This window comes from Mya arenaria, chromosome 15 (assembly GCF_026914265.1).
Source record: "Mya arenaria isolate MELC-2E11 chromosome 15, ASM2691426v1".
Classification (NCBI taxonomy): domain Eukaryota; kingdom Metazoa; phylum Mollusca; class Bivalvia; order Myida; family Myidae; genus Mya; species Mya arenaria.
This window is the reverse complement of record NC_069136.1, coordinates 12,084,912-12,229,090: the sequence shown is the minus strand read 5'-3', so window position 1 is coordinate 12,229,090 and position 144,179 is coordinate 12,084,912. Positions and strand designations below refer to the sequence as shown.

At 34.9% G+C, this 144,179-nt stretch overlaps 6 protein-coding genes across 16 annotated transcripts; 3 read left to right on the top strand and 3 right to left on the bottom strand.

Moving 5' to 3' along the window:
* Positions 1-10,131: 10,131 nt before the first annotated feature.
* Positions 10,132-14,878, bottom strand: LOC128220266 (mannose-P-dolichol utilization defect 1 protein-like). The gene is made up of 5 exons (XM_052928597.1): positions 14,668-14,878; positions 13,402-13,455; positions 12,390-12,522; positions 11,658-11,862; positions 10,132-10,865 (listed from the first exon to the last, which is right to left on the bottom strand). Exons 1-5 carry the CDS (start codon positions 14,777-14,779, stop codon positions 10,644-10,646), a joined length of 726 nt encoding a protein of 241 aa, XP_052784557.1. The 5' UTR covers positions 14,780-14,878; the 3' UTR covers positions 10,132-10,643.
* Positions 14,879-44,434: 29,556 nt separating this feature from the next.
* On the top strand, positions 44,435-55,657 carry LOC128219840 (replication initiator 1-like). Its single transcript, XM_052927945.1, has 2 exons — positions 44,435-44,569; positions 54,054-55,657. Exons 1-2 carry the CDS (start codon positions 44,550-44,552, stop codon positions 55,285-55,287), a joined length of 1,254 nt encoding a protein of 417 aa, XP_052783905.1. The 5' UTR covers positions 44,435-44,549; the 3' UTR covers positions 55,288-55,657.
* An 11,069-nt stretch (positions 55,658-66,726) lies between these two features.
* On the top strand, positions 66,727-113,189 carry LOC128219837 (serine/threonine-protein kinase 26-like). Of its 11 annotated transcripts, none has more exons than XM_052927932.1 (17): positions 66,727-67,122; positions 67,622-67,693; positions 76,892-76,999; positions 79,639-79,770; positions 82,006-82,171; positions 86,290-86,447; positions 87,274-87,459; positions 88,404-88,540; positions 89,432-89,561; positions 91,081-91,149; positions 92,902-93,054; positions 94,340-94,426; positions 96,906-97,061; positions 99,919-100,056; positions 101,864-101,962; positions 106,178-106,386; positions 107,065-113,189. In XM_052927932.1, exons 1-17 carry the CDS (start codon positions 67,102-67,104, stop codon positions 107,072-107,074), a joined length of 2,031 nt encoding a protein of 676 aa, XP_052783892.1. In that variant the 5' UTR covers positions 66,727-67,101; the 3' UTR covers positions 107,075-113,189. The 11 variants fall into 11 exon arrangements, with proteins under 11 accessions (XP_052783892.1, XP_052783893.1, XP_052783895.1 ...); XM_052927935.1 differs by lacking the exon at positions 67,622-67,693 and adding an exon at positions 76,170-76,219 and having other exon boundaries at positions 66,731-67,122; XM_052927937.1 differs by lacking the exon at positions 66,727-67,122 and adding an exon at positions 76,170-76,219 and having other exon boundaries at positions 67,659-67,693.
* A 2,994-nt stretch (positions 113,190-116,183) lies between these two features.
* LOC128219842 (thymidylate kinase-like) lies at positions 116,184-122,379 on the bottom strand. Its single transcript, XM_052927947.1, has 5 exons — positions 121,985-122,379; positions 120,133-120,241; positions 119,167-119,257; positions 118,077-118,265; positions 116,184-116,411 (listed from the first exon to the last, which is right to left on the bottom strand). The coding sequence occupies exons 1-5, from the start codon at positions 122,238-122,240 to the stop codon at positions 116,253-116,255; spliced, it is 804 nt and encodes a 267-aa protein (XP_052783907.1). The 5' UTR covers positions 122,241-122,379; the 3' UTR covers positions 116,184-116,252.
* Positions 122,380-131,124: 8,745 nt separating this feature from the next.
* Positions 131,125-136,322, top strand: LOC128219841 (uncharacterized). The gene is made up of 3 exons (XM_052927946.1): positions 131,125-131,881; positions 132,555-132,880; positions 133,383-136,322. The coding sequence occupies exons 1-3, from the start codon at positions 131,379-131,381 to the stop codon at positions 133,595-133,597; spliced, it is 1,044 nt and encodes a 347-aa protein (XP_052783906.1). The 5' UTR covers positions 131,125-131,378; the 3' UTR covers positions 133,598-136,322.
* A 2,748-nt stretch (positions 136,323-139,070) lies between these two features.
* Positions 139,071-140,776, bottom strand: LOC128219110 (uncharacterized). The gene has a single exon (XM_052926932.1). The coding sequence runs from the start codon at positions 140,774-140,776 to the stop codon at positions 139,181-139,183; it is 1,596 nt and encodes a 531-aa protein (XP_052782892.1). The 3' UTR covers positions 139,071-139,180.
* Positions 140,777-144,179: the final 3,403 nt, after the last annotated feature.

Here is a 144,179-nt window from a genome sequence, read left to right as displayed (position 1 = left end):
ACTTTATTTAATTCACATTATAATAAATAGTACATTGTTTACATGGATTGTGTTAATGTACGTATATGACATTCTTACAACAACTTGTAATGGATACTACCAAATGTGTAAATGTTGAAAATATATTGATTGAATCTGGTTTTACTGAATATATCTACATTATTTACAGGTTGAAATTATTGTAATCTATAATGATCATAATAAACTGAGTTGTGTTTGTCGAAGAAATGTTGAATACATGTATAATTATGTTGAATAACATGAGAAATGTATGATAGTGATAGTGTGATTGTATGTTGCTTAATATGTAAGTTAGTTTATGTGTTTTTGTAATACTTTTTTGGGTGAAGGCCATGCTGGAAATAAGAAGTATGTCTGTAATGATTTTACACTTAGTATGTAACCTTCGTTAAATATAGTTGTTACTATTATTATTATTATTATTAAATGCAAACCATTTTACTTTATATACGATAAATTCACTCCAAAAGCTGCAATCAGAACCAAAAATACATGAAAATCTCGGAGATTAATATATGTTATGCTGGATTAGGTTTTTTCGGCCTTATGCAAATGGTTTTAATGAAAAATTAACGGTGCTTTACTTTAAAGTGTGTGAAAAGAGAGACATGACATATCTTTGTTATTGCGTTATTATCCAGTTATTGAACTAACTTAGAAGGAAATGTAAGATTGTAATATACGCGAAACGCTAAAAAATGCATTTGTTCCAGTTTGCTTATATACATTGAAATGATTAAGTTGTCTGTAGCCACAAGACGTTCTCTTAGACTAATGAATTTATATCCCATTGTATCTATCCCTCTGAGAAGGTGCTTGCGCACTTCGTTACCATGCCATATTCACTGGCAAGGATTGGTGTTACTTCCAATAAAAATATGCAGTGTTTGCGGGATTTGAATGTGAAGGAAATATATATCAGTCCTTAAAGACAACAATTACTATTTGATTATACCCAATTTGTTGGATGTCGGCTTTCAACAGAAGTTGGGAATTGTACAAAAACAGGTTATTCATTCCAATTATTTTGGAATATATTGACAAAAATAACCCCAAAAAATCAGTTTGGTATTATTTTCGAGAAATTCATGAATTACAATTGCGTGACACTTTAGTGTTATTTTCGCGTTATTTTTCAAATTGTTTGGTATGACTGACAACGGAAATTTTAAAAAAAAACATTTGATATAATAATACAATGAAAAATACAGCGAGAAACCTGTCTGGGAGAGAGATAAGAAGAGATGCAGAGAACTCATTATTCTTATATCACAAATCATTTTATGTAGCTAGGATTGTAAATAACGCAATTTGGTTCAGAGTTATACCTGAGTTACCCCTGGAAACAGGTAGATTATTTAAATTCTACAAATCTAACATTTATGACGTAACGGTATGACTTGTGTTGTACTGTTTATTGCAAACAATGGGTCGATCGTTACGGACTTTGTTAAAGTTAACAACGTTGCTAACGTCATCGTTGTTTACTTTCCAAGCTTTACTGTTCTAGAAGTTAAATGCATACACTTGTGATCTGCTGTTTTGTAACAAGCTTTGAGACAGATGTTTCAGCTGTACTTATTTTGTTCAATTACATGAGCACATCATCAACTATTTCAAGTTTAAAAGTTAACAATGATGTAGCTAATAACGTTGCTAACTTTATTTTTTTAACAATCGACCCAATATTACATATGTCTGTGTCGCCTTGTTTATGTTTTAATAAACGGTTTTTTCATTCGTTCTTGAAAGAAAAACATAATATTTCATTTAATAAATGAACAATTCCAAACTAGATAAAACTAATAAAAGTACATTATAACAATATATAATCTTCAATGGTAAATATAAACACCCTAATGCATTGGGTATAATTTTGAGTAAGTTTATAAATGAATACAGTTGACAAAACTTTTTTTTTCAAATATATCAAGCATACTTAAACAAAAATTCAAGTCAATTCAATTCATTATGTATGTGCTTATCTAGTGTTCAAAACATGACGACCTGAGTAATGTTCAAAACGACCTGAAGAGTGTTCAAGCCATTGACCTGAACAGTGTTCAAAAACATGACCTGAACAGCATGCAAAACATGACCTAAATGGTGTTCAAAAACATATTCTAACTAGTATTCAAAACATGACCTAAATAGTATTGAAAAGCAGCCTGAATAGTGTTCAAACATTTGACAAAACATGATATGAATGGAGTTCAAAACACGTCCCAACTAAACATGACCTGAATAGTGTTGAAATATTTGACCAAAACAGTGCTAAATAGCATAACCTTAAGAGTGTTCAAAAATGACCTGAAAATAGTTCAAACATTTAACCTGAACATTTTGTAAAGCTTTGACCTGATAAGAGTTCAAAACATTGACCTCGATAGTATAAGTGATATGACGAGCTGATAACATTGCATGGTATTCGTTAAAAAATCAAGACAAAGAGATTGGTCAAATAGTAAAAGATGACATTGCAACATTACCAAGTTTGAAAATGACCAATCACGGGGGTTAGGTTTTTGTGTGCATAACATAGTCATCGGAGGAGGTTTAAGTTTGTCAGGTGATACGGCAATGTAGAGTCACAGTTCTTCTCTATTGATATTATACATTAACAAGGTCCTCCTCGATTTCTATATGAAAATGACCAGTTGCGCCTAAAACCAAATCAGCAACAAATGCAAATACACATTACCCGCTGCATGGGCATATATACCTCTAATATAGAATTTTGTTAACCCTCAAGTCAAAAAAGGGACAAAGAGCTTAAACGTTGTTATATAACCCAAATTCCAAGTACATGTCATATCAGATAATTATTCCCATATGAAAATCAATCCCATATCAAACAATGGTTGCTATGTACCAACCTAACCCATATCAGACAATGAGTCCTATGTAACAACCAAACCCAAATTAGACAATGAGTCTCAGTTAACAACCCAACCCATATCAGACAATGAGTTCCATTTAACAACCTAACCCTTATCATAATTTAAAAATAGAATCGCATCGAACTTGGTGAGTAAACTTGGCTGACCTTGACCTTTACGAATCATGCGATCTTGGGGTCATTTAGTGCGACTTTTAGGGTAAATGTCATCACTTTGTCACACAGTGGCATATCTCCTTTAAACCAGTGCAGTGATCTATGAAGAGGAAGTTCAAGGTTGAGACAAAGTTTATAAGTCAAGTTTCATTAGACCTATCGTCTGAACCTCAAAAAGTCTGGCCATTGTACATGTAAAACAAACGTATGCATATTTTGACACCAATCCCTTAATCGGCGACATTGGCCTTGACCTAATTAACAACATAAGATTAGTCAGCCTACTACATTTCGAGATCACCTATGGTCATTTGGTTTTGACCCCTGCCAGTGGGGCATATCAGTAATTCTTAAAATAGATGCTACCTAAAGGCTATTGAAAGCGACCTTCTAGAACGATGCTTGTATATGATAACACACTTTTACCAGGACAAATCTCATTTAAACTGGTACGGTGACCTAGTAAGAGGAGGTTTAAGGTCGAGCTCTATGTTTTTAGGTCAAGCATCATGAGACATTTTTTCCACATGTACAGTTATTTGACCTAGAAATAAGTTTAGAGACAGAACCTTTATAGAACGAGGCCTTTAACTAACAACTTACTTAAAAGTTTGTACCTCTAGGTATACTCTACAGCGGCTCCAGTATGATATACAAAGGCTCTTAGATACATGATCTGTATAGAGCCACAATACGACAATGGGTTTAATATGATAGTGTCATATAATAATGGATCGAGGTGTGAAACAATGGCTCAATTGCCCTTCTGAGGCTTCAACGTCATATGGAAGATGTATATTAAAATGGCGTCCATGTCCTTAAAAAAGTCCGGTGTCGTATAGAGGCTACAATATCATACACCGGCATAACAGTTGTTGTATAATGGCTCCAATGTTGTATAGAGGCATTTCTGGGCTGCAAATATCACGGTGTCGTATTAAGGCTCCAATGAGAGCCGCAATAAAGAAGTCTGGGATTAAAGTGGGGTAATAAGCTTGCACATGTGCTTTATAATGAGTCCAACGTTGTATAGAGGTTCTTATGCTTTACAAGGGCCTACGTGCAAAATAAGGGCTAAAATGCCATACACCGGCTTAACACGTGTTGTATAATGGCTCCACTGTTATATAGAGGCTCTTCTTGTCTGCAAATACCACAGTGCCGTATAAAGGATCCAATGATAGCCTCAGTAAAGCAGCCTGGAGTAGATTTAAAGGGTTCACAACTCTTTTTAATGTTATACAATGGCTCACCTTTTGTACTAAGGCTCTCAAATGTATTGTTATCTAGTAGTTCTGAGATGTTTTATATAACAATCAGTTTTTATAAAATAAAGGCTCTAGTAAGAGCCTATGTAAAGCATCTGACTTAATTATTTGCATTTTGGCCTTTCGTTATTTGTCTTAATAATGTCAAGTCTTACAAAGACTCCATTACCATTTATTAATATATAACGGCTTCGTACTTATGTTATGTCTGCTCGTTGGCCATATAGTAACCAGTGTTTGGCATACACTGGTGAGTATATGTTCACTCTTGCGCCACCATGAGGCCAGCAGACTAGCAAGGGAACTCATAACAAAAAACAACATTAACCTCTTTTTGTACTATTTCCTAATTGTATTTTTACTTTTTATATGCCTATACTTTTGTATTTTTATGCGATTAATGACAATCAGAAAGACTATAAATTTAACAAAACAATGTGATTAATGGCAATGATTCGAATGAAACAAATTTAAAAAAGGTACATTTAACAATAAGTTATTGAAAGTATACATGAAGTGACCTTCAATTTGTTTGTTTCATTATAACAACACATACAAATATTTAGCACTTCATGATACGTCTCGCTAACGTCCATATCTCCTTTCATCGAATATTCATTAAGTTTTCCAGCCAAAGATGGCCAAAGCTGGCATTTGCTGCATCTTCTCTCCGATTGCTGTCAGTGAGGGCTTTTTGTCCAGGCACCTTGCAAATTCGATTTCGATTGCTCAGTCAAGGCAGAACTGATCCTCGGACTCACGGGTCCATGATCTTCTCGAGCTGGCTTGTTTTCCTGTTGCGTAATGGCATTTGCTAACGGATTCAAATATTGAAGAATTCGTTGCCGTTAATTTGGTAACATTTTCGTCATTCACTTTTAATTTATTTATTCACCAATATATAATATACAATAAATATCATAAAATAAAACATTATACATGTGTAACATACAATAATATCAATCAAGATACATTATATGAATATTATATGTATTTATAAATTTGCTAGAATATCCATGAAATTTAATTTAGAAGAAACAAGAAAAAAAGGCAAACCAAAAACATGCAAGTATATCTACATCATATTGATAAGATTTGGAAAAAAAGTAAACTAGTTTAATACATTTATACCAGATACGTAGTTAAAGCAGAAAACGTCTAACAATTGTCCAATTGCACTTATTTGTTACTGGTAAATTTGTATCATAATAAATTATCCATGCTAAATTGACTGTTTTTAAAACCAAGTACAGTTGGAACTATCTCTTTCCTTTTACAAAGAAATATGATTTTTTTTGTATTCTAAAAAAGTAAATCTAACTTAACATTCTTATTTCCAGATCCAAGTAGTACTCACATACTATTAATGGTAAAGCTGGGATCAGCATTGATCAGTTTTTATATTATATATTCTAGCAAAGGTTGTATTTTATGGCAATCCAAAAATAAATGTATAAGCGTTTCTTCACAGTTTATACAATAGGAGCATGGTTTAATGTCAACAATTTTCATTTTATATAACAAAGAATTAGTTGGTAATATTCGGTGGGCTACTCATTTTTGCAACCATATGTGGGTCCTTTGTACATTTGAATACATAACTATATACAATTTTCCAATTCATATTCATATTTTCATACAATAACAACCATTCTTGCTGACTAGTTGGAATATCACTATTGTTAACAAGTATTTTGTATATAAATCTGTTTACATCCTGTTTCATCAAAATAGGGTATATAAAACAATTCATTCACGAGTTACTTCAAATCGAGAGGTCAATATTATTTTGACTTTCTTCAAATTCAAAAGGCAGGCTCTCTAACCATATACATATTCTATTTTAATCTGTACCTTCCGGCATTAACCTGGCCGGTGAAGAGGGTTTTGACCTTTTCGCCTGGAGCGGGAATAACAGACATGATTCAACCGCTGCCAGAGCCGGAGGGCATATCTCAACTGTGAGCTATGGCATTTGTTCTCACGGCCCCTCAAACACTGGATACAAGCCGACCACAGGATGAGCGTCAATCTCCTCAGAGAGGTTTAACGTAACAATGAAGGACATACATCTACATAGTGAGTAGCTTGAGGGCTTTTATCAGGGCAGACCTCTGCCTCAACTGGAACAGGTCGGCATTCCATTGTCTGTTCAACCACAGTGGTTATGGCAGGACAAGCCACAGTTGCAGTTCTCTTCTCGTGAGGCACTGTTTGTGCTGGCCCCCGAAGTCTTGTCAACCGAACTAGTGGATGCCACGGAAAGGTAATAAAGTAACCGTTCAGCCTATGCAGAATGCTTTAACTGCTTACCCATTTGTTGCCGGAGAGCCAAGAACTTCTGTCCGAGAACAGATGCAAAAAACTTCCTGTGGTCGGTTATTGTTAAGTGTCTTAACTAGGCCTACATACCACAACCTGCTCATGACTTTGCAAACACCTGACTTAACTCGAATGCCGAATAGGGCATATAATCCCGGTTGCAAAATACTTTTGGATATGGTAGAGTCCGAGATAACTGTGAGGGGTACCTATACAGGCCCTAGGTAACTAGTATTGTGGTCAGAGACACTTACTACAAAGTAGTCATTTTCTTCGTGTTCCACCTTTTCAAATGCCTGCATGTTTGCAATAACCCCAGTGCAACAGCCATTGTCTGTTTATCACCGGTGTCGACATCATATGGCGTTCGTTTGATTCATATTTCTCAAACTAGGTTGGGACGCCAATACGCGTATCGACTGTTTTATTACAACAATCTCCGTGTTATCATTTATGTTGATTTTCAACACGGTTTGGCGTTTTCTTGACTGAGACAAGATACGCTTTCGTGCGGTTCGGAAAGGTTTCGACAGGGTAGCCTTCAGTGCGGCAAAACATTTAGCCGACAGTGCAGAAGTAAGTCCAAAAAACGAGACACCTTACACAGCACATAAACCCTCCGATTAGCGAACAAGAAAGTGCCTCGTGAATCAAGATAAAAAGAGAGCGTTATTGCGGTGTATAGATCGAATGGCTTCAACGAGCTCCAAAGCTGTGTCATAAGGTACTTTTGTACGGACACGTATCTTTCCTTAGTTCATGGGTGCCATCCCGCCCCAAGATCTGAGTTAAGCCACTGCAGGCGGAGGCGACGTAGCTGTTGGCCTGACCGCAGGTCTCGAGGAACTTGACGAACTCGAACTTGACGATTTAGGGTCAGGTCTCTGACCGGATGAATCCAGCATCTGCTTGAACGCTCGTAACAGTGATGGTTCGTCGATGACCTGGACTCCGTCCTGGCTGAATAATTCGTTTATAAAGTGGCCCTGGACCTTTCTTAGTGCATGCCCGAAAGCCCGGACAAAGACCTTGCCCGTGGGCCAGATTGTGGTCTCTCCTGGCTCGATGTTGAACCTTAAACATACGCTTCACCAGACACTCGTTCACTTGATGAATCGGAGTCAGTGACCAATGCTCCAGTCAATTTTGGTGACTTTCACCGCCTTCTTGATTGCTTTTAAAGTGCGGTGTCATGCGTTGCCGCGAGTAAGCGCACACTGGGCATTTGTAATGATGACGTCCCATTCTACCCACCAAAGAAGCAACAAGAAAAAAATGAAAAGAGGAGAAGAAATACAAATATAACAAGAATGAAATAAAGGAAAGAATCGAAGAACTTATAATTCGAGAAAAACACGTCTGGTTTCTTCAAAACATGGTTGCAAAATGATTTCCCACACCAGTAGCATGGGGCTAACGGTACAACCCGGAGGTTAATCCCAATGGACAATAAGAGAACATTTGAAAAACACGTCTTTGTCTTACCTACAACTTTATCAGAAGCATACATTATTGATCGAAACAAAAATAAATGAAAAATTATCTTCATTTCAAACGTCATACGAAAGAGATATTTTGACGGTGTCAAGGCTTTTTAATGGTCTATAAAGAACAATAATTTGGTTTACGTTTCAGAGTCGTATAGACTACCCATAACCGATGCTATAATATCATACAAAGAAGGTAAAATATTTTTTTTCTTCAAATGTCAGACATTATTGATAGATGAATAGAATGAAAAAATAATAGCAGCATGAATTGCTGTACTGTTCGGTGTCGCATATAAGCTCCACAGCCCCACTGCGGCTGCAATGTCATACAAAGGCTTTGCTAATGTATAAACAGAAACCTGCCTAATGTTAAACAAAGGACAAATTGTTGAATAAAGGATCTACTTAGAGCCATAGTAAAGCACCCTGGTGTTAATTTGGGATAATTAATTTATTAATTATCATATGTGCTCTACAATGGCTTCATCGATGTATAGAGGCTCTTCTGAACTGTAAAAACCATAGTGTCGTATTAAGGCTACAGTGAGAGCCGTAATAAAGCCGACTGGGATTAGTTTGGTTTAGTGGGGTAATAACCTTTCATATGAGCAATATAATGGCTCAAACGTTGTATAGTTTGCTTTAATGTGTTTAACATACGTGCTATATAATGGTTCTAACGTTGTATAGAGGTTTTTCAGTTGGTCTGTAAATACCACAGTGTCGTATAAATGCTCCAATAAGAGCCTCAAAAAAGCAGTCTATGGTTAAATTGGTGTATAGGGTTAATGACTTAGCATATGTGCTGCACTATGGCTCAAACGTCGAATAGAGGCTCTTTTGCTGTAAAAAGGCATCAGTGTCCTACAGAGGCTCTATTGTTAAATGTCAAGCACTGGTGCTTATATCACATATAATCCCCAACGTTGTAGACAGACTCCAATCTCGTTCAATGGTTCCAATGTTGTAAAGAGGCTATAATGACGGCCACTTCTACCATTCTTACTAGTAGTAGTGTGTCGAGAGATGTGTGTGTGGTATGCGGGAAGCTGTTCGCGGCTGCGAAGCGGCCCGTGTGTATTGATATTATCAGCGTGCGCGGGTACCGGGTACCGCCGCGCTGGAGCCCCCCTTTTATTTTGTACAAGTGCCGGGCTCTCAGCTGCTTGTCTAGCAAAGTGGTGTGTTTACAAATATTAAAGGGAGCCCCAGCACTGCGGTGCACGGTGCCCGCGTGCTTATGATCTAAATATAATGAATAAGCGATTAGCAACGTTCGAAAAGAAGATGGATTCAGTTGTGTTAAGCGGAACCCAATAGCTAGTTCCAGTTTATGTTTAAACGTTTGGCTACTGAGCTTATTTCTGTAGTTTTTATATACACATTTACATTAATTGAACGGTATGAGGCGGGTATCAAAAAGTAGCCTTCATGAATGTTCCAGCTGCACGATAGATAGTAGAACGGACTCTCCATATCTGGAGATATTAACGTCTGCTCAGTATTAATATTCCCATGCTTATAGAGCTTGTTGCGCAAGAAGTGGCAACGATACGGAAATCTACGTTGGAAGAGGTATGAGGAATAACTCTAGAAAACGTGAAACGTTTATATGGATTTAATGTTTCCAAGGGATTGGTTTTAACTTTATTTACTTTACAGCGATTGTGAAGAAAGTTATATAAACTTATTTCACTCTTATTGGCGCGATGTTACGCGAAAGTGTGGTCTTGTGTCGTGTTGATAACCGTAGAACCCGAAGAAAACCCACTTGTCCCGCTTGGTGACCACCAACCAAACTCACATGCGCCCAAACCGGAAGGGATTGAAAGGGGTTTGCAAAGTAATAGCAATTACTCTCATTTAGTGTAAGAAAAAGATTGTTAATTTTTAGCCTTCCCCACCCAATTTCGCCCTGGGGAAGGCCTCATACTCATAAGTATTTCAGCATTGAGTAACCAATAATAAGATGCAATTCAAAATTAACTTTATTTTCCGACAGCAAGGTGACAATTGCAAGTCAAATACCATAATTAAAAACTTTCAACATAGGGTATTAGGGTATATTACACAACCAATTTAATTAATAGCGGTATAAGTTACATAACTCACATTAATTACAAATGCTTACATTCGGATTGAAATATTGCATACGTACAATACAAAAAACACCCAATATACATGATATTCACGTACTCTGTGTGAATTTGTATCTGGATCTCTTCCAACATATATGCACCAAAAAACAACCCACAACATCAACTTAAACTGCACATGTTTGCCTTTGATGAACAGCACAATCGCAGTTTGTGTTTAAAATTGTGTATTCCGTCGACATCCGTCAAGATAATGTTTCGAACGCATTCTTCACTCTTGTGAAAGAGGCATCCCTCTGTTGGATGCGAGAAGTCATGACGTCATTCTGAACACACTGGCAATGAAATGGCGTATGCGATAACACAGATTTGAGCAACGCATGTTTATACTTCACGAAGCTTTCTTAAGGCGTCTTCTGTAAACCATCACCTGCACGAACAGTAATACATTTAGAAGACTTGCAACTGTAAATGTCAACGTCATGATGACGTCACCAGTTGACAATGCTGACGTAGCTAATCTTCCAACACCTTGGAAAATACATAGAAATGCTGACGTCGCCGAAAGCTGGCCTGGACTCTTAGTTCGGTATATTTTGTATATTTGAAGCAACTGAAATGTAGAGGCATACACGTTATAAGGACACATTCACGTTTTAAAGTTACAAACGTGGATTTTTTTAATTTGATATGAAATGAGATCAAAATGCTTGTAAAAATGATGATATAACAGCAAGGGTCGAAGTAAAGTTACATCTTAATGCCAACATTAACCATATGATGGAGTCCCTGAAACAGTCTTCACTATATAGTGCTTATTTCAAATTTTAATTCTGATTGGTAAAATCATGTTTTAGAATTATTTTATATGTGTATAAACAAGAACCATTACATTTTGAGCTGGAATCAATTGATAAGCATTCCGTTATTAGTTTTGTATCCATCCTTTGTGTGACCTAGGAAATTGCACATCACTTTAATATTATGCACCAGTCAATTGTAACCACGCCACCCCTGGTCCGGGAAATAACGGGGACTTTGACTTTCGGTCCAGCCAAGCCCGGGCAAAATCGGGACGAACTGATGGTAAAACCCGCGCCAAATGCCCCCGCACCCCAGGGACCCTAGGTAAAGCCCATTCCCCGTGCATAGACAAAAACCACCGCATTCACCCGGCACTGCGGGGCCACCTAAAAGGTAAAAACACGGCCCCTTTCCCCGGCTATCCCCGGTATACCCCCGGACCTGGGAGGGGGGAGGGGGCTGTGGTTACAATTGACTGGTGCATTACAATGTAACTAAAAGTGCTGTTACATGAACTTCGATTGTTTTAACGTTAGTGACGTCACATCACACATTGTTCTGGGATCGTTACCATAAAACATGTGTTAACACCAACACCTACTCTGCTGAGGGCAACCGCGGGCAGCGACAGGAAATGGAGGATCCAAACGAGACGCGGCGGGACAGACGGCAGAAGCAGGAGGGACATAAACGCTACGTAGGCGATCATGAAGGCCACAGCTGCCAGGGAGCGGTCGTTGTAGCGCAGCATGAGGCAGACCAACACAACATAGGCTTGAAGTAGGACAATGTGTTCTCCCCAAGCGCTGGAATAGTGAAAATCTAATTAAGACAAACAGTCGAAATTCGCTTTGTCGAACTCTGTTATCTCGATGTTCTGTTAAGTCATACACTTTTTTGTATTCCGGTTGTATCGAATATTCGTTATCTCGAAGTATTTCCCGAGGCCCCATCGACCTCGACACAGCGAGTTTTCACCTTACAGTGATTTTAAACATTTTTCAATCTCTGATTATACCTCTAAGTCGATCGTCTTTGTATTGTTTATTTTGCGGGGTTTTTTTTACTTTGTTTTCCTGATACTTGCTCGAAAAGGATGGCACGAAGTTTTAAATGATAAGGTTTTCGCTGTACTGTAAATCAATAATAAATTGTATTGATATAGAATTAAATTTAACAAGTAAAAGCGCGGACGCATTGATGACCTTTTGGGATATATATAACTGAATTTGTATGCAAAAGATATACATCTGTTCTGTCCTGCAAGCTCCTAATACAATTATTAGAATTTATAATAATAATAAAGTGTGTGTGCAAAAAGAGAGCAAGTAACCTTATAGGGAAGCCGTTAAGAAGCGCATGCGCGACGGTAGCGGAAGAGGCGTGAAGCAGCAGCAGCATGCTGTAGAAGCTGACTCCCAGGACGGATCGCTTCCGGAGGATCTTGAAGATCTGGGGAACTTGACCTGCAAAACATTAATTGTTAAAAAACTGTGATATAAATGATACCAGGGGGAGGATTCACGTGACTTCAACGGGGTTCTCACACGGGTCACAACCGATGTAAACAATGAAGTAAGTGACATTAATTTCTAAATAACTTTTGTGACAGAAAATTTATAAAAATATTTCTTAGCCTTTAAAAGACTATGCTATTTTCTGGTTCTACTCGTGTGAAATATTTAAGATTTTATTGTATTTTAACGATGCAATCCTTGGTCGAAATTTCAACTTGACGGAATTTTGTAGAAATTTTGTCTTGTTTTGAAGTCATGTGATTCATCACCCTGTATATACTCAAAATGGATTCCCTGTAGTTGCTCGGATCAGACATCAACCTATGAACTTGAATGTGTAATGTGATCACAATACTTGTAACATTGGTAAGTCGTCGTTAAAAGATTAAAGAAGCGCGTTCTGTTGTAAAAAAATAATTGAGCATTTACAGAAAATAATTCTTTTTCCTGAAAAGCGCAAATGGCGCCATTAATTGGATTATTTTTTTATTGAACTTATTTCTATTCAAATAAGTAACTGTCACTTACTGTTATGAGTATGTTAAATTAATAATAATAATATAAAATAATAATAATAATAATAATAATAATAATAATAATAATAATAATAATAATAATAATAATAAATAGTAATAATAATAATAATAATAATAATAATAATAATAATAATGATAAAAAATAATAACTCAATTCGAATACATCTTGAAAGGTATTCTCTTTTCACAGAAACTCATCTATGGTTTATAGGCAACACAACTTTTGACTTTCATTTATTATTGCAACACTGCTTCCTTGTCCAACCAAATCGAATAAGAAATAAATACATACTGATCGTCATCGTTCCTATTAGAACATAGCCCAGGGCCGTCACCAGACACGAGGCTGAAATATAGAACAGTTCAAGGTTATATGAAATTAAACACACTGAAAGCAGGGGCGGGGGGGATTTACCCCCGTGGGTATTTGTGTGTATATGTATCTGGGTTTTTTTATCCCGAGAGTAAACCTCGTCCTATAAACGCGACATATAATGGCGTTATGCAAAAAGGTGTGCATATGCTTGATGTGATTTGTTGTGCAAAGTTTGTTTGGCGGTATTGGTTGCTGACATTACCATGTGCACGTAATCCAAACACACATGTAAAGCTATGCAAAGTTCGTATCGGTTGTTTGTAAATAAAATAATGTAGATTTGTGTTGGCTACGTTACGAAATGACTAAAACATGTTTTTAAGATATGATGCATTTGAAATTGTAGGTTGTGTAGTTCATGTATTTCAAATTGAACATAATGTTTTGCTTTAAAGGCCTACACCATAGGTTGGTGCAAAACATGTTGTTTTTATATATTTTTAATTTTACTGCAGTTCAATGTTTAACTCATTTTACTCTAATGGCAAAAACAGAAACAAAACACCGGATTTATGTACTGAATCGTCTTTGGTAGGCTTTTTAGAAAAGAAAATTGAATTATTTACTACGTGGCCACGATTTCCCACGTTAAAACAGCGCCAAAACATGGCTATTATTTTTTGTATCAGTACACAAATCATATTCTTTGTTAACATAAAAGTCAAACGAGTTTTACATTATGCATTAAGATTTAAAAAACAAACTTTTTTGCAGCAACCTCTATTGTGCGCCTTTTAAGGCCTAGTTTAAGCTGTCTATAAGTGCCCCCCCCCCCCCCAATCGTTGTATAGTACACACCCTCTGTGTATTGATCTTAATCTACTTGCCTTGATCCCTCTTATAAGATTTCCAATCTGAGTATCATGCTGTGCAGTTTTGGAGGTTTCATTATATTATTGGACCCTAAAAGTCAATAAACCAATATACAGGAAATTGGCCCCTACTGTGACACCAGTGCAATTAGCAGATGATGCACAGCAGGGGGTTATCATGCCAAACATTCCTTAAACTAGGCCTTTAAGTTCACCATCGAAATGCGGGTACGTTTTATGACGTCATGACCAAAATAGAATATCGTAGGCGACATGTAATAAACGAAATATAATACACAAAAACTTGGCTCTGGTTGGCTAGTTTGACCTGATGAACTACATATAACTTAGTGTTTATGCCCACGCTTACCTCCACACACTGACGTCACGGATTCTACGTTAGCATATAATTCCATTACTTTTTCTCTCAAAAACTGCCACTTATCATAGATTTCATCGTTGTAAATGTTAATAAATTTCATTCACTAGCTATTTAAAGACAAACAGCGATAACAGTACGCTTGCAAACGAGATAAAAACTGCAATGACTATTATAACAGTATGATGATTATCTAGTTTGGTTTAAACTCGATGAGATACAAACTCATACGTACATTTATTAGGACATACTTGAGAATAGTCATTGATGTACTTAACAATCAACTTGGACTTTGAATGTAACACGCGACGATGTTTCTTAATAACCATTTTACTTACATGAATCATATGTGAGCACAAGTATTTTTTATTGACATAGTGTTTATCTTCTGTATAAAATGGTGAAATATTAACAATATCATTCTGTAATGTATGTACTATGAACGGTAAAGGAAACAATAAATGTATAATAGGAGTGATGTAATGTTGCGTTTATATGCCTAATATTTTCCCATGTGGCAAATATACCAACGTGGGGAAAATACGCCTTGGTTATTTTGAGGCTGTAGGCCGCTAGGGTTTTGAATACATATCGATAGTTGTTTTGACAGACATCGTGATATAAAAGCTAAAATTAAGAATGTATGATTTAAACATATGTATTCAAAACCACTCTTATTAATTTAGCGATATTATGTTGCAGTAATTTCATAAAAAAATAAATAAAACAATGTGTCTTTCAAGTAAAGTCAAACTGTCAAACAACAATGAAATTGTTGGCTTCATTGTAAAAATAAATATAAGAACACATAGCTTCGTGAAGTAGCCATTAGTTTATATGCTAAAATTGGCCCCAAGTGTGAATTTGCCTCGAGGCTAAATCTCGCCATATAAATGCAACTTAAAATTAAAGTAGCATGTGTTCCTACGCCCAGAGTGAGAGATTCTTTATTTTCTTCCAAATGCGTAGAGTCCATGCAGATACAGTCGAAACTCGCTATGTCAAACCCTGTTATCTCGATGTTCTGGTTATGTCGATTTTTTTTTCGATTTTTTTCGGTTTAGTTATACACTTTTTGTGTTTCGATTATGTCGGATGTTCATTATCTAGAAGTTTTTCCTGATGTCCCAACGACTTCGACAGAGTGAGTTTTGACTGTATTATAAAATTAACAAACATATGAAACTGAAAACATACATACAATACTGTATATAAAACACAAACAAAACGTTTCAGTTAAGTAGTAGTAGTCGTTCTAATATGATGCATGATATATTATATTTAGGTATGAATGCAACAATTTGTTTGACATCAACACTTGTAAATAACGGTCTAAAATGCACGGCCTCTAAACGCCAGCTCCACCACATTACGGTGGTGCAAAGAAAAAGAGCTGTCGACACTTCCGTGGTGGAGCTGTGCCCTATGTTTACATGAACAAACGTGAGTATGATTTATATTTTATTTGATAATTTCATTTAACGGACATATTTCGAAAATCGGAGAATGTGGTACCGTGTAAGAACACTTCTACTGTAGGCTGGTTACTATTTCAGTTCAATATTATGTAAACTGTGGTGTCAGGAGCTTTTCTCCCGAATCGGACTTGTGCATATTTTGAGATCTGAATACATAGCAAGTACATTTTGGTGCTTACACACCCCGTAAGAACATTCTCACGCATGCAAACATAACTGTTATGTATAGTCCACCACGGAAGTGTCGACAGCTCTTTTTCTTTGCACCACCGTAAAGTGGTGGAGCTGGCGTTTAGAGGCCGTGAAATGATCTCGGCTGAAACAAAGTCTTGAATGGGCGAATGAAATTGTTTTGTTTTTATTTTAGAGCTGCCAAATTTTGTTGTTTTTCATAAGCTCATATCACACGAAAAACAATCGTAGCACACACTCAGAGGTACAACTTGCAAAATGAATACTTACCACCGGAAGGAGCTCTCCTTCCCCGAACAACATCTTTTATCTGCCAGAGACAAGAGTTCCCCTCGAGGCCAACATCCGGGGACAACGGATTGTACGTAAAAATGTCCCTTTCCAGCTCTGTGAAGTAGCCATAGTGACCATGGCCAACTGACATAGTAACAGTTGGTGTGTTTTACTAGTCTGTTTTCGAAACAATCAGCTTTCACCCTTAAATTATTTGAAAGCAGATATCGAAATAAACAAATAAAGTGTTTTATGTTCAGCTTAATTCCTTTTGATTTAATTTTATTTACGTTCTAAAAACAGTATCCGTATTTAAGCATTGCCAGAGCCGTGGATTACGTCTTAGTTTTCTTTCGCGCAAACATCTGAGTTCTAATAAAAGCTATTTAAAATTTTCACTTAAATACGTATCTTCCAGACGTTTGTTTATCGACTAGACAGTCATGTCAGGGTCATTGGGTAAACACGTACATACAGACAAACACCCGATCATGCGCCAGTGAGTGGACATCACCTATTAGTAAACATGATAAACAATCAACGCTTTTAAAGGGACTCGCCGATAGAATTTATGTTTGGCAATAATTATTTTAAACTTACTTAAAAAAAGTATGTTTATACTTACTTTGATGAAAAAAACATCAAACAGCAATTGACAGCTTTTAACTTTTTTTAAATAATCATTAACAAAAGTGCTCTTTATTGGAACCATTAATGATGTTTTATTATTGTAACAAGTATTTTTTTTACATTTCACACTTAATTTTGTTGCGACACCTAACTCTATAAAACCTGAACAAATCCCTTTAACTGGACCTTGATGCGTACGATTAATGAAGAGAGGTAACACTTTTTGCATGCGTTATATTTACAAGTACACATAGTCAGACAAACAGACAAACAGACAGACAAAAACTGCATGAGTCGTGTTTGTGTGAGCAATTGAGTTCAAGAAGTCATGTACATGATTTCACTCGACCTTGGACTTGATCCTATCCATGTAAACATTTGTTTAGTATAGCTGAACTCGATCAAAATTCACTCTCGACTGTTCGTATAATTATGATATTATAGCGGATTTAGAAACTGTGCATGGAATAATCTACAACTTCAAAAGAAACCCATGAAACAGCAATAGCAATTATTAGAAAAATGACTTAATTCTGAACATTGTAACAGGCTTTGAATAAAAACAAGAAGAACGTTTATTCAAAAGCAATATATATACATGTATGACGGAGCATATTTATAAATAGGTTTATCTATATCACAATGTTAATAACTGTATCTGTATAATTCAATTTAATTTTCTAAGTATATCAACTATGAAATCTTTCTCTGTTGTATGTATATTATAGGTACAGCATACGCTTGTACATACGTAAGTAAGATGACAGTTGCATTTATGTCTCAATAGTTGAGGTAAACATCATGTTCTCATTGAAAGGCTTCGAGATTTTGAAGACAAAGTTCGAACGAGCAACAATATTTTCCACTAGTATATATTAGTGCACTTCACATCATTTAAATGTCATTAAGATATAAAGAAGGGGTAAGGGGAAACGTCAAGAGAACGATATCTATATTCGGCTTTGTATCACATTTAGACATCCTTTTGGACCACATGCTTAAAATTCCAAAATAACATTGTTTCGGAGGCATTATGAATGCGGTCTTGGTATGCCTTATTCCTTTACAACGACCTTATTTTTTTATTTAGGAACACTAGCTTTTTTTAAAACGGAAACTATTCGAATGTAAAAAAGATTGCCTCTTGGTCTTGAACTCCCTCCTACCCACTAAAAAACACACCAAAAACACAGCAAACTTTGACCTTCTTTCAATACACACTGATCAATGTCTAACCTTGACCTTCGTTCAATACAAACTGATCAATGTCTAACCTTGACCTTCGTTCAATACAGTGGCCTTCTTTCAATGCGCACTGATCAATGTCTAACTTTGGCATTCTTTCAATGCGCACTAATCAATGTCTAACGTTGGCCTTCTTTCAATGCGCACTGATCAATGTCTAACTTTGACCTTCTTTCAATGCGCACTGATCAATGTCTAACTTTGACCTGTTTTCAATGCACACTGATCAATGTCTAACTTTGACCTTCTTTCAATGCGCACTGATCAATGTCTAACCTTGACCTTCTTTCAATGCGCACTGATCAATGTCTAACTTTGACCTTCTTTCAATGCGCACTGATCAATGTCTAACTATGACCTTCTTTCAATGCGCACTGATCAATGTCTAACTTTGACCTTCTTTCAATGCACACTGATCAATGTCTAACCTTTACCTTCTTTCAATGCACACTGATCAATGTCTAACCTTGACCTTCTTTCAATGCACACTGATCAATGTCTAACCTTGACCTTCTTTCAATGCACACTGATCAATGTCTAACCTTGACCTTCTTTCAATGCACACTGATCAATGTCTAACTTTGACCTTCTTTCAATGCACACTGATCAATGTCTAACTATGACCTTCTTTCAATGCACACTGATCAATGTCTAACCTTGACCTTCTTTCAATGCACACTGATCAATGTCTAACCTTGACCTTCTTTCAATGCACACTGATCAATGTCTAACTTTGACCTTCTTTCAATGCACACTGATCAATGTATAACTTTGGCCTTCTTTCAATGCGCACTGATCAATATCTAACTTTGACCTTCTTTCAATGCACACTGATCAATGTCTAACCTTGACCTTTTTACAATGTCCAATAATCAATTCCTAATCTTGACTTTGTTTCAGTACACATGGATAACTGCCTTACGTTGACCTTGTACTCAGTGTATGACTTTTATAGCCGTAAATCGGAATTTACCATCTTCAGATCGACATAACATTTTTAACATTTGACGAATTAATGCGCACACGGGCGTATCAGCCGCAGCGTTGTTAGAACTGCGGTGGTCTTCGACCTAGTTTACATTATCACTCTGCTCATGAGCCAGCTTGTTAAAAGTAGCGCTGTCATGAGTATTCATAATATGTTGTGCGGTTAATACAGTGCGAATAAGCTGCGCTTTTGAATAATTATTTAAATAAACTCACAAAAAATCACAATTATTTTTTATCAACTAGTTAAAAAATGTTATATAAAAAGCAGAATACGTAAATAGTTTCAAAATGAGGCAGATCTGTGGTCTAGTGGTAATACACTTGACTGTCCATCCAGGGGTTCGATTCCATTCCTCGCCGCACCATTAAAATACTAATCGTCTTCTTGGAAGGACGTTAAAGAATTTAAATTTTCATTGCTCCGAATTATTACCACCTCGCTAATATTATCAGTAAGTATTTATCGTCTAGGTTAAGAATGCCAAGTCTTATGTTGAGCATCGAAACCGCTAGATGGCATAAGCCAACATTAACCCCTCATAATGAAAGAAGTTTTTGTAACACTCTTGAAGACGAATATCACTTTTTACTTAAATGTCAATTGTATGCCGAACTGCGAAGTATATATATATCAAACCGTATTACTTAAGAGAACGATTATGTTTAAGTTAATTGAGTTGATGATCTCTCAAAAAAAAGTTGTTGATAGAAATTATGTGTATATATATATAGCGTTTCGATAACGAAATACTGTTCATATCTATTATGAGTAGAAACCTCTTTTCGCTGTTATTATATCATTTCTTGCGACTTCAAACTTATTTGTATTACAAATAACAATGTACCCATTGTATTATGTATAACCATGGACATATTGTTAAATGTATATTGTCAAATAGGTTATTTAACTTATTTTACGTACATAATAGTACAAGGTCTCCAAAGGTCATTGTCACCTCTTGTCCAATTAACTGGAACTTTTCCAATAATAAGAAAAACTGTTGCACACTGTGATATTTGATCTTGTCTTGAGGAGATTGTATGCAGAAAGCCTTCGCAAAACACAATGTTTACAGTTGTTGAATAGTTTCAACTTCATCACATTGCATTTAAGATACACTGTCCATGTTCTTTAAGTATCATTTTGTATTTCAATAATAATACCCCTTTGCTTTGAGCGAAACAACATGAATTGACAGCGAGTATTGTTCACATGGTTGTAGTTTGTCTGTTTTCGAAGGAAAACAAATCAAGAAACGAAATGAGAAATAGTATAGTAGCCTATTCAAGTTTTATTGTGAGTGTGTTTTTTTTTTAATATAGTCGATAATTATTCGTTTTTACGTTGACAATTAATTTCATCTGAACAAATTCTTTACCTTTGCAAGTACTTTTAACAGTGTGCTTACAATTGATTATCACAATTAAACCCCTTACAGGCAAACTCCATAGTGAGAAGGAACTTATATAAGCATTTAAAATGCTTGTTTTCCGATCCATTTAGAAACATCTTATATAATCTTTATTTGAACAATATGCATTCATTATTCATTTATTTTAGTATCACCTTGGACTAAATAAATATGTTTCAATTAAACTGTGTCAAACGAAGGTTTCCGCTCCTTTACCGTATGTTCTGCTTCTGAATCCTCAAGATTGGACTAATTTGAAGCCTGATGTGATTTCAGTATGAGAAAAAAATGCGAAATAGCAAAGTCAAATTACAATTTTAATTGTTGTATTGTATCTCACAGAGTGAGTCAAACGAAAATTACGATGAAAAGGTCTGGGCAATAATACTACATCACAGGTCGATGATGACTCATTCATAATACCATAAAACAAATAGCCAGATGACATACACTGTATATTAAATAGTATAATGCAGAAATATCTGTTCTATTGCGAATCTGCAGAAAGATACATGCTCTTTATGTTGAGATTGTTTTAAGATTGATTTGACTCCTTTTACAATGATCATATTATTTCGTATAGTGTTGTTAAAATTCGCTTTGTTTTTTTGTGACCGTGAAGCAGACACTATAAACAAAATGGCACGAAAAGGCTCCATACCGGTTTTGACTCCCTTGTTTTACTGTACTGTTCAGAAGTGGTGAGTGTTATATGATCATGTACATGCATACATAACTAGGTCTTTTAAGGTCACTTCTTGCTCAATAAACCGGGACGTTTCAAGTAATATAACAGCAATAATGAACACATTCCTGTTTTTGTTTGAAGAGATAATACACACAAACACTTCTGCAAAATTGTGTTAATGATGTCCAACCCTTCGATCAGGTTACACTACAGTACAATCACAGTAAAGAACAGTTCATGTTCTTTAACTGGATGGACTATATTTAGTCGTGCATATCAATACTAATCTCCCTTTGCTGTGACTGAAATAACTTGAATTGACAGTGAGTATGGTACACACGGTTTTTGTTTGTCTGTTTTTCGAAGACAAGAAATGAAAAAAATATATACATGTAATTAATTTGAATAGGTCAAGCAGTTAAAACCACATTAAAATAATAGCGCCTAGTTCATAATATCATAAAACCAATAGTTAGCTACACAAAACTTTACATGATTTTGAACACTAAGTGATCACTTCATTGTGTTTGTTAATAAGGTAGCCACCTTGTATGTTCAGATAAATAACTTCGGCATCAGACCGGTTGAAAGATTACCCTACGCACTTTTCAAGTGTACTCATATGGAGAAGAATATAAGTCAATTTTAAAGGAACTCTATAAACGTCTTTGATGATATTTAGATGATATTTAGATGTTTGAAATAATTTTATTGTTCAGAATTAAGTTGAGCAATTATTCAAAAATGCTCTATCTGTAGTCACATAATGATACCTGGTCCGGTTTTTGCAAAACTTAAACAATACTGACCGTTTTCGAATTAACAATGTTTGGAAGCAGAAAAACTCTTTTCTCTCCGAGAATATATTCATACAACAAAACGTAACACTAATTTATAATTTTGATGCTAAAATATATGTTCCATTTCGAATCTGGAGAAAGATTCGTGCTCATTCTGTTGAGATTATTTTTAAAAGCTGACATAATTACAATTATCATATTATTTCGTGCAGTGTACTGCTAAAATTGGCTTTGTTCCTGTTACCCTGACGAAGACACTATAAACAAAATGGGGGTAGAAAGTGTGTCATAATAGTTATGCTGACTTGCTATGATTATTCTATTGTTTTTGTTGTTGACGTCGTTGATTTGGATTTGTATCAAAGAAGATAGTATCGGTCAGAGGTGGTGAGTTTTATATAATCAGGCATATGCATACAACACGAGAAGGTCTACAAAGACCGTTTTCACTCCTGGCCCAATACACCTGAATTTTTCAAGTAATATATCTAGTATATACATTCAACACAAAAACCTGTTCTTGCTTGAAGACATTGGACACGCAAAACCTTTCGCAAAAACTGTGTTTACATCTGTTTAACAGTTGTCATTTTATCACATTTCATTTCAGATACAATGGTAGTACAGAGCATTTCATGTTCTTTAACTAGTACAACTTCAGTGTGTGTTGAATTTGAATGATAATCTCCCTTTGCGGTGATTGAAAAATCGTGAATTAACAGCGAGTATGGTACACATGGTTGTAGTTTGTCTGTTTGTCGAAAGAAAAATAGTTAAGACATAAGATGAAATATATAAAAATAGCCTCTTTGAGTATTGTGAAAAAGAAACTAGTTGGTAAACAGTTGTAACTGCGTTGGCAATTAAGGAGGCATTTGAGTTATTGTCCTACCTTTATGCCTACATAATGCGAAGGCCTCAAATACCGTCTTCACTCCTTGCCCAATAAACCTGATTTTTTCAAGTAATATAAAAACTTTAAACACATACCTGTTTTTGCTTGGAGACATTGGACACACAAAAGCTTTCGCAAAAATGTGTTTATGATGTTAAACAGTTTTCATTTTTTCATGTGACAAAGATAGTAAAGAACAGATCATGTTCTTTAACTGGCAGAACCACATTTAGTCATGTATATGAATACTAATCTCCCTTTGTTGTGACTGAAACAACCTATATTGACAGTGTGTATGGTGTACACGGTTGTAGTTTGTTTTTCGAAGACAAGAAATAAATAATCTTATACATGAGATAATTTATTTGAGTATTCTGTTGTTTTAAATCTAGTTGGCAAGCATTCGTTTTATTCCTTTGACAAAATAGCAGGAATCTGAATAATTGCTCTACCTATAGAAGTGTTTTTAATAATGGACGTCGCAATTAAACTGAGCCTTTGTAATCCATAACAAAAGTAAACTTCAACATTGAAAATACGTGATATAAGAATTTTAAAGGCTTTCTCTTCTGACCCACGAGAAATATGTTATGTCTACATTGGGCATCAAGTGTTGTATCTCCTTAAACTGAATGAATATGCTTAAATTAAACTGAGCTGACTATAGTTTCCATACTTTTGGTTCATGTTGTGTTCCTGAGGACTGACTCATAAACAGTGTACTAATTTGAAACATTCTATGGACAGCGTACTTAAAACGATTTGTCAAAAACGAATTGCCAAAACAAGCACACTTGAACATGAAAAGGAAATTATATGATCTTTAAAATTGCTTGCCTGTCGGTACATTCAGAAACATTTATACATGTATATTATGTATTTGTAATCAGTTCAAGGAGAAACAAAAATGTATGCCCGATGTACAAATGCTTAAAATAAACTGAGCCTAATAAAGTTTCCAAATTGTATGGTATTTCATTGTGTTGTGTCCCTTAAAGGGACTGTACACCAGATTTTTCTGTAACGAATCTCAGGACAATTGTCTAATAGAATGTGTTACGCTTTGATATCATAATTGTTAAAAAAAAGTATCAAAATGTAAAAAACAAAATTGTGTCGGAGACCGGGTTCGAACCCATTTCGCCAAAATTGCAGTCCAGCGTTGTATCCACTGAACTACGAGGGCTTACTCGAAACGAGTGGTATGTTTAAGATATATACCTTACTTGGTAATATCACGTGATAACATCGACTAGCCAATCACGCATGAGGAATTAATTCTACTAGGTAGACATACCCAGTAATCTTTTTAATGGAAAAATACGAAATAACTGCTAAACTGAAATAAATTGTTAACTATGTGGTACTTCAGTCAGTAATTTTCAATGCATTGTACACATTGATACCAAGTTTATGTCAGTTTTCGACAAAAATTTTTTCTTGCAAATTGGCATCTGGTGCACAGTTGCTTTAACGCTGACTACTCCACATTGTACTTACTTGAAACGAACTACCTGATGTGTTTCAGTTCGAGTAAAATGCACATTAACGAATTCGACCAAGATGCGCAGTAGTTCTGTTGTATCTCAAACAATAAGTCAAACTCGAATGACGATGATCAGGGCTTGCAGTTAAAATCCCATTAAAATGTGATATCGCCTCGTTCATAATGCCATAAAACCAAAACTGTAGATTTTGAACACAAAGTGATAACTTCCATGAAAATGCAGCATCACTTCAAGTGTTCGTTAATAAGGTAACCGCTTGGTATGATCAGATAAATAACTAGGGATTAGTCCGGTATAAGGTTTCCCTACGTACGAGTGAAGACACTCTGGGGTCAAAGACCCCCGTTTAACGCCTTTGATGACATTTAAATGTAGACATGACACCTGTAGTTCGGTAAAGGTACATGCTCTGTCTTTTGCAAAACTTAAACATTGCTGTACATTTTCTATTAAAGTAAATAACACAGTTTTGTAGCTAGCTAAAAAGCTCTTTTCTCTTTCAGAATATATTCATACAACAAAACGTAACTCTCAGGGGCGTACCTGAAGCATTTTGAAATGTACGCCAGTACTCTTGAGAAAAGTAAAGGTATTTCTATATTCTGGTCACAATATGATTAATTTAATGGGGTTGGAGCGGGACGGATATCCCTGACGTGGGACTTCTTACTGGCCATTTCGCGGGAACCTTAATTCATTTGTACGCCTGGGCGTACTGGAGTATACCTAGGTACGCCCGACTCTTATTTGTAATTGTGATGCTTAAAAAGATACATGCTCATTCTGTTGAAATTGTTTTAAGAAGATGACATCCTCTACAACTATCATAATAGTTCGTGTAGTGCACTGTTTAAAATTCGCTTTGTTTCTGTTACCATGACGCGGACACTTTAAACAAAATGGCGCGAGAAGGTCCCATAACAGTTCTGACTTCCTTTGATTGTTTTACTGTAATTGTTCTTTTACATCGTTCCATCAACTTTGATTTGGATTTGTATATGTTTTGTATCAAATTAGACTGTCTTGTTCTGTAGAGAAGAGTTTTATATCATCAGGCATACATAATGAGAAAGTCCCATAAAACCGTTTTAACGCATTGCCCAATTAACCGAAACGTTTCAAATAATATAATAATATTATTGAACACATTACTGTTTTGCTTGAAGAGATTGGACACAAACACACATTCACAAATAAACACGTTTTTATGATGTTAATCATTCTCCATTATACCATGTTACATTTAGGATACAATGATAATAAAGAACAGCTCATGTTCCTTAACTGTCAATACTACAGTTTAGCCTTGTTTATGAATAATAGTCTCCCTTCGTTGTAACCGAAACAACATAAACTTACAGTTGGTATTGTACACATGGATGTAATGTGTCTAATTTTCGAAGAAGAAAAAATAGATAAATCATAAATTAAAAAAGAAGCTTTTTTGAGTGTTATAAAAATCTAGTTGGTAAATAGTCGTAGTTGCGATGAAAATTTAGGACGCAATTGAATAACTGCACTACCTTAAGCAAGACTTTTCACTGTGTGCTTACAATGAATTGTCTAAATGAAACTGAGCCATAAGTAAGCCACAATAAGTGAAGTCCAATCAGATCCAATCAGAAACATCCTATTATTTATTTCTAAATTGTGTATTCGTGTTGTATCTTCTTGAACTGAATAAATTTGTTTAAATAAAAATGAGCCTAGTATACTATATATACCATTACTTATTTTGATTGCTCTTGAGTCTTCAACATTGTACTTATATGGAAGGTATTAGGTCTAGCAGCGAAAATCACATTCAAAGTGGATGGCGTCTCGTTCATTATACCATAAATACCATAATAATGGCAATATAGCCCAGCCATATCGTGACAGCATTCACAAAATTGTGCACTTTGGGTTAAAATTATGAATCATTTGTCTGATGATACATATGTTTATTGAGATTGAAAAGTAGCTCAGGACCTCAGAAAATACATAAACAATGTTTAAATCTTACGTTGAAAACCCTATTAAAATCAATTTATCTTTTCTCTGTAGATTTTTGTTGTTGTTGCCATGGTTATCATATTCCTACAAAAATTATTGTTTTAGCTCATGAAAAGGGACTCGTTCATGGTTTGTAAAATGCACTTTTTTAGTCAAGGCCAAGGATTGTATCATTCAAATACAAGCAAAACTAAAAAAAAATATTTCACACGTGTAGAAGCAGAAAATAGCGATGTCTATTATAGGCTAAGAAAAAAAATATATTTAGATTTTAACATCACTTATTTGTTTGTTTACATCGGTTTTGACCCGTGATGACCCATGTGAACACCCATTTGAAGTCGCGTGATTCCTCACCCTGTATTATCTATAAATTACATAGTTTATGAACATAAAGAGCGATCGGTTTAATTTTAGTTGCATTTTTGTGACATTATATTACTGAAATTTGCCATATCAGTATTGCCAGTATTTCTAACTAAACAAATAATTGTGGCGAATATAATTGAATTTAGGACATTTGAAAAGTACATGGTACTCATCTTCAGTGATTAACATATTACTGTTTAAAATACAGAAAATGCAAAATCGATGCTAAAATACTTACCAACTTCTACTAGAATTTCTAAATCTAGCAAATGATTTGCGAGATGATAATGGTAAACTGATATAAAGGTATCTTCACTCAATAAAGACGTATAACATTTATATGTATCACAGCGTGAGGAGCTACTTACAACGTCATTCCAAATATGTCTACAACAATTTAGTAATTTTAGTTTTAAAATGATAAAAGATATAAAAACAATTCTCCCACCCCATGTACATTCTCATCCATCATAGGTTTGATAATGATAAAATCTAACGATGATATATTGCATAATGCTATACAGTATAGCATCATCGCTGTGGTGTTTGAGAATGCCCAGATATAGCCATGGAAGATACATATAATCTTACCCTCACGGCCATGGCAGATATTTACAATCTTGCCCTAGGGCAAAGATAAAAATGTACCCGTTTGTAAAAAAATAAATTCAAATTCATTTTTACTACGTTTTTGTTTAACTGAGGTGGGAGAAAAAGCATCTACCAGTGCCGCTCGTATAAGATATGTTCATCCCGACCCTTGTTTCCGCGAAGACAACCGCCGCTCAGGTATGGATGAACCTTTATTTCACGAGCGGCCATAGAAGACAACCGTATACTGTGAAGACAAGCCAATTGTCTGACATTTCATCTACAATTGGACATACATACGTTTGAACATAATGCGTTGTACAGAAACAGTATTTACTATATAGAAAGAAAATACAATATGCATTTCTTTTTGTGAATCAATCCATATATACATTATAAAACAGAAAATAACAAATATATTTTGATGCTTAAAAAGTATAAGTTGCAGAAAGAGTGATCATTTAAAACAAAAGTAAAACAAATAAATTGTATAAATACAAATGCAACGAATACTGGTGATATTCATTTTTTAGAGTCATTTGTGCTAAAAATATATGTATTATGAAATATTAAATTGAAAGAATTTATAGCAAGGTCATCGCTATGGAAGTATGCAATATGTCAAAATTTGGAAATACGGCATAAGAATCACAATGAAATTGCGAAAGGATCTCGGTGACTAACTACATGAATTTGCATATAAATGTGAAAAACGAACTTCCACTGTTATTCGGTTTAATTACGTTATTTAAATAAACCAAGTATAATTTTACATGATTTCAAATTTAAAACTCTAAAGAAATGGTAAAGCTTTTTTATAATATAAATCTTTGTATCACTATATGTGAATTAGTTTATTTTATCAATATTAACATTGTTCCCCTCCCCTTGTGCACCTAGAACAGCTTGTAGTATAATAATTTGTGTTATATTAAAACACTTATCTGGTGAGAGTGAAAAATGTTGATGCAAGAGGAGGAAGGGAATACTTTAAATCAGTAATACATTGCGATGGTACATTAATATAAAAACAGCTTAATTGTGAATAACAAGAACACTAAAACCCCGCGTAAATATAGCTTGAACATGGGTACGCATGGATAAAGGTATAATTAAAAGTGCACTCTTACTTCCAAATAAGATTTACCACAATTTATAATATTGTTTTAATATTCCAAAAATGGTGAATAAATGTCGAAAACAATGGTTCTTATGAAGGATACCTAGTTTAATTTGAAAGAAAGGTACAGAAAACACGGTATTTCTACCCTATGAGACTATAGTAGACCACAATAAATCTTTAAGCATTCACCAATCATTTGATATGTATGCTTTTTCTGCTAGTAAATACACGGTTCCAATCTTGTCCAATCAGTTATTAACATTTTCCATAAAGACATTATTTAGTAAGTAGTTAATTTAAAGGTTTATCAGTCAAAAGTGATGTTTGTTATACATGTGTTTGTATTGATTTTGAATAAGAGTGTCACTTTAACTAAAATCTAACATTTTATTGCTTATCTTTTAGAATAGTGTGCACTGAAAATAGGCATTACATACATAGATAGTGACTGAGATTCCTCGAACTAAAATTTTAAACGCTCGTTTGAGTATAGAAAAGATCTAACTTAAATTGTGGCATAGTCAGGGCTTTGGACAACGACTGTTAGCCAGATAGGGCCCCTCGCAGTTTTCTGGCGTCGCGACTTACTCACAACGGCATAAACACTGCATGGCGCAGGCCGGCTAGTTTTATGAGCCATTCATGAGATCCGATCCGCGCGGTATTTCGTCGACTCACGATCATATACCATATACTGTGCCTGAGGTTTATTAATATTTATCTCATTTAATTTAATATGGTGTATTTAACATAATTAGACGTCCCGCAATGGACCTAACGCCAATACGCCAGTGACTTCGCAAAAAGTATCCAAACACAAACTATTGTGGCGCCGTATCAGTAATGTTAGCATATTGAAATATAATAACAGCTCGCTTTTGGTATTTGATTTATGCGTTCCTGTGAGCGAGATACTCAAGTGAATATTGAATTTAGCTATAGTGTCAAGTTCTGTCTTTTTGTTTTCACAAAATGAGCAATATATAAAAGTCGTCTGACTGCGAACGCCATCAAATGGTTTGCATTTTACGAGTTTGGCCCCAACTCACTCGTTGAACGTAAATTATCATAGAACCTCAAGTTTCTGTAATAAGTTGCGCTGCGGGGAACCATTGAGGAGAGACGGTCTCGAAAATTAAAAGGATATTTGAAACTTACCTTACAACCTTGATGACACTACTAGAACTGAACCTTTGTCTAATGAGAAGAAAACAGGGCTATACAATTTAAGGTATCCGACACACAAATACATGATATTTGGGTGACGTCATTTTATGTTGGCATCAATTAAAAGGGGTTTATGTGAAGGAAAGGAAAATGGAAAAATAAACAGAAAATAATATTATTAGAAATAAATTGTTTTGGGACTTGAAAATTGCAAAAAAAATTATCACGATTTTAGTTGATATAAAAAGCAAACATACAACTTACAGTCGAACCCCGTTGGCTCGATCTCGCTTGGCTCGATTTCCTCTTTGGCTCGAACTGGGTGTAAAGGACCTATTTTTTAATACTGCATGTGCGCATTCCTACTTGGCTCGAATACCCCGAGTCAACGAGGTTCGACTGTACAATAAATGTATGTAACATTTAGTTTGGTCATTCATGTTTAAGTTTCAAGAAATCAACACCCTTTCAAAGGACACCAGAAAACGGCCTGTAAACGCCAGCTCCATCACTTTACGGTGGTGCAAAGAAAAAGAGCTGTCGACACTTCCGTGGTGGAGCTGTGTCCTATGTTTACATGAACAAACGTGAGTATGACTTATATTTTATTTGATAATTTCATTTTACGGACATATTTCGAAAATTGGAGAATGTGGTACCGTGTAAGAACACTTCTACTGTAGGCTGGTTACTATGTCGTTTCAATATTGTGCAAACTGTGGTGCCAGGAGCTTTTCTCCCGAATCAGACTTGTGCATATTTTGAGATCTGATTGCATAGCAAGTACATTTCGGTGCTTACACACCCCGTAAGAACATTCTCACGCATGCAAACATAACTGTTATGTATAGTACCTATGTCGGAACACAACAAAACTAATAAGCACTTCTTAAAAAGGAAAAATGCACATATTTATAAAAGTGGTGGCGCTGTTGCCCTAGTGGTGGCGCTGTCGAGTAGTGGTGGCGCTATCGAGTATGTTTTGCTCTTGAAGTATTATAAAAAGTTAACGCTTTTGGAATGAATACAAAAGTTGCTATGTTTATCATTCATCGAACATAATGCTGGTATGCATACTACTTGCGGAAACAAAACTCTCCGCGAGCTACCTTAACCTTACTTAAAACTATTTCGAAACAAACGGCTAGGTGCTGTTAATTTTTAACATAGAACTATAAGTATCTATCATGTGTCACCACAGTTTGCACAATATTGAAACGAAATAGTAACCAGCCTACAGTAGAAGTGTTCTTACACGGTACCACATTCTCCGATTTCCAAAATATGTCCGTTAGATGAAATTATCAAATAAAATATAAATCGTACTCACGTTTGTTCATGTAAACATAGGACACAGCTCCACCACGGAAGTGTGGACAGCTCTTTTTCTATGCACCACCGTAAAGTGGTGGAGCTGGCGTTTACAGGCCATGCAGAATTACACGAGTAATCACGCATCAAATTTTAACATTATGGCGTTGTCATCATAGAACTATCTTATCTATGTGTGTATACCAGGTGATAAATTGCGTCATAAATCACGTGGTATACAGACACTGCTTATTTGTGGTTCGGATTCCTAAATGAATATGGCGTAACCCTGTATAGTTCTACTAGGCATTCGAATTTATTAAGCATTATTCTTTTATTTTGATAAAAGTTGTGATAACTCATTGAAATACAAACGCAACGGACCACTCTAAATTGATCGATCGTAACATTGACGAAATAGAAACCAGCCTTTGAAAAATACAAGCAGATTATGACCGGAATCTTGTATAGGCCTGGAGTATAACTGATGTGGTATATATGCGCTCACTATGCGGGGCGGGACGGGGAGGGGGAGTTGTCATGTCTGTCGATTAACAGTTTGAATCAAAACAATACTATGAATGCATTTCGTACATCCAAAGAATCTCTTTAAGTATTTATTGTACAAAAGAAGTTATAATGGGGTAAACCAACACGAACACATACTTTTTTATTCATCGACATTTTACAAAATATAACATTCATTGAATTACAGATCAACATTGACAACATCACCAGTTATAAAGGTGCATTTATTTATTTTAATAAAATATTAAGATAATATGTGTGTATCTATTGTCGAAGCAGTAATAATGAAATGTTTAGTTATATATACAAATATATATCACGTGTTTGTGGAATTTGTATAATTAAGATATTTATTATCTGGAATGCAAACAAGTGAATTCTTCCTTTTTGTAAGTGTATGCATGAATATAATAATGAACAACTTTTGTAAATACTTGTTCCAATATAGTACCTATTTAAAACTATTTGCTTTGATTTCCATGTTACATGCTCATTGTAATGTTTTGATATGTATAATTGTTATTCATGTCAGAAAATAGCTAATTGAGCTAATGTTTTTCGTTATCATGTACCCGACTTTAAATAAAGATTCTTGTATCTTGTAATAAATAATACAATATTATTATTTTTATTATTGAATAAACAGTTTATTGCATACAATCATAAATTATTTACATGCATTTCCAGGTTACTAGCTCATTGATATGTTATGTATGTTTGTTGTTCATGCCAGAAAATAGCTCATTGCGCTAATGTTTTTCGTTATCATATACCCGACTTTAAATAAAGATTCCTGTATCTTGAATCTGTAATCCTGTTTTCAAATTGCAGTAATTGAAATCATGGACTCGGGAGGGTCGTGATCAGAAACATTATGTTGGAACACAAAATTCTCAAATCAACATTTTTTTATAAATCTGTTAATAAAGTAATCAATTAATTTGTGAATTTGTGGTCTGACAATGCTCTTCTCCACAGTTAAACAGACAGTTTGTTATCGGCTAATCAAAGCAAATTACTTCGACATTTTACGGGTGTGATTTCGCAGGTAAAATTAATTACAGCATATTGAGATCCCTTTCGCGGTGATAAAATCCGAGACCGATCATTAACAATTCATGAGTTTTACTTCTTGTTTTCGTGAGTTGTTACAAGGCATCTTCAAACTCCTACCCTAATTCTGATTAGTGTTTCCGAAGTTCTTTATTAACATGGGTGATTGGATCTTGAATTTCCAATCGTCGCTCCAATAACCTGTAATGAAGTTAGAGTGAATTTATCTTTCGTCACGCTTTTGTGGCACGCATATGCTTGCGGTGTAAAAACGAACCTTAGCGACATATCGCTACACTTTCAGGGTTAGGAATCACGTGACTTCAAAGGGGTTCTTTGCTCACAATATTTGGCCAAATTTTCAGCGTTGCATCGTTCTACAAAATTCCGACAAGTTTGAATTTGGGCCAAGGATTGCATCATTAAAATACAAGCAAATCTAAAATAATTCACACGTGTAGAAGCAGAAAATAGCAAATTCTTTCATAGGCTAAGAAATATGTTCATATCTTTTCTATCAAAAAAGTTATTCAAAAATTAACGTCCCTTACTTGTTTGTTTACATCGGTTGCGATCCGTGGTGACCCATGGTGACCCGTGGTGACCCATGTGAGAACTTCTTTGAAGCCACGTGATTCATCGGCCTGACTTTGGGTTTGAATACGTTTCCGGTGCTTTTCGAAGAGTAATTCCCTTACACTTTTAAATAGAATCCATGTAAAAATGATAAATAATGCAATGGAAACTTATTATATCCAACAAAGTTCCTTTTTAAGGCAATGTAAGTATATCAAACCTATAGGACAAATTCTTACGAGATTATTAAAGCACAGGTTTGTCTTTATGTTATGTTTGTATACGCTAATGATTAAAATATATTTAAACTAAAGCACAGGTATTGATAAATATAAATTAATTTACTATCTAAACACTAGCGATTCGGAAAAGAGTGAAAGGTTATCGTTTGAATAATTGTAGTTATTTAAGATGTCTCGATGTTGCAGGTTATCGAAATTTCAGCGAAAATTCGAAAATACAAAATGTGTTGTTCGTTATTACAAATTTCGTATATGCCTCAAACACAAAACTTAAAAGTATAATTTTTAAAGATGAGCTCTTACTCCTAAATAAGACTTACCAAAATTAATAATATTGTTTCAATATTTCAAAAAAGGATGAATAAATGTCGAAAACAATGGTTCTTATGAAGGATACAGAGTTTAATTTAAAAGAAATGAGCATAAAACACGGTATTTCTACCTTATGAGACTATAGTAGATCAAAGTAAATCTTTTAGCATTCACCAACCATCTAATATTGTTTCCCTTTCTGCTATTAAATACACGGTTACAGTCTTGCTATCATTAATTAATAAATGCATTATTTAGTAAGATCATCAGTCAAATTTGATGTTTGTTAAACATGTGTATGTATTGATTTTGAATAAGTGTGTCACTTTAATAAAATGAGTAACATTTTGTAGTTGCTAATTATGATTTCGTTTCATGAATCGATAAGTGGTTTTAAAGTTCACGAAACACTGATAGAAATAAATGTTTCTCCTAAATTAAATGTAGTAGTCAGATAACATGAGGTTACCTTTTAATGGTCAATAATGGGCGGAGTGAGGGTAGCGAACAACCCCTCTTCTTCATCATTAAAATATTGGGCTGACCTTAACACATCCTCGAAAGTTGACGAAATCTATGTTTTGTGTGCCATGTACTTCTACTTGTACAAAGTATTCGGTATTTGTAACACATACAAAGTGTGTACATCTCATTCTACATCAAAGTCTTATGTACTGCAGATATTGCGATTAAATCTTGAAGCTTGAAAGTCAACTACGTAGTAATGTTAATATGCGTTCTATTTATAAAATAAAAAATAACGATAGCAAAAATAATAATAGTAATATTAGTAATAATAGTAATATTAGTAATAATAGTAATAGTAATAGTAATAGTAATAATAATAATAATAATAATAATAATAATAAAAATAATGATAATAATAATGATATTAATAATGAAAATGATAATAATAATAAAAATGATGATGATAATAGAAATGATGATGATGATGATGATGATGATGATGATGATGATGATGATGATGATGATAAAATTAATAAAAAAAATAAAAATAATAATAATAATAATAATAATAATAATAATAAAAATAATAATAATGATGATGAGAAGATGATGATGATGATGATGATGATGATGATGATGATGATGATGATGATGATGATGATGATGATGATGATGAAAATGATAATAATAATAAAAATGATGATGATAATAGTAATGATAATAGTAATGATGATGATGATGATGATGATGATGATGATGATGATGATGATGATGATGATGATGATAATAATAAAAATAATAATAAAATAATAATAATAATAATAATAATAATAATAATAATAATAATAATAATAATTATGATGATGAAAATGATGAAAATGATGATGATGATGATGATGATGATGATGATGATGATGATGATGATGATGATGAGAATAATAATAATAATAATAATAATAATAATAATAATAATAATAATAATAATATAATAATAATAATAATAATAATAATAATAAAAATGATAATAATAATAATGATATTTATAAAAATAATAAAAATAATAATAATAATAATAGTAATAATAATAATAATAATAATAATAATAATAATAATAATAATAAAATATAATAATAATAATAATAATAATAATAATAATAATAATAATAATAATAATAATAATGATGATGATAATAATAATGATATTAATAATGAAAATGATAATAATAATAAAAATGATAATAATAATGATCACCGTAGATATTCTCCCGGTAATATCAAGAATAAATTGTGAAAACCTAATTAAAAAGATTAAACTTAACAACAATACATGATATTGATAATAAGTAGTAATAGCAAAACAATAGCTTTCCCTTGTAGCTCCGAAGTGGCGTTGTTATGTGATATAAGTCGTGCATTTTTTATGATGGTCTCATATTTGGCAACCTGTGTTATATAGTTGATACTTGTGGGAATTTGCATGTTTATTGTGTCACATGGAACGTTATTGTAGTGTAATATTGAAATGTCGGCATTATGAGTTTATCATGTTGGTATTGTGTATACCATAAACCTGATGAAACCTGGACACATTATTACGTAAAGTCTCAAGTCCGACTTAATTTCAAGCTGACAGCTGTTTTAACCACGTCTCAAAAGTTGTTAACAATCGTTAATTTTTTTACCTTTTTAAAAGCGCATTCTCTTATAAAATTTGTTGTGCTTAAAACGTTTATTTGGTGAAAATCCAAAGAAAAAATATACAGCGAAAACCTGTAACTGAGTAACTCAAGTATTGATTTTGCTCTTGAAGAATTTTTCTTTGAGATATTGACAATAATTTGTAATCAACACATTCTATGATAAAATCCGGTTTAAAAAAAGATTTTGAATCATGCTATGCATTTAATATGTAGTAAAATGAGTTGAGACTGATATTGAGATTTAACTTGAGTAGTTTTGTGAAAAAGGTCGAAAACATTTGGTCAAAATAAACAGTAAACCCAACTCACTGTACGTCTGTGTTTTTGCAAACCGATTTTCTTCTTAAAAGGTAATTGATCGTTAAATTGTTATTATAATAACATTTATTGTACGTACAATAGAGTGTTCTTGTGTTGCAGAGTAGATTTATACTTCAATACATAAACTTATTTTTTAGGTAACGAAATATAAAAAATGTTTCTTGTTATAAGATTTATTTAGTTAACATAATTGATCACTTGAAATGAAAAACACCTCTAATTAAAGGATGAATAAAAACTTAAAGCATATGTTAAAGCGAAACAATTAATACCGTATTTAAAACTATAAAATAATGCTTTCAACATAAACATAACAGTTACAAAGACAAAACGAGGATGGGTTGGTATGTTGTCCATTTAATAAGAATATTTTATATGTATTATATTGTTAACGATATTTGAACGCATTAAAAATGGTGTTGTTTTATTGGCGTCGCTCAGTTTTGCGATAAGTCCATCATGTTAATATGGGGATTTGAAAACTTTCAATATCTCAACAGTCCGGTCAATATGGTCGAGATTGAAGCTAGCATTGCTTCCATCAGCACTCGTGTTCCTGTCCCGGAGTTCTTGTCACCTCAGCGCGACCATACGGAACCCGTCACCTATGTCCGTCAGAGCGAGTCACGCAAATAGCGCGTTCAATCACCGCGGTATATCCGATACTCGTGGGTAGAGGGAACATTCTGTTACCTGTCCAGCCCGCCGAATGGTAAACAAAAGGACCAAATATGGCGCTGCACTTGATTCAAAGTGACAATGATACCTGACGTTTGAACTAAGATTAATCGATTAAGAATGACAAATACCGTTAATGGGACATTGTTGCTTAAATTGTCCAAGATTGTTCTTCGTAATGTTTCTAGTCAGTTTGGACGACAAGGAATGGGTAACACGAATGGGTTACAAGGAAAGCGATATTTCATGAGGTCGCGCTGGTTAATAGAAAAAGTGACAATATGATAATGAATAAATGAAGTCTAACATTGATTTGATTTCGGGTTAATTACTTTAAAATATTTGATAGATGACTGCAACCTTTTATGTTGTTAAAGTGTTATTTTGCCTGGATGTGAAGAATTAACACTATATGAACTACGCCGCTCGAACATGTGGTTGCAATATGTACGATACACTACGTGTACATATACTCTTAGTGTAGCTACACGCACGAGTAATAGTTGCAGTTGAAATGGAAATATGTTTTATTTACACTTGCACTTATAGGTTTGATGATATAAGGAGAATCGATTGTTTAGTGTAAGATCGCTATGTTATTCACCGTGTGAGCCGTCCGTACACGTGTCCGTACAAGTAGTGTTCCACAAACCTCTCTGTTTGAAAACGTTTCAATTTCTCAACAGTCTGGGCAGTATGCACGAGATTGAAGTACTCTATCATTTGCCATTTTGTAAGTAACATACCATATTGTTGATAGTAAACAGATGTAAATTATAACTGATGTCTTCAAGTGTCGGGAAGACCCGTCGAACACTATATCTGTAAACCATTTCAATGGTGTCATTATAAGTGTACGATATAGGATATAGCAATCATTCTTATTAATGTTTTCAGCGTTCGTTTGCATAGCTCGAGAGACTTGTCTTAAGGAGACGGCCTTTTGTCATCGCAGATTTTATTTAATTATGACCGCCTTGAGTTGACATTTTAAATCTCGTGGAATCACGCGAGACGACTAGACGGGTTCCACGCAGCTCATTAGTCGCGTGGACTGGTAGTACATCTATTTTTGTGTAACAGCCAATTGTGAAAAACACTAACCAGTCGGCCTATTAGGAGAAATGGGCCCTTGTAGGGCGTCTTGATGAAGTATCGTTTTACAATTGCTTGACACAAAGTAGAATAATGAAACAATAAAAGCGTTATTTATGTCATTGATAGCGTATTTGGTTGTAACGTCGCGTTTCATCAATCGAAATGATAGAAAAGTCTGGGTTGAAGAGTACGTATGGGTCATCTTATCGGCAGACATAAGTAAAACACTGTGAGATCAGGAATTGAATTAAATATGTTGTGTAAAAGACAGGTCTCTCTTGCAAAATCCATTCTTACACTTTCCCATTTACTCAGGGTTACCGATTCAAACAAGTGATCGTAGGATGTGTTCGTAAATAAGACTAGGTCAAAATGTATGAATGTTAGATGAATGAAATCCAATCAAAGGAAATGAAATCAAATGAAATTAACTATAATGAAATAAGATAGAATAGATATATAAACGTTTTTTTTGTTGTTGTTTCTTTTTGTGTCGACAAAATTAAAAAAAAACCACACACTATTTTGATATACATCTGTATGTAACACAATTGAAGCCACAAGCTCTTGTTTAAAGAACCGAGGATCAAGGCCAAACACACATTACATTGATATCAAAATATCTTTACTTATTTCATATGTTACTATGTGTTTGTTGCCTGCTGCGTCTCTTGTTAATTGCCTATTAGGCTTTTACAAGTGTTCCTTTAAACAATATAGAACTACTGTGTAGGCTACTGGGTTTATCCCTGTGTTTTCCATTGGATTATCAGTAAAACATCGTTGTATTCATTATATTTAAAATTTAAAAAAAACAAGTGCATTGCACATATTGTATGAAGTAATATGATTTCAATAGAAACATATCCAAAAAATATTTGTTTGGCATTTCTCTCTCATTTTTGTAATTTAAAAAACTACAATACTGCTTGAGGAAAATTGTTTGTTTCATTGGGATTTCATTTTATTTTTAGCAAACAAAGACTATATATATTCAAAAACTATATTTATTAATTCCGGATATAACGTCATTGATACTTTGTCCAAGCCTCGTTCTTAAAACAGTGAACAATAGAACGTTTTCACTCTCTTTTGAAACGGGAGACAGGGCCGATATGCAGACCACAAGAAATACGTTTCATCTACTTTATTGAAATGTAATTTCACAGTTTTAAAAAGAGTTAAATATTGAGATATAAAAACTGCATTTAATATTGAAAAATTACACTGCCATACTAAGTTGTGTACTGTGATACAGATATTGATCAATGTGAAACTTACCAAAATATATATCATACCGTTTTGGAAATAAAGCTCAGAAAAATATTGGACGCTTATGTATTTTAATACCTCATTGGACCTACATAAGGTTTTAAGGTAGATAATTTGCCATTTGCAGGCAAATAAACACTCATGGAAAATCAATGAATGTCACATGTCATTTAATTGAAATATAAAAAAGAGCAGAGACGAGAACAAAAATCGACGTCGCTCGCGAGTTGTCGGAAACACGTTAAACTCACAAAAAGAAAATAATTTCATGACCCGCCATATTGGATTTCATGTTACAAACGGGACAGATGTGACTGGGCGTGATTTCACGAGACTTCCTACTGTTTTAAATGACATCTACGTTAGCTGAGCGATTGAGTCTAATAGAGACAAGCGTCTAGCCGATGATTAAAAGTTGTGACTCTGAAATAATGCAATAATTGTTGTCCCAATAAAATATTCATCACGTGCTGAAATTGGGAATAAGAATACCAGAATCAAGGTCCAGAAACGCAATCTGCGGTGTTTGGTTTTCATCCTTACAAACACTTAAATGCAGTAATCAGTTTGTCCTGATAGAAATGTGTAAAAACATATGAAGTAAATCTACACTGTTGTATTGCTATGATTAAACGTTTTTGGATCTCATTAAATTGTTTTTCTTTTTACATTTTCAACATTTGATTTTTTTCTAATAATAAATGAGTAATGAAAGACCACTACCAGGAAACACCTGGCTAACTAGGCTTATAATTTTAAAATTTCAAATACAAATCTTGATAAATGTTGGGACAAGAGTGTGGTACACATAAACTACTTCTAACCCCCAGTGAAAGTCTGTTTCGCTGACCATTCCACAGCGGTGATCTTATTATTTATTAACAAAGATATCTTTATGCCTGTCTGGAAGCTTGTACGTCTTGGGTTTCTGTTCAGTGTCTACTACGCCTAAAATAATGTGTCTTTAGACTGGGTCTTTGTTACTGTTTCCGCTATAGGGCTTCTCTCTGTAGTGCGGACTGGGTCTTTGTTACTTTTTCCGCTACTGGGCTTCTCTCTGTAGTGCAGACTGGGTCTTTGGTGCTGTTTTCGCTACTGGGCTTGTCGCTGTAGTGCAGACTGGGTCTTTGGTGCTGTTTTCGCTACTGGGCTTGTCTCTGTAGTGCAGACTGGGTCTTTGGTGCTGTTTTCGCTACTGGGCTTGTCTATGTAGTGCAGACGGGGTCTTTGTTATTGTTTTCGCTACTGGGCTTGTCTCTGAAGTGCAGATGGGGTCTTTGTTATTGTTTTCGCTACTGGGCTTGTCTCTGCGGTGCAGACTGGGTCTTTGTTACTGTTATTGCTACTGGGATTGTCGCTGTAGTGCAGACTGTATATTTGTTATTGTTTTCGCTACTGGGCTTGTCGCTGTAACGCAGACTGGGTCTTTGTTGCTGTTTTCGCTACTGGGCTTGTCTCTGTAGCGCAGACTGGGTCTTTGTTGCTGTGTTCGCTACTGGGCTTGTCGCTGTAGTGCAGACTGGGTCTTTGTTACTGTTTTCGCTACTGGACTTGTCTCTGTAGTGCAGACTGGGTCTTTGTTGCTGTTTTCGCTACTGGGCATGTCTCTGTAGTGCAGACTGGGTCTTTGTTGCTGTTTTCGCTACTGGACTTGTCTCTGTAGGGCAGACTGGGTCTTTGTTGCTGTTTTCGCTACTGGGCATGTCTCTGTAGTGCAGACTGGGTCTTTGTTGCTGTTTTCGCTACTGGACTTGTCTCTGTAGGGCAGACTGGGTCTTTGTTGCTGTTTTCGCTACTGGGCTTGTCTCTGTAGTGCAGACTGTGTCTTTGTTGCTGTTTTCGCTACTGGGCATGTCTCTGCAGTGCAGACTGGGTCTTTGTTATTGTTTTCGCTACTGGGCTTGTCTCTGCAGTGCAGACTGGGTCTTTGGTGCTGTTTTCGCTACTGGGCATGTCTCTGTAGTGCAGACTGGGTCTTTGTTGCTGTTTTCGCTACTGGGCATGTCTCTGTAGCGCAGACTGGGTCTTTGTTGCTGTGTTCGCTACTGGGCTTGTCGCTGTAGTGCAGACTGGGTCTTTGTTACTGTTTTCGCTACTGGACTTGTCTCTGTAGTGCAGACTGGGTCTTTGTTGCTGTTTTCGCTACTGGACTTGTCTCTGTAGGGCAGACTGGGTCTTTGTTGCTGTTTTCGCTACTGGACTTGTCTCTGTAGGGCAGACTGGGTCTTTGTTGCTGTTTTCGCTACTGGACTTGTCTCTGTAGTGCAGACTGGGTCTTTGTTGCTGTTTTCGCTACTGGACTTGTCTCTGTAGGGCAGACTGGGTCTTTGTTGCTGTTTTCGCTACTGGACTTGTCTCTGTAGGGCAGACTGGGTCTTTGTTGCTGTTTTCGCTACTGGGCTTGTCTCTGTAGTGCAGACTGTGTCTTTGTTGCTGTTTTCGCTACTGGGCATGTCTCTGCAGTGCAGACTGGGTCTTTGTTATTGTTTTCGCTACTGGGCATGTCTCTGTAGTGCAGACTGGGTCTTTGTTGCTGTTTTCGCTACTGGACTTGTCTCTGTAGGGCAGACTGGGTCTTTGTTATTGTTTTCGCTACTGGGCTTGTCTCTGCAGTGCAGACTGGGTCTTTGGTGCTGTTTTCGCTACTGGGCATGTCTCTGCAGTGCAGACTGGGTCTTTGTTATTGTTTTCGCTACTGGACTTGTCTCTGTAGTGCAGACTGGGTCTTTGTTGCTGTTTTCGCTACTGGGCATGTCTCTGTAGTGCAGACTGTGTCTTTGTTGCTGTTTTCGCTACTGGGCATGTCTCTGCAGTGCAGACTGGGTCTTTGTTATTGTTTTCGCTACTGGGCTTGTCTCTGCAGTGCAGACTGGGTCTTTGGTGCTGTTTTCGCTACTGGGCATGTCTCTGTAGTGCAGACTGGGTCTTTGTTGCTGTTTTCGCTACTGGGCTTGTCTCTGTAGTGCAGACTGGGTCTTTGTTATTGTTTTCGCTACTGGGCTTGTCTCTGCAGTGCAGACTGGGTCTTTGTTATTGTTTTCGCTACTGGGCTTGTCTCTGTAGTGCAGACTGGGTCTTTGTTATTGTTTTCGCTACTGGGCTTGTCTCTGTAGTGCAGACTGGGTCTTTGTTATTGTTTTCGCTACTGGGCTTGTCTCTGTAGTGCAGACTGGGTCTTTGTTATTGTTTTCGCTACTGGGCTTGTCTCTGCAGTTTCCGGTGTAAAAGGTTTGCTTCTTACGGCAGCAACATATTCAATACACATGGAACCGTAATAAGTAAAATATGTACATTCAACGATTTATTATTTCATACGATGATGGTTATATATGAAAGGTTTAATTTTTCCGAAATATATTGCTTTTTACATCCGTTTAGTCTGTATTTTCTACTTTACTAGGTTGAAGAACCATGACGACCACTAGACAATTAAAAAATAACATGTTCCCTTTCATCACTAATATCAATACCGCGAGTGTCTCCATGACTTTCAATGACAATAAACATCTAAATCCATGAGCTGTTTTGTTCAGCATTGTATTCTTTAATAGAATTATAATTTCTTTGTTCCAGGCGGGATTTCGCTAGTTTTCCTGGCGTTTATGTCTTCTGTTCGGCCCGTGTCACTCAAGCACATGCTCCGTTCACTACGGGGTTCAAATTCAGTCCCACAAAACATTGAATATATGAATAATAATCAAAACTACAGGGCTGACATCGACTCGAATTATTAGTCAAATTGAACATAAAATTAGTACACGGAGCAGGAATGGGCGAGCCTCGTTGGTATTTGATACATCGCACAGACTCCCTTGTCGTCCTTCCAATCTTTCAACTTCTTCCGTGGTCCAGAATGGCAGTATTTGTTCGACAATTTTTCAGTCGGGGTCCCCCGCGAAGAGCTCAATTCGATTTGGTACGGTACCAATTTCACCCGAATTACACCGATTATTATCACAGTGGGTGGGGTATCAGAATAATACAGCGTTCTGGAGAAATAATGTTCCCCGAGCTAGAATTAAGCCCCGATATATCTTCTGTTAGTCGATGATCAGTTAGAAAATTGTTCAGATACTTGACAAATCTGTCACCTCGAGCGTGAAAAAGACACAAGCTAAATAGTAGTGTTTATTTAATTCAATTAAGTGCCAATTACAGCGCCATACTGTTTCGGGACAATAAAATCGGGGTAATGTTTCAGGCTCTACCCGTCTGTTTGCAGTGTTATGCGACCAATTGCGCAAAGAAAGGCTGGGGACATGTGAAAGACAAAATCGTGAAATATTTTATTCAAATACAAGACGCACAAAACATCAATACCAAAACCAGAGAAAACCGAACAAAATAACGAAGAAATATTTAGTATTTTGGAGATTAACTTAATTTTAAAGAATTATAATTACATACACGGTTTAAAGAAACAAATGCCATAGATGATTCGAACAAGCACTTAATATGAACGAAATTCAATGCATACAAACATAATGTGAAAATATTCGATCTTCAATCTTCCTGTCTAACTTCATTAAGGTGAAAAAGATCCAGACAGCTATTGCAATTGATACTGGGCGTGAATGGGTGGAGATTTCTTTTCAAATGTCCAATGAGGGGAGTCAGCAGGCATGTTCACTGACGGAATTGATTTTGTTTTTAAGCACGACAATCGCTGAGATGATGCTGTTTATGGAAATATCGGATCACGTGGGGGTAATCGGTGAATCAACTATTCTGGTCACGTGCTATTTAGCGCCGCCTACTGAGAAATAAAATAAGATACATTTGAATGGTAGCAGGTAACTCACATTTAAACAGCTTTTCAATTGAATATTCGTTTGGGTTTTGACTTTTACGGATGTTCAATCGCGCAAAATCGCGTTAGGTTCGCTTCAGGTGAAAAATAAATAGAATAGTATCAATACCCAGTCGCCTTCTTTGGACTTCTTAAGGCGGCATCTAAAATGTTTCCAACACATTTAAGGTAGGTTAAAAGTTTCTTTTTATAATTATAATACCATTGGTGAACTTGTGTTCGTAAAAGTAAATATTTATAATGACAATCTTTAATGTTTAGTTCTTAATGAATAACTAGGGAAAATCATAAAAACAACAGAACTATTACTTCATCACATAAGAACAATATTTATACAGAAAACATGGGTTATCTATGGTTATATCATATTTGATTTTTGTCATTTTCAAATAAATTCTAACAGTACTTCATGCAACGGGAGTTTTATGTCTGATAATCTTACATTATGTCAGGGCAAAACATGTTTTGAATATAACATTCCCTTTTAAAAGAGCGCCAAAGATATATGAACATATTCATAATAAATTGATTTGAATGATCGATTGAACCTTTCTTTGTAAAAGAAAATATATCATGTGCATCTGCTGAAATATTACAAATGGTAATTTGTAGCAAAAATAATATTTTTTATACATTTTAAACTTAATCCTTATGTGTTTCTTCATTTTGTATCTAAAAAGTGTTCCGTTTTAGTGTTATCATATCGGTAATTCTTGGAACGCGCATATACAGTTTAGTAGGGGACCATCGTTGGTCGCAGAGCCCCAGTATTGTTGTGGACGCATATATAAAAATATTCGTTCGAACCATCGATGTTCGCAAAAAACAGTATGACTGTGTGCGGACACATCAATATATTCTAAGGAAACGTCGCTGTTCACAAAACCCAGTATTGTTTTGTACGCATGCATCAATAGATTCTAGGAGACAGCCGTTGATCACAAAAAAAACACAGTATTGTTTTGTACGCATACTTCAATAGATTCTAGGAGACAGCCGTTGTTCACAAAAAACACAGTATTGTTTTGTACGCACACTTTAATAGATTCTAGGAGACCGCCGTTGTTCACAAAAAACACAGTATTGTTTTGTACGCATACTTTAATAGGTTCTAGGAGACAGCCGTTGATCACAAAAAACACAGTATTGTTTTGTACGCATATATCAATAGATTCTAGGAGACCGCCGTTGTTCACAAAAAACAGTATTGTTTTGTACGCATATATCAATAGATTCTAGGAGACCGCCGTTGTTCACAAAAAACACAGTATTGTTTTGTACGCATACAGCCGTTGTTCACAAAAAAACAACACATAATTGTTTTGTACGCATATATCAGTTTATTATAGTTGTGAATGATTTGAGCAGCTAGTGAAATGATTTGTTGGTATAATCTATGATACATATTTTGTCGTTTTTTTCTCTCGCCACTCACATAATTGATGGTACCATATAATATACAATTTCGAAAAGTAGCTCCATTATATTCAAATAAAAGATTAACTACAGGGAATAACTGGTAGATCTACAATTAACGATACCAATTTATCCATAAGGATATCAGTATACATGTAAATATATTGTTGCTTCGGTACTAAAACAATGGAGCTTTAAACAACAAACATAATGCAACTTTCAAAATATCATAATTGGTGATTTTGGGGGTACCTGGCTTTTTTGATTTAGTAAGAACTTACTGGGCTGGTGGGGGTGGGGTGGGTGCTGGGTGGGGGTGAAGGTGGTTTACCGGTATATGTTGCAGCAAAGAACCAATTTTAATGTTTTGATAATACTCATTTTGACTGTGTCATTAACCATTCCATTTTTTTACTGCATGGGTTTTCCTGCATAATTATTCATTTAAATTTGACATTCACTTTTTATGTGTGCTTTTAGTTTTGTCATTGAGATTGGTTTTCACTTAAACAAAATTTAACTCCTTTCCACATCTTTATAAAAAGAACACAACACATTTTGCCTGCTAACTAAATAGTGCAATAATATGACGGAATAATTGAACCATGAATAATATGAAATTGTTAAATATCAGTTTTATCAAAATAAAAAAAACTGAATGAAAATTAAAACGATTTTTTAAAATAAAGATGGAATCGCGTTTTGAGTTAATGTTCCGACACAATCTTAATTTCAGCGAATCAGATACATACGTGGACAGCAACTGTCCTTATTGAAGAAATAATGCATTGCTTTTAGCCTGTATGTTGATCAATTCGAAAAATGTATGCGTGTGTGTTTCACATATTGTAAAGCCAAGTTTTGTTCTGGGGGTGGGAGGGGGGGGGGTAGCTTATTTATATACTCGCACTCGGATAAGATTGTTAGTCATTTTAAGTTGTTGGAACATACTGCACAGACAGAATGTAACCCTGGTTAGAGCTACCCTGTTTCTTAAACGTGCACCAGTGTGTAGCACTATCACACGGGACCCCGATTTAACGTCCCTCCCGGAAGACGGTTAGTGTTAGCTTTAGTGGTGCTTCATGGAATCGAACCTGCGACCACTGAATTGAGAGTCAAATGTATGTTCTGCCCTTTCTTTTCTTCATTATTTGATATTGTTCAATGAAATGAGTAGGACATTTGTAGTTTTTATTTAATCTCGGGATTCTCATCGAAATAACGGTTTCAAATAAAATTAGATGGTTTAAAACTATTTTCCCATGCTTGCAAGTCCAAAAATATTGAATATTTGAACGATAATTTGTAAATAAGGATGAATTAGCGTTTTATTTTATGTTTTGAGGGGATTAACGTTTTAATAATGATAAAGCTTTAAAGTCGTCTGAATGTTTTGTTATTTCCTATTTATTATTTTTGCCACCAGTTTATATTGATGACATTCGAGGACTGGCACACAGACAGTTTATTTAAGTCTCATTTCTATCCATTGTATATGTTATTGAAATATATTATACACTAATGTGTTATAAACCACGCATGTCGGATTGTAAGAAATAATTACAATAAACAGACAACTCATTTAAATTAAAAAAAAAAACTCAAATAATCTAGTAAGAAAAACATTTAGTTTAAGCTTTAAAGTAGTAGTAAATAAATACCTAACGCCTCTTGAACAATTTAAGTTAAATCTCTGAGCGAGTGAATTTCGGCGCAATGAATTGCTATTTCGCACAGAAATAATATAACAAAGAAACTGGGGAGGACAAGGCGGAACTCAGTAATGAGGACTATAATGACGTTGAAGTCATTTGTGCAAAAAATGCCTTCATACGACTGAAAATGATGATGCTTTTCATGATGATTCGGTTATTTTATAATCAAAATGGTGTACAAAATAGCAACAATCTGATTTTAAATTTGATTGTATTCACATTATCACTTATGGTTGTAAAAAAAACATACTCTGCACTGACCTGGCAAATACTGCGTTGGCGATATGGTAAAATTGATACCATTTATTTTCCTTTGCAGTTCTTTATTGAATCAAAAGTATTGAAAGTCATCAATATTTCTCATCAATATTACTCAATGTTTATGACATCTAGTAATAACATGTCACGCAAAACAGTTAATCATTGCAGAACTCACAGATGGATCGCTTTGACAAACTTTTTTTATTTTTTGACTTAGAATGGGCCAATTTTTGCGTAAATGTCTGAGAATCAGTGACATAAGACTAATGACAAAGGATCAGATCGCAGTTTATTTATATGAACGTTCGAAAATTGATGTTTAATGCTGAAAAACTCATTTTCTTAAAGCGTTAGTTACGCGTTAGCGACAAAACTTCAATTTATGAACGTAAATATAAAAAAAACTGATATTTTGCCCCCAGTCTTTTATCACTGGTTTCCAGATATTTACACAAAGATTGATTCATTCCAAGACCAACAAAGTTGGCAAAACGGTCAATATGTGAGAGTGCGGCTTTAAGCGAAATGTTATCTTCAAAACAATTCGATATTTTGAAAAAAAAATTACCAAAATGTGTTTCGAAAAGATTTTATGACTTCATCGCGTTTCTATATCAACACTTATAACACATGTTTGTAGGGGAAATGATTATTGCTTTAATATTCATATAACCGTATAACTAGTTATTGGAGTAGACAGGGACAACTCCAGTAGCCTAAAATTGAACCAAGATCTGGTTTAAAGGGACTAGAAACCAGGCCCCTATTTCTCGAAGCTTCATGTAAGTCTTTTATAACGGTATTAAGCTAAACTCACTATTTTAGTTTATCTATGATTTGTGTTATACTTCCTTCATTAGGTTTTGTTAGACTTCAAATAGGACTCAGCCTTATGGTAATCACAATAAACCATTTTTCATTATCAAACTCGAATTTAAGTATGTATTTTTGCCTTTTAAAATCAGCTACTTAAGCCTGTTAACCTTAAGAAGTTTCGAGCATTTGGGGCCAGATGATACCATTGCAAGAAAAAAAGAAAATTTGAAAAAAGTTACATAAAATTGACATCGTTGTGTACAACGCATTGTTAAAAATACCTACTGATGTAACACATTGATTATGACACATATGTCTTTCGCAGTTTTGGCGTATTTTTCCAATTCGATAATTACCGTTTTTGTTTTGTCTACCTCGTTAATCCCAGTATATTTAAAACAAGCGCCGGTATATGTATCTGTACTAATCACGTGACTTTCACATGCTAGATATACACATTATAGACTGGAAACCATTATGCGTTATTTTAAACAGGTCAACTCAGCTGAGACAGCGACGAAATGTTCTTTTAATCATATAAAATGATATATTATCGGCCTCGTACTAGATCGTATTGATAAGTCTTGGCTTGTTTTGAGGAAATACTGTATTTGCCGATTTTGGGACCATCTGGTGTCTAGCCCCTTTAAAAACACAAGGATCAATGTCCAATAAACACAAATGAGAAACAAACAACGTCAGAAGGTGACGCAAATAGGACGAGTTGTAAGAACGCGAACATGTTTTACATTTACCTTGTTTTTATAACTCATACATCATTCTAATTGTTCCGTCAATATTTTTACGAATGGCTGCTGATCCTTTGAAAATTAAAAGAAGTAGTGCATGTTTGGTATCATATATCTAGAGAGATGACAGACAGCTAAAGATGCCTTTTATGCAATGACTCCTCAAGGTGTAGCCAACCTCGCTGGGAGTTTACGTGTCTGTTTACAGAGCGAACGATCTCACTAATCCAGGAAAGAAGTTCAAGGTGGAGACAAACGCCAATCAGCTGTACATGGCCGGCATTGTTGTCTTGTTTAAAGACTGTAATGTGGTTGTAGTTGAGGGAGGTCCTATGAATCTTAACCATCAAGTATATGCTTATCTGTATGCTTAGATAAGTATACCCATTGTTCTATATAATAGTAACATGAAGTAACATATTAATGATTAAGAATGGGCGGAGTGGGCCATAACGGCATGAGGAATATGCAAAATGAACTTTTGTTTTAGCAGCTTTAAAGGGGCACAATTTAGGTTTACAAATCATATGTTCAGTTTTTGTTTAGATCATGAAAGTCAATTGAGTCAAATATAATGCACTAGTCAAATGTAACCGTTTTGGCAACGTTTTATTTTTTGTCTAGAAATGAGCCAATTTTTGCGTAAATATCTGAAAACCAGTGACTTCTGACAAAAAATCAGATCGCAGTTTTACATATTTGCGTTCGAAAATTGATGATTTATGGCGTTACACGTTACAAACGCTTAAAGTAAAATGCGTAAAACATCGTTTTTGGAAAATACATTTGAAGACCTGCGATCTGATTTTTGTCAGCAGTCTTATATCACTGGTTTCCATGCATTTCTGCAAAAAAATGCTTGTTCCAAGACAAAAAATAAAATAAAAAGTTGTCAAAACGTTCAGTCTGTGAGAGTACAGCTTTAAGAGCAAAATGTATTTCCTAGAAATACATAATGATAGTGAGTTTTGTCTTCTGCATAATACTCATGTGTTTATTGAAGTGTTTTAATAAACTTTAATGATGCCTCCTCATCATCAATGTATTTTAAACTGACTGTACGCGGACGAGTCGATGTGAATAGTCGGCGGCGTGTTGTCAGACCGTTTCTGTTGCATTTTATTTAATTTACATGGAGCCTGAAGGACGTTGGTAACACATTTTACAAATATGTGTCAACTCAGTTGAGCGAAAATAAGCGTTTAATTCACGATCCATTCAAAGAACATTACCTTCTTTTGATTACCTGTCATTCAGAGCTGTAACATTTTGCATGGATTGATTCAATCCCGTAAGCGCTCGGTTGTACGTCTTACAAAGCGTAGTTCTTGAAAATATATAGGTGGTGTTCTTAAATGAATTTAGGGCTGAGCTACGCCATAGTGGACGCTGTATAAATCCTCGGCCAGTTTGTCAAAATTATAATAATAATAATAATAATAATAATAATAATAATAATAATAATAATAATAATAATAATAATAATAATCATCATAATCATAATCATAATAATGATATACTACTACTACTACTACTACTACTACTACTACTACTACTACTACTACTACTACTACTAATAATAATAATAATAATAATAAAAATAATCATAGTAATATGATATAATACAATATTAATAATAATAATAATGATAATAATAATAATAATAATAATAATAATAATAATAATAATAATAATAATAATAATTATAATAAAAATAATCATAGTAATATGATATAATACAATATTAATATTAATATTAATAATAATAATAATAATAATAATAATAATAATAATAATAATAATAATAATAATAATCAATTGTGTAATGTTTTAAAGTGTAATTCATATTGCATGTACTTAGTTTAAATTGATTCCCAGTGAAGTATATTGCATAAATAATTGATCTTCCTACGAGTAAAGACCTAACGTTTAGCTGCTAAATTGAAATTATTACGCGATCTTCTTGCAGCGTAGAAAAATGTCAAGAATTCTGACATTGTAAACCGTCCATATACATACTAGGTTGTGTTGTTTCGATGGAAAAATGGACGAGTTTCATTTTCTTTTAACACACGCATCCCTCTCTCTATATATATTTAGGGTAAAACATTTCTGAAACTGATGCGTAAGAATGCAAACGCATTTTGAACTAAGTTTCTATTAAAATATTCTCTAAAAAATTACATAACAAACATTTCAAAAAATGTACAAAGGATATATGTATGGACATAAAGGTACGCTTGCGCGGGACATGGTCGTAAATGTATAAACGATTTTGAATAGCAATTAATCTTGACACAGATGTTCTTGGCATGAGCAGAGCTAGTAAGATTATAGAGAAAGGATTCACCCATGCTTCATTTAACCGCAAAAACGGTAGAATTAACCCGTATTGATGTTTTGTTGTCGGCTAAGACGTAAGCTATTTAATATTTACGTCGGTGAAAGACCTTTTTTGCCTGTATTATGTACCGGCAATGTACGGTCTCAGAAACGAACTAATGTGCGACTGAAGCTCTTAAAATAGTCGTAGGGGTTCAGATTACACGTGCTCTGTCAGAAAATTACAAATACATACACGGGGCACATTTACCCAAGTGGGCAGATTTGCACCAGGGGCATATATGTGCATATCTTTTAATAAATTCACCATCACTTTGCAACTTTGCATGTTATATGAACGCAACCACTGATTTGCTTCCGGGGGTGTTTCGATTTCGATACGGTTTTACGCTAAACCTATATTTAAAGGAAAAAAGGTTAAAAATACAACAATAATTATTAATTATTCCATGATTTTTTATCGAAATTTCTCCAAAATTTTCTGGAAAAAACCCTGAAATGTTTGGAATCCATGTTAATGTATGATTTAACTACTGTAACAGCTGAACCCCGTTGGCTCGAGCTCCCGGTGACCGGCGAAAATACCTCGAGCAAACGATGAAATGGAACCAAGCGAGCTTGAGCCAATGGGGTTCAATTGTAATTTGTTTTCAAGTTTGGCTATTTATTCTTTGTTTAAGACTAATTCCTTTGCATATAAACATGAAGTGATGCATTTTATTTAAACATTTCTACGAATAAACAGTTAAAAAGAATCTGAATTTTACCATATCGAATTTTGTCAAGCAACCTCATGTCACCATGTCAAACTTATAACCTAATTTTTGGAACTTGGAGCGACAGTTGTAGCAACGCGCGCAGAATTCAGCTCTCAATTTCAGCTGCCTTTAAATTTAAACGTGATTACTCTCTCCTGTATTAGACATTAACATTTGGCAATTTTGTTATCAGATTTAGAACAGATGATGAGAATACTTTCTTTGGCTTAACGTTTTTCAGAGACATAATTTTAGTGTTATTAAAGAAATACTAAAATATATAACACAGTACTGACTGGAACAAGCAGTCCGTGGCGTTGTGGGACAGCTGACTAGTTTCTTTTTTGTATAAATATATTTAAGCTCGATTGTGACGAAAACTGATAGCTTATAGAATCACTCTCGAGTCCGTTTCTTGGGTATATCCCCAGCACTGGTGTCCATTTTGAGAGGCCATGAGAAAATATCCCTGGTGTGGATCGAACCAACAACCTCTTGGGTGAGCGGCGTCAGAGAGGGACACCTATACCACTATATCACTCTTACCCTCGACATCAGACTAGTTGGCCGAATTTTTAAAAGGCTTGCATACGTCGAAAATTACGTGAACCATTTCGGTTATATGCCTTTTGACAAGAAGCCACATTCGTGCTGCGTCATCTCTAAGGTTCCTCTCTTTTCTTAAGAAGGTGGAAAAAACACTGTAATGTATGTAGTATATATTATAATAAGGTTATGTGTTCCAAATTGAACACTTACAATTCCGTGTATTTTATTTCAAGCTGAAAATTACGAGCGCCTCAATGCCTCCTACTGACAGCAGTATATATTTCAGTGTCATCGCCGAGACATCCAGGTCTTGCTGTGTTTTCTCGCGTCAACATGCAGGGTGGAACAACACATAATAACAAATGACTAATTTATTCAAAACATTAGCCGCCCGTAATAAAACTTTGGCTCAAATAACCGGGCTTTGCGCTCTATGTTTATATTACCTGTGGATGCAAACCCACGAAAATCCATAGAAAACAATACTAGGCTCCTGACACGCTAATCCTAAACCCAAAAGCCTATGGGCTCCCAGCTTGAAGCCCAATGTGAATGAATGAGAGCCCGAAATAGGTGTAAATGAAACCGTTCACATTTAATTGTAAGTGTCTTGGAATATATACAGTTTCATGATAGCTTTAACATTACTTTGTGAATTTATTGCAAACCTCAACATTCTTAAATATTTCATTTTTGTCATTTTCATTCTAAGACCATTTATTATATTGAAATTTAAAGAGATTGTACTATGATTCATATGTCAATCATTTTGACGTAGGCGGTGTTGAGTGTACATAGGGTTTACAGTTATTTACGGAACACGAGAATAAGATTTTTTTTAGTGTACCATTGTTAACCAACATATGAAAAAAACGAAATAAACCATGACAAATTTTCAGCACGCTCAGAGTAAACAAAATTGTTAATAACAATATAAATGTTGCCATAACTATGTCGGTAGAAACACTTGAGTGTAGATCGGTACTACTGATTCATCATAATTATGTCACGCTAACTTATATTTGTCTCGTTCTATTTTCAGTGTTACTGGAATCTGTGACATACCGGTTCCACGACTTCCGCTAGAATTCAGCAAGACTCTTCTAACGCCCAGGCCCCTACGCCAACCGCTGCCAGCACATACACCGTCCGCTCACGCCAGGCCAACGCATACGCACTCCGCATTTCCTTTCCATCCAGCAAATCGCGGTTACCAAGCACTTCCGGTTTTATCAATTCCTCCGCCAGCAAGTGTCGCACCTGGTGTTGCCATACCGACGCCAATTCTCCCATACCCTGGGTTCCCGATTCCTCCGTTCGCTGTAGGCTCGCCCGCACACGACATACATCAGCTTAACATTTTACAGTCGTTCAATCGGGCGCAACAGGTCGGGCCTTCGGAGCAGCATAAAGTCAAAACTCCGATAAACAGGAACTATTTGGAACTAGCAATGTTGGTATGCAATACGTTCCGTGGGAAACTATTCCCTTGTCCACATTGTCGCTACGTAACGGACAGACGTAATAACCTGAAGCGTCACATATCTACAATGCATCAGACGTGCGACAAACAGCTCGAGTGTTGTGGCGTCAGCTTTAGCACCAAAGCTTCTTTACGCGAGCATATAATGATATTTCACCACAACGGATATTCTTGCCCATATTGCGGGAGACGATTCTGTCGCAAAGCGTTGCTAAAACGTCATTTGTCGGTGCATAGCGGACAAAAGGACTACACTTGCCCCAGTTGCGATTATGCGACGAGTCATAAAAGCAATCTGGAAAGACACAAACGCATACATGAACGCCTGAAGCTAGGCGAGGACGGAAGCTTGTTTGAATGTGGAGATTTCACAAGCCACCATAAATCTCACAGCCCCGACACGACCGATAACTCTTGTCTAGGAAACGGCAACAAGGGCAGTAACTTTGTCGAACTCGATTCAGCGGACGAGAGCTCTGATGTAGATGTTGAGGAGAGCATGAATGAGGAAAATGTACTTACGAATTATCCAGTTTTCTGTCCGCCATTAAACCTTCGCCGCGAAACAGTCACCTCGAGTGAGGAGACTGGTGTCGACAGACGTTTACATCAAGACGTTGAGGATACAAACGTACCGTCGTTTGAACATTTTAAAACGTTCAATTCAGAAGCTCTACCAGCGAAGGCAAGTTCAAGTGATGAAGAAAAGGACTTTCACAACATTTATAAGATTCCCCAGCAATTAGCTTTGGACTTTTCAAAGCAATCGGCAAGACAAAGTTCTCATATTTGAGGAATACGTTTGGTTTCTTATGTAAAGACGCAGATATCTAGTCAACCCTTGTGTGTGTGTGTGTGTGCGTGCGTGCGTGTGTGTGCGTGCGTGCGTGCGTGCGTGCGTGCGTGTGTGTGTCTCCACTACCGTTTTCTTAATACAAATTACTCGGATAGTATTTTATATTTATATTGTTTAAAAGTATGTTTATATTGTTTATGCATTATAAATGCATAATTATTATTACATACCCATACATATACATATATGTATGTATATAATTACTTTATTTCACTGTGATGAGATTGTGAACAAGGTATACCATTTAAGAATCATCATTTTGTTACTATATGTTACATTTATATGTATTGTCACAATTGAAAATTGGTACATGTATTTATTAAAATTTCACTTGTTGCCAATAAATGTAACAACAAAAAACATTGAATCGTGGTTGCCGGATGTTCCTATTGAATATTTGGACAAAGGGATTGTTTATTAATCTTAAAATGAAACGAACGGTTTTAAGTAAATCTATAGACATTTTGCCAATTTTGTCTTACTGTGATGAAAGGATATATATATATATATATATATATTCAAGGTTATCAAGTAAGCACACTCGCTTCTCGCCTAGGAGAACCGGGTTCGATACCTGGTATGGGCGCATATGGATTTGGTTTGTGCCGACGAAAGCGATTCATTGTAATTAATTGTTGCACAATCAATGTAAAAAATAAACAAAAGAAAATATAAAATGCCCCTACACGATGGCAGGAACAAGACGAATGTAAGATATGCCGTTGCAATTACAAAGAGCTCTTGTCTAACTGAGACCAAGTCGTAACGACTCGGCGAGCTCCAGCAAGTTCGGAAGAGCATATTCTATGGATAATAGCCGAACTTGTTCCGATTCAATGGAGACCGTTGGAATAAAATACGATAAGTATTATAGTTGCCTGGATTTTTTTTCTACGCACACGGAATAGATTAGCGAAATAACGAGAAAGAGGTTGTGTAGGTTTTCGGGGAAAGAAACATTGATATACACGAGTTAGCTTTTGCTAGAGTTACATGTGCAAATATAACGCTTGCTACCGTCAGTGGCCACATATTGGGGGCGCAACTTTGGACGTGCGGCCTTATCCCCAGCAACATCAAGGTATATGCTCTAAACGAAGAATTGGGGTCTGGTGGACGTTTGGTTTGGTTTGGTTAAATTCCCTTGAAAAGCTTGTAACTTTAGGAGGTGGGGTGGGGTGGGGGCGTTCCGATCCCTTAGGTTACTTATTCACGAAGAAGTTACTTAATAAACTCTAACCTATACTAAGGTCCACTCGATATATATATCAGATTAAATGTATCGTTTCAATCAAGGTATACTTTTATTGATTCTAATTAAAAAATAATTTAATTTACTACATTCGTACTCTTGTAGCTCCTCAGATTGCATAGACTTTCAGACTGAAAACTGGGTCTCGCTCAAGAAGAAAAATGTCCTTTGATTGTTTTTTCTCTTAACGTTGAAACTTATAAATTAACCTAGCCTCTAAATCCCAAGGCGATATTCATTGAGAGGCATTACTCTTTTGTTGCTATTGTACTCCGATGGCAATGCCTTTCACGCGGAAACCTCCGGTGATCCTCAAAAGAACGGTTCCATTAGGGACGCGAAGAACCGAAGACGCGAGTACACAAGAACGCAGGCGAAGGAGCGTAGGGATGAAGGCGAATAAGTGGGCACACAAAGGTAAAGACGCGAAAGTTCGAACGGACGAAGGTAACTTAAGTACTTAAATCAAATAAGTGCATATTTTAAGAATGTATTGATAACTGTCAAGTCATATATTCAAGTGACTATTAATAACAACACAATGTGAGGTTAGATAAAGATTGTCTGTATATTGTAATATGCTAGTTATAGAATCAGGAGTATCATTTTTATTGTTATGTCCAGCATAAGATGTTTATAGGGCCATGGTTACACCAATTAAACTTTATTTATTTATTTATTTATTTATTTATTCATCCATCCATCCATCCATCCATCCATCCATCCATCCATCCATCCATCCATTTATTTATTTATTTATTTATTTATTTATTTATTTATTTATTTAATTATTTATTTATTTATTTATTTATTTATTTATTTATTTATTTATTTATTTATTTATTTATTTATTTTGCTTTATTATTTTTTTCCAAATATTCAAACGGAATTGATTTATATCATAAATTTATTTGCACAGTTCAACTACAGACCGCACCGAAAATGTGCATTGAGTCACCATTCAGTTTTTTGCACATTTCATATTTTATGTAATAAAATCTATCCAGCTATTGTTAACTATATATTTAATCATATGTTTAAATGTTATAGCTGTATGCAATCCTTAATTGGAAAATAGAATGACTCTCCTTTCATATCAATAACACACTTTAACTGTCCCCGTCGAATCGTATACCATACCAGGATAAGTGTTAAATAATATCTAGAATGACTGCATTAGCTCCATTGTTAAAGAGGAAATCGGGCGTTTGAGATTCTCCATTTTCGTGTTTATATACCGCATGAAGTGCTGAAATATCTTGTCAAGCCTCTTGTGACACAATAAAAGCCTCGCCGAACTCGCGATTTAATTTCGTTTACCGTAATTATACGCTGAAAAGCCGTTTTTAAATGGGTATCAATTGAGCCTTGAGTGTTCTAATAACAAACGAAGCTGCAAATCGGATATTGCCTGAACAATTATTCCCGTAGTCCGCCATTTTTCCTCACATGAAATTTCCTATAATTTCGTCCATTTATTTCCTTTCAATTTACCGACAACCGGGTTAATACAAAAACACGAATTACACGAAAATGGATTTTACCTGCATTTATCTCCCTTTAAAAAAGCGATATAAAAGTGATGATATGGTGGTGACAAAATTATCTAATACGGGCAGGATTGTTCAATCAAAACTTAGTCTGGTTCATTAAATGCGACGATGTAAATACATGGAGCTCCGTACTGTTCAGAATATTCTAATATCCGTCCATGCGGGTAAAATAATTGTTACATAAAATGAAACCTTTGAATGGGTTCTAATTTTGTCACAGATAAAATATCAAAATAACTCGACCATTATTGAAACAAACCAGGTACAATTGCAATATAGAATAGGGAAAATGTCATTGGATACATTTATTTATTGATAAAGCTATTTTAAAGAAATGTGTGGTCTGTTCTTTTTGTGTTTCTCGTCCAGTTTTGACTTCTGGCTTGTCCCGGAATGCTTCATTGTATTTTAAAGAAAAACAAGAAAAATGGTAATTTAAATAGTCACATTAGGGGTCGATATGTTCATCTCTTTTTAGAAACGATTAATTTGACCAAATACCATTTTATGCCTTCATATAAATGTGTGTATATCCCGGACGGTTCTAAATGTATAGTCACCTGACTGAGGAGAACTTACGTTAAGGTAAAACTTATTTTTACACCGCACTGATTCACTAGCGGATCCAGGGGGTGGGGCGCAACCGGCACCCCTCCACACCCCAAAAATCGTACAAGTTTACGTTTTATTTCAATATAGGAAAAAAAGTAATAAAATGTGCCCAAAATGCACCATTTCGGACTAGAAATTGTAGAAGAAAAAAATATAGGGGAATACCCCAAACCCCCTTGCCAACAAGTTAAACAAAACAAATATCAGTTCTGAGGGAGACGTTTTAACCCCTAAGTCACGCTCCCTCTAACGCCAAATCCTGGAACCGCCGCTTTGGTCTACAAGTTGATTTAAATTGCACAAGGGCCGAATTTAGTGTTCCTTGGACCAAAGGTGCATTTTCCCTACGACCACGAACACGGTCATACCAAGACAAAGATATATACATTTAGGACCGATCTAAGTCGCAAGCTTTCACGTCGAGATTCACTTCCGTCGGACCGAAACGTATCTGTTTCAACTTTCAAGTCAAATCGGTTTGTACATGTAGTGGTGGTAATTACATATATTCAAAGAGCATATGTGATCACAACTGCTTATAGAGCGTAGAGTCGCTGGACTTCAGTAGTCCCACAATCGTTGGTTGACATAGGTAATCACAACTACTTACAGAGCGTAGAGTCGCTGGACTTCAGTAGTCCCACAATCGTTGGTTGACATAGGTAATCACAACTACTTACAGAGCGTAGAGTCGTCGGACTTCAGTAGTCACACAATCGTTGGTTGACATAGGTAATCACAACTACTTACAGAGCGTAGAGTCGCTGGACTTCAGTAATCCCACAATCGTTGGTTGACATAGGTAATCACAACTACTTATAGAGCGTAGAGTCGCTGGACTTCAGTAGTCACACGATCGTCGGTTGCCATAGGTAATTATAACTACTTATAGAGCGTAGAGTCGCTGGACTTCAGTAATCACACGATCGTCGGTTGCCATAGGTAATCACAACTACTTATAGAGCGTAGAGTCGTCGGACTTCAGTAGTCACACGATCGTCGGTTGCCATAGGTAATCACAACAACTTATAGAGCGTAGAGTCGTCGGACTTCAGTAGTCACACGATCGTCGGTTGCCATAGGTAATCACAACTACTTATAGAGCGTAGAGTCGTCGGACTTCAGTAGTCACACGATCGTCGGTTGCCATAGGTAATTACAACTACTTATAGAGCGTAGAGTCGCTGGACTTCAGTAGTCACACGATCGTCGGTTGCCATAGGTAATTACAACTACTTATAGAGCGTAGAGTCGCTGGACTTCAGTAGTCACACGATCGTCGGTTGCCATAGGTAATTACAACTACTTATAGAGCGTAGAGTCGATGGACTTCAGTAATCACACGATCGTCGGTTGCCATAGGTAATTACAACTACTTATAGAGCGTAGAGTCGCTGGACTTCAGTAGTCACACGATCGTCGGTTGCCATAGGTAATCACAACTACTTATAGAGCGTAGAGTCGTCGGACTTCAGTAATCTGCAATTTTTGCTTCAAAAATCTTAATTATAAGGGAGATAACTCTTGTACCTCTAGTACCTTTAATTCCTTTTCGGTAATTCTTCGCTTGATTTCCTTAATTTGGCGCTCACATTCATTGTAAGAATTTAAGCCGCGGGAACGGTCATCGATTATTTTTACCCTCCCTCCCGCCCTTCATGCACTGTATTATACTGTAATTTTATCTTTTATTTGTCATTAAATGTATTGTGCTTTAATTAATATTTCCCCGATTTAAGGGTGATTTGGCTGCTTTTGTTCTGTATCATATGTGTGTGATAATTATGCAGCCTTTTTCGGCAAAAATAAAATATATATTCATATCATTTGTTTTAATTACTCCCGAAATAATTACACGATCGTCAATTGACATAGTTAGTCACAACTACTTGTAGAGCGTTGAGTCGTCGGACCTCAGTAATCACACGATCGTCAATTGACCTAGGTAGTCACAAATACTTAACGAGCGTAGAGTCGTCGGACTTCAGTAGTCACACGATCGTCAATTGACATAGGTAGTCACAACTACTTATAGAGCGTAGAGTCGCTGGACTTCAGTAGTCACACGATCGTCGGTTGCCATAGGTAATTACAACTACTTATAGAGCGTAGAGTTGCTGGACTTCAGTATTCACACGATCGTCGGTTGGCATAGGTAATTACAACTACTTAACGAGCGTAGAGTCGTCGGACTTCAGTAATCACACGATCGTCAATTGACATAGGTAGTCACAACTACTTAACGAGCGTAGAGTCGTCGGACTTCAGTAATCACACGATCGTCAATTGACATAGGTAGTCACAACTACTTACAGAGCGTAGAGTCGCTGGACTTCAGTAGTCACACGATCGTCGGTTGCCATAGGTAATTACAACTACTTAACGAGCGTAGAGTCGCTGGACTTCAGTAATCACACGATCGTCGGCTGCCATAGGTAATTACAACTACTTATAGAGCGTAGAGTCGCTGGACTTCAGTAATCCCACGATCGTCGGTTGACATAGGTAATTACAACTACTTAACGAGCGTAGAGTCGCTGGACTTCAGTAATCACACGATCGTCGGTTGACATAGGTAATCACAACTACTTAACGAGCGTAGAGTCGCTGGTCTTCAGTAGTCACACGATCGTCGGTTGGCATAGGTAATTACAACTACTTATAGAGCGTAGAGTCGCTGGTCTTCAGTAATCACACGATCGTCGGTTGCCATAGGTTATTACAACTACTTATAGAGCGTAGAGTCGCTGGACTTCAGTAATCACACGATCGTCGGTTGGCATAGGTAATTACAACTACTTAACGAGCGTAGAGTCGCTGGTCTTCAGTAATCACACGATCGTCGGTTGCCATAGGTAATTACAACTACTTATAGAGCGTAGAGTCGCTGGACTTCAGTAATCACACGATCGTCGGTTGCCATAGGTAATTACAACTACTTATAGAGCGTAGAGTCGCTGGACTTCAGTAATCCCACGATCGTTGGTTGACATAGGTAATTACAACTACTTAACGAGCGTAGAGTCGCTGGACTTCAGTAATCACACGATCGTCGGTTGACATAGGTAATCACAACTACTTATAGAGCGTAGAGTCGCTGGTCTTCAGTAGTCACACGATCGTCGGTTGGCATAGGTAATTACAACTACTTAACGAGCGTAGAGTCGCTGGACTTCAGTAGTCACACGATCGTCGGTTGCCATAGGTAATTACAACTACTTATAGAGCGTAGAGTCGCTGGACTTCAGTAATCACACGATCGTCGGTTGCCATAGGTAATTGCAACTACTTATAGGGCATAGAGTCGCTGGACTTCAGTAGTCACACGATCGTCGGTTGACATAGGTAATTGCAACTACTTATAGAGCGTAGAGTCGATGGACTTCAGTAATCACACGATCGTCGGTTGACATAGGTAATTGCAACTACTTATAGAGCGTAGAGTCGCTGGACTTCAGTAGTCACACGATCGTCGGTTGCCATAGGTAATTACAACTACTTATAGAGCGTAGAGTCGCTGGACTTCAGTATTCACACGATCGTCGGTTACCATAGGTAATTACAACTACTTATAGACCTTAGAGTCGTTGGACTTTAGTAATCACACGATCGGATGTAAGGCTTGGCACCGTTTCATAAAGAGTCTTAGAAATAAGTTAGTACCTAAAAAAAGAAAGAATTTTAAACAATACAATTCTTCTGTTAAAAATATCTCTTCAGTATGAAATCGATGCTAGCAATCTTGACAGAATGGCCCAATGTTGTTGCAACCATGTATATAACCTACCCATGATTGTAGTCGTAGCCCGAACATTTTGAACATTACTTTATTTCTTGCCATGTCGCTGGAATATTCTGGACATCAATGACTAGTCTTGCAAATTGCCATTGCCTTGCTCGATTTATAGAAGGCTACTTTGATTAGGACTTAACACATGCCCCGAAGAGCTAATAATAGCAACAAACACAAGCATACACTTTTTAATAAGTTATAGGGTCATAACCAGAACAAGTCACCAACCAAGCTCTAAACAGGGGTCGAACCTCTTGAACTTGAAGACCTTCACATTTATATATACTTTACAGAGGGGGGAGAGAAATTTAAAGTAAAGTTGGGCGATTTTAGAGAGGGCGCGCGTCAGGTGCCCCCCCCCCCCCCCCCCCCGGATCCGCATGTGCTTTATATATAATTATTAAATCATATTTTGTGAAGGTGAGCTTACAAATAAGCAAATAACATTTGTGATTTGCCAGAGAAGATTGAAGCGAGACCCGTTGACAAATAAAACTAGATATAATCGTGTGATGTCGATTACTTGATATATATATAGGTATGAGTTCAATTTTGGCGATCCAACGTAAATAGAGCGGGCGTACTAAAAGTACTAAATTAATGGACAGAACATTTGCAAAATCCTCGATTTTCAAATGCTAACACAAAGTGCTAGCTACCTTTTACTACTGCCAATAGCTTAACAAGTAGGCCTTGTTTAAAAAAATAGACCAACTGAAATAGCATGTATGAAACTATTGTTGGTGCATCTGTCAGAATCGATCTACGTAGTATTAATGAATAGACAATTTGAATAATCATCGATTGTCATTGGCCCACACAAAAATGCAAATGACGATTTGTTTAAGGAGGAACTATAGAATAATCTGTTCGGCAGACTTTTTTCGTGTTTTGAAAACTATGGCCTTGAGCGTTGAACAACTTAAATATAAAATAATGAGGAGGAAAATGTACTGATCACATACCACCCATATCAACCTCAACATGCAGCTTCATTGTCAATGTTTAAATCCATAACCGACCCCTAAACATGAGGGGTCATTTAAAACATACCACTGAAGTTGCATGACCGTAGATCAAACCGTTCACAGAGTTACTTTGCATACAAAGTCTACCGAGTTCTGTGTGAAACTGTACAGAAATATGTTTCCAAACAAAATTCCACTTCTTATTTTGAGTTTATATGGTTTGCTCTAATAATGGCTGCATTATGGCTTGACCCCGTCATATCGGTGCGGTGGACTATAAGCCAAAGAAATATTTTTGAAGTCAAAATGCTGTGAGATCCGCGATGAATGACACATAGAGTGGTCCCATGGCGATGAACAATTTGAAAGGTTGCTCTTACTAGGACCACACCGCTGGTCTTCGTCGAGGCCTTATCGGTTGTCGGCTATTATTTAAGTCGTCTTTCTTGGGGGTCTCGTGCCTTATTCGCGACGCGCACGTGCCAGTGGATCGAAGGACCAGATGATATTACCAGTCACCATTGTTTGTATACCTACTGATGCAAAAATGTGAGGGTCTTCTATTGGCCAATACCAACCAACCAGTGAAGTTTCGTGGTCCAAGGTCAAACTGTTATCAAGCTTTTTTGCAAATGATTTTTTCAAGGCATTGTTGGTGATGACCTTTGCCTTTAACCTACTGACTCGTAAAACAACAGTGGCTATGTACTTTTCGAAGGCAACCTACCATTGATTTTTTTTGATACAAGTGTAAAACAAATCTAGCGTTATAGTGCCGACCGACCGACAGCCAGAACAATATTTGCAACCTATATGCATTTTTAAAGGGAACATAACTACATGTATATCACACTAGATGTTGATCAGAATATCTCCCAGTCGTTTGGCGGGAAATAAATAAGTTATTAGACAAAATTGATCTTGATATACATGTTTATGCATGGATTTGGGATAAGCATGTCACTTTAACTATAATAGTTCATTTATAATCAGTGCTTTAATGATTTAATAATGTTAAACTATTCGGAATTTAACAGAAGTAAACAATGAATTATCAATTAACTAAAATTAACAACAACTGTTAAATGTTATTGATCAGTGGTTTATTCAAAACTAAGCTTTTATTAGCGTAAATAATAGTTCGATTTACGTCATGCTAAACGTTTTATAACAATACGTAATGAAAAAGAAACAGGTATAGGGGTTAGATTATTTGATACTGCGCAAAAACGAAGTCGGTGAGGTACCCTTTTCTTGATATCATGCGATTTGTAATAAAACATTGAATACATGTATTTAAAAAAATCAAAAATTAAACGAGCAGTTTTTTCAAGAATTAAAGAAAGGCGCACTTTTTCAGCGAAACACGACGCCGTTTTCCCCGCGAAAAATGACGTTATAGACAAATTTAGAAACAATGACGTTCAACAAGAGAAAGAAAATTATATGAGCGTGAACGTTTTCACAAGACGTACTTGACGTTTAAATTTCATAGCTGTAAACGAAGAATTGGTGAAAATATCGGTTATTGTAGCTGGAACGCAAAAATATGACAGACGTCTCAAAATTGACGTCAGTGGTATATTTTGAAAACTCGTAGATTCAAAACTGTTCCGAATATTGAAAAAGTAAAAACAGTCCCTAACTGGGCATATGCTCTTCTATTCGTATACCAATTTTCAGACAGTAACTCGAAAAAAATTCATAGTCGCGTTCCACCTTAACGTACACCATACGGCGAACTGGCGCTGATGGACGTTGACCCCCAAATGTCGAGTGAGTGCAAAGTATGGTTACCCATCATTCTTAACATTGTGTTATTGATGTTGACAACTTATAACGGTTATTGGTGCCTTTGATTCGATTAACGTGTTCTTTGAATTGGACTGTTTGAGTCGCGTAATAGCCTCTGTTAATAATTTAGCTATTTTCTGTACCAAAGCTTTTAAAATAAAAGACTTGAATATATATATATCACCCCTGAAGACCTCCTCACGTACACTACTGTTAAATTAGCTTTAGTTTTTCACTATATTGTATAACTTGGTTGTAAATCAAATATTGCAAAATTATTCATTTTGTTTTTCCATGCATGCAATATTTGATATGCATATTTGTTTTTTTGTGTTTATAACGATGAGCTAAATATGCTTAAAGCTGCACTCTCACAGATTTACCGTTTTGATATTTTTTTTTATATTTTTTGTCTTGAATGAGCATATTTTTGCGTAAATATCTGCAAACCAGTGATAAAAGACTGCTGACAAAAGATCAGATCGCAGATTTTCATATTTCCGTTCGAAAATTTATGTATTATGGCTTAACCCGTTACTAACAGTTTAAAAAAAATAATAAAACATCAATTTCTAAACTTAAATATAAGAATCTGCAATCTAGTGTTTTGTCAGCAGTCTTATTTGATTGGTTTACATAATTTTTCGCATAAATTGGCTCGTTCCAAGACAAAAAATAAAAAAAAGTTGTCAAAACGGTAAATCTGTGAGAGTGCAGCTTTAAGGTAAGTAAAATTATGTTCTGTTTTGTTTTGTTCAATTTTGTTCAGTAATAAAGAGAGAGCAATTGTGTAAGTGTGTATGTCTTACCCCTGTGCGTTTAAGGGAAATAGAACCGAATGGCATTACATTAATAAAAAATAAAACCTCCTTATGTATGACATAATACAAGAACACGTTGACCCTAAAAATTTAAACATATTTTTCCGGCCGGTTCTAGATAGCGGCAACTAAGGGGTACGAGTTTGGGTTTGGGGGGTAAGGGGTCTATCCCCTTTTGTACTAAGTTGTGCATTATTGTGTAATCTTACATATTCTCTTTGCGATATTAAAACAAACATTTTTATTTGGACAATTTTAGAAAGGACGGAAGCGTAAGGTCCGCCACACATTCCCCTCAGTGCCCTTGGTACCGATTTAGATGAGCTACGCTTACTTACCTTTTGTTCATCTGATTATCAATGCAATTGAAACTGTAATAAGTTAGGAAATCTGATAGCCTGTTTTTCAAAGGGCAGTTACCCATGATTCCACTGCAGTACTTTCTCGGCCGTTTGTAAAAAATACGTTATATCCAAAAAGAACTGGGTCGAAGGTCAAAATACCTCAATGCAAAATAATCATCCGCACATACATAAAAGAAGAATAATACCTGTAATGGTGAATGCGTACATTAAACAATTAATACTGAACAGGCAGATCATATATAAAACCCCAAAATTTCCACTACAAAGCATTGAACAAACTGAATTAAATTGGCACTATTTCGTGCTGAAAGGTACCGATCCAAATCGAGGGCACACCCTTGAATCAAGATGGCGGAAACTGTTAGTTTTGTAAAAACAATCCAAAATTTATTAAATAAGTGAACAATGGAAGCACTTCCAACTTTAGAATTTAAATAACCAAAAATAGTGAAATGGTCCCTCTCATTCCCGATTACTAAATTGACAAGTAATTGAGTTACATTCTATTTACGCAAAACTTGATTGACAGGTGCGAGACGACTAGTGAATGAAAACAATTTGGTTGTAAATTGGTGTTGCCAAATAAAGAGAAGATGGCAGGACATTTGAACCAGGTAAACAGTCTATCAACTTTTGTATTGGAAACGTTGAATTATGTAGGATATTTGCAATATGTGTTTGAATGTGTCCTTGTCTCTTGGCAAGTGAACAAGGAAGTAATCCCTAGTACTTGGAGACAAATTTTCTGTGTTTTAACCAGTATTAAGTAATCCATAGTTTCAAGTACTATATCCATTGTAATGCAGAGTGAATTGTTTTTCTCAATATTTATTGAAGTTCTATAAACTGGTGTGTCATGTAGGGTAGTTCATATTATCAACCGCATAAGTGTATTTGTCGATTTTTGTTTTGGCGACTATTTGAGTTTTGAGAACATAACAAATGTCAAGTTAAGGGAACATGATTATGTCCAAATGTTAAAACAAGTTCCCTTAACGCGCATTATTGTGGCTTATTTGTATGGGTAGGATAATCCTGACCCATATGCAGACCATTTGCACAACTTACTTTTACAATATTGATTGTACTTACACATTCTATCCAAAATGAAAGGATCATGTCGAGGAAAAGGTTCTGTATCGCCGGCTAAATCCAGTGAGGCTTGAAAGTTTAAATCTTGGATTGGTGAGTCGGATCTTGGCCTGTGGAACTACTAAATTCCTGAGCTCTGCACTATACAACCATTGCCAGTGTTGATGCATTAGCTAAACATGTCAAAACTATAACTGTTCTTGATTTGGGGTGTTCAATTTTAAGTGGATCCTCACTAATGCTTGATTTGTATGGAAATTAATGTCTAAAGTTTTCATTGTTTGAAACCTCGTTTGCATTGTTTTTCACAAAATTTCTGGATGCTGTCATAAATTCCTTTCCACGTACATAAGTACAGTCGATGTACTATAATTACTTCCAGCATTACCCATTGAGCAGACCTTTCATACAGTGACAATTATTCAATTCTGAGTTTCTATTTCTCTTCAAGTCCTGCCTTCATTTCTAGCCTTTCTTTGCATTGTACAATATCTTTAAGAATTTCTATTATCTGATAATGTGCATTTGCATGAATATTTATCTTTAATTTGTTTGTTGTTGTTGTTTTTGAAGAAAAAGGTATTGTCAAAGCGTTATTGTGATTTGTCTCACATCAATGACAAGCTTGAGGGCTGTCTTTCGATGAATTTTGGGGCCGATAGAAGGCCCCATTGCCCTTGCCAAGGAATATACTTATTTTCCCCAAATTTTGATTGAGAGTTCCCTCCATAAACTCTAAAATTAAAACCTTTGAAAAAATGATTGCAGGTCAAATGTAAATAAAAAATATAATTTATTTTTGAACCTAGCTTTGATACATGTCTATTAGGCCAAAAAAATAAATTGTTTGTTTAGGGTAACCTTCCCAAAATTTCTAGGTAGGGTAGGTAGGGATATTTTTATTTTTTTTTCAAAATCTGTCTTAAGTTCAGAGTGTTTTCTTGCACATGGCAGTCTTTCCTACTTTACTGTCATTGCCTGACTTTGTTTTATCATATAAACAATAATTCTGATTAAAATCTGCATTTATCCGCCCTTCGTAACACTCTATTCGCTAACGAATATTTTTTGCTCAGAAACGGAAAAAAATAGTTAGGATCAGCGCATTTTTATAGGTAGGGTCGGGTTACCCGAATCAGACATATTTTTTTTAGGCCTTACATAAATTTGCATTAAAATGATTTAGTCAACTTGCAAGTTTCCCCTGTTTAGCCTAAATAACGCTAAATTCCCCTCTTGTCAGAGATCATGCAAGCCCCATTCACCAAATGAAGAAAGACAGCCCTGAGCTTTGTTTGCTGCTTTATGCAACAGTTTCAACGTCCATGCCAGCACACAAACTCAATGACATTCACGTGGGACTTATTGCCTGTGTAACAGACTGCACAAATTGCTATGTGCACCTGTCAGGGTTCTAACCCCTGACCTCTTGCTCTGGAAGCGGACACTCTACCGCGTCGCTACAAAAGCTAGTTCAATAGCTAGACAGTATAAGTGCCGCGTTATACACATCGTTTGCACTTGGTTACACATTCCCCCTCCATTTTGAAATTCGTCCTCGAATTTTGGAGACAAAGGTAAATTTGCAATGACCTTGAGGCATATCGTATAACACAGGTCCTTTGTTGGGCGCCAAATGTCACAGGGTGAAAAAGTGTGCAGCCAGACCGGGGCTCGAATCCGGGACCGCTCGCTTTCAGGGCAAGTGCTCTACCGAGTGAGCTTCTGAACCGCTTACACACCTTTTCAACACCTGTTTAGGTAACTATACTGTGACATACTCCCTTGCCAAGTTGAAATTCGTTCCCGAATGATCAGGATTGAGAACAAGGTTACCATGATCTCGACAAACCCACTGGTAGGATATTGAGTATGTATACAGTCATGGTCCCTTGTTGGGTGCCAAATGTAACAGACTGCACAAATTGCTAATGTGCACCTGTCAGGGTTTGAACCCACAACCTTTTGCTCAGGAAACAGACACTCGGCCGCGTCCCTACAGTATAAGTGCCGCTTTATGCACCTGGTTACACCTGTATAATCAGTGACAGTTAGCGTACATATGCATGTAAGAGGGTCCATTACTTTATAATTATTGTCAAATGATGCCTCTGACAGGGGTCGACACTAACCATTTTCCCAAGGGATCCCGAAGGGACACCAACATTTGATATCAGGTGTCCCTTCATGAAATTAGGAGTCCCTTCCATTTTTACATTTTTTTTCATTACTTAACCAGTTTTAATATTAAATTTAACATGAAAATACAGTGTATTTTAAACACCATATTATAGATGTGTTCAATGACAAGTTAGTAGCGCAATGTCAGACATATAATCCTCTGGCAATGGCAAGACTGGCAAGAGGAAGATTTGGGTCTCCTAGTCAGTAGATTGGGTTCAAAAGCAGTAGAATGTCTAAGTCCCTTTTGTTTTCAGTCAGAAACAAAGATGGATACAATGTAAACAAAAACTTGATGGTTGGTACTATTTTTAGATTTTCGGAAAATACGCAAAAAATATGTCATGGTTCAGGGTCTTGTCATAAATATGTCAGTGCTTTTGATTAAACAGTTGGAATAATACATTTGGCCTGTGAAAACACAAGTTTATATTTAGTAGAGCTGCTGATCAATCAATCAGACTGTCCAACAGGTGAAGTGTGTACTAAAAGAGCAGACGAACGAAAAATTGTGTATGCTAATTTTTCGCGCCAAAATGTCGTAAAATTTTATACTTTGATTGCATTAATAAAACTTTGGGAATTTTATTTCTATGTTGTATTGATCAAAGCATAAAACAAAGAATGTGGAATAGTAGGATTCTGGTATTTGTGCCATAAATGTTACTGTAACAACTTGAAGGTCACATCATTAAGGCATCAAAGTCAGTAGTGTTGTCATCATTTTTGGGCATTTCTGACACATAAGCAAACTAATTCAACATAATAATTGTACCGATAATAAAAGTATGTCACCTCTGACCTTGTTGATAATGTAAACAACAAAATGGAAGTGTTAACCCGCATGCACACTGTGAAATGACCTGTGTATTTATAGATTCATGACGTAACTTATAGTAGTAAAAAAGTCAGCCATACTTTCGTTTTGTGTGCAACGTATTATTAATAATATCATTTTTACATGCACTTTTAAAAAATTTAGGGGGACCCAAATTAAGGTAATAAATAAATGAAACGCAATTTATTTATTGATATTAAGCTTTTATTGGTCAAAATTTAAGTGTCCCGACGGAATACCAGACTTTGAAGTTCAGGTGTCCCTCCCGAAAAATTGGTGTCCTCGGGATCCCGGGACCCCGTTAGTGTCGAACACTGCTCTGATGATCATGGGAGAATAATGGATAAGCATTGAAATGTACTAACATTGCTCTTGAAATACAAATTTATTTTGGAACTGATAGTTTGACCCCTTTTTGCCGTACTAGTTCAAAGAAGGTACATTGTAGAATGACAAATAAAGGACCACTTTGTGGAATTGAATGTTTGGTCATTACGTTCAGAAATCATTTTGTTATGAAAAAAATCAAAATGAAGTTTATGAAGTTTAAGGTTTTAAAAATGTCACCTGTGATTTTTATTAGCGTTCAGTATGTTATTTTTTTACATTTTAACTGTTAGTTTGTGTATATTCAGGATTTGATTTGATTGGAATTTCAATTTTTAATGTGTAAAATACCGATTTGGGTAATTTTTGAAATGACTATTCGGTACAGTACCGATACCGGGTACGGTATGCAACCCTAATCATAGATTATAATAATGATAAAATAAGTTTCAAATTTAGATGCATAATGGGGAAAAGTAATTTTTGGTCCCAAAACATGAGCAAGTCACTTGAAAACCTTCAGAAATTCTCTTTTTAGCAACTATAATAATTGTCTTAAACCTTGTTGCATTGATCTGCATTTTAAACTTGGGCAAATATGTGCATTTAATGTTAATGAATGTAAATTTTCTTTGTAATGTATTATAGGTAGTTATAGAATAATAAGTATACCTGAGCATAGAATAGTTGAGGCTTTTACGGTTCACTGGAGCAGTATGAATACAGATACTAGTAATGTAAATATTTGTTAAGTTCATACTTTAGGGCGTTGGTGGTTGACGAGGATTGAATAACATTAGTCATCCTTCGTATTGATATATCAAGGATTTTATTGTAATAATTTGTTATATTCATCGCATTTCACAAGTGACAATTTTGATTTCGGTATAACTCTGTTAAAATCCGAACTCATTTACAAAACTTTTACATTACCAGGTAAGTGGTTTATTTGTTATATTCGCTGTCAAATGTGATGTTCAATATTTTGTGTTTACCATCATAGGAAGGCTTGATTATTATACAGATCTCTAACATTGTAACAATATTCAACTTCTTGTTATTACTTATAAATAATATGGATTAATTATACCAAAAAGAATGAATAAATGTCAAAAACAATGGTTCATATGAAGGATACTGAGTTTAATTTGAAAGAAATGAGCATTAAACACACAGTATTTCTACCTTATGAGACTATAGTAGACCATAAAGTAAATATTTTAGCATTCACCAGTTATTTAATATGTTTGCACTCAGTGCTAATAAATACACATTTACAATCTTTTTATGAGTAATTAATATTTTCCATTAATTATTTAGTAAGTAGTTAAAGGTTTATCACTCAAAATTGATGTATTTTATACATGTGTATGTATTGATTTTGAATAAGAGTGGCAATTTAAGTTCATATTGACTTATAGTGATTTTTTTAATACAAATATTGTTTTGTTTCGTAGAAATCTTTGTATGCTATAATGTTTAAGCATTTTGCCGAAAGACATTTTAAATTTTCACTATTTCTCATTTAAATGTGACACAATCATAAATAAGATATTTTATCAGCTAAGGATAGACATATTTAAAGTCGGAAGGTATAAGGGACTGTCTTGGGATTATTTTTGATGACACATATTTGTCTGAACCATATTTATTATGTCATTTTAATAGCATTCCTTAAATGCTTGGCAGAATTTTAAGAATTTCAAACTTTTAAGTACACCATAAATGTGAATTATAACTAGGGTAGCGCCTAGTGGGGTTATTTACAATCTTTTTAATAAAAAATCTATATATATCAGCCATGAGGATTAAGTTTTGCTAATTGTATTAGTAAGAAAGGTTTTGCAATTAGAATATCTCCTAATCTTCCATGCTGTCTAGATGGGGAGGGGAGGGCAGAGGCCCTTCTGGAGGGCACAAGGGCTAAGCCCCCCCCCCCTGATACCTTTATGTATATAAAAGCATCATCGATTTAATACCTTAAAGTAAAATGAATAAAAATCTGTTCCAAAGGATAAGATTTTTGTTTGGTATATTTGGAACTATCCCTTAAAGCATTCCAATGTTCATGACAAATATTTATCATTTGAGCGTTTCAAAACAACACGCTATATATATACACAGTAATTTACATTATTTGGTAATGTTAAATGCAAAGGGAGGCAAATGCTGCATGGTGTTTGACTTAGTGAAGTTCACATTCCGACATCTACACTACCGAATACGACATCTAGATTTGTAAACAAATGGTTAGATGACAATATCATTGATGAAACATGAGTTTCTATTAAACAAAAACAATCTCTTACTTTAATGCGATGTTTGATAATTGATAAAGTTTGCTGGATATAAAAACAGTCAGTCAGACATACGGACCCAATAACAAATTTAGTTCGACCGAGTCAATATTTATGGTCAGGAATGACCGACCGACGGTTTTTGCGATGGCCGCTTTAAGTCCATTCATCTGATTTTTCGTGTCCAGGCTGTAACTTTGTCATGCGCAGAGGGATTTTAAAATAAATTGGCACATGTGTTTTATACATAAAGACAACGTGACCTGTGCAAGACCCACGACCCTACCTCAAAAATCAAGGTCACACTTTTAATTATTATGATATGCAGCATAATTCAATGCACATAGAGTATTGTTTTTCATGTCAGGGCTGTGACTTGGTCATGCTCTGAGGGATTTTAAAATAACCATGCACGTGTGTTTTGTACATAAGGGAAACATTTTGCATTCAAGACCCACGTCCCTACCTCAAAGGGTCACACAGGTTTATCATTATGGAATGCTGCTTAAACGGATATATATTATATATATTAGTATAGTTGTTCATGTCCGCCTGAACTTTGTCATGCAGGAAGGGATTTGAAAATAAATTGGCACCTGTGCTCAGTTATGCACCAGTCAATTGTAACCACGGCCCCCCCAGGTCCGGGGGTATACCGGGGATAGATGGGGAAAAGGGCCGTGTTTTTACTTTCCAGGTGCCCCCGCAGGGCCGGGTGACCGCGGTGGTTTTGTCATAGCGCCAAATTTAGCTGAGATTGGGCCTTATATAGAGTCTCTGGGGTGCGGGGGCGTTTGGCCAGGGTTTAACCATCAGTTCGTTCCCACAGGGCGGGGAATTTACCAGGGGTTTGCTGGACCGAAAGTCAAAGTCCGGGCTATTCCCCGGACCTGGGGGTGGGGCGTGGTAACAAGTGACTGGTGCATTATAATAGCTCTTTCTAAATGCAGGCGTATAACTAATTGCATAATCCATTGAACTGGATGGCACTTCATTGGCATTCGTCAATACTTTGACAGCTTTTGTTGTTTTGTTTTTTGCTTGATGTATGAAAGTTATTGTCATCATTGGTTAATAGTGTTAAAGTAAGCAATTTATCAGTATATATCTGTATAAAGCTTTTTAAACTACATATTTTAACACGTACACACAAAATAAAAACTCAAGACCTTTTAACCAGAAGGGTTGTGGCCTATTTTGTAGGTAGTCTGGGAAATACATCCCAGAAGATTTTTTAATGCCGTTATAACAACTGTATTTAAGTGACCGCATAATAATTGCAGGTAAAAATGCTGTCACAGGTTATCAATATCCTGGCTAAATATGTCCAATTTTGATAAAACAATTTCTTCATAAACAGGACAATCTAAAGGCTATTAATTTTGGCACAACATTTGGGAACATACTAAGAAGAATGAGGCCAGATTTAGACCCCAATATCATTAGAAAGTCGGCCTTGCATGAAGTTATTGAATTGACTGTTCCATTGTAACTAGATCTTACATTGAAGTGTCCTTGTTTTAAAGTTGTTATTTGATTCAGAACAGAAACTAGGATATTCTGACGAATAGGATGTAATGCTTATCAAACATAAGAGCATATTTTATAAGTATTATTATATGTTTTCCTTATTCCTGTCGCCCAATGGCGAACTTTCATATAGTTTATTATTTGTACAGTGTGTATCTGATCACGGAATGTGTCTGTTATCGGATACTTCCTTGTTCAATTTGGTAGACACACCCTGTCAGTGTATTATCTCATCTCTTTAGATTATAGTTCAAGTATTCAGATTTGAAACTATTTCAAAGGGAGGGATATCTTGGCCCAAGATATGGATCAACTCCGTCACATACACCAATAAAAAAAATACTGTGAACAAAATACTTGGCTCCGATTAGCCGGAAGTTATGAATTGTTAGATACTGTTTAACACTTAACTCTCCTGCAATCAAGATATGGATCAACTCCGTCAGATACACCAATAAACAAAATACTGTGAACACTTGGTCAGATACACCAATAAACAAAATACTGTGAACACTCGGTCAGATACACCAATAAACTAAATACTGTGAACACTCGGTCAGATACACCAATAAACTAAATACTGTGAACACTCGGTCAGATACACCAATAAACTAAATACTGTGAACACTCAGTCAGATACACCAATAAACTAAATACTGTGAACACTCGGTCAAATACACCAATAAACAAAATACTGTGAACACTCGGTCAGATACACCAATAAACAAAATACTGTAATCATTCGGTCAGATACACCAATAAACTAAATACTGTGAACAAAATACTTGGCTCTGATTGGTCTAGATTGATAAACTGTAAGTCTTAATTCCCCTGCAGCCAATTCTATAAAAGTGGGTAACTTTCGTTTGGTCAGAGTTAGCCACAGGTTCTACTGATTTGCCAATATTTATTAAAAAAATACTATTAACCAATCAAAGAATTTCAAAATGCAAACCAGCTAAAAGGTCATATTTTACTGATTGGCCAATGTTTGTCCAATAATGTCTATTGACCAATCAAATAATTTGAATGTGCAAACCAGCCAAAAGGTTATCTTTCCACACCCACAACTTCGCTAGGTTATATACAAATTACAATTGTCTGCTGCGTCAGTGAGTGAGTGAGTGTCAGTGAGTAAGATAGTGATTATTACAGACTATTAACATTCCAAGTGGTGAGTACTAGAGACAAATAAAAATACACATATTATAAATAATGAAATATGTTTATCAATGATGATTAATATGCATAAATAAATCTGATCATAAAATGTATACAAATATGTATTATTAATAAAAAAAATTCTATGAAGTACATTAAGTACAAAGTTCATAACATATATGATTGCTGTTTTAATCATGGCCTGTATCCCCAGTTTTTCTTCCAACATTTACAGGAAAATAACGGGGAAATAACAGGTGCCTCGTCACAAGTTGGCAGTGAATGGTAATTCGCAAAACAGCCATTTTTTCAGGATTTTATTTGCATGGTTCCTTTTTTAATCTTGTGATGAATGGTCTCTCAAATACAATTGGTCATACATGTAGGATGCTCTGATGTTTTCTTCGATTTGGCTCTTTGATGCTTTTCTTTGAAAATGGAGTCTGTGCATAAATTGTCTGTCTGAATTTGTCTTTCCAGTTTGGATGAAAAATATCTACAACTTGCTATTTTCAGAGTGATATAATATTGGCATGATTTTTCTGCAAATATATGACATCATACAAGACTTTGTCCTGTTATGTTTTTCTGACCCTCGGCGATTAAATATTTGGCATTAATTAACGCTGGGCATGTGCATTGTGATTTTAACTGCCTTGTTTGACTTTTCAAACATGTCAGGGATGAATTTAAACAGTTATAAATATCATCATTATTTATACAATACGATTTGTTATATTTTTATTTACACACGAGGCTCAACATGGTTCCATTGTATATATATATAATATTTATAAATGTTGATGCCTCTGATCTGCAAGCCAATGGAATCAGCTTTTATGCATAAAGAATAAAAAGATTACAGTCAATTAAATTTCCTCTTAAATATTACCAATTGAATATAAATGCAACATTTCATTGTTCCCATGTTTTAACCACCTGTCCATGATATTGCAGAGGGCTTCCAAAATGGCGATCGACCCTGAGATACGGTTTACGAAGCTGGAACAGATTGGGAAAGGCTCGTTTGGCTGTGTGTTTAAAGGCATTGATAACGAATCACAGGTGAGTCTTTTGTAGAGAAGGACAAGAGTATGAATCTGGGTCGATATTCATAAACATCTTTAGTCCATCTTAAAGCTGCACTCTCACAGATTTACCGTTTTTGCGTTTGGTCTTCGAATGAGCGAATTTTTGAAGAAATATCTGCAAACCAGTGATAAAAGACTGCTGACAAAAGATCAGATCGCAGATTTTCATATTTCCGTTTCCAAAATAAATGTTTTATGACTAAAACTGTTACAAACAGTATAAGAAAAATGCATAAAGCATCAATTTTTGAACTTATAAATATAAAAATCTACAATCTCATGTTTTGTCAGTAGTCCTATATCACTGGTTTACATGCATTTTCACATAAATTGGCTTGTTCCATGATAAAAAAAATGCTGGATTTTTGCTATCACGGCCAACACAATGATTTTATCGACTGTCCGCGTTCCTCGGAGTTTGAATTTAAGGCCCTCGGAGGGTGATAAGTCGACCGAAGAATAACGAACTCTGCGTTCCTCAGAGGGGTTAAATCCGTGAAACTTTGCGGACACTAGATAAGAATCTACGCTGAAGTTATATTTATTTTATTAAAATTTTCAACAGATTACGACGGCTCCAGTAATTTGCTATTATTCTTTTTCCTCTGCCCGTTTTGCATGAAGTTAGCTTACCACAAGAATGCAGTCGTATTTCACTAGTTGCACATGCATCTTATAAACGTGTTTTTGCTAATGACTGATAAACACATTTCTTCTGAGAAATTCTAGGTTACACATTTTCGGAAAATCGGGAGGTCAAACACGCGTTCAAAGTTCACAGCGCATGGTTTTGAAGGCCTTCTTGCCTCGTTTTCTGTGGAAAATTCCATGAAACGTCATTGCTATTATTAACCACCAATAATAAATAGTATGTTCTACATTGTATCGATCACACGCTTGACGTCAGAGGACATGGTTCAGAATCGTGTAAATAGTCGGCTGCTTTATGATGCAATAACTTAGTGGATATACTTTAATGAGACAATATTCAATTGGCGTTTACGGACATAAATACAAATTAAACGTTGGTACATGTAAGAATCTTTTACGCTTAACAATGTGCATAAGCATAAAAATAAATAACTTTTAAACAAGAATGATTTCTTGCTTATCTGATTAGACTCGGAGTTCCGCCGCAGGATCATAAAATCGGACGATTCTCAACGCTATCGTTCATATTAAACTCGGCGGTAAGCCAGCCACTCAGAGGAACTCGGGGGGGATTTTAGCGAGGGCAACAGTTTTACCCTCGGAGGAAACCCGCGATCATTGACTTTATCCCTCGGAGTGAGCGAGGAAAGTGGGTCTAACTCGTTGAGTGTACTGTAGTTTACAATTTATTTAAGTTAAGCAGTTATTTCATATTTTTCCATTTAAAAAGATTACTAGGTATGTCTACCAGGTAGAATTCATTCCTTATGCATGATTTTCTAGTTGGTGTTATCACGTGATAATACTGAGGTAGGTGTATAGCTTAATTATGTCACCCAATTGGAGTTAGCCGTCCTAGCTCAGTGGATACGACGCTGGACTGCAATTTTGGCAACTCGGGTTCAAACCCGGTCTCGACACATTTTGGTACTTTTTTTACAATTATGATATCAAAGCGTAACACAGTCATTCTAATAGGTAATTGTCCTGTGATTCTTTACAGAAAAAACTTTTTTTGGTGCCAATCTGGTGTACAGTCCCTTTAACTTAGGAAAATGACTTCAGTTAGGAAATGACTTAAGATGTTTAATGACTTACCGCCTCAGTATCATACTCTTTTACGTGAACTTTCAAGTTTAGTTTAAAGCAGGTTTATTGAGATATCAATGAAATTGGATTGAGGCTCCTTTCAGATGATACCTCCTTTCAGATGATACCGACTCACACACTGAAATTCTCTCGGGTCAAAACTAACGCATACTACAAATTTATGATGCGCCAATTTGGGTCATTTTCAATTTCTGTGCATCAAAACCTGGGAGCTCGGGTCAATTGAAAGAGCTGGGGAATGAAAAAAATATGTCCAGGAATTATGAAAAGTAATGACTATTCATAGGCATGCTGTTACTTGAATACATGGTCTTATGGGTTTAAAAAAGCAAGTTGGGGAATCATGCATGCATGTCTAGATCAGTGACCATTAAGTGAACAAAGTACCATCAAAGGCTTTAATAATTATTGCACCTTACCATTATCTATACTTTGTCAGTCATTCACTTGAATGAATACTCATACATCTGGAGACCGATTTTTTTATGTGTATGTTGCAAGATGAAAATCTACTAGTTAGCCCTTTTATGTCTTTCAATAAGCTCAAGATTATAACCCAGTCACATTTTGAAAAGTCTCAATCCCACTGAAACTGCTGGTATTATACAAAAAATGTAATGTGTGCTTAATTCTAAAGGAACATACGTTTATTTAGTTTACACCAACAAATGTAAGATTGATAATGAAGCTATTGTCTTATAAATATGAACCCTTACTCCATTTCCATGGTAGAAATGACAGTCTTGATTTCTAATTTAAGGGGCTATGATGGACTCAAACATTGAATAGCACATCATAATTCACCCTGTTTCCACAACTTTTATCAGCAATTATTTGTGAACATATTTGCAGGAGGTTGTAGCCATCAAGATAATAGACTTGGAGGAGGCCGAAGATGAGATTGAGGACATACAGCAGGAGATCATGGTCCTCTCACAGTGTGACAGTCCCTATGTAACCAAATACTTTGGCTCATATCTCAAGGTAAGCTTTACTATGACTCGTATCTCAAGGTAAGCTGTACTTAAGCTAATATCTCAAGGTAAGCTGTACTTCAGCTTATATCTCAAGGTAAGCTTTACTTCAGCTAATATCTCAAGGTAAGCTGTACTTCAGCTAATATCTCAAGGTTTGCTGTACTTTAGATAATATCTCAAGGTATGCTGTACTTCAGCTTATATCTCAAGGTATGCTGTACTTCAGCTAATATCTCAAGGTAAGCTGTACTTCAGCTAATATCTCAAGGTTTGCTGTACTTTAGCTAATATCTCAAGGTTTGCTGTACTTTAGCTAATATCTCAAGGTATGCTGTACTTTAGCTAATATCTCAAGGTAAGCTGTACTTCAGCTAATATCTCATGGTAAGCTGTACTTCAGCTAATATCTCAAGGTTTGCTGTACTTTAGCTAATATCTCAAGGTAAGCTTTACTTCAGCTAATATCTCATGGTAAGCTGTACTTCAGCTAATATCTCAAGGTTTGCTGTACTTTAGCTAATATCTCAAGGTAAGCTTTACTTCAGCTAATATCTCATGGTAAGCTGTACTTCAGCTAATATCTCAAGGTTTGCTGTACTTTAGCTAATATCTCAAGGTATGCTGTACTTCAGCTTATATCTCAAGGTATGCTGTACTTCAGCCTATATCTCAAGGTAAGCTGTACTTCAGCTAATATCTCAAGGTAAGCTGTACTTCAGCTTATATCTCAAGGTATGCTGTACTTCAGCTAATATCTCAAGGTAAGCTGTACTTCAGCTAATATCTCAAGGTAAGCTGTACTTCAGCTAATATCTCAAGGTAAGCTGTACTTCAGCTTATATCTTAAGGTAAGCTGTACTTAAGCTAATATCTCATGGTAAGCTGTACTTCAGCTTATATCTTAAGGTAAGCTGTACTTCAGCTAATATCTTAAGGTTTGCTGTACTTAAGCTAATATCTCAAGGTATGCTGTACTTCAGCTAATATCTCAAGGTAAGCTGTACTTCAGCTTATATCTTAAGGTAAGCTGTACTTAAGCTAATATCTCAAGGTATGCTGTACTTCAGCTAATATCTCAAGGTTTGCTGTACTTCAGCTTATATCTCATGGTAATATCTCAAGGTAAGCTTTACTTCAGCTAATATCTCGAGGTAAGCTTTACTTAAGCTAATATCTCAAGGTAAGCTGTACTTCAGCTTACATCTTAAGGTAAGCTGTACTTAAGCTAATATCTCAAGGTATGCTGTACTTCAGCTAATATCTCAAGGTATGCTGTACTTAAGCTAATATCTCAAGGTAAGCTGTACTTCAGCTAATATCTCATGGTAAGCTGTACTTCAGCTTATATATATCTCATGGTAAGCTGTACTTCAGCTAATATCTCATGGTAAGCTGTACTTTGGCTTATATCTTAAGGTAAGCTGTACTTCAGCTTATATCTCATGGTAAGCTGTACTTTGGATCATATTTTAAGGTAAGCTGTACTTCTGCTAATATCTCATGGTAAGCTGTACTTCAGCCTATATCTCATGGTAAGCTGTACTTTGGCTCATATCTCAAGGTAAGCTGTACTTTGGCTCATATCTCAAGGTAAGCTGTACTTGAGCTAATATCACTATGTAAGCTGTACTTGAGCTAATATCACTATGTAAGCTGTACTTCAGCTAATATCACTATGTAAGCTGTACTTCAGCTATTATCTCAAGGTAAGCTGTACTTCAGCTAATATCTCAAGGTTTGCTGTACTTCAGCTAATATCTCAAGGTAAGCTGTACTTCAGCTTATATCTCAAGGTAAGCTGTACTTCAGCTATTATCTCAAGGTAAGCTGTACTTCAGCTAATATCTCAAGGTTTGCTGTACTTCAGCTAATATCTCAAGGTAAACTGTACTTCAGCTATTATCTCAAGGTAAGCTGTACTTCAGCTATTATCTCAAGGTAAGCTGTACTTCAGCTAATATCACTATGTAAGCTGTACTTCAGCTAATATCTCAAGGTAAGCTGTACTTCAGCTCATAGTCATATCTTTAGGGAAGCTGCACTGTGGCTCATTTCTCAAGGAATAGTGTACAACTCATATCTGAAGGTTTTTCACAAAGTAAAAGATTTAAACTAAAAACTAAAAATTCTTTAATATCCCATTCAGGCAAATATATTCATTGATTCAAAAATATTGTGCGCAAAACAAAATAATAATTAATTTCCAGAATTTTACTAAAACTATTATGCATTCTGTTTTCAGGGCTCCAATTTATGGATTATCATGGAGTATTTAGGAGGAGGTTCTGCTTTAGACCTGATGAAAGCAGGGCTGTTTGCGGAATCAGACATCGCCATTATACTGCGAGAAATCATCAAAGGGCTCGATTACCTTCACTCAGAAAGAAAACTTCACAGAGACATTAAAGGTGTGTGTGAAGTGTGGGGTGGTGTATTTTTGTGACAGTGAGAAGTGTGAAATGAGTGAGGAAAAAATTCCTTGACAGGTAAAGAGTGGAGTATGTGTAGAACTGTTAGTTAAAGGAATGGATTGCAGGGGTGATGTCATTATCGGGGTATGAACGCAATTGGGCTGGACTCCATGAGTACTTTGACCAGCCCAATTGCGTTCATATCCTTGATAATGACATCAACCCCGCAATTCATTCCTTATATTTACACCAATGGTTCATTATTATGTCTCCCCCTCTCTGGGGGAGACATATTGTTTTTGCCCTGTCCGTCAGTCCGGTAGTCCGGTAGTCCGGTAGTCCGTCAGTCCGTCAGTCCGTCCGTACGTCACACTTCGTTTCCGATCGATAACTGGAAAACCGCATGACCTAGGATCACCAAACTTGGTAGGGAGGTTGGTCATGAGGTGTAGAAGATCCCTATTGTTTTTGGGGTCACTAGGTCAAAGGTCAAGGTCGCGGCGACCCCCAATGTAAAAAACATTCCGCTCAATATCTTGACAATGGTTTGACCTAGGTTCACCAAACTTGGTAGGGAGGTTGGTCATGAGGTGTAGAAGATCCCTATTGTTTTTGGGGTCACTAGGTCAAAGGTCAAGGTCGCGGCGACCCCCAATGTAAAAAACATTTCCGCTCAATATCTTGACAATGGTTTGACCTAGGTTCACCAAACTTGGTAGGGAGGTTGGTCATGAGGTGTAGAAGATCCCTATTGTTTTTGGGGTCACTAGGTCAAAGGTCAAGGTCGCGGCGACCCCCAATGTAAAAAACATTTCCGCTCAATATCTTGAGAATGGTTTGACCTAGGTTCACCAAACTTGGTAGGGAGGTTGGTCGTGAGGTGTAGAGGATCCCTATTGTTTTTGGGGTCACTAGGTCAAAGGTCAAGGTCGCGGCGACCCCCAATGTAAAAAACATTTCCGCTCAATATCTTGAGAATGGTTTGACCTAGGTTCACCAAACTTGGTAGGGAGGTTGGTCGTGAGGTGTAGAGGATCCCTATTGTTTTTTGGGTCACTAGTTCAAAGGTCAAGGTCGCGGCGACCCCCAATGTAAAAAACATTTCCGCTCAATATCTTGAGAATGGTTTGACCTAGGTTCACCAAACTTGGTAGGGAGGTTGGTCGTGAGGTGTAGAGGATCCCTATTGTTTTTGGGGTCACTAGGTCAAAGGTCAAGGTCGCGGCGACCCCCAATATAAAAAACATTTCTGCTCAAAATCTTGAGAACGGTTTGACCTAGGTTCACCAAACTTGGTAGGGAGGTTGGTCATGAGGTGTAGAAGATCCCTATTGTTTTTGGGGTCACTAGGTCAAAGGTCAAGGTCGCGGCGACCCCCAATGTAAAAAACATTTCCGCTCAATATCTTGAGAATGGTTTGACCTAGGTTCACCAAACTTGGTAGGGAGGTTGATCATGAGGTTTAGAAAACTCCTATATTTTGGGGGGTCACAAGGTCAAAGGTCAACGTCGCTGTGACCTCTAATGTAAAAAAATATTTCCGTGCAATATCAGGAGAATGCTTTGATCTAGGTTCACCAAACTTTGAAGTGAGGTTGGTCATGATGTCTAGTTGATTTTGCAATCAGTTGGTCAAAGGTCAAGGTCACTGACCTTGAGGTGAAGAACCGGTTTCTGCTCAATAACTCAAGAACGTTTACACCCAGGAACTTCATACTTGGTATGCCAGTTAGTCATGACTAGTTGATGGCCCCTATTGATTTTGGGATCCATCATTGATTATTTCTCACCTACGACCACACAATGGGGGAGACATGCTCTTTTTCAAAAAAGCAATCTCTAGTTTCATTCAAGAATTTTTTAAAAATACTTCATTTCATTTAAGAAAACCTTTCAGTAATCCTTTCTTACCCATTCTGTAAAAAGTACAACCTGATTGTAACCGGAAACATTTTTTCAAATGCATTTAAAATATAATAAATCAACGCTTTCTAAAATGTTGATTTATATTTTTTACGGGACCTGCTGACACAATACAAACAATAACAAGATCAATAGTTTTCATGAATATTGTTATGCGATGAATGGCGATCCGAACATATCCGAAGATGTTGCCTTCAACTATTGATAAATGCAATTGCCGAAACGCAGTTCATTTAAGGAATGGAAATTGAGGTGTAAATATATGGATATGAGATGCTTTTGGTGAGTTTGGCATATGTTGGAAGTAAATGGAGTTGATAAAGACTCTTCTTGCTTATTTTAAGCTTGTCTGTTTTCGTTATAGTATTGGTGTCATTGCAGGTGTCATTTTCATTCCTGTACATTACTTAAAGAATCTTGAAGATATTCACATGGAACTTGGTACACCAGGGGCTCGATACTAACTTTTTAATCAGGAGACCAGCAGGATAGCCTTCCACCAAAAATAGGTGACCCGTAAAAATTACAGGGTGTCCTGCAAAATCTCACAAAAAACTTATGTGTTTGAACATTTTGTTTATATGTGTTTGAACATTTTGTTTATTGTGTCGCCTGAAAAGACGACATAATATTATAGGGGTTACTTTTGTCGGCGGCGGCGTCCGCGTCCCATTTACGCTTGTCCGGGGTATATATCTCCTAAACTATTAGTGGTATCAACTTGAAATTTTATATGTAGATAGATCTCATGGAGGGCAAGTGCAGTGCACAATAACAGTAACTCTTGCTTTCTTAGTTTTAAAGTTATTGCCCTTTGTTAATTTTCATGCTTAAAGTTTTGTCCGGGGCATATCTTGAAGAATATAAGAGGTATCAACTTGAAACTTCATAGCTAGATAGATCTCATTGAGGGCAAGTGCAGTGCACAAGAACCGTTACTCTTGCTGCCATATTTTTAGAGTTATTGCCCTTTGTTAAATTTCATGCTTAGGTTTTGTCCGTGGCATATCTTGTAAACTATAGGAGGTATCAACCTGAAACTTATTCCGTAGGTATATCTGATTGAGGGAAAGTGCAGTGCACAAAAACCGTAACTCTTGCATCTATATGTTTAGAGTTATTGCCCTTTGTTAATTTTCAAGCTTAAATTTTGTCTGGGGCATTTCTCGAAAACTATAAGAGTTATCAACTTGAAACTTTATAGATAGATAGATCTTATTGAAGGGGATCGCAGTGCACAAAAACTGTATCTCTTGCTTTCATATTAGAGTTATTGCCCTTTGTTAATTTTCATGTTTAACTTTACCTTGCACACTTTTTTAGCTCACCAGAGCACGAAGTGCTCAAGGTGACCTATGGCTTAACGTTGTTACCTTCAGTTCAAATGCCACTTACACTTGAAAGTTTAATGGCAACATCATTATCTATAAATGAATAAAATGCCAATCTAACAGCTATAATGTCGACAGTAAATAATTCTTCAGGCGACACATCCGACTCCCGGAGTTCTAGTTATATTGTATATTAAATTTAGAAGCAATTTAAAGGCTTTGTCAATAAAAGGTTCTGAAGCACTGTTTACAAATCACTGAGGCACAATTTCAGAAATTGAATGATTTTATCGACAATATATATGGTGTGACCATTAAGAGTTCAGTAAGTGACCATGCTCGAAGTCATTATTCATTATTCCATTCACATATCAATAATTTATTATGCAATATAAATTTTTAAAGTGTGGAAACAAGCCATTCCGAGATTCACAGACAGCATATTGTTTGAACACTGAATTTGGCACAAATAGCTCATATGCAAACTACTAATCCAGAAATTAAGTATCAGGATGGCGCAACAACTATTAAGTTCCATTTATCTAGATTCAATTCATAAGCAAACAAATGTTTTCACCATGTTCGTGAAAGATAGCTCTGAAATGACATCTTTTCTCGAGCGTTTACATTGTGTCACCCGATGGAGCCACACATTTACTATTTTATTCAGCACGCACTTGGTACCTTACAAGTAAGGAACACAACCATCTTGTACCTAGTGCACACTGAATAATATTGCCACCCAAATGATTTCAATCACTTCTTTACAAATTAACAAAATGTGATTCAATATGAATTAAAGAAAATATCCATCTATAGGAAGAGTAAAATAAGCTAATTAAATTATTATATTTGTTGCAGCTGCCAATGTTTTGTTATCGGAGCAGGGTGACGTGAAGTTGGCAGATTTCGGTGTCGCCGGCCAGCTCACCAACACAATGAACAAACGTAACACATTTGTCGGTACCCCCTTCTGGATGGCACCAGAAGTAATAAAACAATCAGCTTATGATACTAAGGTGAGAATAAGAACACCAATCTTGGGTAATGGCATATATTATCTCAACTATTTCTATTATGAATATGGTGAAATTATTAAAGGGATCAGAGGTGTGATTTGACTGCGGAATAATACATTTCTGCGGTTCTAATAGCTTCAGGGACCAAAATTTTGTTATAATGGCAAACAAAAAAGAAAAGTCAACTTGTTCCTTTTGGTTGTGACTACATTTGTTGTTTGTATTGACACTCCAGTTTGCTTCAAATTGGAAGTCAGGAGGCTTCTTGAAAGCAAGTGATGTTGCGGTAGGGTGCTTCACCTCCCAAAAGAGCCCCAAAACCTATAACCAAAATGGGTTCAGCCCTTCAGCTGTCCGGTCAATCATATCATTGCCCGGATCTTGGTGACTTGTTATGGCCATTCTGAAAATTTCATGCATTATCCATTAGACTGTTTGTAAAACATGATGTAAGTGTTAAAAGAGGCATTTCTTTGTCGTCTGTGTAAGATGGCAGACATATATGGTTGTATTCTGATTTTAAAAAGGGCATAATACTAAGGGAAAATAGGGCAAAATGTATTACTCTGAGAAATACTTAAATGACAACGATTTTGACATACTTTTTTAAAAATTGTGTTTATTTCGAGTAAATTACTAGATTATGAAATCATACATATATGGCTGTTTAAACCTAAAATGAACATGAGAGAACCCCTGCTTGACATTGAATATATCCTTACAACCTTAGGAACAAAGACAAAACCTTGACAAATGGCACAGAAAAAAAGACCCTTAAGATTGTTTCAAATTCAATCCATTTATTACCATTTCTCCCTCATTACAGGCTGATATATGGAGTTTAGGTATTACTGCTATTGAACTGGCAAAAGGGGAACCCCCGAATTCCGAGCTTCACCCGATGCGAGTGCTCTTCCTCATTCCGAAAAACCCACCACCTCAATTGACGGGAAACTATTCCAAACCTTTTAAGGATTTTGTAGAATTGTGTTTAAACAAAGATCCGAACAATGTAAGTATAACTTTATGTTTGTAACATTGTATTCAATAACAACAACAGTACATTGATCTTCTTCTGTTTTATTATGCCTTTGTACAATCAGTTATCGAAATTAGTCTTTTGAATGAACAAGCCCTGATTTATATACTTTTGCTTGGCATTACATTTTTGAACAAGCCCTGCTGTATAAATCCAAGAATTTGAGCAAGCCTGGAAAACATTTAACCAGTGCAGGGCTTGCGGGCTTGTGATAACTATGACCTCTGTACAATAGTGTAGACATGTTTTATAATGTAAATCTGTGAGTGTTTCTTTTAATATGATTATCTCTGTTGTTTAATGTGAATATTCTTGTCATATGGTGGAACATATTTGGGAACACTTTGGGCCGGCTCGCTGTGGGGAGTTTGGCTGCTGCCGTGAAAGTTTCCCTCTCTCTAACATTGGCAAATGTGCACAAATCGTCATTAGACTTGGTTACCATGTTAATGGGCTTAATCTCTATGGCAAAATTGACAACAAGCAAGAAAATCACAGTCACTTAAAAGTTATGACCTTGGAATTGACATATATACATATTTTGTTTTAAATTAATTGGGGTACTACATTTCTGTAATGCATGTAGCATAGGACATGGCATTGCTTTGTATTCTGCTTGTCACTAGCGTAGGTAAAAACGGGTAGGTCTTATTGCTATTAGCATGTGATAAAAGCAATCTGACACTTTTCATCGTATAATACACAATTAAATTCGACTCGTCAAAGACTTCCTTATTTACAAATTTCCTGAACTCTTTGAATAAAACTGTGTATTATGAGACGACTTGTGAAAGATCACATATTTGGTATATAGTATTGTTAAAGTAAATTAGGCTATCAGATTACATACTTAAGTGTCCTTATACTTAAGTAACAACTTACCAAACTTGATCCTGATTGTTTCCCATTGTTTGTAGCGCCCGTCAGCAAGGGACCTGATACGTCACCCATTCATGAGGAAGGCAAAGCGTACAACATTCCTACAGGACCTGATTGACCGTTACAAACGATGGAAGGAGGATGTCAGACCCACATCTGACAGCGATAGTGACGAGTAAGTCTTTCTATCAAGGGTACAATTATGTACACTCAGAGCTCAGTCACTTATTTAAAAAAAATAACAAGCCAGTGTACTATTAATTACATTTATATTATAACAAAACACAAGACTCCACTTGAATTGATTTGTTGACTTATGCTTATTTCACTCAATGAGAGCTCAAAGGCGATGGAAATAAGGGAAAAGCTATTACCCCGAATTGTCAATTTTCTCCCTATGTTCTTTTGAAATGTCCATTTTCCACCTATGTTCCCTGAAAATGTCAATTTTTCCCCTATGTTCCCGTGAAATGTCCATTTTCCACCTATGTTCCCTGAAAATGTCAATTTTTCCCCTATGTTCCCTGAAAATGTCAATTTTTCCCCTATGTTCCCTGAAAATGTCAATTTTTCCCCTATGTTCCCTTGAAATGTCAATTTTCTCCCCATGTTCCCTTGAAATGTCAATTTTTTCCCTATGTCCACTTGAAATGTCAATTTTCTCCCTAGTACGCTCCCTTAAAATATCAATTTTCTTCCCATATTTTCCCTTGAAATGTCAATGTTCTTCCTATGTTCCCTTGAAATGTCAGTTTTCTCCCTAGTACGTTCCCTTGAAATATCAATTTTCTCCCCCTTTGACCGGAGGGAAGTTTTCTCATGAAATGTCAATTTTCCGTTTTTTTTAACATGAGGGAGAATTTTTTTTATCTTATTCAAACTATGTAGAATAAAGCATTATTTCTTAAAAACTCTGCCTAGTTTCTTTGAAAAATAAATGTTTTTAAATTCTTGTTTTATCTTTGGACACACTCATCACTCATCACTCACCGGTTTGATGAATTTTCATCACTTAAGACCTGTTTAAAACTAATCTACATGTGTATGAACATAAATTCATTTGCAGTGAGGTTGGATCAGATGACGAGGAAAACACGCCTCAGTGGATACTCGACACGGTAAAGGTCAACGCCCCTGATGTGTATGAGACGTATATCAACAAGGCGGAGGTCAATGGGGAAACAGACAAGTCAAATGTGCGTACTTGGTATAGAAACAGTGTAGAACAGTGTAGAACAGTTTGCTTGATTATCTGGCTGGTTTCTTTGCTTGAAGTCTGATGTCATCCTCATTGATCATTTTTCTTGCTCTCATGGAGCTACATGTATTAGGCCTAAAAATAATTGTTTAATTAGGGTTTATTCCCCATATTGATCAGGTAGGGTAGGTAAGGATGTTTTTTTTTTTTTTTTGTTTTTCTAAATTTATCTATATCATTTTCATGCAAATAGCACTATTTCTCGCAAATGTCACTCATATATTGCTGTTGTTTTCGAGCTTTATTCTCTGTCAAAAATTAATAAAAGTTTATGTTTAAACAAAATTGTCTGGGGGGCCCGTTATGTGTCTTTTTTTTAAGGTACTAGGGTCAGCCGAAATTATTAGGTGTGGTTGGTTACCCGAAACAAACTTTTATTTTTGTTAGGCCTTATCATCCATATATATTCAGGGTTCTCAATAAGAATGGGCATGCCCCGGGCTCCACCTAGCTGCCTCGTTACTGTTCATTTTGGGCTTTTTAACCAGAACTTATTGAGAACCCTCAACATTGCAGATTGTTTCTGTGCTCTCGAGTTCAGATCATTCATATATACCAAAGTGTTCACGCGCTTTAGATAGTTTCATTTACGTAATCAGCTAAATTGTATTGGATTCCAACCAAGCATGACAAACATCCATGTCCACTTGGGAAAAAATGTCAAGTTGTAATATGTTGTTTTTTTAAACATTTTGATTTTACAACGTTTGTGAAACAAGTTATAACAACATTATATTTATCACTTACGTTGGCACGATATGCGAGAGCGTGGTCTTGTGTTGTGGTGGAAACAGGAGCACCCGTAGGAAACCCACTTGTCCGGCTTGGTGACCACAAACAAAACTAAAGTGTGCCAAAAGAAATATTTTAGTGCATTATTTAGATCTGTATGACATACCATGCCTGGTGCACAATATGTAAATATACTGTGCTACTTGCAAGCAAGATTAAATGATGTCTTATTAAAAGTTACTTATTCAAAGCATGCAAAGAATTCCATTACCTTCTCCAATGCACTTAACATTTGGTTTAAGGTGTATATGTAGTAGAGCTAGGATAAATAAATGTTAATTTAGTTATGTCCATGTTTAAATTTATAAACAAATGTTTTGTTTACGTTTTAGTTGTCAGATAAGATCAATGTTGTTCAGTATTTTTTAAATTTTTAACATGCCATGCATGTGTTGTTAAGTCACTTTTTTTACAACAAGATATTTTGTTATTTTTGAGTTTCTTGAATATTGATATAGATTGTTAAACATTACAATTTGGAGAGACTCATTCAAAGAATAGTCTTCCTTATCACCACTTTACAGGACTTAGTATAATTCTTTTCATCTGCTATTTTTTAAATTTTATTTGTTTTATAGCTGCTGCTTGTGTTGTTCTGTTTCTATGGTTACTGCTGCTATGGAGACTGGTTGCTATAGCTACCCTCCCTTGTTTGCATGTTGTAGTTTCGTTCCTCATTGCCGGGCAACAAAAGACAAGCACCTGCAATTCCTCACACCAATGACAAAAATATTGTAAGTTGTGCAATGATTTTGTTATCATATGAACATACTGCACATTGTCATCTTTTGAGAGCTAGAATTGGTGTCACATGGCCATTAAAATTTGATTTGGAAAAACTTCCTTCTAAAATTTTATTACAAAGCATTTGTTTGTTATGACAATAACTATGGTAAACCTTCTAATTAATCACTGAATGTTACTTGGGAAGTTCATCAAAGCTATTTCTTAGGCAATCAACTGCGGTGATAAAATGAGTGTAATTGTATTCTTGGTATTCGCAGGTTGTCTGTTTTTCGTAAGCAACGAACATGGTGGTATTGTCATAGCCTTGGCGTGCTGTCGTTGTTGGCCTTCATAAAAGTGAACCATTGTCATTAAAAAAATGATTGAATGATATTCAAATTAAGTTTGGTACACATGTTGTCAGAGGCAATATGCATATATATATATGCACAGCATGGCCCATAACTCTTCCTTATGATAATTATGAAGTTATCACCCTTTTTGACGGAAACACAACAGACAGAGTGTTGGGATTTGCTCTGCGGAGCTTTTTTTATAGTCAATTGACACTGGCTCTAAAGATTTTTTTAGTAGCATTATAATGAGAAGGTGGAAAAAAACATATTTGCTCTCCCTTGGTGATATGTGCAAAAAACAACTAAAAAATAGAGATTTTGTGTGTTTGAATTTATGGTTCTAACATAAATTTAACAACTAAGAGAGTGTTTTTGTGTGTTTAAATATATGGTTCTAACATAAATTTTAACAGTTATTATAAAGAGTGTGTTTGTTTTACTTGGCTGTTGACCAGTGTATATGGTCAATAACACTTAACAGTAACATGCTCTTAATGCTAGCTCTACTGGTGGTGGTTGTGTATTATCATTAATTTTGTGTCACCAAATATTATTTGAAGAAATTGATTTTCGCAAAATTCTATTTTGTTTTACCGCTTACTAATTGCTGTTTTATATCTGCAAATATTAAGTCTTGTTCGTAGCTTTTTAAAACTTGAATTCATTTTAATAGTTTGTAAAAAAATATATGTGTTTTAAATTTGTTTTCCTAGTGAAAACTCTTGAATGAGGATTTAATCTGCAAATATCAAGCCTATCCTGTAGGTTTTTAAAACATTCCTTTTAATAGTTTGTAAAAAAAATGCTGTGTTTTAAGTTTTCGCAGTGAACACCTTGAGGTTTTAATCTTCTAATTACAAATCCTTCTTTTGAAGTAGGAATGTTTTCAACCATTTTGTTTTAACGACATTAATCATAAATCTAATTTTAAATTAGTGAAAATTGGGGTTAATTTCAAAATGTACCAAACAAGTATTTTACAGTTAATGTTTTTTGGTGAAACAAATTGAACATTCTACCGTTAATGTTTTTTGGTGAAACATTCTACCATTAACGTTTTTTGTGTAACAAAGATTATAGATAAGAATGCTGTTTGAATGCTATCTGATTTTGGCATATACTGGTATGTAGGCATGAGTGAAAATATGGCAACGATTTCTTTTATAAATGATGTATTGTAATAGTTGCATTTTGTGGTTTACTTGTAACACTGTTAAACGACCTAAACTTACAGAAAAAAGATTTTAAGTGTTGCAGGAACCCTGAATATCCGGAATGAAAAACCTTTTATCTTTATTCTCAAATTGTCAAACTTTCATTCATTTCATTTATACACTGTTTTTTGGAATGATTCTTCTCCTTCCCACTAATTGACCCTGTGCATTGTGTTCATCTCCTTTCCAGCATGTTCCTAATCCCTCTCAGAATCGGCAGCCGCTTGAGCCCGCCCACGGCGGACGTATGGGTAACCATGGAAACATTGGGGTCCCCTCAGTAACGTCCAGTCAATCAAGCATGAATGATTTACGATCATCTGGCCAGCAAGCATATAACCCTGTAAGTATTTTGGCCCCCACGCAGCTGAATTGGTTTGAAAGTTTTTAGTAAGGGCTTAGTATTTGTTAAAGATACCAATCAGCACAAAATTAGTGTTTAAGTCAGTAATAGCAGAAAATAATGAATTGTGAATTTATATATGACTTGTATTAGTTTTATGTGGAATTTTATGGCTATTTGTTATGCAAATGAGTAATAATGAAAGTGGATATAGAACATAATATAAATCACATTCCTTCAATTTTTGCTAATTGAGAATATTTATTAGTTACATGTACATACAAACTCTATATGTGGAAAAAAGGCCTCCCAGAATTAAAATTTCCATACTGTATTGAGGTTTAAAAATTTATTTTCCTCTCTAAGTGACATACATTTTGCGCTGTCTGGTATCTCTAATGCACACAAGAGTAAGGTACAGCTGTTTAACAGGTAGTGGGGTGATCTATAAACAATATTGAATGATATGTGCACATCAATTTTGATAAAAACTCCCCACAGACGTTATTTTGAATACTGTGATAAATCAGTCAAACGTTGAAAGAATGATTATAGTTAATTTGACTACTTCACAATCACTGTAATCAATTATTAAGTCAAACTTATAGTCACTGACATAGTTTTCCTCCTAACAAACCCTGTAGGTCGATTGAAAACAGCTTGTGAACACTAAATTGTGTTGTTTGAAAGAGAAATAACGGTTGACTATAACTAACATCCATTATCACCGAAGTATTTATTTTCAGGAGTTATACGGTATATATGTTTGTCATGTTCATGCCATGACCCTTATCATTTACATTCAAAACTGTGTTGACAGTGTTTCAAGGTCTTTTTAAACACATTATTGTTAAAGATCAAGCAATAGACAGTGGACATAGTCATTACAATAAGCCTTCTGGATGAAAAGTCACTAGTGCTTGTCATCAATATTTCCATCATGCAAGCAAGGCAGATATTTAAACAGTGCAGGGCTTGCTGGCTTGTGCCGCAGCTGTTGAATATGCAAAGCTTGTTATGAAGTAGACAGAGAATTTTTGCCCTACATTGTATATACATGAAAATTTGACGAACTTTTCTCTTCTTACATATAGTTCTTTTATTCTTGTGTGGAAATTCTTAGTATTGTTTGCAGATATTATCATCATTTTCAACATATAATCATTGTTTTTTAAGGTTTAATTATACCGAATTTGAGAAATTACAAGTTATGAATATTGTACATGTATTCTTAGCATGCTCCCAATTATATACATATTTATCTTACGTTTTTCCTCATGTAAAGGCGGCAAGGCATGCTGGTCCACAGTTAGGGCCCATTATACATGCACGGTCTGATTCAGCGCCCAGCCTCAATGATCGAGCAGAGCCTGTAAGTTAAGGGGATGAAAAAATGGGCTTAGCGCTTACACGTGGGCTTGTCAATTATGTTGACATGGAGTTTTTGAAGATTTATATTTATTTACCATGTAGAACAATTACGCTGTGGAATTTAGTCTATAAAACATGCATAGAACTCCTAAATCAAAGCACTGAGAGCACTGCTGGTGAGATGCAGTTTAATTTAATTCTGTTTAATGGTATTTTGGATTGATGAAATTCTGTTGGCAGTGAGCTAAGAAATAAATCTGACATTGATAGCTTTTGAACATAATAAATGATGTTTGTTAATGAATTATGTATTTTTTTTATCATTATGTTTAAGTTTTGTGCTAAGTAAGAATAAGATGTGTTTTATATGACTGAATTCTTCAGCGATAGTTTGTTACAGAGCGAACCATTCACCCTGATATGCTCATGCTAGATGCTTTTATCTGCACTCCGACCTTTTCTACAAGCAGACCATGTGTCATTATAGACACTCATGTTTTTGACGACATCTACTTTCCCATCTCATTTGCAACATACAAGTTAGGTCAATGAGTGTAATAACACAGTGCTTCATGTAATTAACACTTTACTTCAAAGATATACCTTTTACTCCTCTTTTTACTCGCTTGTAGATACGCCTTTTTACACTTCAGTTTTACACTATTATACCTAGATTAACTAGCGGTGGCTGATGATGCCACTGCGCTATGAAGGAAAGGTGCTTCTAACTTTAAAACCACTTCACACTATTTTGCATTCACCCCCTGAATTGGGAACTAACATGTTACGTTCGAGCCACAAGATAAATTTTATATATCAAACATGGTTTGCTTGTTCTATTAGCTATTACTGCTTTTTCTTCTTCATTTCTATGCACACATCATTATTCCAGTCTTTTAATGTTAAAGATAAGGCCCCAATATCACGAAAATACTTTAATCAAATCTCAAGCTCAGTCTCAACACATTTTATCACATTGCATTTGAATTTATGAAAAATCATATAAGTTTTTTACAGTTTTATAAGCGCATTCTATCATAGAATATGCTGATAAAAGCCATTGGTCGAATTCCAAGGTAAATATATTCTACTGCCAAAAATGTATTTGAGTACAATTCTGTACTCTTTATAAAATACTCAAGTATATTTTTTGCTCTAGAATTAGTTTTCTTTGAAATATTGACAAAATCTTTTTATCAACACATTCTATGAGAAAATACAATTTCAATAAGTATAAAACATGCAAGATTTAAAAGAATATTATACTTTTATAAGGTGAAATAAGTTGAGACTGAGTTTGAGATTTGACTTAAGTATTATCGTGATATTGGGGCCAGTACTGTGTTAAGCATTTAATGCACACATGTTTCAACGCTGATCATCTTCTAAGCCTGGCTTATATATATTTCCTTTCCTTGGCTTGACAAAATCCTGTTGCTTTGCAAATCATCAGATTTGAAAATATCAGAAATGCTACTTAAAAGAAATTATTTCAAACTTAAACAGTTTTTTGAACCTGTTGATGTCAAACAATGCTAAATACCCTGATATTGGAACATAATGAAATGCACACTTTTCTTGGATAATAAGCTACCTTATTCATTAATAAACGGAACTCATCTTTACATCTGTTGGTATTCTAAGAGCTTTTGGGCTTATAATCATATTCTTCTCAACAAATATTTCAATTTACTTATTGTAACAACAGATTTATTGTTAAATGCTTACCCTATACCATTCAGCTTAAAGCACTTGCTTTGTCTAACAAGTAACTCAAATGTTTATGGACTGCTTGTTGAAGGTCATTTAAGCTAAGTCTGTGTTAGGCTAAGTTTTTTGGAGGAAGTTATTAAGTTTCAAGATAGTTTTGAGTTACTTGTATGTGCTAGCTTGAAAATGCACCGCAGCTTTTAATGCAATAGAAAACTATACCAGCACTCTGCAACATACAATTTAAACATTTATTGCATGAAATAAAATAAAGCCGTAAACAATAAATATTGTTTGATACTCAAGTTTCATGTAGTTTCATGTATTATGTCTCCGCCACACAAAACTAGTAGGGGAAATTGGAAATAAAAGAGAAAATATATCGTTCTATTCGATTTTATTATATCTGGGCTGTAATTTTGTAACATATAGTAGGAATTCAAAGTAAAAACCCATCTTATAACATGTACCAGAAAGTGATCCTAAAGAAACAAAGTGTTACAAGTGTTGGAGAGACATAATGATGATTGTTTAAAGGATTTGTCATAGCTTTTTCGCTAAAATAGATTTTAGTTTATTCTTTATGAAATCACTTAGAGCTTTGTTGTTCTCTCTTGTTAGAAAATATCCAAGTTTGCTATATCTTCCTGTAATCCATTTTCACTGTCCGTCTTTTTATTTGCTGCATAATCTTATCCATACACACAAGCTTTGTGTTGTTTGAATTACTCAGAAAATCTTGTGCATTTGTTTTCTATGTATGCTTGCAGAGGCCAGAGCCCGTTCATTACCGGAGTAGGTCGGATATTGCCCGACAAGGGCCAAAAGTATCACCTAAACCCTCATTCAATAACCGACAAAGCATGCCCCAAAATGCTGTGTACATAAGTCCGCCACTATATGAAAATGTCACGCCAAATAAAGCAGTAAGTTTTGTGCTCGGTGTAAGGGCTCCAAAATTACTCCTGGAATTTAATACGTAACTGGTATATATTCCGAAACTACTATTCTCGGAAATCTGTACAAAAATCATTATACTCCCCTGCATGTCATGTGTATGAATGAAAAATCAGAACTGCATTGTACATGGCTGAAATGATTTATTACGCTTACCTGCTTTATTCACAAGAGAATGAGTATATATATATATATTCGCTTCCTAAGATTGGAAATGCATTATAACCCCATGCATTTATACCAGTATAAATTATATGCATGCAGACATTGACCATTGAGTTATAAAACCAAAACACCACTCTCTGTAAATTGTAAAATAAAGTAGCACTTCTCTGGTTGAGATAGTGCTTTAACTTAAATGTTCTTTTAATATTCTGTGTTTATGAATTAAACCATGACTGCCTAAAATTATCATCCTCGGCCACCCAGCATATTCATAACATAATGAATAATTATTGAGGTGATATCGCTTGATTGGTCACATGAGACTCTTTTAGTGCGGTACGGAAATGGTCAAGAACTTTCAAATCCTTTTAGGAAGGACATGAAATATTTTGTAAAATTTGTCGATAGCTATATACACAAAGGAGATTCTTTACTTTTTTCTAAGCAGCTATTTCATTGGGTGAAAATGCTTATGAATATTCAAGCATTATGAAGTTTTGCTAGCCAATTTGCCTCGGGTATCATATATGTTATGAATATGAGTGCCGAGGATTAAAATTATAAAAAAGCCCAATAAAAAGTATCTTACATTTTGATCAAATTAGGATTTTCACACTTTCACTGCGACTGTCAGTTAATATAATGATACATTCAGGTATACACAATGTGTAACTTGCATGCAAATATATGCCTTACTACAGTTTTCTATGCCTTCATGCGTTGAGGATATTTCTTTACATTATCATCTAAGCTATAAACTGCCCACCCCAAATATATCAGCTGTTACCTTCGATCAAAAATACATGTATATCCTAGAACACTGATCACCTATTAAAAAAAGTATGGAGTCATTATGCTTTAAATTGTCTGTTGGGTAAATTTTACTGGCACCTTTTTTGGTCATAAATTGACTGGATTTGAAAAAACTGAATCATAGAACATTTATAAAATGATTTAAACATATTTTATTGCCTTTTTTTCTTTCAACATGATTGGTATTTACAGCAAACATATATAGGGTAAACAAAAAGCAAATGGGTTGGACACAAGCTCTAACAACATTAGTAACGTCTTCCCCATAGAAGATTATAAATAAATCACCTATGTGTTCATTTAGTGTTCATCTCAAGTCACCTTCCCATGTCTCTCATTCTCTCTTCACCACTTCTGTTGGGAATCAAGGTGGCACCATTATACATGTATGTGTACCCTTGGTCTATCAAATGATTTAACGAATGAATCATAGAATATCTATTTATAAACAAAGCTTTGTTGAATATTTTGTGATGTCCTATTTGTTGCTTTATGTATGTATATATGTCTGAAATGCTTCTTTGTTGATGTAATAGAAACTTAAGGGACAAGCCCATTGCGAACAAATTTCGCAACAACCCTTTGTCATTGGTTTCCAATTATTGGCTATAATGAAGTCAAGTCTACAATTTAAACTCTCAATTTTAATGTACAACATGAAAATATTGAGGTATCTAAAAAGACAATGCAATGAAGTAGAATGAAGTTTGTGGGAACATGTAATTCATTGCTTCCTTATATTAAAAGGACAATACAATAGAGGGCTCACACTGAGGGCTCATTTCAAGACCGATGTAGTTCATTATATTTGAATTTGAGTTTATGTCACTCTTTTGCGGAGTCTTCAATACATGATACCGTTTATCAATCTCTCAAGCAGTAATCTCCCTTGACAAGCAGAGAAGGTTTTGCCAACATGTACGAAGAATGGTTGGATTTCAGCTTTAATTATTTTATCTTGTTTGCCAAATTGTTTTGTTGAAATCTTGAAAATATTGATTGTTTCATGTCTATAAGGTAAAATATAACTTTGAGACCACTCTGATGTTATTCATCGCAGGTCTCGCGTAATCTTGTGACCAAGATTACCCTTTTGGCAAAAAACCACCATCTGATGGGGTTAAATTCCTCCTTTGTCTTCAAAATTTTGTTAAAGTCACATTGGGGGATGTTACAGGGTCAAGCCATAATGCCGCCATTATAGGGCATGGGCAGACCTTTGAAAACTAAAGAAGTTTAGCATATAGAATATTGAAATAAATGGATATTTCAAGATTTTGAATGCAGCTGCATTATTTTGATTATCATTATGTAATATGTGTGACAGCAGTGATTTCTGTGCCGGCTAAGAAATGTAACTGCTGTGTATATTTGCTTGTACATAAGATAGAGCCATTCATCTTGACTCCTGAATTGTTGTTTACCATGCTATTACAAACATAGAATACAGAACAATGATTTCAACTGTTATAACTGTCTTATGTAATCAGAAACTGTATACATGCTTGATGATTGCAATTCATGATTGCCCATAATGAGATGCGCAGTGAATTTTGGATTTGCATTTTGCTTATTATGCACCATTATTGTGGATAAACAAAAATTGTCATGCAACGACTTAATATGTGCAAACCTGTTGTAACCTACGGTTTGGATTATTATAATCACCAAGCTATTATGTGAAACAATGTAACCATCCTAAAACAACCAATTTAAAGTAATCTTTCTCACAGAAAATATAAAGTACATATTTGGCATACATTTTGTAATGCCTGACAAGTTTTGTTCATCCACTTAAACAACTCTTAATTGTGTTTATAGCTTTTTCCCGTTTTCTTTTTCCCATAGCATTTTTCCCGCCCCAAATCCCAGTATGATATTCCCAATCACCATTCCTCCCATGTACAAGTCACATCCACTGGCCAACTCTCTGTATATCAAGCGGGAGGAGAAAATTCCCCGCTTAGATATGGGCACATGGGGCAAGTGAGTATATTTCCCATTGGGAAAAAATCCTGCCCAACTGGGAAAAATTTCCCACTGGAAAAAAGGATTTTTTTGTGTTATCTGGTAGAGTTGGCGGAAGTTAAGCATGGTAACAATACTGCTACTGTTGATATTATATTCCACATGTTGTACTCATTTGTATTCTACAACGGTAATGCTTGATGTTTTATGTTTACCTTTTATTTAGATTAAATTTTAGCATGTCACTGAAATCTTTGATCATATACGCCTTTATAATGTGCTAGTGGCATATTCATATCTTTTGATCTTGGTTGTTGCAGAAAGGAACTAATCAATGTTAAACTAGGCTTCTAGAATTTTGTTATGTAAATCAGGGTATGTGTTTTACCTGTCTGACATGGTTGGCTTGGATTTTAAGTAACATGCTATAATTACAAAATTAGTTAAAATTAATGCTCACTTTTACTCATCATTATCACCATGCATGTTTTGAGGTATAAAACTGGCTTTACTATAATCAAATTAGAGCATGTGATGCTCAGGCTGAGCTAGTAGGGATGTTGGGAATCAGTCATCCGAAATTAGTTTGTTATACACACTCCAGCTACCACAATTCTGACCCTATCTTAATGATATTTAAAACTAGGTCACTAGGTCAAATCATGAAAAGCTTGTTGGCACTCCTAGAGGTCGCATTATGTTTGCTGTATCTTGTTGAAAAACATAACAGAAATACTCACAGGGTCACCATAGTCAGAAACTAGATCTGGTCATTGGGTAAAATCATCAAAAAGTCCTGACCTGTTTCATCAAAAATACCACTAGTTGGCAGTGACGTCACCTAGATGAACTGCACTGTTTTAAATATCTATTGGGTATGCTTCTAGGATACCTGATGAAGCAAATCCATGGTTTACATTGTAGATGGTTGTCTGGGCAAAAACTAGGTCATTAGGTCAAGGCATAGAATATATTTCTTAATTTGATCATTGATCTCATGGGAGCGATATATTTAAGAACAATCATGATCCTCTTGTTTCACTACTGACCACCCTGCATGTTTTAATATTTGTTTATTTTGCAGCTTAGTATTTCACAGCTTGTATGGAATGAAGATATTTACGTTGTATGTTTTAGGTGATTAAGTACCATAAATATTGGTGTTTGCATTATTTTTATAATACAAAAATCTTAATGAAATATGTAGGTAGCAGCTTACCAGTATTTCACTCTTAACTTGTGGTGAATAGGACTGGAAGCTATCATGACTTTTTGTATTAAGAAATAATTTTTCTCCGTCTTTTAATCACACCAGGTGTGACGATATACATTTTGTTATTTTCTTTTCAGAATTATTGTATCATTTATAATTTATGTTATTGAATTATACTATTTTCTCTAGAATTTGCTTTATGATTATACAATTCTTTGTATTATATGTTCATATTATTTTAAAACCATATATAGCCCTGCATGTGCTTCATTAATTAAACAAATAATTATTCATTATATGAAAACTTAAAAGAGACAAATATTTAAATTGAATTAAGAACCATCTTTCAGTTTTAATAAGTAATTATTATTAAAATGATAAGTATCTATTACAAATTAAAATATCTTTTTTTATCATATTTAACATTTCATTTGTTCCTTAGAGATTTATTTCTTTTGATATTCTCATATTTATCTCCAGTAAATCTCATTTGTTCAATTATTATGTGAAACCTATTCACTTAACATATTTTATATTAATTAAGTGCCTTCATTGTTACCGTAGCAACCGATTTGTTGGTGAGTTAATGTCACTCTCTTGGTTTCATTTCAGCCCCCCACCCAGCCAAAGCCGAGTCGACCCATGTCTGTTGGCAATGAACCACAGTTGTCAGTCAGTCTTACTCCGACAATTTTCCCCTTACTCGACAAGGTAGGTTTATTTATCTCCGCTTTATAAGGGTAATTGTTAGTTTCAGTGTGAAAATGTAATATATTTCACCGATATTTTGAGCACCAGAAGTCATATTTCACAAATAGCTAGTATAGAGTGAAGTATTTACCTTTGGTGTCACAAGATGAAATATATTGTGATCTTACACTGATTGGTACCAATTATTTTCTATTTGTAATACCGTAAATGACTGGGTATAAGACGATAGGGGGTATTAGACGCATACAAAAAAATCTGAGAAAAAAGGTTTAATCTATGTTTTGGGTTAAAGGACGCATAGAAAATATGTCAAAAATGTCTGTCAATTTCAGCCACCATGTTTGTTGACAGTGTCGAAATTATTTTTTTTTCGTGAAAATGGTGATGGTTATCTTTAAAACCATACAATGATAATGCAAAATGTGTTTCATTTTAATTTGTTTTATGTTAGGAAAGGCACTTAAAAGAACTGATTGTGACCATTTGTTTCTGGATAGCACTGAAAGGTGCCTTTTATGAAAATATGTAAGATTTTTTTTGACAGTATATCGTAAACGATAACCTGTCGAGAATGAAGTTAAGTTATGCATAACCCTTATATTGTACGGGTTTGTTCTCAAAATGTCAACACCTACAGAAAAGAATAAAGTTTGCGTAAATGTGTGAAAAAAACAAGACCATTATCGCATCAATTTGTAATATTGGTATATTAAACAGAACAAAAGGCAATGCGAGTTTTTCACACCTTATCATACAACTTACAAAAAATACTTTGACAGTGCGAAACTTTGCTTTTTATATGCATGTTTAATTATTGTTCAGTTCAATTTATTAATTTATTATTCAAAATAATATTGAAAAATTTAAATCGAAAACTATTTTTGTTTAAATTATTAATGTCTTACGATATACCGTATCCCGATCTTAAACTGCCGTTTTAACTAGGGATGCAAACGAATATTCGAATATTCGATCAAACGTTTGGTATTCGAATGTCAAAATCGGTATTCGAATATTCGAAAAAAAAGAGTAATAATGCTTATTTTCAACAAACAGAATAAAAAACATTATGCCTATAACACTGTTGCTGTTTATTAAGTTTGTTTGTTTTGTTTTTACAACGACTGTCCCCTAATGCCAGAGGTGTGAATGTGATGACGATACACTAAAACACGCGTCATGTGTCATTTAGGGACATATCGTCGGGTATTGTAAAAAGTCGCTCTTCTTTTACAATAACTGACTAGGAATTGGCTTTACCACCAAAGTGTTGTCTTAGCTAAAATTAAGCTGTGCATTATAGCTCCAATGTTGTTACATTATGTGCTTAACCTGTTTTCAATGTTTTGATACAATGTTCGTGCTTTGAAATGGAAATGTATAGTATAGCGTTTTAGGATATATTTCGTCCACTTTTGAACAATAGATGAGTCAAATCCAGATATGTTTTTGTTTTGTTATTTTACTAGTTTCCGAGTTGGTTTTCCATAGTTATATTTAGTAAATTTAGAGGTCAATCTCAGAACGAGGCTGCTTGTCCTAGGCTGCTTGTCCTACGGAAAGACCCTCCGTCGGCGCAAAACGCGTTTTGACTAGGAATCCATCTAGTTTCACATTTTTTACAAATATAAAGGCTGCGGAATTGAAATTATTCGATTTCGTTGTTTGTCTGTTTAAAATGTATTGTTGTTTTGTTTTCTTCCTGAAAATCGCGTATTTCTAAGTCTCATTTGGGGAAATCAGGGTCCGCCGCTACGACAAAGTAGGGTAAAATTACCCCGACAATAACTTAAGCGAATAATAATATTAGTACTACATCTTCCAAAATAGTATTTTGGTAATCGAATATTCGAATATTCGATCGAAAGAATAACCGAATATTCGAATATCAATTTTGCCATTCGTTTGCATCCCTAGTTTTAACCCATATATACTCGATCAATATGATGCCAGTAACATCCCTTTCTACATAAAACTAAACAAACTCTCGGCTTGAAATCGACCTCAGAAAAGAAGTTTAAAAAATTGTTACTGGGTATTATACGCAGGCATTTTTTTTACATCAAATTCTGAGGGAAAAAACTGCGTCTTATACCCAGTCATTTACGGTATATGCCTAAAAATAATTTAAATAGACAGGTTTTTTTGTGTGCTTATATTGAAATCAGTTTTAAAAATAAAATCATGCAAAGGTTGAGTAGGGATATTAGAGTCGGCGCCTTACATGTTATTTTTACACCTATTTTGGCTATGTTGGCTATATTGGCTATGTTGGCTATATAGGCTATGTAAGTTAGCTTCATTGGCTATGTTGGCTATATTGGCTATGTTGGCTATGTTGGCTATATTGGCTATGTTGGCTATATTGGCCATGTTGGCTATATAGGCTATGTAAGTTAGCTTCATTGGCTATGTTGGCTATATTGGCTATGTTGGCTATATTGGCCATGTTGGCTATATAGGTTATGTAAGTTAGCTTCATTGGCTATGTTGGCTATATTGTCTATGTTAGCTACATTGGCTATGTTGGCTATATTGTCTATGTTAGCTACATTGGCTATGTTGGCTATGTTGGCTATATTGTCTATGTTAGCTACATTGGCTATGTTGGCTATATTGTCTATGTTAGCTACATTGGCTATGTTGGCTATATAGGTTATGTAAGTTAGCTTCATTGGCTATGTTGGCTATATTGGCTATGTTAGCTATATTAGCTATATTGTCTATGTTAGCTACATTGGCTATATTGTCTATGTTAGCTACATTGGCTATGTTGGCTATATTGTCTATGTTGGCTACATTGGCTATGTTGGCTATATTGTCTATGTTGGCTACATTGGCTATGTTGGCTATATTGTCTATGTTGGCTACATTGGCCATGTTGGCTATATAGGCTATGTAAGTTAGCTTCATTGGCTATGTTGGCTATATTGGCTATGTTAGCTATATTAGCTATATTGTCTATGTTAGCTACATTGGCTATATTGTCTATGTTAGCTACATTGGCTATATTGTCTATGTTAGCTTCATTGGCTATGTTGGCTATATTGTCTATGTTAGCTACATTGGCTATATTGTCTATGTTAGCTACATTGGCTATATTGTCTATGTTAGCTTCATTGGCTATGTTGGCTATATTGTCTATGTTAGCTACATTGGCTATATTGTCTATGTTAGCTACATTGGCTATGTTGGCTATATTGTCTATGTTAGCTACATTGGCTATATTGTCTATGTTAGCTTCATTGGCTATGTTGGCTATATTGTCTATGTTAGCTACATTGGCTATATTGTCTATGTTAGCTACATTGGCTATATTGTCTATGTTAGCTTCATTGGCTATATTGTCTATGTTAGCTACATTGGCTATATTGTCTATGTTAGCTTCATTGGCTATGTTGGCTATATTGGCTATGTTGGCTATATTGTCTATGTTAGCTACATTGGCTATGTTGGCTATATAGGTTATGTAAGTTAGCTTCATTGGCTATATTAGCTATGTTAGCTACATTGGCTATGTTGGCTATATTGTCTATGTTAGCTACATTGGCTATATTGTCTATGTTAGCTACATTGGCTATATTGTCTATGTTAGCTTCATTGGCTATGTTGGCTATATTGTCTATGTTAGCTACATTGGCTATATTGTCTATGTTAGCTACATTGGCTATGTTGGCTATATTGTCTATGTTAGCTACATTGGCTATATTGTCTAATATGTTAGCTTCATTGGCTATGTTGGCTATATTGTCTATGTTAGCTACATTGGCTATATTGTCTATGTTAGCTACATTGGCTATATTGTCTATGTTAGCTTCATTGGCTATATTGTCTATGTTAGCTACATTGGCTATATTGTCTATGTTAGCTTCATTGGCTATGTTGGCTATATTGTCTATGTTAGCTATATTAACTATGTTGGCTATGTTGGCTATATTGGCTATGTTAGCTATGTTATCTTTATTGGCTATGTTGGCTGTTTGTGGAAGGAATCACCAGGTACTACCACATTTTAACAGGTATATTTTCAGTGGTAGCTGTAGTTTTAAAAGGAACTTGAGTTTTAAATTATTTTTTTTCCCACTGAAATAGCTTAGAATGACAATCCAACATTTGTGATTGAAAATGGACGTTTACCCGGCTTCAACCTAAAACTATATAGGGTCATACGTAACATGGTAATCAAACATTTAAACAATTTTGGCATATTTCCAGTTAAAAGAAGATTATAGAGAAGAATATCGGCGTAATGGTCGACCAATCCAACGAACCGAAGCAGCGGAGGAGCTAAAGAATGCGTTTGACCTTGCGGAGAGGTCATGTCCGGGAATAACGGACGAACTTGTGGCAGGGATGTTGGGCAAACTGTGTAGTTTAAAACTGAGCGATGGTGAAATCAAGAGGGCTATAGATAAAGTCAAACGGTAGGTTGTAGAGTCTTTGTTTGTTTGTTTTTTTAGCAAATTTAGTGTTAGAAGACACTTTTTTTAAACAGGTTATAACATCATCATAATGTTTATATTATCTCTTTATACTGATTTTTTATTTCTTTTCTTTATTCGAATTTCGGAGAAAAAAGAATCAAAGTATTGTTATAGCTTTTGTGTTGTTGTCAGTGGCTTAAACGGCAGCACTGTTGTGAAAAACTATCCTTGGTCATAACTAAAGAAACGTTTCTAGATATTTATAAGTAAGATATTAAAATGAAACTTGGTACACATGTTGTCAGATACAATTTGTAAATGTTTTGCAAGGCTTATATACTTGGTAAGTTATGCCTCATGTTTGAGTGAAAGACATAAAATTCAGTGTGAACACTCTTGTGTAATCCTTTTATAACAAAATATGGAACAATTTTGATTTTTTTGCTCTTATTCTTGCTCTTGCAAGAAGAACTATGGGTATTGTCTCTTTCGTTTTAGATGGGGATGCAATACGCTATTTTATTGAATTAAAATTTTGTTTGTTTGGAAAATGATGTTTCGAAATTCTGATGGAAAAGGATGATTATTTTGTTTGTAATGAAAACAAATTCAGAGCAATTAGTCTCAACTTCCATCATTTTGTTACCACATCTGTAATGAGAAACTTTCTCTTTTCAGGCCAGTATAGTAGTTGCTGATACCGCTGGCATTATACATGTTAATCATCCTCGTCATCGAAAATACTTCCATGTCATTCGACAGTGTCCATTCCATCCCTGTATATAGACAAGACACCTCTTACAAGTGTGATACTGGGACAAAACTGTGCCCTACTGTGCTGCAGTTGTATAATACTACACCCAACTGTTGGCTGATGTAGAGCACTGTGCCCTACTGTACTGCAGTTGTATAATACTACATCCAACTGTTCGCTGATGTAGAACACTGTGCCCTACTGTACTGCAGTTGTATAACACTACACTCAACAGTTCTGTATGTTGACGTATTACATAATTGTTATTGGAAAAGATTATTTCCTACATGTCTTGACTTCATATGTTATATAGAGTTTTTTTGAGTTTTACAGAATATTCTTGTTACTTTATTCTGTTAATTATAGATATTGTGTTTCGTTAAAAAAAAACATAATAAAAAAATTGCTTTTCCGAAAGTTATGTATAAGGTGATTTTTTGTGTTAAAAACAAGCCTTGAATTCTGTAATTGAATGTTTAATTTAGAAATAGAGCCTCCATTTCTTTTCAAACTTCCGGAGGAATTTGACAATTGCAGCAATTTAAGAATATTATGTAAATTTCAATTTTTAAGTAACAGTTTGCAATACCTCTTCCTTTTTTACTATTTAATTCAGCATTACCCAGAGTTATGTTCTGTTAAAATAAGAAATGGCATCGCAGGATTTTGTGGCCCAAAGTAGATGAGTCTGAGATAGTAACATTAACATGTATGGATGGGAATTCTCTGTATTAAAGGGCTAGACACCAGATTATACAGTTCCAAAAGAAAACGAAAATTGTCAAAATCTTGCATAAAATTCACATAGTTGTGTACAACGCATTGAATCTTACTTACTGATGTATCACATCGCTTAAAACACATGGATCTAGCGAAGTTTTTGCGTTTTTTTCTTATTTGAAATTTATTATTGTTTTCAACCACATAATTTGCGTAAGTTTGAAAACAGTGTAGATATAATTATCTTTACTTATAATTAGATATGATTGTAACTGGGAAACCGTTATACGCTATTTTAAATGGGGAAACACAGATGAGGCAGCAACATGATTGTTGCATTTATTATTTTAACCATGTCAAGTTACATATCATTGGCCTCCTACTAGCTCGCATCGACAATTCTAGGCTTGTTTTAAAGAAATACTGTATTTACCGATTTTTTGACCATCTGGTGTCTAGCCCCTTTAATGCTATCAGTTAAATCATTTCTTCTTTATAATGAAATGTAAGACTGACATAATTTCTGTAATGAAACACCCTATATTCAGTTTTTTTAAGGTTTCAACTATAAACCCAACTTTTCCGAGTGCAACAATAATCTTTTTTTCAAAATCGATGGTTTCCACCTAGGGCCAACAATTATGTGATGTGTCATATTATATATACTTACACTGTATACTTGAAATAAGATTGTTGATAAAATTGTGTACAAAACTCATAAAGAACAGTTTCTGTTACGGTTTGTTTTATAATGGGCACGTTGTCAAATTAATATGAATGTCCAGCACATTATGTTAGTGTTATGTCCTATGCAATACGATGAAAAATTAATTATTATACTGTTATCATACAAATTTTTTTTTAATTTATGATATTTAATAGTTTGGATAATTGGGGTGAGTTATTACATTAACTTTAGGACAAGTTTTATGTCAAGATATATTTGTTAAAGGCTTCAAAGTTCCATGCAAGTTGTAAAAGAATAAAGGATCTATATCTATGGAGCAGATAGCTAAACGCTATCTAAAGCTAAATTTTATTGCTGCTCTACTTCAATTGCAATTTACATGATGTCGAACCAGCTGGATATCAATATTTACAACTAGATATATTACAAGTCAGTGAAGTCACATAACAACCCTGGCCAGAAAAATGCATGGAGACTTGGATTCAATATATGAGTACTCTTTTATAAAACAAAGTAGGGAATTATTGAGGGCTGTCTTAGGTCAATTTAGTTTCATGTCTATTAGTTTTGCATGAGCGGACTGTAGAATTCTAGGTTACTATCATTATGTGTGAAGCTACATGTACATTCCTCTGTTAAAATGGCATGCTCTATGTTTCCTATGTGTTTGTTCTATATATATAATATCCAATACTTCATATCTACACGGTTACCATGTTATGTGAGTAGCATTATGTTCCAACTGGCTGAATTGTTCGTTATGTTAAAGGGACTAGACACCAGATGATACCATTGCAAGAAAAAAGACAATTGTCAAAAACTTACATAAAATTGATATCGTTTTGTACAATGCATTGAATCTTCCTTTCTGATGAATCACATCTCTTATGACACATGTATCTTTCGCAGTTTTTGCGTATTTCTCAATTTCGAACTTACTGGAGTTGTCTACCATGTAAATACCAGTAAATTTAAAAATAGCATCTGTTGATGTATCTGTACTAATCATGTGACATTCACATGCTAAATATACACACAATATACTCACAATATTATTTAAATCATGTAAAGTGATGTCTTATCGGCCTCGTGCTACCTCGTATCCACAGTTCTAGGCTTGTTTTGAATTTGAGGAAATAACGTATATGCTGATTTTGTGACCATCTGGTGTCTAGTCCCTTTAATGCCAGAAGGTATGGAAACCTTCTATATTTCAATGTTGACTGGTACGTTCTTGGATTTACCTCTCATTCATGTTATGGTATATAAACTCAGACAGATAGTGAGGTATGTTTTATGATTCACAGATGTTGCATGGTTTTCTATATGATATTTTTTTTGCACTTTTTTTGAAACAATGATTTATGTAGAACAAGACAAAATGTATAAGAATGAGAATGAGCTGATAGTTCAGAACTTTGTTTAATTTTTTAAGTTAACATTGTTGTTTTCGTTATCGTTGTTTAACTCTTTTATACCTTCACCTGTTTTAGAAGTTTTGTTGATGAACATGTTGTCTGCACTACTTCTTACAAGATTGGAGACAATTGTTTTAGCTGTATTTGTTATAACTAAATATATGAAAACATGATAAAATAGTTCACCTTCAAAAGTTTACAACAATAATCTTGTCAACATAGCAAGTCTGAAAGTCTGAACAACAGTGATCTTAACAACATTGTTAACTTGAGAAAGTTCTGAACAACAGTGATCTTAACAACATTGTTAACTTGAGAAAGTTCTGAACAACAATAATCTTAACAATGTTGTTACCTTAAGAAAGTTTTAAATATCAGCCCTATGTATGCCATAGCTTTATTGGGGGTCATATAAGAAGTTGTAGCAGGCGTAAGTGACCGGCTGTATTTTTTGTTTTTTTCAGGAATCAAAATTTATGTATACTTTTGTTCAAATGTTTGTAAAACTATGTCCACTGAAGTCTATCTTAAATGGTTTGTGTTGAGTTTAATTGCATTCTTTACAATGTATTTTTCACTGTTAATGACTACAGTATTATAATGTAATTACAATCTCGTTAATCGCTTTCTACTGCTATAGCTGTTGTTATAGTTGTTATTGTCAGCCTTTCTCTTTCAACTTTGACACAAAGCTTCTCTGGCTCGGCCTTTAGGAGCATGTATATAGACGTTGCATCAGGCTCGTTCCATTCGAACATATAACCCAGCCCAGGAAGGCACCTTCAAATTTGACCATCTCCATTTTAGAATTTTGTTAAAATTTAAGAAGAAAAAAATTAACACAAACCTCCCCCTACAAAATTTTGCTTTCCTGGGGTGGTTTGTATATTGAACAAGAATAGCTCTTAGAATTAGTAATGATGAAATATGTATGTTGATTTGTAAAAATTAGGACCGTCGATTAACTGTTCTATAATAAAACTGAGATAATGAAAGTTGAATACCACAGTTGTATCTTTTTTTTGTTTAATTGCCTTGAGTATTAGGGGTTTTTTTATCGCAAAACGTTTTTGAAATAAAAAAAAATGTTAGGAAAAAAATCAATAATTCCAATTAAGTACCTGTTAAATTTTTATATTGATTTTTTTTTTCTCAAAAAACATGTATCAGTGAGAAAACAACATCATTTGCATTTTTGGTCTTGAGAATATGATTCATGAAAGATTTTGTTAGAACTTGAAGCAGTAGAGAAGTGTTGGATTTTTAAGCTTCATGTGTTCACAAACATTTTATATTAATCCTGTAAACATAATCTTGTAAACTGTTAACTGACTATCGGAATATTACGACTGTTTGTCTAGTGCAGTATTCATAGTAAATTTCATTGTCACTTCAAAGGAACTCATTCATTAAACATTAGACCTCAAACAAAAAAGTTTGTTTGAAATGTGAACAAAATGCTTGTTTCAATTATAATTCATCGTCAAAAGTTATTTTATAAGGCGACAGAACATGCTCTATTTTGCAGAAAAGCGTTAGCTATTCTATGGAAAATTGAAATATATTTGGCTTAGATTTTCAAAATTCTGTTCGAGTATCAGCCAGTTTCTGTAAGTTAAAAAGAAAGTTAGAAAGGCTCATTGTAAACACAAAATCCATGAGTGAGTTCCTTAAATATAATAGTTAATGTATATTTAAAGGGCAGATTTAGTGTCCAGTAATAGTGATTTATTGTAATTATTTGTGTGTAAAAAAATCTTGATTTTAGAACCCTGACAAGTGTACACTTACATGAGCATGTTATACGGATCCATAAGATATTATCCTCTATGTAAACTAGTGCATAACGTAGCCCCCTGACCGAAAAATTTAACATTGGTGGCCCTCGTAGAAAATGATGTCAGTGAAACAAATTATTTAGGTATACATATATCAATATATTGACTGAACAAAATATATTTAATGGAACCCCCCAGACTGAAAAATTGGTGGCCTTCATAGAAATGCTAGATTTTTATTGGCAGAAGATATCAGCGATTTTTTTTATTTAGGTATTTATCAATATGGGGTGGTTAAAGAATTGGATGTTCTGTTTTTTAAATGACAGCACAAAATATAGATTATGGGGCAGCAAATGCTGTTAATTTCTTAAATATTGGGCTGATTGATCAGACTTTTGTAAAAGTTAACATCATTGTTGTTTACTTAAATTGAAGCTTTACTTTCTGAAAAGTTCCTTAATTAAACATGACTGATTCGAAAAATTTCTACCAAGTTTTGAGACAATTTTTTCAGTTGTTCTTAAATATAAGTACATGATCAGATAATCTACATTTAAAAGATGACAATAATGCTGTTAACAGCGTCGTTTACTTTAACGAAATTCTGGACAATCAGCAACTTAGTCTAAAATAGAAGTGTCAATAAAATAAGTGAATGGAGGAATTATTATTTATCTGTTTAATAAAAGTTTGCCGACTATAAAACATTTAGTTAACATATTATCAAAGACTTTATATATTGTGTTTCTATGTTCTATTTCATTCCTTATGTACATGTTAGTCAGGATTGTGTGTTATCATCGGGTACATACTGTAATGATTCATTCTTCGTCCAAGAATGAATATTTGTACATTGCGTTTTTATACCGGTATACTATTATATAAAATAATATGAAAAACTATTGGAATGACCTGTCAAAAAATTTGGCATCTCATGGTTTTTGATTCCTTACAATATATTGGAAACATGGATAAGTTCCATTTAGAAATAGAAATGCTTTATCTATGAGGACATGAAAACAAATTTACATAGCAAGGTCTATAACTCTGGCTGTAATAACTAATGAGTTGTTTCCCTTGATGGATTTAACAAAACAGGCAAACATGGGCATTTGCCCCATGGGGCTCGTGTTTTAATTTGTCACTGTTAACAGCATTTTGGAGTATTTCACAGTATAAATCATATCTATATTAATGAAAAAAAAGTGTTATCTAAAGTGTAAGCAGTCGTTTTACGATTGCATTATGTTATGTAGAGTGTGAAAGATTTTATTTAATTAACCACTTTTGCTGTATAAACTCCTTATAGATGTTATTAACTGTGTATATGTTTAACTTAAAACCATGTACACTTAGGTATGGATCTGTTATTTTTACACTGTACTTGTTGTTAAAAATGTATAGATAAAATATCAATGAATAATAAAATGTATAAACATTAACTATGGTGCCATTCTTAAGAATCGATCTCTGTTTTCGTGCATTTATGCAGTACGAGTGTTGGCGCAATCTTGCCAGATTATGTCCATGGTTTAATCAACCAACAAGGGTCTGTGATTACATACATTCTCAAGCCAGAGTCCAGACCCGTGAAGGCAAATCTTATTTAATTTTAACTTTTTTTTTCTAGCTGTGCATTTATTGTGAAATATGCTTATGAATTTATTCCCATTCAAAAATATTACAATCATGTACTAAAGTTGTGTAAAAGGAATGCAACTCTATTTTATTTTCTGTCTTCTGTCAAGAGTGTGGATCTGTTCAGAAACATGCCCCCTGAATTCAACTTTTCTCCCTTCATTTTAATAGTTAAAATTTAAATTATCAAATATTTTTATTTATATCTCAAGCATTTAATTTCATGAAGGCAGGAGGAAGGGTTCACATGCGGAGAAAGTTGCTACCAAATTCAAGTGTGACAATAATGTATTCAAGTGGTATGGGTGTAAATTTGCACGATTAACGATTGATCTGCAAAATAAGTTTATACAAATTTATTTTTAATTTATTTAGCACTATTGTGAAGCCAGTTTAAAGCTGATATGATCAATCCCCCTCGAGTCTGTTTCCTGATAAGAAACCAGTACCAGTGCCCTGTTTAAGAGGCCATGGCAAATACCCCTTGTGGGAATTGAACCCAACCCTGTTGAGCGAGACACTGTCACCTATACCACCTACGGCGCTAGACCACGATATTAAATGATGTTTTGAGTCCAGAGGAGAGGAAAAGTCCAACAACTTATCCACAAATTAATCACACAAGAATCACAATCATTGAAGAATTTTAGATTTGACTACTCAACTTTTAACAATATACTGTATGTGAATCGTAACGTTTGTTCATGGTAAAATAATGTTCCACCATCACAATTGTTTATTTTAATTATCTAGCATATTAATGGAACTTTTTTACTTAGCAATGCGCCAATGAAAGGTATGATTAATATTTTAGAATCAAAGTTAAGTTCTAACCAAGTCTTGTTTCTATATTTTGCTATTACACTTGTGTTAAAAGTTTCCTTTAATCATAGTAGTAGCAAAAAAACATCTGCAGAGCAAATACCGTGGAGCAAATGCTCTTTCAGTTGAACAAGGGCCATAACTACACAATCATTAAAACCAGAGATATGGGCCTTGCTTTACGTATGAATTGATTCTCACTATGTGTGTTCCAAGCTTCATTTGGTAAACTTTAATTATACCCCCCAAAACAAAGTTTGGGGGGGGTATACTGGAATCGGGTTGTCCGTCTGTCTGTCCGTCCGTTTTTTTTTTGTCCGGGATTCATCTTTGTCGTTATTGAACAAATCTTTTTCAAACTTTCAAATATTAATGACCATGATGTAAACCTGTGCCTCCGTGGATTTGGTCAGAGTCGCATGATCCTGAGTGGAGTTGTGGCCCCTTAATGAGTTAAATTGGGCAAAATTAGCTTTGTCTAGGATTCTTCTTTGAAGCTATTGAGCAAATCTTTTTCAAACTTTCAAATATTAATGGCCATGATGTAAACCTTTGCCTCCATGAATTTGGTGGGAGTCACATGATCCTGAGTGGAGTTGTGGCCCCTTAATGAGTTAAATTGGGTAAAATTAGTTTTGTTCGTCCTACTCCTTCGTCATTTTTGAATGAATCTTTTTCAAACTTTTAGCCATGGTGAGAACATTTGCCCCTGTGATTGTGGTTGGAATCACATGATCATGTCTCCAATTATGGCCCCTGAATAAGTTAAAATAGGCAAAAATTATACAGCTTTGTCTAGCCTAATCCTTGGTCATTTTTTCTCATTTTTTCTATAAATCTTTTTCAAACTTTCAGATGTCAATGACCATGATATGAACTGTTGAATATGTGATTTGGTGCACCTGTATTAATCAGAATGTTTGCATGGCCTTAAAAAGACCTTTAATTGATTTTGTCCTTAAAAAGACCATCAAAAGTCCTGAAGTTAGGTGCATACAGGCCTTAAATTTGTTACAATATTCGCTTTGGTGGCCTACTCCTTTGTACTGCAACAGGCTCCTGGAGGGGATAAGTGTGGACACAGTACCAACATACTATAGTGACCATTTTGTGATCTCTGCTGCAGTGCCATGGCAGTCCCTGATTCAGTAATAGGTATTCTAAATAAACTAAATAAATGTATTGCCTTGTGCTTTCTAATGATACCATAACTAAGGCCAGGGCAAACAACCTAGACAGGGAAGGGTTGGGGGGTATTCGTTAGCCTTTAGCTTACAGTTCTAGTTGTTTTTGAATTTTGCCAATGGTCAACATTTTAACTTGAAGATGCCATGGTTATCACAATATCTCGACCTTTCCTACACGAAATACAGAGGAGCTAACAAGACTAGATTTGCTGTAGTTTATGAAAACTACAAGTAGATGCCAAATGGCAACATGTTGAGCCCGTTGAAAGAGACTTTGACACAGACATTATGCTCTTCCATGCAATTACAATACAGATTAACATCGAGTTGAACAATATGTGGAAGGATCATTCCAACCTTCGACCTCTAACCTTGACCTTTGATCTCTAAGTGTGACCTTGACCTTTTAGGTGCAGACATGGGTCTTGTGCACACCACGTCGCTTTATCATGGTGAACCTTCATGGCAAGTTTTTTTGAAAGTCCTATAATGCATGGTCAAGATACAGCTTGCAAAAATTCAGTCTGGATGGACAGATGCACTTGCGCACACTAAATCATACACGGAACCACCGTTGTGACAAGTTTTTTATACTCAATTTAAGGTAATTCCTACTGGTTTTGTATGCAAATGACCGCGCATATAACAATCTTTACAGCAATACAATAGTCTTATGTTAAAAGCTATCAATTCCGATTTCAACTACAATTCCTGCATCATATAACAAACTGTTGCGTGTTGATTGTAGAACCTTCAATCTTTACTCAGGAAAAGGAAGATAAGTTTTCAACAATTCGATTATTTATTACTACATGTATAAGCATAGTATATATTTGAGATGGATTTAGAAAATACTTTCTATACATCCCCACTGATGTCTTTTGGCTTCACTTCATTATAAGTTCCTTTGGTCCACAGTTTATAAATCGGTTTCTTGGCGGATTTCTCAATAGTGTCTGTACATAAAGACAGTAGTTCCATCTGTAGGTCATCTATAGACTTATCAGCATCAACGACCTGAAACACACAGACAGGATGATTAGCTCAATAAAATGTATCGGGTTTCATTACTTGCAAGGATGAGTTTTAAATTTAAAAAACAACAACAACTAAAGTCTTGTTTTTACAAACCATGTGTGTACATTATATTGTAATACCCCTACCACTTGGTGGTTGGGGAAATATTATAGGAATCATCCAGTCTGTCCATCCTGAGACATCCTGACAAATGTACCTTTTCTCAATAACTCCATGTTTTGATATATTGACTTCAAAAGAAGGAAATATTATTTTGTGTATGGTATTTCTAGAGTTATTGCCCTTTGAATATTTCTATACTTATTTTTTAACAGGGACAGGTCCACTTTTCTCAATAACTGTATATGTGTTTGAGGTATTAAAGGGCTTCCATTAAAGGAAGTTTGGAAGTAAATTACTCCTTAGAAATGGGTTAAAACTTTCAAAATTGATTTCTTGGAAGTACAAAAACTTCCATAATTTTGAAGAAAAACACCAAAATAGAAAGCTAGGAAGTTCAAAATATTCAAACCTTGGGTCAATATTACTTTTATGGTCACAATTTCAATCAGTCTTTAGGTAAAATGATTTATTATAATATAAGTCTTTGAATTTGGCAAGTTAAAGTTACAAATTATTTGATTTTAACATACTAATTGAAAAATAGTGGAAAAAAGATATTGTATTCGGGAGATTTAAACTTCCACATTTCAGTGTAAAACTTTCAAAATTGATGGACAGGAAGTTTATACTTCCAGTTTCAAATTCTTAATGGAAGCCCCGGGTATTGACTTCAAAACTTCAGAACACATATTGACTGTGTTGAGGATAAGTGCTTTGCAAATGAAATATGTTGTGTATGGTATTTTCAGAGTTATTGCCCTTTAATTATTTTCATTTAGTTTTTAATTTCTCTCCATAACTATGTTTTTGAGGCATTCTTTAACCCTCAAAAGAAACATTAGGGCTATTACCTTAATTGATGCCTTCTCAACAACATAGGGCATTTAGGGAGCAACCATCACTCCCAGTGATACATGTATTTCTTATTACAAGAGGGTGATGTGGGAGTAATAATCATGTCCAGTTGTTGCTATACTAGTATATATATGAGAAATCTATATAGAATTCTGTATTGCTACTGAAAACCTTCGCCAAGTTATTGCATTTTCAATCATATCTCACTGTAATCTATGTGTTTATGCGTTCTTGTGACATGCTTCAATGAAATGCTTGTCTGACAGAGGTATCCAAATAAAACTTGCAAGCTAAATTAACTCTGACTTAAATCATTATTTATAAAAAAGATACAAAGGGGAAAACTTCAGAACACATATTGACTGTGTTGAGGATAAGTGCTTTGCAAATGAAATATGTTGTGTATGGTATTTTCAGAGTTATTGCCCTTTAAACAATCTGATGACCTTTTAACAGCCCTGCTATAGAAATGTTATAAAACCGTGATTTGGTTTACATATTTCACAGTATCTACAAAGTATATAAATTGAATGTAGTCCAAACAAGTCAGGTGTAACACCACCAAATAGTTAAAACTTTAAAGCTTTACTGTTATGCCATTGCTCCAAAACGCTGATTAAAACTTAACTCACACACCATAAAAATACAGACTGTTTACAGAATAACATGCACAATACAAACACCAACCTCCCAACCATCTTCTTTGATTGTGTTGAAGTTTTCCGCAACTCTGGCCTGGAAGTTTGTCTGTTCGTACCTCTCCTCACCATAATGTCCCCGTCGAGATGCTGCCTCGTTACTCAAAGTCAAATAAACCACAAGGTCTGGCCTCGGAAGTCCAATGTCCGGTTGCCGACACCAGCCCATGTCAAAACCCTGAAATATTGATATATATACAATTTATGTAAGTGTTGAGGATCAGTTTTAAGTTTGGCAATCGATATTCACTTTCACACAAGTAACCGATTATCACTAGAACAATCAGTTTTTGACATTACCTTAATTGTAGTTTTATACTTGTACAATAACTTGTTATCCCTATCTATATGTTTATGTTATGTCTATGTTTGAAGTTATTAACGCAAATAACGAGAGGAAAGAAGAAAAACAACTCAATGGTTTAATCGATGATCAAATATGAATGAATGCAATCAATCGTCGCCAGTTTCAGGAAACAATCAATTTTAACAATCATCAAAACATAATGCACATTGCAAGAGCGACATTACATAATCTCTATGCATATTGGGCGGATTGTTCAGAATGTTGTTAAAGTTAACAGCGTTGTCTATGTCATTGGGCCGATTGGTCAGAATGTTGTTAAAGTTAACAGCGTTGTTAACGTCATTGGGCGGATTGGTCAGAATGTTGTTAAAGTTAACAGCGTTGTTAACGTCATTGGGCGGATTGGTCAGAATGATGTTTAAGTTAACAGCGTTAACATCACTGTTGTTAACTTTAACATCTTTATGGCTCTGGAAGTTAAATGGGTACACCTGTGATCTGCACTTATTTTCAACAAGATATGAGAAAAATGTTTAAGTTGTTCATATGTAATGCAAATATATAAGCACACCAAAAAATATTTCAACTTTTTAAGTTAACAATGATGACGTTAACAACATTATTAACTTAGCGACGTTCTGAACAATCGGCCCATTATGTCATGTGAAATTCAAATTTTAAACAAGCAAAAAAGTAATATTTTACCAGTGGCAGGGTTTAAGCAAATTTGACCACTGCACCAGTCAGTGATTTCAAACATCAATGTCAATACCTCTTTTGCAGCAGTGTAGCAGACACCTGAATAGGCGTATCTGTCCACTATCACACTGGTACCACTTCTTAACAACTCCAGCATCATCGGCCTGGTGAAAAATCTTGCATTAGTTACATATATATAACAGATTTATTTTTATCATATTTTATAACAACTGCAATATAAAAATAGTTTAAAGCCAAAATGTTTATGGATTGTTTAATATTTATCCATTAAGTACTATTAAAGACACACATTATAAGGGATTCCTTAACTAAGGAATTTGTTGCCACACAGCTATTAATTCAAATAACCCATTAATAAAAGCTTTTTTATCTGTACCAAAACATATACTTTTTTTTTTATCACTCAGGTCAAATGAGTTAAACATGATATTAAATGCATTAAAAAAATTTTTTATTTTTATTTTGCATCCACCTATATTGTGCGCTTTAAACAATTAACATATTTAATCGTGCAAGGGGACAACTTATCAGTTTTATAATATATACATTGACTGCTGTTTTTTTTATTTTGACATGCATTGGTACAAAAAAACAAAACAACCTCAATTAAATTAAACCTAGAACTTGATTCTTTTCATATTGATAAAACCAGCTTAGTTCTTCAAGAAAATTGCTTAAATTTGGTTGTTAAAACAAATTGCAGTTATCAAAATGGATCTTTTAGATGAAAAAGCCCGAATTCATAAACTACTGCTTGACATTACATTTTGAACAAACCCTGCTGTATAAAACCCAGAATTTAAGCAAGCCCGAGAGGTTTTAACCAGTGCATGGCTTGTGGGCTGGTGCTAAATTTGACCATTGAAATACTCAAATTCTTTAGAAAACTGAACAGGACTCTTTGCAAATGTAACCATTATGACAATGGCTTTTCAGTAAGAACACTGTACTAGGTCCCAAGAGCCATGATGTTTTGAATTTGATGCGTACAACACCAAATGCGTCCAATCATTCTTACAAGCGTTCCCATCTGTTCGCAGAGAAAAGCAGATGAACAGCATGGTCATCAACTTCCTTCTTGCATGTCAAGTAGTCGTTGATCATCTTTCCAATCACTGTTGTTCTGTCTAAAATTATACAAATGGACAAGAATCTTTAATGTAATTGTAGACATACTGTATAGACTTACAGGATTTATCACATGAGATTTATAAGCATTAAACATGTGTTGCCCATTTATGATTTTATGCAATAAAATGTTTATTTTGTTATTTATTACAAGATACAAAAATCTTTATTTAAAGTCGGGTATATGATAACAAGAAACATTAGAGCAATGAGCTATTTTCCGACATGAATAACAATTATACTTATCAAAACATAACAATGAGCACGTGACCTCGAAAAATACAAACATATAGTTTTAAATAGGTACAAATATTGGAACAAGTATTTACAAAAGCCAGGGCTCTTTCTGCCCATTTAGGAAAAAGACCCTAGACATTTTGGGGAAATTTGCGTCATGAACATGCCTAAATTGGGAAATTTTACAGTTAAAATAACAAGCTTTTAAGTCTCCTACGAATGAGTGAATTAATCAATATAAGTTTCTTTTCCCTTTCAAAAGACATAAAATGGCTGAAATATCAATCCTTGGGGTGTTAATATCTATCGCAATAAATCAGGACAGATAATATTAAAATTCATACTGATCTCTGAATGTGATGAAAATCAATGATTTCTGAATTCAATTATCCCCAAAACTTATCATCACAGAATTAATCAGGATTTTAAATTAACCAGTATAGGTACAAAGACTTGATAAAAAAACAACAACTTATGATTGGGATTTTTGGACCTGTGGGTACTATAGAAAATCCCTGAAAGCCTTATTATAGTCATGCTTAATACAATTTAAAAAAAAGTAAGATTAATTAGAGCACTGAAAACATTGATAACATCAACTAGTATTCCCGGCAATTCACACATGCACGGTTCTGCTAGTTGGCATTTGTAACCGCGTTTTTTTTTCTTATTTAATAAGTACCCACGGGTCCAACTATCTGACCCATTCCTACAGTGTTTGTAAGTTATTAGTGCTGTAACATTTTTAGTCGAGAAGATTGAAATGTCGGCTACACGTTAGCAACATGTCACATTTTAGTTTAAACATATATATTTATTAAACAATATTGTGAAACAAGTTATTACAACATTATATTAATTACTCTTGTTCGCCCAATTTTACGCGATAGTGTGGTCTTGGGTTGTGGGGGAACCCGGAGAAAACCCACTTGTCCAGCTTGGTAACCACAAACCAAAATGTTGCATTTTGTTTGTGTATACATGTTTGTTGATTTATGTTAATAAATGACAAATAATTTGTTATTATACTTTTTTAATACTTTTTTACTTAAACAACATTATGGGTGCAAAACAAAATGACAGCACATGTATGCAATCGTAAACAATTAACCAGGCCTTTCTCCAGATTGCTCGTAAGCGGGTCTAGAGTAAGAAATGTGACAATCGCATTTGATGAGATGGGCCGTATTTTTACCTTCCAGGTGGCCCCGCAGTGTCAGGTGAATGTGGTGGTTTTGTCTTCAAGCCAAAAATAGTGTGGATTGAGCCTTAGCTAGGGTCCCTGGGGTGTGGGGGCATTTGGCGGGTTTTTTACCAGCAGTTCGTCACCACAGGATGGGGATTTCATCCAGGCTTGGCTGGACTTTAAACCAAAGTCCCCGCAACTGGGGAGGGGGGAGGGGGCGTGGTTACAACTGATTGGTGGATAATTGTGCACAACTGGCCTAAACTGCAATCCAAATGTCAGGTAACTGATAACTCAACCGCTCTTATTTTATTATCACCTGGAAATTTCATCAGCTGGACATTCTTCCCATTTTGGGTGAGATTTTTGTGCAGAAGACCGCATTGTGTAGTTTTGCCACCTCTGTCACAACCTTCGATAACAATAAGCGCGCCGCGACTTGCAGAATCACCGCTTTCCATCACCAAGTTGACTAACCAACGCTTCGAATATTCCGCCAAACTGATTCGGAACTTCTCGGCCACTATCGGGCGTCGTAAGATACTGATAACATTTCTTGAAACGAACAGTGACATTGTTTAACAGTCTAGTGTTTTTTTCGTTTAAATTCGTGAACCACATTTTACATCCTTGTATTTAATATGTTGTCTCATATGCATTAACAAATAATGCGTATAAGGCCGAATATTGGTGCATCTTTCTGCAAATTTCTGTCTAGACTGGTACCCTTATTCTCTTTTCTACAAAAAGAGACCGGTATCAGCTAAACCAGGTGCCCGTCGTACAATCGAAAAGTATTCGGAATACGGGAACCAAATCAAAATGGCGGTGTAAGTAGTAAACAATCAGGAGAGCCGATGTAAAAAACGTTTTTGTTTTCCTTTGTATAAAATGTTGGTATATTGATGTTATTCATTCCATTTCCGACGAATATACACAATCGAAATCTTATTTTTATTTACCAAAATGACAAACTTAGTTGAATAATTATACTTCAGAAGTCGGTACCGTCTTTTTTGGGACAAAATTTGCATGTCACCTTGATACGTTTTTTGGATAAAATGTGTTATTTTTAACTATTCATTGCATGGCACATAGCGTTTTTTAGATTAATTATACTTTTTTCTTTGATTATATATGACTATTCTTGACATTTTTAATATTTTTGACATATGTGCCCTCGTTTTTTCCGAATAGTTTGAGGTTTCAAAAATATGATAACTGCATAAAAATTATGTGCAAATTGTTATGGATACTTGTTTGATGTTTTTGCACATTTTCATGGATTTTCTAATGTTATCTGTAGTTATTTGTGTTATTATTGTAAACTTATAATCAAATTCCATGTACATAGCATGTGATATCTGGTGATATTGGTAATAATGTGGATTTTTTAATGTTAGACCACAGGGAGCAGAAACAAATCATTTGTATATATTCTAGCTTAAATGAATATAGATATATACATAAAGGACAGAATAAAAATAATTTGTTTCTGCCCCCTGTGTATTGGACAAAATTTGTTTGAAGAAAAGTAACAACTTACAATGTATCAGTGTGGACTATGCAGTCTATGCTCATTTTTACAAGTATCTTGAAATTCTCCTATTTCATTGAATATTCACCATTATTTTATGAATAAAGATTTCAGTATTGATATTTGTTAAATCTTAAATTAATTTTGCTCTTTTTATCAATAAGGGGATTTTTTTGGATTGAACCCTATTCTTATTGATGGATTTTTAATTCCCCGCCATAGAGTGGGGAAGGGTTTATAAGAATGCACTTCGTTCGTCTGTCCATCTGTCTGTAACATTTTGTGTTCACACTATAACTTACTTATGCATTGATGGATTACCATATAACTTTGTACAAATGTTTTCCTCATTGAGACAATGTGCAGTGACCTTGACCCGGGTCCATACCTCAAAGGTCAAGGTCACACAAGAGTTCACATGCTCGTGTCTGCACCATAACTTACTTATACATTGATGGATTACCATATATCTCTTGTTTTAGCCAAAATACACTTGACATTGAAATTACCTACATAGTTGGTTAATAAAATCACTGTATGCCCTCGTTACTGTACTATTATTAATGATTTTTGTACTTATTCTGGTAAGAAATTATATATTTACGACATAATGCTCCATGCTGCTCTTTACTCAGCCACTGTAGTTTAAGAAAAACACTTCTTACCATGTAGAAAGAGTTCTGGGTTCAAATCCCAGCGGTGGCCAACTAGAAAAGCATTCAGGGGCTTTTAAATTCTTGTCATTTTTTACAAACCAGAAAAGTATCAAACCTTTCTTTGCGAAAATTTTGGAACATTTTTGTCAATATTATATAGCCCATTGTAATTCTATTTTTACAATAAATATATTGTTTCGACTGACTGGTCTTGAGTTTGAATTACATGCGAATCAATATTATATTGATATACTGGTAATTTATTTATATAGCAGGACTTGTTAGAAAATTTCATGCCAAGCAATTAACATTAAGATACATTTACAATTATGCCTAGAAATAGTATAAAGCCAGCTGTAAGTGAATTTATATGAAGATTTTTGAAGATTTTTTGAATTTCAACCTGTTTATAAATTTGTATATATTATATTGTGGCATACTGTGTGTACGATACAGTTAAGGCCCCTTTAAATACCAAATTACGGACATAACAGACTATGGAAATTACTGACCAGACATAACGGACCATATTAAGGGACATTACTGACCATCTTGAGAAACTTACAAACCATGATTTATAATGTTATTAACATTATTTTTTTAATTTATTCACTCCAACTGATGTTTAAAACTGGGAATTTCTGTTGCATAAATCAGTGTTAATTAGTTGTAATTGTGGCCGGTAATTATAATTGGTATATAATAAAAGAAACAAACATTATACTGACAGCCTTTAATTAGCAATCATGAAAGTGTGAAAACCCAGTGTGATGGGGTTCTGTCACTGAACCTTTCAATAAAAACAGATGAAACGGAAAACAAACAAATATGACAATCCAAAGTTTATTTCAGAATCACCTATAAGAACATATAAATATTCACATTCGCAAGTATACATAAGTTGTATGTAAAATTATAAATCATTGTCTATAATTGACCTCAAATATGGCATTTGATAAATTTTGTTCTAAAACAGTGAGTGATGTCATGGACCTATAAACCATATACATGTATATGGTTTATAGGTCCGTGGTGATGTATAGTTCATGGTTCATAATGTCCCGAAATATGGTACATTATAAAGTAAAAACAAACTTTGAGTTAAATTATATATCATTGTCTGCAAATATGGTATGTTATAAAGTTAAAACAAACTGTTAGAAAAATTATATATCATGGTCCATAATGTCCCTAAATATGGTTTGTTATATCCCCAATTCTGGTCTGTTGTGTCCGGTCTGTAATGTCTATGGTCTGTAATGTCCGTGACCCTATATACCTGTATACATGTTTTAAATATTCTTTACCTTAGCTTAATGCTTGAACCAAAATCTGAAACTGAGACCACGTGACTTTTGGGCGCTAGACGAATGAAAATATTTTGCTTTATCTTAATGAATACCAGTACTGTATATGTATATGAGATAAATTTACTTATTAAATAATTGCTTATTGGATATAATCTTACCTTACCGACATCAATCCACTCATTTTGTTTGATTATCAATGCAGGTGTAACGCCATAAATATAGTTGGAATATAATCCAGCTAATAGATATGGGTTGATAGAATTGATTACATCTGCACAGATGTATTATTGTGACACTTTTAAACGATTACAAAGCATCTCCATAAACTTGATATGCCGTCCTTCAGGTGTGAGTTCAGCCAAATTCCGGCCCCAATTTCTCGAAAATTCATAAGTCTCTTACAATAGGATCAAGCTATACTATTTTTGTTTTATTAAAATTTGTTTTCATGTTTACGTTAATCACTTAATGAGAGTTTTTAGACTTCAATAAAGAAATCTTTATGATATATCAGTTGCGAGCCACGACGACCACTCAGTTGGGCTAATGAATTCATATCAAGGACCTTGACTGAGATAAATGAATCAATGCGGTTATCTTGTTAAATAAATCAGTCAACAAGAGATATTTCTCGAAAATCCTGTCGTCTCATTCATAACTTTGGTGCAAGTGCCGCCATTTTGTTGACATTGACAACTGACGAGCACCTGCTGATCCGGATTGGCGCATACCTGTCGTTAGATTTTTACCAAAAAGTAACGAAGGGTACCAGTCTAATTTCTGTCAACACGCATTCGGAACACCTCAGCCATTTCCTAAAACGAAAGCAGTGTAAAATCCGGGCGTATAACGCCTCTACAGATGCATAGGTAAGGAAAACACGGCCCTAGGGCTAACTTTAATAAATTTTGATTTCGTTGTAGAGAAGAAAAAGGAGCTTTAAGAAAATGTTTGTGATTTTTAATTGGTAACGTGATAATTATGCTTATATTAACTTTAGGTCATTGTTGAAATTCGTGTAATATCGCACAGGTATGAAAACAATTAAAGATGCACTAAATTACTCCCAAATAAAATTTACCGCAATTAATACAATTCTTTTAATATTCCAAAAAGGATAAGTAAATGTCGAAACAAATGGTTTTTGTGAAGGACACCGGGTTTAATTTGAATGACACGAGCATAAAACACGTTATTTCTACCAAATGAAACTTAAATAATAGTTCTAAGAGCACAGTAAATCTTTTAGCATCCACCAATCATTAAATATTTTTGCGCTTTCAGCAATTTACTTATCAGTAATTAATATTTTCGATAAATACATTATTTAGTAAGTAGTTAAAGGTTTATCAGTCAAAATTTACGTTTGTTATACATGTGTATGTATTGATTTTGAATCAGAGTGTCACTGTAAGGCCCTATATGGTCTAACTTTTTTTAAATACTTTAACAATTTATTAATTTTTGTTAGCGTCGTAAAGAAGAAAAAAACAGCTTTCAAAATATGTTTTTGAATAAATAATTTCTAACGTGATAAGCCATGCTTACATTAAATCATTCTTTAACTGGTCAAGAGTACATGCATGTTATTTTTGAAATGAAAACCTAATTTAAACAGCTTACAACTGAGATCTTGGCAAATAATTATATTTGTCATAAGGACCCAATTGGAAATAAGTTGAATAACTTAAATGGGTTATCCTGTGTTATATATTTGTCACATTGAATTAAATCTTTATTTACGCACGTATGTATCCAAAGCATTCTAATGATGTTGTGCTTTAGTATAGATATCATCACTAATACTTTGTTAATCAGTCTGTCTATAACTTTATGAGATATTTGGTTTCCATCCATGATCCATCCATCCATCCACATCCATCCATCCATCCATCCATCCATCCATCCATCCCATCCATCCATCCATCCATCCATCCATCCATCCGCGTCTATTTTTTTAATTCTTGCAAAGAAGAAACAACTAGCTTTCAGACAATATTTTTTGTAATTAATTTTCTAGCGTGATAAGTTATAATGAAATTGCCTTGAATCCATCGTTGCAAATTGCGCTATATACCGTAAAGGGACACAAGTATGATGAACATGGTCCTATGTTTAATTCCAATATTTCGTGATCTAGTTTTTAAATCTAGGTTTTGAAGAAAGGAACATCAGCTTTCATAAGCTGTATTTTTATAATTCATATCTTGAAAAAGTATAAAAAAAAATTTGTCTCGAATTCATCGTTGAAGTTCATACAATGCCGCACCGGGGCTAAGGTATAAAAACACGGTCCTGTGATCTAATTACTGTAATTTTTTAATCAATTAATTAAATAAAGGTGTCAGTGCAAAGAAAGCTTTCACAAGATGTTTTTGTTTTTAACTTATATCATAAGAAATTATAATTAGATTGTCTTGAATCAGCGCTGCAAATCGCGCAAAGAACAGACAACAAGCGTTGACCAAATGTAAATGGAAACTATATCTTAACACGATAAATATAATTCAAATGTCATCGATCTTTGAATTCACTTTACTGCCACAAGTAGTAGCAAATGACTGTCCGTGGAGGTGGTTCCAGTGGTTCCTGTCCTAGATCTAGATCAGGTCTGTCCTCCAAAGATCTCTGTCCCAGATTCCAGAAAAAATTCAAAGGCATGTCTGTAGGTTGAGATAACTCGATTTTAGAACATAGCTCAACGTCATCAGTTCAAGGTTAGACATGCCAGGACATGGATTTCATTGTACATGCATATAAACCCCAAGTTTCAGCAGCATTTCCACAGGACAGCAAGCTCACACCAACTGACGGACATTTTAGTGAAATTTATAGATTGGTTAGTAAACACTGTTTTATCTCTATGGAATAATATACTACTAGGCTAAAGTTTCCCGAGTTTTGAAGATATTTGAAGAAAGAAAGTCGCCAACTATAAGTTTTAAACATTATCCACCAGTATACTTAGACAGAGACTATCGAACACTTACAAAATGATCTTGCAAACACAGGCACAAGCTTTCAACTGTTTAAAATCTGTGGTGACTCCAACTTTATAAACTGTTTTTATAAATGATACATTACTTTTTTGCTGTAAGCCAAGGATTTCGCTACAACAACAATAACAATGCCGTGTTCAACCTACAACCATTAATGTATTTATGTATATGTATTTTACAGCATAGCTTCAGGAGCATACTCTTCTTCAACTGATATACGCACATGTCGAAATAGAATCGTCGAAAAAAAAAAAAAAAAAAAAAAACACTTTTATTTTTCAAATATTTATAGTATACACATGAATTGAAAATGATTGAGATCTCAGTATTAACTTTTTTAAATCATACAATATTCAATATACATTGATTTTACAAACATTAACCACAGACTCACAATACACTCAAAATGATGGCATCTATCATGTAACAATACAATATAACAAAAAGTCTTACGGAATCACATTATACATAAAATGATTGACATATAACAGTTGAAAAAATACAACAGTAAGCAATATAATCTACAAATCATATGCAAGTTTGAACAGCCATGATCATTTATGTACATGGGTATGATAGATGGTGATCTAATGTATGATGATGTTTCCGTAAAAGTCTGGCTGTCGTCGATTTCTGTAAGGATAACCTGTGTTAGTTTGTTTGAGTATTTGAAAAAAAACTAAATTTCTCTTTTCTGCGATAGTAACAGTGTTACACCTCATTCTCAGTTTCAAAATTCCCAATAATTTCCCCATAAACCACTTAATGTTCATCATTTGCTACTGTTGAGCCATCAGTTACCCTTTTTAAAGAGTTTAGATAAAAATCACAATTTTTAGCAAAATAAGTTGACATAATGCTAACTGTAAAACTGAAAACCCCAAAATTAAATAATGCTTGAAAAAACCTCCTACAATACGTTTCGCACTCTTAAGTGATTTTAATAAGACAACGTTTTGGTGCCCATTGTTCTTCAACGTGTCGTTGGAATGATGTTTCGCGCTCAATATCAGCCACAACTAGTTTTCTGTTTCGGACTGTTGAGAGCAATGTGCCCCTTTACCTTGGCATTTGTAACATTCTCTGTCTTCCAGTTGCACTCTTCCCCGACTAGCTGACATACTCCTACTGCTAGTCGACGTGTTCTTAAACTTTTCAAGAGGTCTGCAATCTCAGTCAAATTGAAATGTTCTGTTCTGAAGTCTAGGCTTGATTATAGTGACACTCTTTTTTAAAATCAATACATTACATAAACCTGTCTAACAAAACATAAATTTTGACTGATAAATCTTTAATTTACTAAATAATGCATTTATAGAAAATAATAAATACTGATAACAAGATTATAATCGTGTATTTAAAAGCTGAAAACGCACAAATATTAAATGACTGGTAAGTGCTGAAATATTAACATTGATCAACTATCATCTCATAAGGTAGAAATACCGTGTTTTCTACAACTATCTTTCAAATTGAACACAATATGTTTAATAAAAAACACAGTTATCGATATTTATTCATCCTTTTGGATATAATCCGACAAATGAAAACAATTGTAGTACTTGTGGTACATCTTATTTGGGAATAAGAGTGCAGCTTTTATTATACTACAGTAATCCCCCCCCCCCTTTAACCTTAAAACAATGAATGTACATTAAATTATGCTGGAAAGCATTTCGGCTAAAGTATAATGTTCTGGCTATGTTTGATTAATATTTTGTGTAATGCTAACCCCAAATCAGCAGGATTTTCAGATTTTTTTTTCTGTTCCGAAACAGTATGGGGTTTCTCTCTACTGGGTCGATGTATTGAATCTAAAATCTAGAACAAGTAAGTTATAAAATCTAAAATCTAGGACGAGTAAGTCAGGCCTGTATGGATGTGATTTGCACGAAGGCATGAGTGTCTTGTTTCTCAAAGTAAGTAGACCTAGATTGAAAGGCTAGGGCTAGCGGGCACTAACCTGACCTTTCAGTTTGCGAACTGTAACCAAACGTCTTGTTCGTTTCCATTCAACTCTTCTACGAACGTACGGCAGTGACATTGTTTTGGAAAGTTTGGGGCAGTATAAGGTTGAATATTAACCTTAGAGAATGGCTTTTCTGTTTGAGGTGTTTTTATTTGTGTATGTTCTTTAGTCCACCGTCGTTGTGCCTCTTAACAGTTTATTGTCGAACGGGCTTGTCCCTGTACCTTTTATTTTATTATTATTATTAATGTAGTATGCGCCTCGCGAAAAGCTTGCTGCTGGGAGGAAGTGTTCTGGGCCCCGTTTCATTGTAAATGTGTTTGTACCCAAGGAGTTAGACACTTCGATTTTGGCATTTCATTTTGTGATAACTGCTTATATATGTACGATCTATGTCCTACAAATCTGCATCCCTGTGATGAGCTGTGTAATGTTCTAATTATGACGGTGAGGATGGTTCTTTGATAGAATATTCCTGGCCAAAGATCGTGCCCCCATATGCAAATAAAGAGCTCTTTTGGCAAAGGTCTAACCACAATTTCAAGCTGGAATACTTAATGCTGCGTTTGGCTAAATTGCTTTCTTGACTCCGACTTTGTTTGTTTCGGTATTTATTCTATCAATTAAAAAAGAACGAGCTCCCACAACGTAACAGGGTTGGCTTTGAAATTAATGAAATAAAGCCTGCTTAAAGGTTCACTTTGTTAATAACAAGTTAAAATGAATCACAAATTCATGTTTCAATAAGAAGAAACTTATAACTTATCAGTTTTAACCAAAGAAACACAATACAGCGATACTTATTTTACCACTGAGCCACACAATCGAATCATGAAAACACACTACAAGAACATTGACCAACGTATCAGTTTCAACGAAACCAGGAAGAAAAAATGTTCTTACCAAATAGAAACTCAGGATGGAAATATATTATTCATAAGTACGTACTTATACTAATCTTTGAACCCGAAACCGGTCATTCAAGTGATTTACTTAATTTTATAAAAAAACAAACTTGGAAATGTGTAGAATCCTAATCCATTTAATCTCAGTTTTTGTTTAAAGACTTTGGATAGTGGAAGGTGTTTAATTCTTACAAAGATCATTTGTTAATAAATCAATGACTCTTGCATAGAACGTAGAAAAGACGATAATATTGCTTACATACTTGGATGTTTACTTTGGAAGCAATCACTTAGTTTCTTGGTTGACGTGTAGCAATTCAATCGGTTGGTATACACTATGAAAAGTGACGGTTATGACTTCCCGGTGTACGGCCTCGACAATGGTCTATTTTATGCTCTTCACATACCGTCACTCCTGTGTACAGCTGTTAGTTTCGTGAGTGTAATTATAACACTTGTCTTGTTGTTGAGAACGCGCAATTTCCGACGTTTCTTTACCGCCTGGACGAAGAGTGAGCGGTTCATTGTCTACATGGCGCTCTGCGATGGAATCTACAACATGTTTCATTTTGCAACTCACACGCATGTTTCTGCAGTGCGCGGACCCGTTTATCCGCGTTCCGTCTGTGTGCTGTATGCATTTGGAATGGTCGTCTTTATCACCGCGCAAAGTCTGTTGGCTAACGTTATCGCCATGAATGCTTTTGCACTGATGTTCCTTGACAAAAACCTGAATCTTGGCAAGTTTGACTGGAGGCTTATCGCCTGGGTTTACGGAGTACCTGTTGTTGGCACTTCATTAGCAGCCATCGGTAATCAACTCGGACCAACAGGGGCAGTGTCAGTAGTTTTTCTGTTTAAATATATACTAGTGATAATATGGATATTGAGATAATATGTTGCCAATAAGTAACTTAATATTAAATTATTTGAAAACATATTCCAATAAGGTTTCTTCATAATGTGTCATCATTTTAAAGATTTCTATAATTATTGAGTTAATATACTCAGGAATAATAGGATGTACCTTTAAAGTGACACTTTTATTTAAAATCAATACATACACATGTATGACAAACATAATTTTTGAGTGATAAAACTTTAACTAAATAATGCATTAACGGAACATATTAATTACTGATAACAAGGTTGTAATCGTGTATATAATAGCTGAAAATGCACAAATATTAAATGACTGGCGAGTGCTTAAAGATTTTCAGTGATCAACTATAGTCGCACAAGGTAGAACTACCGTGCTTTTTGCACCTTCCTTTCAAATTTAATATAGTATCCTTCACATGAACCACTGTTTCCAAATTTTATTAATCCTTTTGTGTAAATTAAACAATTGTATTAATTGTGGTACATCTCATTTGGAAGTAAGAGTGCATCTTTATAAGTGTTTTCATTTATTTCACGTGTTAGGTAACTGAGTAAAAGTATGCTTTAACTATGCGTATACGGTGACTTTTCAAACTATACTATTTTCGACTATATCGTTTTACAATTTCAGATGCTTTTTTGATGGTGTGAATGGGAAGGTAACTCAGATATTTTTCACGACAGCTCTAACGATGCTCATTTTCATCATCAATGTTGTACTCTATATCGCTACATGGGTGAAAATCCGCTCCAGATCTCAAGAACTCTGCCGATCTCTCGGACAACAGAGCGTCACTCAGAGAATGTCAATCAAGGCAGCAAAGGCCATGTCGTTGTTTGTCGGTGCCTTCTTCATCCAATGGATGATACTGTCTATATATGGCGTCTGGGCTCTTATAGAAGGCAGTGTGCCAAATTTCCTGGAGCATTTATTTCATATTCTGCCTGATATTGGAGGTAAATAAAAGCCATTTTATGGTACTTTCTCTCAACAGTTTCTTTGATGTTATGGTACTATCTATCTAACGATTTCACACTTTACTAACTTGGCTCGATTTCCTCGCTGGCTCTATCTTAAAAAAGGGACCGATTTATTTATAAAAGGTACATATAAATATTTGTGTGCAAACATAATTATGTTGGATACAATGTAATATTTCTGAGTTCGAAAGCCTTGTATAAAAACACACTCAGATTAAAAAAAAGTTTCATTTTCTGTACTGATCACCAATTAGTGTATACATACTGTTGTCTATAATACCTAGGTATATATCTAACTCTTAGTTCAGTATACAATGTGCATTCTAGAAGGAAGTGGTATTCATCTTGACATACAAGACAAGGTAATTTTGAAATATTTCGCTCGTTCAATGTATGATAACGTTACATATCAAACACCTCTGTCATATATCCAAATTATAAAAAAACTTTCTTATGTACTTTCACATTCAATTTTCAGGGCTGCTAAACCTGATCGTGTTGTTAATTATTCGGCGTGGTCATCTGCTTTCATCTGCAAAAACCACAGCAACGGAATCTGGGGCCGGTAACCGAACGAAACAGTCGAGAGAGCTAACTGGTGATACTATGTCAGTGGAAGATGGCCGAACTAAACCGTTAAATGAGCTGACCAAGGTACAGAATGCAAGCGAATGCAAAACAACAAATATCTAAGTACAGTGCTTTTCGTTTTGAGCCACAAAATGGGTACTATATGCATCACATGTACCATTGGTAAACAGGGGAGCATTCAGAACTCGACATAATCATACGTTGTAAATGAGTCATATTTTTTATCCCCATCAACTTAATCATACGTTGTAAATGAGTCATATTTGTTATCCCCATCAACTTAATCATACGTTGTAAATGAGTCATATTTTTTATCCCCATCAACTTAATCATACGTTGTAAATGAGTCATATTTTTATCCCCATCAACTTAATCATACGTTGTAAATGAGTCATATTTGTTATCCCCATCAACTTAATCATACGTTGTAAATGAGTCATATTTTTATCCCCATCAACTTAATCATACGTTGTAAATGAGTCATATTTGTTATCCCCATCAAATGAATCATACGTTGTATTAGAGACATATTTGTTATCACCATCAAATGCACCATACGTTGTAAATGAGTCATATTTGTTATCTTCATCAAATGAATCATACGTTGTATATGAGTCATATTTGTTATCTGCATCCACTGTACCATAAGTTGTATATTAGTCATATTTGTTATCTGCATCCATTGTACCATAAGTTGTATATTAGTCATATTTGTTATCTGCATCCATTGTACCATAAGTTGTATATTAGTCATATTTGTTATCTGCATCCATTGTACCATAAGTTGTATATGAGTTATATTTGTTATCTACATCAAATTTATCATACGTTGTATATGAGTCATATTTGCTTTCTGCATCAAATGAACCATATGAGAAAGAATGTGATGATTTGATACGAAGACATATTAGTTAGTTATCAATAATTGCAAACAGGTCCGCATCCATTAGGGGGACAAAACGTTCCACGCTAGTTGCAAAATTGTCAGGAAGAGTATCATCCACGTCACAAGTTCTATTATATATTTTGCAAATATCTTTTATATTTTTGTCTGGTTCGTGAAGTGTTTAGCGCATGCGCTTCTCATTAAGGCTTCACGGGTTCGATTCCCGGGCTGGATGTATGTGAGTTCGGTTAGTGGTCACCAAGCCAGATAATTAAAACAAAAAGTATTAAATATGATAAATCTCATTACTTTAAGTAACATTCTGTCAAAACAGAGTAAAATGTTTCAGATAATTTTTAGTCTAAATGCAGCACAGCCCAATGTCGACAAAAGTATTTTCAAGTCTTAAAGATTGAAACAAGTTTTAAAGCATACATTCGGGCACCGGGGACGCCGCCGTGCCAGGGCTTCCCTTTTATTTTTGCATAAGTGCCAGGCTCGCAGCTGCTTGTTGCTCGGGTGTAGTGGTATATTCATAAAAGCATAAATATCCATTACATTTGAATGAAAAGCCGCATACCGTTGAATAACAATAATTTAATCAAGTAAACATTCTGCAGTAGCTTTAAATGGTTTGATTAAATTGTTTTAAAATAGCTTACTCTTTAGCATAAACAAGAACTTAAATGCAGAACTTATCAGTACAACGATATACAAATTGTGATCATGTGTTCAACGACGGTCAAAACGCCGCTCTATTCCAAACTGATTGCATCTTGCACTTAAATGACATATCAAAGGAAATGAAAAAAAACACACTGTAGAAACAGAACGATCCATGAGAAAAAATGTCATGGCAGTCTTTAAACAGTTCATGTTGCCATCTTAGCCGTATTTTATTTTTATCTTACCATACCCCGTTATAGAGCGTTATATCAAAGTTTTCTAATCTATATACTTAAAATATTGTATGTAGTGGCCAAAGCGCGTTTCAAACTGTCATACGTTTCGTTATCTGCGTAAGTAGATTAGCTTACATAAAACTTATGCAAAAACTGTGTATTCTGGTATCCCCATTCTGATTTTGTTTTCTGACATAGACTTTATGCATTAAGCATATTTGAAACCATTATGGTTTGTTTTACCTCATTTGTACTTACTCGTTCATCGGTCACAAACGCGACTTGGATATTCTTATATGTCATATGTTATAAGCAATCTATATTACTGTCTTACATATAAACATCTCGCTTATTTCGTTTTCGTTTCAAATCTTCTCAAAACCACTGGTACATGCGAAGTATGGTTCACGTTGATTTTGGAATTCGTCTTAATTTCTCTTTCGAAATAATTCAAAAATGTCTTAATTGAGTATCTGCCATGAAGTACATACATAAATAAACTGTTCATATTTGCAACGAACCATCCAAATGTTTCTCTTTTAAAGATGAGACAACACCGGCTTTGAATTGAGTTTAAGTTGAACTAAGTGTAAATCTCTCTATACGAAACGAAACTATGGAGAGACATAGGGAATAACCGTATGCTAGTACAGTTTTAGTAATTGTTCTAACTCAAACATGTTACTTTTGTGAGTATCTCAAAAATGCATACAGTTCATAAGATAGTTGAAAAAAATACGCCAAGATGCTATATATGCTATGATTTATTTTAATAATTTCTTTCAGGTATCAAGTCATTGATGCAAAATGTTGTTATTGTTTTTATTTTAATGCATGAATTGTTTACAAATAAAAGCGATATTTTGGCGCTTTTTAACTAGGGGAAAATTGTGGTCATTACTCTGATAACTAAGTGTACGTTCTTGAATGAGTTGAATATTTAATAGCTTTGTTAACAAAAATTGCTCATCTTTAAGAAAAAACCGGTATATTATTGACATTTTGAAATTGTTAAAAATATAATTTTGGATTATTTAATTCTGAACTTTATTGCTAGTGCATATGGACAAGACTTTCTGAATAAGGTACAGATTACATGCTTTATCGAAAGTGTTCTACCATAATAATGTATTCTTTTTCTTTATTTTCTGAATGTTTAAACATCGCTACTTTTATTTGGCATGTTAGTAGCACCACTTTGATGTGTTGAATTTGTAGCACTATCCGCATTCGTTTGCCTAGCAGCAATGGATCGGGTTGTTTCTCTTGTTGCAGCGGATTAAGTTACTGTAGTTACTCTAGAAGCAACGGATTGGTTTCGAGTAGCAGCGAATTAGGTTGTTGCTGTAGAAGCGGGTTTGACAGGTACCCTAGTAGCAGTGGATTTAGTTGTTGCCGTGGTAGCGAGATGCGTTTCTTTCACCGTTTTAGAAGTGATTGTATATAACCTGGTCGAGGAGAGACTGATGCGACAATTTGCTGGAAAGCCTCGTAGATTGGCGGACTTGAACCTACAGTTGAACTGTCTTTGATAAAGTTGTGCATTTGTTCATCGTTAAAATGATGCGGGTGAGACTGTCCCTTTGCCTCTTGAATTTATTTATTTCCTAATTTGAGGACAACTTCTGTATTGCTGCACCGACCACTGCCGGGGAAAGGCCGCATAGGACAAAGTATACATGTATGAACAAGGAGTGCAGTCAACAAATATGTCAGAATCGAACGAGGCATTCAAGGGAATTTGGACAACAACAGTTAAAAAAATCATTTACTTAAAGGAAAGAGTGCTAAATATAACAAATATTTGTTGTACCTATAATGAGCCATGAGTGAATTACATCGCTTAATTGTAGTCGTATACCTAAATCATTCTAAAAAGATTTTAAATACTTACGATCCGAAGCATATTTTACGTCTGAAGAATCTTAATAATCCATATTCGAGAGCGTGCTGGAAACGCCCGATACTTTTTACTGTATCGCATGTATATAGGACTATTTTCAATCAAAAGTGCCCATACCATGTGCCTCAAAAATTTCGCCAAGTGATGGAAACAACCAGGTTTTGGTCACATATTCCAATTGCTTACAATGATAGAAACCAACGCTTTATTCAACTATAAGCTCGTTGGCCTATCAGAACTGTTCGTTACTTTCCGTTAAGTTACAAATCGGTCATTTGCTTGAATTTTCCGATGACAATGTTATTCACTAATTAGAGTGAACCCCTCGCTGTACTTTAAATAATGTAGATCTAAAATAACGCCGACTTTTCTGTGAAATTCAAAAAATCTAAATGAATATAATATTTACTTACACATTCCAGAATAATAATATTTGCCATGTGTTTTTTTTCTATCATGACCGGACACACATGATTGATATTTTTTTCTAGCATATCTTAAATAACTTCTTTGTGAAAAATGGCATAGAAAAACGCATTTGTGTACATTTCACAAAAAAGCGCGTGCGATGATGTTCACTGACGTTATGACGCGCAGTAATTTTTATTCATTGCATACGTCAAAAAGTTCCTTCAATAACACGTCTTTTAAGGGTTATTTTTTGTTTGTTTTGAAGCTATCAATTTGTAAAGTTAATGTTTATGGAAATTATCTATTGAAATATGATTAGTATGCTTACACTATGTGTTTAATAAAATAATTAAAAAAGTATAAAGTCACAGCGCGTGACTCATCTAGCATAAGGGTGCCAAATAGAGTTTTCCGAATTCACCGGAATTTCCTATCCGGTGTGTTAGAAACGTTTTTTCACGAATTTAAGTTCACTTCAAACGTATTCATACGCATTGTTTTTTTCTGAAAGAATCCATTTAGAATTCTTGTCGAGCAATCAAATCTTTAAGCAAAGTATTTTGATGTAGGGCAAACCAAAGTATGTGTTAAATTTGAGTAACATATTATTGTAGAATCTACCATTACATGACACAGTCATCTAATATACCACACCAATCTTGTTTTCAATTAACGTTCGACCACTGTTTAACTAATGATAAAAGTAATTTAACATTACCAACTTATAGATAAAAGCAGGAGTCATACAAACCTAAACTACAAAGAAAATTTGTCGAGAGTGAAAACTAATTTGGTTTGACAGTTATGCAGTTCCATATTTTTTTCAGCATGCTATAACCGTTTTATCATAGATATGTAACAGTTTCGCCAACTATTTAAAGATGCACTCTTACTCCCAAATAAGATTTACCACAATGAATACTTTTGTTTTAATATTCCAAAAAGGATTGATAAATGTCTAAAACAATTGTTCTTATGAAGGATAACGAGTTTAATTTGTAAGAAATGTGCATACAACACGGTATTTCTACCTTATGGGACATTTCAATAAGAGTGTCACTTTAATACAATATATAATTGTTTTACAACAAAGCCTCCCAAACCTTCCTTGAATCAAATCAAGTTGTGTTGTCCTTTTGATGAAACAATTTTTCCTATAAAATATTTCATACTATATAGTATTAAATGTATTCAGCATTTACAACAGCAGAAGCATAATGGAAATGAAGCAACAACTCAATCGCATTGGTAATCCAGTGAGCTTTCTTGAATATTTTAGCGGATAAATGCTTAAGAGGGAATAAAGAAAAAGCACGCAACACATTAAGCTATTTACTTTTTTAAAATTTGATAAACAACTAACTTCTTGACATTAAAACAACGCACCACAGGATATAAAAGGAAGCACTTAACAATTGACACAAGCTTGATGTAGGATCAAAATACGACACCATTAACGTGATATGGATTTATTTATGTCTTGCTATTGAATATTGACAAGGAAATGGATATGAATATGAAAAGTATATAGATCACAACAAAAACACAATGTTGTCGTTTTCAAAATTGTTCTACCATATTTATTAATTTGTGTTTTTTTCTTCATTGTCTGTATTAATATCGCCAGTTGTTTTTGGTATAACTGTAGCATCATTTTTATGTGTTGCCTTTGCAGCATTGTCTTTCCTTGCTTGCCCAGCAACACCAGATTTGGTAGTTACTCTTGCAGCAGCGGATTTTGTAGTTGAACTTGCAGCAGCGGATTTGATTGTTACTTTAGTAGCAGAGGATTTGGATGTAACTTTAGAAGCAGCGGATTTGGTAGTTACTTTAGTAGCAGAGGATTTGGATGTAACTTTAGAAGCAGCGGATTTGGTAGTTACTCCAGAAGTAGCGGATTGAGTAGGTGTCCTTGTAGCTCCGGGTTGGGTAGGTAGCCCAGTAGTAGCGGATTTAGTTGTCACCTTGGTAGCACGATGCTGTTTTTTCCCTGCTTCAGCAGTCATTGCTTTTTCATAACTGGGTGGAGGAGCAGTTGGTGTGACAGTCTGTTGGGAAGCCTCGTATGTTGGTGGACTTGGACCTACGGACGCGCTGTCGTTTGCAAAGCCGTGCATTCGTTCATCGTTGGATACAATGTGGACCAGACTGTCTCTTCTTTGCCTACGAAATTTCCTTTTCCATAATTTAAGGACCACTATTGTGATTGCTAAACCGATCACTGCCGGGCAAAGGCCACATATCATAAAGTACATGTATGCACGAGGAGTGCAGTAAACATTTATATCAGAATCGAATGAGGCATAGTCAGGAATTTGGACTACAACCGTTTGAGGATGAACGAGATTTATGTCAACAGTGCAGTCAAAGTTTTGTGAACATTGTTTCACTCCCGAGGACAGATCGTATTGTGTTCTGTTTAACCTGAATGTTGCAGAAACGATTGAACATTGCCTAACAAATAGGTCGTCGTTGGCATATACCGCGTAATACTGGTCGGAAGACGGGATTGAATAGTTGAATGAATCACTCATCCACTGGCGCTTCACCAGATAACAGTCATCACAGTCACTGTTGTCTTTCCATTTGTTGAAGTTACCGTCACCTTTAATAAGGTAAAACGTCATATATCCAATGTCTGAAGTAAACGAAATTCCAAGATCGGAGCCGGAAAGCATATAGAAGCCCCAAAATTCATACGTATCCCTCCAAACGCATGATGAGACTGATTTAGTTACATAAGTACGGTTGTTTGTTATAATATCTGGTTCCTTTTCAAACACAAAATAGTCTATTAACTGATAATAGTCCAAAACCATTGACTGACAAAACGTCACGGACTGAGGTGAAATAAATCTCTCATCTGATGGCGATACGGAAATACTTCTACTTCCGTGGTGCTTTGCAATTAAAACGCCGGAAACGACGATGGCAACTATCACATAAATCCACGTGAGTATGACGCGAGTCTTTGACGGCATCTTTACTAGACACAACAGGAAGCCAATAAGCCAACAAAGGGCACAGCTATCGTCTGCGTTGTTGGCACCATTGCTACCCCGTCGTCTGCTCGATGACGTGTGCACGTGAGTGATAGTTGTGGCACCCCAGCCGCCGCCACTGAATCCCCCTCCACCGCCCCCGCCTCCGTGGGATATCCCGCCTATGCCATGAGTCATTGTTAAAACACTTACTGATCTGCAATTTCAAAATAGTCAGCATTAGTGTTCGGTGTGATATACATTTATATATTAATAAAATATACAAAAAATAACAATGAAATGCCTTCATTGTTTTGAACATTTTTGATGCCTTGCGGCACCATATTATTTTGGTATCATTTGAAATGGATTGTATGTGTAAAGAAAGAATATTTAAAAAGAAAACCAAAACAATATTCACATACTTTTTAACCTTGTCATATAACGCAAAATTAACGTCATTTTATGCCCGCTTTCAGTTGAAATAAAGAACAAAAATACTTTTTCGACATTGGACAATTTCGATCGTTTATTTTCCATTTGTATTAGTTATGGGTGAGCAATACTCTTTCAAATGATACTAAACTTGTACGGGTTATCGGGCATAGACAATTGAACATTATAGTCCATCGCATGCTTAATTTTATATCGTATACCTTAAACCATGTTGTTTTACTTACATATCGGTCAAACTTCTAGATGTCTATCGATCTTTTGAAATGACTGGTATAATTCTTTTAGTTTTACTCCACTGTTTATATAATTTTAAAACGGAAAATTTTGTAATTCTCCTCTCCCTATTTCAAAATAATGCACTAAAAGCCGATATCACCATATAAAATATTCTAAATATAAACCCAAATATATCATTTGACTTTAACCATATGACGATGAAAATCGGAACACTTACGTTGCTTGATAACTAAATGTTGCACTATCATAATGGAACACCAAATAAGTTGTGTTTATCAGGTTAACCTATAGATAAATATTTATCACTGTAACGACTTGACGTCACATGCTGTAAAAAGAGCTGCTGAAGACTGTACTATTTAGTTTAGATGTTTAATGTGTTTAAAAAATAAAAATATTCTTAAACGTCTGCAAAAGTCTTCAACGAACTGAAAAAATAACCAAAAATACTTTTAAAAAACCCCAGCAAAATCATCACATATATCCACGTGAGTATAACGCGCGTCCATGACGGCATTTTTACTAGACAACTCAGAAAGCCTATTAGCCAACAAAGGGAACAGCTATTGTTTTCGGTGTTGGATGCATTGCTGCGCCGCCGACTGCTTGATGACGTGTGCACGCAAGTGACATTTGTGGCGGCCCAGCCACCCCCACTGAAACCTATTCCACCGCCGCTGAAATCTTCTCCACCGCCTCCGTGTGATATCCCGCCTATGCCGTGAGTCATCGTACAAAACTAGCCGATCTGCAATTTCAACGTAGCTACTATTTTTATGCGGTATGATATATTTATATAAATTTATAAAATATTAAATAAAAAGTTAAAAACAATAGCAATTAAAATACTTCATAGTATTGCTTTTATGACAACACATATTTGAAAAACCTAATAACATCCTTTTTTGGTAGGAAAGTATATTGCCCTTATCTTCTTTGTACCAAACATTCAAAACTAAATCTTTAAAAATGTATATCCAATTGTTGGCTGGAAACACTATATATACGCTAGTTGATAAAATATGCGAAAGTTTGTTTGGTAATATATATATAATGATACCCTTCTTAATTATTAATTATTAATCTTTGTAGACATGTCTATTCTTTCTAATCTATGAATTACGTTTCAAGCAAATGAAATAGCTTATACGCATAAGTTCCGCGTTGAATCGTTAAGAATTGCAGTTATATAACTTGACGTCAAAGTTTGCTAGAACATATTTGTTCCACACTCCATTTTAAAATAATGAACTAATAGCCGATATAACCAAATAAGATATTCTAAATATAAACCCACACATATCATTTGACTTTAAACATTCGACGATGAAATCGGTACACTTATGTTACTTGTTTACAGTGCTCAATCAAGTTTAGTTTATCAGGTTAACCTTTGCTTAAATATGTATCACTGTAACGGCCACGATGTCACTTAAGGAATGAATTGCGCGATCGATGTCATTATCGGGGTATGAACGCAATTGGGCTGGTCAAAGTGTGTGGAGTCCATTCTGTTAAAACAACGACTCGACTGTAACTGAAAACATTCTACCAAATGACGTCACAATAACGCGGGAAAGATCAACCTCTTGAAATAACTTTTAAACGAATATTGAAACGCTTATTGCAACAATACATTTAACCTATCAGAAATTAACACTTTATATTTTACGGGACCTGCTGACACAAAACAAACAATTACAAGATCAATAATTTTCATGTATATTGTTCTGTGATGAATTGCGATCATAACATATGTGATGATATTGCGTCCATCGGATGATAACCGCAATTGCCGAAAGGCAGTTCATTTATGGGATGGAAATTGAGGTGTAAATATATACCAAAATATATATAAAAAAATAACAACAAAAAATAACAAAAATGAACAAACAAAAACTAACAAACCTTTATTCGGATTACAAAACATTATCAAAGTGAAGATTACGTTTAAAGAAGTTACCATTGGAATTAAAACAATTTAAGCTTTGGCTCATCGGAAATGTACCTATTTTGAGAATTTAATTCTGTGAATTACAGGTTCCTCTAATTGTACCGATCGTAATGTTCTGTGAGCGCATGAAACACTTTTTAAATATCCACATAGCTGCTGCTTACATACCGAATACCGTACCCTATCTAACGTTTGTGCAAGTGCAATAGGAGTCTTCGACATTAAGGCAAAACAAAAATATTATTAGCGACTGCCGTCACATGTCTCCTCAGAATTAGTACATCAAGTTTCTTTTCTATTAATTCATATATCAAACGCTTCTGAAAATTTGCCTTGGGTGGAAGGTTTAGCGTTAGTTGTTTGTGGAAAAAGCTGCTGAGGATCATTAATAAAATCCATCAGAGGCCACATGTGAATCTGCTAAATTGTTCATAGTCTACATGAGAACCGGTTTATCAGGGTTGCCAACACTATGCATATCAAAAGAATTGGCATCTTCCAAACGCCACACATATGATTTTCTACTGGAACATTTTAAGTAGCATCATTCATTTTAGAAAAAAGTATCTAATTTAATATTTATCAATGCTTTTCAACACTTCCATAAATTCTCTATCGGGGCCAACGAAATTAGTTCCACGATTAGACCGAATGTCTTTGACAGGACCTGTTATTGCAAATTAGTGAAAAACACTCGATACTGTTGCAGTTCCTAACAACCTCAATGTAGAAAGGTCCAAAATAGTCAAAACAACACTAATTGAAGGGGGGATAGGGTTTAGTTCTATCAAACATCATATCAGACACTCTATGTTTTAATTTAAACATATTTTATTCATCCACCCATACATACAAAACATAACGACAAACAGATACACATGTACAATATAGAGAAAAGGATCAGAGCGGAAGTTAAACATATTTTAAAAATTTATTCTCCAAACCTTAGCAAAA

Excerpts from the sequence above, each read along its gene's own strand:
- LOC128220266 (XM_052928597.1), bottom strand. The coding sequence starts at position 14,779 with ATGAAATTTATTAACATTTACAACGATGAAATCTATGATAAGTGGCAG. Across the intron at positions 13,456-14,667 it reads CGTGACGTCAGTGTGTGGAG|CCTCGTGTCTGGTGACGGCC; the intron begins GTAAGCGTGGGC and ends TCTATATTTCAG. Across the intron at positions 11,863-12,389 it reads CTTAACGGCTTCCCTATAAG|CGCTTGGGGAGAACACATTG; the intron begins GTTACTTGCTCT and ends TCACTATTCCAG.
- LOC128219840 (XM_052927945.1), top strand. The coding sequence starts at position 44,550 with ATGTTTCCAACACATTTAAG. Across the intron at positions 44,570-54,053 it reads ATGTTTCCAACACATTTAAG|TGTTACTGGAATCTGTGACA; the intron begins GTAGGTTAAAAG and ends TTCTATTTTCAG.
- LOC128219837 (XM_052927932.1), top strand. The coding sequence starts at position 67,102 with ATGGCAGGACATTTGAACCAG. Across the intron at positions 87,460-88,403 it reads TAAACAAAGATCCGAACAAT|CGCCCGTCAGCAAGGGACCT; the intron begins GTAAGTATAACT and ends CATTGTTTGTAG. Across the intron at positions 91,150-92,901 it reads ACACCAATGACAAAAATATT|CATGTTCCTAATCCCTCTCA; the intron begins GTAAGTTGTGCA and ends TCTCCTTTCCAG.
- LOC128219842 (XM_052927947.1), bottom strand. The coding sequence starts at position 122,240 with ATGTCACTGTTCGTTTCAAGAAATGTTATCAGTATCTTACGACGCCCG. Across the intron at positions 120,242-121,984 it reads CCAGCTGATGAAATTTCCAG|ACAGAACAACAGTGATTGGA; the intron begins GTGATAATAAAA and ends GTATAATTTTAG. Across the intron at positions 119,258-120,132 it reads GCGAACAGATGGGAACGCTT|GCCGATGATGCTGGAGTTGT; the intron begins GTAAGAATGATT and ends ATTTTTCACCAG.
- LOC128219841 (XM_052927946.1), top strand. The coding sequence starts at position 131,379 with ATGAAAAGTGACGGTTATGACTTCCCGGTGTACGGCCTCGACAATGGT. Across the intron at positions 131,882-132,554 it reads CTCGGACCAACAGGGGCAGT|ATGCTTTTTTGATGGTGTGA; the intron begins GTCAGTAGTTTT and ends TTACAATTTCAG. Across the intron at positions 132,881-133,382 it reads TATTCTGCCTGATATTGGAG|GGCTGCTAAACCTGATCGTG; the intron begins GTAAATAAAAGC and ends TTCAATTTTCAG.
- LOC128219110 (XM_052926932.1), bottom strand. The coding sequence starts at position 140,776 with ATGACTCATGGCATAGGCGGGATATCCCACGGAGGCGGGGGCGGTGGA.